Here is a 138,867-nt window from a genome sequence, read left to right as displayed (position 1 = left end):
TTCAAGACTTACTATAAAGCTACAGTAATCAAAGCAGTATGATACTGGCACAAGAATGGACAAGTAGATCAATGTAACAAGATAGAGACTTTGGAAATAAATCCACATAAATATCGCCCACCAACTGATACTTGACAAAGATGAATGGAGCAAAGATAGTCTTTTCAACAAATGGTGCTGGAACAATTGGACATCCTCATACCAAAAAAAAATCTAGACACCTTACACTCTTCACAAAAAAATATTTTGCAAAAAAATCATGAACCTAAATATAAAACATGAAATTAGGGAAGTCCTAGACTTCCCTAGACAAGAGAAAACCTAGATGAACTTGGGTATGACAATGACATTTTATTTACTTTTTAAAAACATTTTCTTGGAAATTTTCATTATTATGGCTTAAATTTCTTTTTAAAAAATAACTTTCCAGGGGCACCTGGATGGCTCAGGTGATTAAGCGTCTGACTCTTGATCTCAGCTCAGGGCTTGATCTCAGGGTCGTGAGTTCAAGCCCTGCGTTGGGCTCCACCCTGGGCGTGGAGCCTACTTTAAAAAATAACAACAACAACAACAACAAAATAACTTTACGTAAGTTAAAATTCTCATTTTCACAAATACTAGCACGAAATGAAATAGTAACAGCAGAACATAAACCATGATTAATGAGGAAGTTGAATGTTTTATTATTAAACTATCTTCCTACAAGGCTGTTGCTTCATTGTATAAAAACAGCACCAGTAAAGGGCAGTATATTGCAAAATTAAAGACAGTATTACTCTTTATCTGACACTGTACAACTCACAAGCCTTTCTTCACTGCCAGGATTTCCAATGGGAAGATCATTTGTGCATTTCCACCCCAATCCAGGGCTAGATGTAAGCAAGTTACAATATTCCCTATGGCTTAGGATCACAATGTTATTCTTGAATTATGTCATTTTTATAACTAGTTTTTAACCACAGATAATTTCAGGATTCTGAATATTATAGCTGGAGCCTAGCCTAAAAATCATAGGGTGTTGCAAAAAAGATGCATATCGAGTTTATCGGCAATCATTAGAAAGTTAAGGGGTGTTTTCTTCCATTAGCATTGTCGTAAGTAGTTTCTTTTTCCACTGGTATTGTTAAATGTTGGTATTTTAAATCCTCTATGCGCCACTAATTTAAGACAACTATACTAGATTAAGTTGCTTCGTACTAGTTTATTTAGGGGTTCCATTTTCACTCCTAATAGATTTTATGTATTTTTCATATGCTTTTTCACTCATTAATTCACCCAGTTCCGAAGGATTACTGAGTGTTATCTCGATCAGCCAACCATTTTCATAACAAGATTTGTTGACAAGTCCTGGATTTTCTGCAAGAGCTTTATTAATTTCAGTTACTTCTGACAGAGGAGAATAGAGTTCACTAACAGCTTTTACACTTTCCAAAGCACCAAACTAATCTTGTTTGTTCAATTTTGTCCCAACTTCAGGCAGACTACAGTAAACAACATCTCCCAAAGCTTCCTGTGCAAAGTTGCTGATTCCCACTGGTCCAATAGCATTTTCTGTTGTTACCCAATCATGTTTGTCTGTGAATTTAGGCAGGGAGAGCAGAGTGGAGCCTGTGCACGGCTTCCCGATGGTGCCAGAGCCTCAGTGCCTGGGGCACAGCCCCCATGCTCCACCGCACTGCTCCTAGCAGCATGGGCCCATGTTTGCAGAGGTGTGGGGGTCACCGTCTGGCAATGACATTTTAGATAGAACACTGAAGGCATGATACATGAAAGAAAGAATTGGTTAGCTGAACTTTGTTAAAATTAAAAATTTCTTCACTGTGAAAGACAATGAGATTCTCTCAAGAGAATGAGACAATAAACCACAGACAGGGAGAAATTATTCGCAAAAGACACATCTGATAAAGGGCTGTTATTCAGAATATACAAAGAACTCTTAAATTTCAACAATAATAAAACAAGCAATCTGATTGAAAAACAGGCAAACGATCTGAAAAGAAGATATACAGATGGCCAGTAGGCATAGGGAAAGAGGCTCAACATTATATGTCATCAGCGAATTGCTAATTAAAACAACAGTGAGACACCATACAACACACCTATTAGAATGGCCAAAATCCCAAACACTTACAACAGCAAATGCTGGTGGGAATGTGGAGCAACAGGAATCCGTTCATTGCTGGTGGGAATGCAAAATGGTACAGCCACTTTGGAAAACAATTTGGTGGTTTCTTACAAAACTAAACATACTCCCACCATAAGATTCAGCAATTGTGCTCCTTGGAATTTACCCAGCATTGAAAAGTACAGCAGTCCACCCTCATCTGTGGTTTCAGCTATCCACCATCAACCATGGTCTTGAAGCAGATGATCCTCTTTCTGACATATTGTCAGAAGGTCAGCGGTAGCCTAACTCGATATCAGAATGCCTGCGTCATTCACCTCACTTTGTCTCATTACATAGGCATTTTATCATCTCACACCATCACAAGGAGGGTGAATATGGTACACAAAGATATTTTGAGAAAGAGACCATATTCACATAACTTTTATTACAGGGTATTGTTATAATTGTTGTATTTTATTATTAGTTATTATTGTTAATTTCTTACAATGCCACATTGATAAATTAAAAATGATCATAGGTATGGATGTACAGGAAAGAACATAGTGTATCTAGGACTCAGTACACTACTGTGGTTTCAGTCATCCACTGGGGATCTTGGAGCACGTTCCCCATGGATAAGGGAAGACTACTCTATGTCCACACAAGAATCTGCACATGGGTGTTTAAAAGTTTTATTCATAATTGCCCACACTTGGAGGCAACCCAAAATGTCCTTCAGTAGGTGAATAGATAAACTATGGTACATTCAGACGATGGAATATTATTCAGCGCCAAAAAGGAATGAGCCATGAAAAGCCCTGGAGGAAACTTAAATGCATACTGGTAAGGGAAAGAAGCTAATCTTGAAAGACTGCATAGTGTATGATTCCAACTACATGACATTCTGGAAAAGACAAAACTGTGGAGACAGTAAAAAAAAAAAAAATCAGTGGTTGCCAGAGGTTGTGGGGAGGGAGGATGAATCGGTGAGGGGAAGGATTCTTAGGGCATGAAACTACTCTATATACTACAATAGTGGATACTTGTCATAATACCTTTGTCAAAACCCATAGAATGTACAACACCAAGTCGAATCTTAATGTAAACTATGGCCTTTGAATGATACTGATGTGTCAGTGTGGATTCATCGATTGTAACAAATGGACTCTGGTGGCGGATGTTGATAATGTGGGAGGCTATACATGTGTAGAGGAGGGGTATATGGGAAACCTCTGTACTTTCCATTCCATTTTGCTGTGAACCTAAAGCTGCTCTAAAAAATAAACCTATTAATTAAAAAAATCTCTTTCCTGTCATTTTAGCGGTGTTGGGGGAGAGAGAAAATGTAGATACATCCAGACATCTTAGATGTCTAAATCAATATAATACATTGAAATAGAGAAGTGTGTTGAAGCCTATGGTTGGTGAAGAACACTAAGAAGAAGCTGGTTTCTTTTGGTCCTGAGGAAATAATTAGTGCTCTTGGTGCAAACTGAAAGCAAAGGAATAGGTACTGAGTAAAAAGGGTCAAATGGTTTATTTACGAAGCATAAATATCCTGGCAGTGCCAGATGCTGAGTAATGGGGAACCATTTTTAGGTAGACTTCAAGCAGTAAGTAGGCTTTCTCATACTGCAAAAGAGTCCTGACCCAGGAGGGAGAACATGGCCAGTGTATAAGCAACAGAGGCAGAGATCTCAAGGTAGAGAAAGAAAGAGGCACACGTTATGAGCCCATCTCTGCTGGGTCCCAAGTCCACAGAATGCCTGCATTTGGGTGTATAACCGCCAGCCGGAAGTGCAGCCTTCCTGCAAATACAGAAAGACTTCAGAGTCAGAAATAAAATACCCCCCACCCCCCAAGTGGAGCTCCTAGTCGGCTGCCAGTGCTTGATACTTTAAACGAGAATGGCTAGCAAAAGGATAGATGCATAGTTCAATTAAATATAACGGAGAGTCCAGAAATAAATCTTTAAATTTATGGTCAGTTAATTTTTGGCAAGACACAATCCAATGGGAAAAGAATAGTTAGTCTTTTCAACAAATTGTCCATATTCACAAGCACACTAATGAAATCATACCCCTTCATCTTGCCACACACAAAGATAAACTAAAAATAAATTATAGAGCTAAGTGTGAGGGCTAAATTTAAAATTTTTTAAAGAAAATATAGGAGTAAATTTTCATGACTTTGGGTCAGGCAAAGCCTTCTTAGATATGACACCAAAAGGAAAAACAACAAAATGATAAATAAATTGGACTTCATCAAAGTTAAAACATGTAGGGGCATCAAAGAATACCTTTAAAAAAGTGAAAAGACGACACACTCCCAAGAATGGAAGATATTTGCAAACCATATTTTTGATAAGGCACTTGTATCTAGAATATATAAACAACTCTTACAACTCAATAATAAAAAAATAAATAATCCAATTTTAACATGGGCAAAATATTTGAAGAGACATTTCTCCAAAGAAGATATAAAGATGGCCAATAACCACATGAAAAGAGGCTAACATTATTAGTTCTTAGGGAAATGTAAATTAAAACCACAATGATACCACTTCACACCTACTAGGATGGTTATAATAAAAAAGATGGATAGTAACAAGCATTGATGAGGATGTAGAGAAATTGGGGCCCTCATATATTGTTGGTGGGAATGCAAAAATGATGCAGTTGCTTTGGAAAACAGTCTGGCAGTTCCTCCAGAGGTTAAATATAGAGTTATCATTTGAACCAGCAAGTCCACTACTGGGCATATACCCAAGAGAAATGAAATCATGCGTCCAAACAAAAACTTGTTCATGAATGCTTATAGCAGTATTATTCATAATAGCCTCAAAGTAGAAATAACGCAAATGTTCATCAACTGATGGATAAACAGGATAAGTAAAATGGGGTAAATCTACACAAAATTACTTGACAATAAAAAGGAATGATATACTGACACATGCTACAACATGGATGAACCTTTAAAACATTATGCTAAGTAAAAGAAGCCAATCACCAAAAGCTGTATATTGTATGACTATATGAAATGTCCAGAAGAGGCAAACCCATAGAGATAAGAACGAGATTAGTGATTGCCTCAGGTGGGCAACTGGGAGGGGATTAAAAAAATGGAAGTGATCACCAAAGGGAACAGAGTTTGTCTTGGGGTGAAAATTAAAATGTTCTAAAATTGTGGTGATGTTTGGGGGTACGTGGGTGGCTCAGTCGGTTAAGTGTCTGTCTTCAGCTCAGGTCATGATCCCGGGGTCCTGGGATCAAGCCCCAAATCGGGCTCCCTGCTCAGTGGGGAGTCTGCTTCTCCCTCTCCCCCTGCTCGTGCTCTCTCTCTCTCTCTTGCTCATTCTTTATCAAATAAATAAATAAAATCTTTAAAAAAATAATATCCTAAAAACTGTTTAATTTTACACTTTAAATGGGTGAATTTTATGAATTTGTGTGAATTATGTTTCATTAAATCTACTTTATTTTTTTTTTAATTTTTTATTGTTATGTTAATCCCCATACATTACATCATTAGTTTTAGATATAGTGTTCCATGATTCATTGTTTGTGCACAACACCCAGTGCTCCATGCAGAACATGCCCTCCTCAATACCCATCACCAGGCTAACCCATCCTCCCACCCCCGTCCCCTCTAGAACCCTCAGTTTGTTTTTCAGAGTCCATCGTCTCTCATGGTTCTTCTCCCCCTCCGATTTCCCCCCCTTCATTCTTCCCCTCCTGCTACATTCTTCTTCTTCTTTTTTTCTTTCTTAACATATATTGCATTATTTGTTTCAGAGGTACAGATCTGAGATTCAACAGTCTTGCACAATTCACAGCGCTTACCAGAACACATACCCTCCCCAGTGTCCATCACCCAGTCACCCCATCCCTCCCACCCCACCCCCCACTCCAGCATCCCTCCGTTTGTTTCCTGAGATTAAGAATTCCTCATATCAGTGAGGTCATATGATACATGTCTTTCTCTGTTTGACTTATTTCGCTCAGCATAATACCCTCCAGTTCCATCCATGTCGTTGCAAATGGCAAGATCTCATTCCTTTTGATGGCTGCATAATATTCCATTGTACATATATACCACATCTTCTTTATCCATTCATCTGTTGATGGACATCTTGGCTCTTTCCACAGTTTGGCTATTGTGGACATTGCTGCTATAAACATCGGGGTGCACGTACCCTTTCGGGTCCCTACTTTTGTATCTTTGGGGTAAATACCCAGGAGTGCAATTGCTGGATCATATGGTAGCTCTATTTTCAACTTTTTGAGGAACCTCCATACTGTTTTCCAGAGTGGCTGCACCAGCTTGCATTCCCACCAACAGTGTAGGAGGGTTCCCCTTTCTCCACATCCCCGCCAACATCTGTCATTTCCTGACTTGTTAATTTTAGCCATTCTGACTGGTGTGAGGTGGTATCTCATTGAGGTTTTGATTTGGATTTCCCTGGTGCCCAGCGATATTGAACACTTTTTCATGTGTCTGTTGGCCGTTTGGATGTCTTCTTTGGAAAAATGTCTGTTCATGTCTTCTGCCCATTTCTTGATTGGATTCTTTGTTCTTTTGGTGTTGAGTTTGATGAGTTCTTTATAGATTTTGGATACTAGCCCTTTATCTGATATGTCATTTGCAAATATCTTCTCCCATTCTGTCAGTTGTCTTTTGGTTTTGTTGACTGTTTCCTTTGCTTTGCAAAAGCTTTTTATCTTGATGAAGTCCCAATAGTTCATTTTTGCCCTTGCTTCCCTTGCCTTTGGCGATGTTTCTAGGAAGAAGTTGCTGCGGCTGAGGTCGAAGAGGTTGCTGCCTGTGTTCTCCTCTAGGATGTTGATGGACTCCTGTCTCACATTGAGGTCTTTCAACCATTTGGAGTCTATTTTTGTGTGTGGTGTAAGGAAATGGTCCAGTTTCATTCTTCTGCATGTGGCTGTCCAATTTTCCCAACACCATTTGTTGAAGAGACTGTCTTTTTTCCATTGGACATTCTTTCCTGCTTTGTCAAAGATGAGTTGACCATAGAGTTGAGGGTCCATTTCTGGGCTCTCTATTCTGTTCCATTGATCTATGTGTCTGTTTTTGTGCCAGTACCATACTGTCTTGATGATGACAGCTTTGTAGTAGAGCTGGAAGTCCGGAATTGTGATGCCGCCAGCTTTGCTTTTCTTTTTCAACATTCCTCTGGCTACGCGGGGTCTTTTCTGGTTCCATACAAATTTTAGGATTATTTGTTCCATTTCTTTGAAGAAAGTGGATGGTATTTTGATGGGGATTGCATTGAATGTGTAGATTGCTCTAGGTAGGATTGACATCTTCACAATATTTGTTCTTCCAATCCATGAGCATGGAACGTTTTTCCATTTCTTTGTGTCTTCCTCAATTTCTTTCATGAGTATTTTATAGTTTTCTGAGTACAGATCCTTTGCCTCTTTGGTTAGATTTATTCCTAGGTATCTTATGGTTTTGTGTGCAGTTGTAAATGGGATCGACTCCTTAATTTCTCTTTCTTCTGACTTGTTGTTGGTGTATAGGAATGCCATTGACTTCTGTGCATTGATTTTATATCCTGCCACTTTACTGAATTCCTGTATGAGTTCTAGCAGTTTTGGGGTGGAGTCTTTGGGATTTTCCACATAAAGTATCATATCATCTGCAAAGAGTGAGAGTTTGACTTCTTCTTTGCCAATTTGGATGCCTTTGATTTCTTTTTTGTTGTCTGATTGCTGTGGCTAGGACTTCCAATACTATGTTGAATAGCAGTGGTGATAGTGGACATCCCTGCCGCGTTCCTGACCTTAGGGGGAAAGCTCTCAGTTTTTCCCCATTGAGAATGATATTCGCTGTAGGTTTTTCATAGATGGCTTTTATGATATTGAGGTATGTACCCTCTATCCCTATACTCTGAAGAGTTTTGATCAAGAAAGGATGCTGTACTTTGTCAAATGCTTTTTCTGCATCTATTGAGAGGATCATATGATTCTTGTTCTTTCTTTTGTTAATGTATTGTATCACGTTGATTGATTTGTGGATGTTGAACCAACCTTGCAGCCCAGGGATAAATCCGACTTGGTCGTGGTGAATAATCCTTTTAATGTACTGTTGGATCCTATTGGCTAGTATTTTGGTGAGAATTTTTGCATCCATGTTCATCAGGGATATTGGTCTGTAATTCTCCTTTTTGATGGGGTCTTTGTCTGGTTTTGGGATCAAGGTAATGCTGGCCTCATAAAATGAGTTTGGAAGTTTTCCTTCCATTTCTATTTTTTGGAACAGTTTCAGAAGGATAGGTATTAATTCTTCTTGAAATGTTTGGTAGAATTCCCCTGGGAAGCCATCTGGCCCTGGGCTTTTGTGTTTTGGGAGATTTTTGATGACTGCTTCTATTTCCTTAGTGGTTATAGGTCTGTTCAGGTTTTCTATTTCTTCCTGGTTCAGTTTCATTAAATCTACTTTAAAAAAAGATTTTACTTTTAAGTAATCTCTATATCCAACTTGGGGTTTGAACTCACAACCCTGTGATCAAGAGTCTCATGCTCCACCAACTGAGGAAGCCAGGCGCCCCTAAAGCTACTTAAAAAAAAAAAAAAAAGATGGTCAAATTTGAGGAAAGCTTCCAACATGAAAGAGAAAGAAGAAAAAAAGAAACAAGTAGCAAGAGTGATAGCAAAATGCACCCAGAGACAATTTGGAAAAAAAACAGAATAACCTCAAAATAATAAGACGGCTAATAAACACAAATACTGAAGACAAAACAAGAAGAGATTGGTTACAGAATAAGAATGGGCTCTTGGGAATTAAAGATATTGCTTGGGGAGCCTCCCTCTCCCTCCTCCTGCTGGTCCCCCTGCTTATGCTCTCTCTCTCTCTCTCTGACAAATACATAAATAATATCTTAAAAAAAAAAGATACTGCTTGCTAGCCCCCTAAGAGTCAATGAAATCTTCCAGAAAGTGGAATAAAAAAGACATGGATCATAGTATATAACTTAAGAATATAAACTTAAGAAAATTGGAGGAGCAATTGAGGAGATCCAACATATAGGAGTTACAGAACAGAGAGAATAAAAGGTCAAAGTAATGCAAGAAAATTTCCCAGAACTGAAGGCCACAAGCCTCTAGGTTGAAAGCTACAATGTGTTCAGGATAATACATGAAAAACAATGTATATCAAGGAACATAATCATGAAATGTAGAACACTGGGCATGTAGAGATGATCCTAAATGCTTGGAGAGAAAGAAAAAAAAAAAAAAGGCCACTCATACAGGACTGAGAATGGGAACAGCGTTAGACTTCTGACAGTAATACTAGAAGCAGGGAAACAAAGGACTAATGTCTTCCAAATGCATGTGAATTCTCATCCTAGAATTTTATGCCTACCCATATTTTCAATCAAGTAGAAAAGGGACATTTTCAGACAAACAAGGACTCCAAATTGTTTCTAGGTACAAATCAAGAAAAAGGAAGATACAGCTTTCGGCAAAAATGGGATCCAACACAGGAAAGTGACAGAGAATTCCCATGATGAGCTGTTTGTCAGGTTTGGAGGGCGGCCAGTCCAGACTGGGAGGAGGTGGACAAAGCATTTTTGCTCCTGGAAAACAGTCTGGCATTTGACAGATCCACTGCAGCAATTGGAAGGGAAGGAGGGAAGGACGGGAAGAAGGAAGGGAACGAGGGAGGGAGGAGGAAAGGATGGATGGACAGACAAAAACACCTGTAGGCTCAAAGAAAACAATGCAGGGCGCCTGGGTGGCTCAGTTGGTTAAGCAACTGCCTTCGGCTCAGGTCATGATCCTTGAGTCCTGGGATCGAGTCCCACATCAGGCTCCCTGCTCAGCGAGGAGCCTGCTTCTCCCTCTGACCCTCCCCACTCTCATGTACTCTCTCTCATTCTCGCTCTCTCAAATAAATAAATAAATCTTTAAAAAAAAAAAAGAAAACAATGCAAATGAAAAAGTGAGGCAGTTAGTAAGTCTAAGAGGAAAAAAATTATATAAAAAGAGAAACATAATCACAATATAGTATTTGGCTCAAAGAGTACTTAGCATAGTCTCAGTAATATTTATAGTGACAATTGATTTAACAAGAAATTGTGGTAGAACTCTATTTGGAAACAGAGGTCGGGAAGGGGACTGTAAGAGAATGACCATAATATGCTATTGATACAAAATATTTGAAATAAGTAAGTCAAGAAATATCATTAGAAGCTTATTACTAACGATGGAAATACTAGAAGAAATAATGTAGAAAGACATGAAAGTTGGTTGTGTTTGGGGAGCAGGAAATGGCAAGAGATGGACAGAGACTTCTTTTTTTGGTAATATAACTTTCAAAACTATATACATTTATAATGTTTATAAAATTTAAAATTAGCTTTAAATAACAAAGAAAAGACTTTACCAATCATGTAAACCAGTGGTCTTAAAACTTGTTTTGGTTAGAATGCTTTTTTGGGAAATCTTATGCAAAATGAAAGCACAGCTAGCATGTGAGAGAAGCAGAGGGCAGGGCCCTCTTACCCTAGCAGCCTCTGAGACAACTCTCAGAAGTCACTAATTCTTAAGAGTAACTTAAAAGCCAGACTCCCTCTGACCCGTGTAACTAACAAATCTGACAGAAGTTCTAACTTACCCTAAGTTATACAAAGCTGGGCTTAGAATCAAGGCCCCGGATTCCCTGCTCAGGACTCTTTCTCTTATAAGGTCCTGCTTCAAGAATTTAAAAACATAAGGGACAGAGGCATTACCGGAGGCCGGTTCATTTTTATGGGCAGGGAAAATGTGGACACCTTTGTTCATATTGGTGTAGGAGTTAGAGGCCAGTGGAAAGGAATAAATGAGAGTTGAAGCTTTCACAGGAGGTAAGAGGTAATAGGGTCAAAGGAGAAAGAGGGGAAGTTAAGAGGTTGGCATTATTATGCTAAGAGTGGCAACCAGGTATTATCTCAATGCCTAGTTTGATCAATCGATAAGACCTACTCCAAACACAGTTGGATTCTAAAGCCAAGTTTGGGTTCAGCTGGAAGGTGTTTGTTGATTGACTGGCGACGTCTGGCAAGACAGGTGAGAGGTTGCTGTGGTAGACACACTGCATGTCTTCTATTCTTATCTTACTGCTATAAGCTTTTGGAAACATTAGTTCTTTTGGAGACATTAGTCACCAGCCTAAAGAAAAGGAAACTGGTGATTTTAGGAAATACCATGTAGTCAGAGCAGTGAAGCAGGAATAGTCAATGATGCTGCTAGACCAAAGGCAGTTTTGGAGGAACTGTAGATCTTCAGTTGACTCTGCTTCTTGAAGAATAGTGTAGTCTCTCCATTGCCCAAGCATAAATGATGCATAAGAGATGAGGGCTAGCTTATACTTGTCTTAAAATTCAGCAAGGGGGGGCCTGGGTGGCTCAGTCAGGCTCAGGTCTTGATCTCAGGGTCATGAGATCGAGCCCCACATCAGGCTCTGTGCTCAGTGTGGAGTCTGCTTGAGATTCTCTCCTTCTCCTTCTCCCTCTCCCCTTCCCCCTGCTTGCACTCTCTCTGTCTCTAAAATAAATAAATAAAATCTTTAAAAAAATTCAGCAAGATGTTTGTCAGTGCAAGAATTACTGCAAAACTAGAGAACTATTCTCTCAGATATGAGCTATCCAGTGTGGTAGCCATTAATCATGTGTAGCTACTGAGCACGTGAAATGAGGCTGGTGTGACTGAGGACTTGAATTTTGAGTTTTAATTAGTTAGCACTGAAACTGAAATTGAAATCCTCTTCCACTTTCAGATGGAGTAGACGTACTTTTCCCTATTCTTCCCATTAAGTACAACCAAAACTCTTAGACATTATATATAAAACAAAAAGCACTGAAAGGTGGAGAGGAGGAAGCAGAGCAGCTAGGGACATCAGTACCCAAGGAATGACATAGTAGTGAGTTCTCTGGGTTTTCTTTCTGCCTCCGTGTTCCAGACTTGGAGCTAGAAGCCATCAGCCTGGAAATGCCAACAAGCACAGACAAAAAGAGTCCCAACAAAAGCCTGCTCTCTCTAGCTAGAGGAGGAAGAAAGGGGTAGCAAGACAGCTTTTAGACCATAACTGCTCTACTCTAGCCAATTGCCACAGAGAAAACTGTGGCACCACACATTCATCCTAAAATGCCATGCCAGCAAAGGCCAAGTGGGAGCCTAGAATTCTACCCTTGCAGGGCTGAAAGGAGGTTTTTCAACATTTCTGCTGGGGTGATTTTAGAGAACTCCAAGTAGGAAGCTGGGATTTTCATCCCGATTGGCTGGCGATGCCTTTCCCAACTTGGCAGTCTAAGTGGAAAATATGGGGAACCTGGACTTCGGTATCCGATACCTGACAGTAATGAGGCATCCCTCTCTCCCCGTCACTTGGGTGGTGTCAGAGGAGGCCTCGTGCAGAGTCAGGACTGCTCAGTGGTAATGAGGCCACCCCCACATGATGTCAGTTGACACAACTTGGACAGCAGGTACTTCATCCCTGCTCAGCAGTACTAAGGAAACGTCCCTGTCCCTGTGTATCAAAAGAGGCTGAGTGGGGACTTCTACCTGCACCAGGCAATAATGAGGCAGTATGTCCCTCTTCCCTTGCTGGAGCAATGCCAATGTCAGCCAGCTAAAACAGAAGATCCGAAGTCTCAGAAGCAATGCAAAATGTCCAAGTTTCAACTGAGGATCACACCAAGAATCAGGAAGATCTTTAAAAGAAATCAATAGACAACAAAATGCTGAGATATTAGACTTACCTAAGATTTTAAACCATAATAAATGCTTCAAAGAGCAACTGTGCTCTTGAAAAAATGAAGATAGAAAGCTTCAGCAAAGAAGTGGAAGATATAAAAAAGAATCAAATGGAATTTTGTGAACCCCAAAATACAATAACCGAAATACAAAGCTCCATGGGTGGGCTCAAGAGCAGAAGAGAGGGGACAGGGGAAGGAATCTGTGAACTAAAAGAACAATAGAAATTACCCATCCTGAGCAGCACAGAGAAAACGGGTGGAAGTGGTGGGTAGGAGATGAGCAGAGCCTCAGGGATAACAAAAGATGTAATACTTGCATCTTTGGAGTACTGGACAGAGAGGAGAAACAGGGCAGGGATGAAAAAGCACTCAGTGAAAAATAATGGCTGAAAACTTCTCAAATTTGGCAAGAGAAGTGAACGTACATAGTCAAGAATCTGAGTGAACCACAAACAGGGTAAACCTAAAGAAATCCAAGCCAGCATACAGCATAATTAAACTTCTGAAAAGCAATCAAAGAAAACATCTTAAAAGCCGCCAGAGAAAGACAACACCTTGTCTCTAGAGGAAAAATAATTAGAATGACAACAGATTCTCATCAGAGACCATGGAGGCTGGATGGAAGTGGCATAATATTTCTCAAGTGCTGAAAGTATCAATCTAGAATCCTACACCCAAATAGGATTATCCCCCAAACAAATATACCTAAAATATCTTTCAGGGGAAAGGAACACATTCTCAGATGAAGGAAACCTAAGAGAATTTGTCACCAATTGACCTTTCCTAAAAGAATGGATAAAGGGCATCTTTTTTCTTTTTCTTGGGGGGGATTTTTTTTTTTATTAACATATAATGTATTATTTGTTTCAGGGGTACAGGTCTGTGATTCATCAGTCTTACACAATTCACAGCACTCACCATAGCACATCCCTCCCCAATGTCCATCAACCAGCCACCCCATTCCTCCCACCCCCCACCACTCCAGCAACCCTCAGTTTGTTTCCTGAGATTAAGAGTCTCTTATGGTTTGTCTCCCTCTCTGGTTTCGTCTTGTTTCATTTTTCCCTCCCTTCCCCTATGATCCTCTGTCTTGTTTCTCAAATTCCACATATTAGTGAGATCATATAACGGTCTTTCTGTGATTGACTTATTTCGCTTAGCGTAATACCCTCTAGTTCCATCCATGTCATTGCAAATGGCAAGATTTGGGGGTTTTTTTGATGGCTGCATAATATTCCATTGTATATATATACACCACATCTTCTTTACCCATTCATCTGTCGATGGACATCTTGGCTCTTTCCATAGTTTGGTTATTGTGGACATTGCTGCTATAAACATCGGGGTGCACATACCCCTTTGGATCCCTACATTTGTATCTTTGGGGTAAATACCCAGTAGTGCAATTGCTGGGTCGTATGGTAGCTCTATTTTCAACTTTTTGAGGAAACTCCATACTGTTTTCCAGAGTGGCTGCACCAGCTTGCATTCCCACCAACAGTGTAGGGGGTTCCCCTTTCTCCACATCCCCGCCAACACCTGTCATTTCCTGACTTGTTAAGTTTAGCCATTCTGACTGGTGTGAGGTGGTATCTCATTGAGGTTTTGATTTGGATTTCCCTGATGCTGAGTGATGTTGAGCACTTTTTCATGTGTCTGTTGGCCATTTGGATGCCTTCTTTGCAGAAATGTCTGCTCATGTCTTCCGCCCATTTCTTGACTGGATTATTTGTTCATTTGCTTTATTCTTTCCATTCTTGTTTCATTTGTTCTTTGGGTGTTGAGTTTAATAAGTTTAAAGGGCATTTTCTAAAAAGATAGGAAAAGATAAAAATCCTAAGAATATCAGGAAGAAAGAATATGGTGAGCAAAACTATCAGTAAATACAGTAGGCTCTCCTTTTCCTCTTGAGTTTTCTAAAGTAATAATGGGAACAAAAATTAGAACACTGTCTGATGTGAGTTGCAAAAGAAAAACAAAAGCTGCCATTCAAGCTAGTTTTCTCCCTTTAACAGTGGGCCATATGTATTTCATCCCAGTGTTCAATAACAATAAAATGTTTCTTCCTTTCTACGATGAATAAGCACATTTTGTCCACTAAGTTTAAGCTTCCACTTTTGGAAATGGAAAATTCTCTTACTAAGGAAAAGTTCTTTACTGATGGAAAAGAATATAATTACTGGTTAATAATACCAGCATAGTACTACTTACAAATATGCACTTTAATAGCAAAGATCTTTTATTATGCTGAATTTTGCCAGGGGAAATAAAATATTAGCTAAGTACTGGGCTTTAAAGTTCATAAGTAGAATCTGGAGGAAGTATTACGAGTTTTTAAACTCCATTTAAAAAATTTGCAACTGAGGGCGCCTGGGTGGCTCAGTCGGTTAAGTGTCTGCCTTCGGCTCAGGTCATGATCCCGGGGTCCTGGGATCGAGCCCCACATCCGGCTCCCTGCTCAGCGGGGAGTCTGCTGCTCCCACTCCCTATGCCCCTCCTCCCTGCCTGTGCTCTCTCTCAAATAAATAAAAATCTTAAAAATTTTTTTTGCAACTGAATAATGGGTCAGAGCATAGGAGGTTCAGAGGAAGCCAGCCATGCTGGCTACTGTTTTTCTCTTTGAGATTTGCATTTAGATTTATCAAGGGACACATAACATGCCAAGTGCGAAGAAGGAAACTTCGAAGGAATGTAGTAAGCATTTGTTTCCTCAACGCACTCCAATCACACCTAGCAATGACCACAGATATGTTGAAGTTAGGCCTGGCTGTGTCCTTGCAACGTTCTGAGCAGAGTATTCACCTCCTATGGAATCTGTCAAAACACTGAAGTGTCTGTTCTCAGTAATCTGTTGTCTGGCCATCGGCCCAGTTAAACAATTCACTTTAGCTGAGCAGGAAGAGAAGTCCAAGAGTAGGAAGTGAATGGAAATCTTTCAGGATTCTCTTAGATACGAACACTCAAATGATGCATAAAATTAGAACCATTACTTTTTAAGGATATGCACATGAATATTAAGCATACACAAAGACGCTCAACCTCTTTCAAAATGAGAGGAATGTCAAAGTACATCAAGATACACACACATGTATTCTAACTTAGTCGATGGACAAAGATCAAAAAGGTTGATAATATACTGCGCAGTTGGCAAAGCAGTAAGTAAATACTCCCATATATTTCTTTGGGGGGTATATATTGGCATAATACCTGTTTTCAGGTCTAAGGTTTGTTTTTACCCTACTTATAAGCTAAGAAGTTAGCCTGTTACTCTATCATGAATCCTCAAATAAGACGAGGGACTCCAGGATCAGGCACGCAGGACTTTATTACTCACAGTACATTAAGCAGCATGAGCATCATTGTGTTTGCACGAATCTCCTCGCCCCCAAGTCCCACAGGGGAAGCACAGGAGACCCAGAGGGATTCTGCTGAGGTACACTGAGCCTGAGGAATCTACCCCTTTTATAGCAAGCAATAAGCAAGCTTGCTTTTTTTGTCTGGGAGGGAGACATTACTTCACCCCTCAAGGTTGCTCACTGCAAACCCAATCCTGAGAAATAGTCCATGTGAAAAATGGTCAGGGCCTTTGACAGCCACAGAAGAGTTTCTCCCAAGATCTCTGCAGGGCAATTTGGCAATAAAAATTGCAAATACACTTAACTTTTGACCTAGCAATTCCACCTCCAGGAATCTATCCTATATATGCACTTGCACATGCACAGAATGATGACTATAGAGGTTATTTATTCCAGCATTATTTATAATAGAAAAAGATCAGAAACCAAAATGTCCAGTGATATGGGACTTGGCCTGATTATAATACACCTTCGTGATGAAATACCACATAGTATAATAAAGCATGACGAGTGCTTAGATTGCCAAGTGAAGAAAACAGATGCAGAAAGTATTCATAACGTTCTCCCATTTGTGTAAGAGAGGTAAAATGTGCGCGTGTATGCATTTTCTTGGGCTGTGTATGCATAAAGTTTCATTTCTCTAAGGACACACAAGAAACTGTGAATAGTGAATTGAATGGCTAGGAAAAGGAGTAGGAGACATTCTATTGTATATCCTTTTACGTGTTTTGATTTTTAAACCATGTGATTTTAACTACTCAAAAGATGAACCAAAAGAAAACAAAGTATTTTCTGGAAATTCCACCAACCATTTTATTTTTATTTATTTATTTTAAAAGATTTTATTTAAAATAAAAGTGAGAGAGAGAGAGAGCATGAGCGGGGTGAGTGGCAGAGGGAGAGGAAGCAAACTCCCCGCTGAGCAGGAAGCCTGATGAGGGGCTCGATCGTGGGACTCCAGGATCATGAGCTGAGCCGAAGGCAGATGCTCAACTGACTGAGCCACCCGGGCGCCCCACATGCGTTAACGCCCCAGAGGTCAGGGTGTTACAGTGGTCCTCTCAGTTTAAGCATCTCACGCGGGGGGAATCAGCTCCTGATCAGGATTTATTTTATCACCTACCATACGTATTTGATATCCCACACCTGACGATCGTAGTGAGGTGTATTTTGTTACCGGCTTATGGAAGAGAAGCTAGGTCACAGAACCACATCCTGCCCTGGACTTTCTGTGTATAACCTGAAAACCCATTTTTCCCACACCTGACCCTTTGTCCCTGAGCCAGAACCCTGTCTGGGGAGGCTTCTCTCCCTTCCCTCTCGTGATAGTGCCTTCCATCAGCAGGTGGCAGTCCTGGCTGCATTTGGATCCCTGAGAAACACACTGATACAAGCAGGAAATTACAAATTCCAGGACGACATGACACCAAGGGATTTGGATTCAAACTTTTAATAATAAATTGTGCCAGTAGAAGCTTTTCAAAGGCAATGATATATCAATAAATAATAGTTAAATCGAGTTCCTGAGAAAGAACCTACCACATGAAAGTATGTCAGAGCGCTGTAAATAACGGGGCGTTACTATAAAATAGCGGAAATACTGACAGTCACGATACAAGCACAGCAGACTTCAGAATTTGCCATTCATACAAATGTAAACCAGTACACAAGGAATTGTTTTTTTTTGTTTTTTGTTTTTTTTCTTAGTTTAGACATTGATAAACTTCTAAGTGTTGTTGCCTAGATATATACTAAATAATGGATACATTATGCTAAAAAATTCAAGGAAAAATATGTGGAATAATATAATGAAAAATATGACGCGTCAGATTTTTAAAAAGCAAAAAAGAATTTAACTTTTTACTCAGATATAAATCACTTTAAATAGGAATCATACTAATTTGAAATAAGGAATATTTTGTGTGTTTATCTATGTAGTTATATATACATCTACACCTCTAAGAAACTACGTATGGCTTAATTATTTTTTTATTCCAATGTCACTTTGAATAATCCTTGCTGTTTTACAAAGATTAGAAAAGTGTGTTTTTAAAACCAAGTTAAGACTGATACTTCAAAGCACACCAAAAAAAAAAAAAAAAAGAACAGGAGAGCATTAGATTTCATCATGGGAAGAACACCTCCGCTGTCTGCGCGGACAGCAGGAACGGCGTCGGGCAGACTGCCCGGTGGTGCGGACGCTGGGTTCCACATATCAGCTAGGCCAGCGACAGGGTACCGACGAGCGGGATGGACTGAGTTCCACGAGCAACTTAAATTTTTTGGCATAGCTAAATTAATCCCTTTTGATGTATACGAGTTTAGTATATGACAAATGTTTAAGTTTACCCCCCAAAGAATCCAATCATACCCAAGACACACACACAAAAATCACTTCTCAGTTACACATCTGCATTTCTTTAACAAAACACTAAGGGATACAATCATAGCGAAGAAGTCACCCACACGATACGTTATCAGCAAACTGTCTAGAACATCTCATTTAAAGATACTCAGTAAAAACATATTCACAGAACCTGCTGTGAATGGCAAGATATGGTAATTTTATAATAGAAAAACCCTGCTCATGCAGTACTCTACACACCAGACATCTGAAATCACACCCACATAATCACCTTGCTCACACTTTCTAGTATACTATCATATGCAAAAAGCAAAAAAAAAAAAAAAAGCAGCTTTTAACATTATATCACAATTTTGAAATGTGGGAAAAAATATAAAACAAAAACCATTGTGTGAATAAAATGGTATCAGTAATAACAGAACAGTGTTATCTTTTTTTTTTTACACATTATTGCACAGAGATTTCTTATCACATGTTCTTCAGTTTTTATGTCTTTTCCTAAACGTGAATAAGTGCTATGGATAAAATACAAATGTAGAAAATAACAGCAGCATGATTTGTCAAAGTTAATCCCTATAATTTAGTAAGAAAAATGGCTATAAACAAAATAAGTGCTCTTTCTAAACTGTACTAAATTTTTAAAAATATGGTCTTAATGCAGTGAAGGTCCTCAAAAACCAATTCCAATTCAAAGCAATGTTGACACCTGCCCCCCACTCCCATCAACCAGAATCTGCTAGACTTGAGTCCTTTTTTAAAAAGCTTGTTTGTTTGTTTTGGGGGTTTTTGGTGAAGACCAGAAGTTCAAGTGAAGTAACCAACGGACTAACTTAAACAAAGCTGACCTCGACTCTCCATCAGGCCTGTTAGGAAACCGGCTCTGGGCCCCCTGGACCTCTGAAGAAGCAGAGTGTCGGGGATGGCGAGTCACTGTCTACACGTACACTGGCTGGCAACCTTCAGTCTGATCCACCATATCAGAGTTTTCCAAATCAGAGTCCTCAGCCTGTGAAGCATCTGCTCCTGAAGGCTTTGGGCACCTAAAGGGATAGCCATTGTCATCAAAGAACCTTCGGAAAGTGAATTCATAAAATGCGTGCTCAGGGTGTTTGTTATTTGGAGAGGTGAGTGTGTCCCAGGCCTTAGTGCTGTCTTCACTAGCATCGTTCCAAGGGCTTTCTTCATCTACGGGGTCAAAATTTGAGGTGTCCATGGGGTGGCTGATCTTGGGGATGTAGGGGGCCGGCTGCTTCCGGATGTCACTCGAGAAGTCAATGGCCCCAAAGAACGGATGGGCCTTCAGGTCGTCGGCCCCATTCCTCCCCAGCCGGTGGTCGGCAGCGCAGCACAGCTTGGTGATGAGGTCCCGGGCCTCGGGGCTCAGCTTGACCTGGGCTGGAATGTGGAGCGTGTTCTCCCAGTTTATCACCTGAAGAGACAACAGAACCAAAGTTTTCCTTTCTTTTCACATTTTAAGGCCCATTTAGGGCAGTTCTGAGATAGTGTGTGATGACGTGGCTTTTAAATAATTTTTTTTTTTTTTTTTTTTATTTATTCATGAGAGTCAGAGAGAGAGAGAGAGAGAGGCAGAGGCAGAGGGAGAAGCAGGCTCCCCGCCTAGCAGGGAGCCCGATGCGGGACTCGATCCCGGGACCCCGGGATCATGACCTGAGCCGAAGGCAGACGCTTAACCATCTGAGCCACCCAGGCGCCCGGCTTTTAAATAATTTTACTTCCACGACGGGAGAACAGTTAGACTAGATCTAGGAGCAGCAGTTGCAGAGCTGAGCAGCCATCAAAGGCCGGCGCGGTTTAGTAGGGGGCTCACAGCCTGAGGCAGGGGGTGATGAAGCCAAACAGACCAAAAGAGACTATCAGAAATACAGTTTAGCAAAAGAATTGTGTGATTTCCATAAAAATGAAATGGCCGCTCATCTGTGAGTCATTTCTTTAGCTTATGGCAACAGATTTCTATTGAACCATCATGGTTCTCATTCAGTACTTATTATGGCCAAGAGATGGTCAACTGGGGTTTTGTTTAAAAAAAAAAAAAAAAAAAAAAAAAAGACAACCTCACAGAGAAGAATAAAGGTGATGGACCCTATGGCCTCGGCCTATGTTCGTGACGGTCAACTGCACAGACCAGCCATCGGGATATTCAGTAAATACATTTGTCACGAAAAGCAACTACTATGAAGAGAAAACCTAAGGGACTCTCTATTATTTATACTTAGAATAAAGCAAGGCCAAACTATCAGGCTACAGGCTGGGGTGACAGGGCATTGGTAAGGCATGCAGGCAGGTGGGCATATGGGTGGGAGGGCTGGTTTGAACTTGAGTAGTTGTTTTAGTAAAGCTAAAACTGTAAAAGTCACAGAAGAAAACAAAGGGAAAAATCTTCATGACATTGGATTCGAAAATGATTTCTTGGATACCAAAAGCACAGGCAACACAACAAAAAATATATATAATGGGCTTCATCAAAATTTAAAACTTTTGTGCACCAAAGGACACTATTAACAGAATGGAAAGGTAACCCCCAGAATGGAAGAATATATTTGCAAAACATGTATCTGATCAGAGATTAACGTCCAGAATACATTCTACAATTCAACAACAAAAACAACCTGATTAAAAAAGGGCTAAAGACTGGAACAGGCATTCTCCAAAGATGTACAAATGCCCAATAAGCACACGAAGAGAGGCTCAATCACTATCATCAGGAAATACAAATCAAAACCACAATGAGATACCACCTCACACCCACTAGGATGACTTCTATTAAAATAACAACAACAAGTAAAATAAGTGTTGATGAGCATGTGAAGAAACTGGACCCCTCGTGCATGGATGATGGGAATGAAAAATCATGCAGCCACTGGGGCCAACAGTTTGGTGGTTCCTCAAAAAGTTAAACATAGAATGACCATATGATCTGGCCATCCCACTTCTGGGTATATAACCTCAAAAATGAAAGCAGGAACTCAAACAGATACTTGTATACGTACTCATGTTCACTCCAAAAGGTAGAAAAAGCCCAAGTGACCATCACCAGATGATGGATAAATAAATGTGCTGTACACATACACTGGAATATTCTTCAGCCTTAAAAAGGAAGGACATTCTGACAGGTGCTACAGCATGGATGGACCTCAAAGACATTATGCTAAGTCAAATAAGCCAGTCATGAAAGGACAAATATGGTATTACACTTTCATGAGGGCTCTAGACTAGGCAACTTCACAGAGAAAGTCGGAGAGAGGTTACAGAGTCTGGTGGAGGGAGGAATGGGGAGTTATTGCTTAATGGGTACAGTTTCTGTTTGGGATGATAAAAATATCTGAAAATAGGTAATGGTTACAGTTGTACAACACTGTGAATGCACTCAATGCCACTGAACTGTAAAATTAAAAATGGTTAAAATGGTAAATTTTATCACAATAAAAACATTGGGTTATTATCATGCAGGCAAATTAGAGAATGGTTCAGCAATTCAATTAGGATACAGATAATGTCAAATTCCATTTTTACTGTTACCAGAGTGAAAACTAAGCCTTCATTTAGAGTTTTTCTAAATAAGGGATTATTAATTTAGGGTCTAACATGGACTCTGGGACATATGAGTACTTCATAGAATTGTTAGTAAACACCTATGTTGGTGGTTAAGTGCACTGTTCAAAGAAGTTCCAAAGATTTCATCAGATTCTCTATTCAGTCCTTCTTAAGTAATCAAATCATTTATTTCAGAGAATAATGGCTATCATTCTCTCATTCTAAAACTAATTATTTAGCATTAAATGATTGAGAGTAATTATTTATTTCCAATTGATATTAGAAATATGTACAACTAGCCCGACCACAGAGCTGATAATCTGCAAACAGTAATGTAGATAGTGTATAATGTAGTATAACATCCAAAGAAATAACTGATTTCTTTAGGTCTAGTTCATAAAGTTCTCGGTGTTTTTTGCAAGGTAGGCATGTGGCAGCAGAGACCAGATGTACAGCGCCCCTTTACTGCTTCTCACCGCTCATGGTTCAAGATGGCGGATGGCCAATGGTTCAAGTAAAACTTCAGATATACATATACATCAAAACACAGGTCTAACTTTGTGGGTTTACTTATTAAAATAAAACTTTTTCTATAGGTCATAATAATAATACTTTAAAAATATACAACTGACACTCCTACGCTACTCAGAATGAAAGATCAAATGCCGACCAGAGATTCATGGGTTCATCAGACAACCACGTGTGTTTGCAGCAAGCAGATGCATGGGCTAGTTAATTCCTACCTTCAGCTGGGTTTCTGTGGGAGTAGGGGCCAAAAAGGGTGGCTGCCCCACCAGCATCTCGAAGAGAATCACGCCAACACTCCACCAGTCACAGAGCTGAGTGTATCCTGAAAGACAAAGTCTCACTCAGTTCCAACACAGGCATGTATTCTTCTCAGAGAAGAATTTTATGAAATCCTCAAATGCTAACTGACTGTTAAGGGGGAAAGCATGTTCAAGCAGCATACATGTTACGTAAAAGAAAACCAACCTACATAAAATGCACCTCCTTGCGCGTGTGGCTCAGTATAGAAGGCTGCGTGGGGCACCTGCCAGGCCGGCGCCAGTCGTCGTGTATTCTCTTATTTTCTACATTAGTCTGTGACAAACACAGGATGCTTTTGTAGTAAGACTTTCTAACTTTAAAAGCCTATTGTTACTCTTAGTAACGCTACTAACCAGGATTTTAAGTTCTTAAAGAACACACAAAGACATTGATTAAAATAGGACTAACTGGAAAACAGAAAGCGCTACACCTGTCAGCGAGGACTTCCTGGGGAGACCTGCCGAGTCAGTTTTGGAAGAAGTTGAGGAATATGGAGAAGAGGAGAGGAAAGGGGGCCCTTTGGCAAAGGAAACAACTGTCTAATAAGACACAGTGTGATGTGCTCATGGAGCTCCCAAGACGCAGGAGCTGAGGCAGGGCACCGTGCGGCTTGGTCAGACAGGGCCAGCCTCACCGAGGCGGTGGGACAGGTCCATTTTTCTTCTATTTTCTCCCACTTTTCCTTCAGAGCTCTGCAGCCCAGTCCCAGCCATGCTCCAGTCTTGATGTCACCTGATGCCTGCTAAGCATGAACTGGGCCTTAAGACCCGCCAGCAGTATCTGCTCTCTCTGTTCTCCCCTCACCCCACCTCCTCCCAAGCTGGCCTGGCACTGGAGGCCGAAGGGTAACTCCAACCCCTCGTTCTGGGACTGTGGCACATGTCAGGGTGCTGGAGACACCTCCCACCTCCCACTGGGAGAGGAAGGAGAGAATGACACCTTTCCAGGGCAGCGAGGCCGATATTCGAAACCACCTCTCAAGGTAGTTACTGTTAGGCCTGTGGCTCTGAGCGGTTAAGTGATTTGCCTTGGATTTCCACAGCTAACAAAGGAAAGTGACTTGATCAGACTTGAAAGACTTGAAACAGCATATGTGAAAAGACAGACCACCAATCTCTGGATTTACTGCACTGTTGCTATGAGCCCCACACTCACTGTAAGGTTTCTCTTGTAGTCAAATGCGTATTTGAGAGAACATCCGCACAGACCAATTTTACTGAACACTTTTAATTTTATGCATACCACTGTCCCCACATCTCACCTTCCAGCACTTCTGGACTAACAGGGGAGAACGGGAGGGAAATAATATTTGTATTCTGTCATACTTCCTAACCAGCTGGATATGCTGCAAGCAGCTAGGAGCCTGAACATGTATGGCTTAGGCAGACTGACGAGTGTCCCTGTGCCCTCAGAGTTGTTTCTGTCAAAACCAGTTGTGGCGAGATTCTCTTGGGTTCTACACAGAAAGCCCACACCCTATGCCCAATCTAGCCCAGCCAAAGGAGGAGCTAGTGAGACAGGTCTAATGGTGTGTGTGTGTCCTCTTTCACCCCAGAAGCAAGGGCAGCTGCAAAACAGATGAGAGATATGCTGGAGGCTTGTTTGTTAGGGAAATAATTTCCTCTCTGGCTTCCACGAGTACAAAAATACAATGAGAACATTCAGAGTCTTGGAAAGCTGGAGCTGGAGAGACTCTGAGGGGTCATCTGGCCCCAAAGGTTTGAAGTCAAGATGGCCGCCAGTTGCGCAGCTGGCTGTGGCCGGAAGCACGCACCTTTTCGGAGGAGCACTTCCGGCGCGATGTAATTTGGGGTCCCAACCAGGGAGTGTGCCAGACACCTCTGGTGCTGCTTCCTGGCTCTCTGCTCCAGGGTCTTCAGCCTGTCTCCACATCGACAATTAGACACGTCGTCCCACAGGTCGCTGGGCTCCATGCTGTCCTGTCTGATGTGGCTCCCTTTCACCCAGGAATCAGGGGCAGGGAAAGAAGAGAATAAAAAACAAAGTGTATTTCCACTATTCAACGATGCAACAAATCCACAACTTCAAAGGGGAAAGTAATTCAGTTCAGCTCCTGACATGTTATGAGAAAGAATCCTTCCCAACTGCTCTGTAGGGGTGGCCCATGATTCCTGGGTCTGAGACTCAAGTCATGAGGTAACACAAACACTAAGAATGATGGATAAAGCAATGACAGGAGCTGGGAGCGGTGTGGGGTGACAGTGTGATGCACAGGGAAAAAAGCTCAGGTAACTGTGGGGGTATCAGGCATAGCACTCTGGCCAAAGTCTACTACCTGTTTGACAAGACATGTTTCAAGATCAACATGGAAAAGCATGAGAGGATTTAAAAAATATAAACAAAAGTGACTCTAATGCCAGAAAATGGGAATGGATTAAATGATTTAGGGTTAGTTTTGAGTTAAAAAATAGAAGCATGGGCTCAGTCAATAGAACGTGCAACTTTTGATCTCGGGGTTGTGAGTTCAAGCCCCACAATGGGTGTAGAGATCACTTAAAAAAAAAAAAAATCTTAAAAAAAAAAAAAGAAGCCTGAGCCATGGTATTAAAATAACAATGTCAAGAAACTGAGTCACAAGTAACATAATGGCCAGCAAAACTATAGAAGATGGAGTTAACCTGTACCTGTACTTATAGATACCTATAGATTCACATTAGCTAGAAGAGAGGACACTTGGGAGGTTGTGAGACTTATTTTTTAAGGCTCATTTTATAAGGGCAGAGTGATGGTTCCCAACCAAAGTCCCATGACACCCCATAGCCTATTGTCCTAAAAATACTATAGTAAAACTTGAATCCATTAATTTAAAAAAAAAACCTTTTTTTTTTTCACACATCATAGTACTGTTTCAGGGAGAAAAGGATGTCATGCCAAATTATAAAATAATGGAAAACAGATAATTTCAAAATGATCCAGAGCCACCTGGATGGGAAGGAGCTGCCTTAGATGGTTCAGCTCTGTCTAGATGTAGAAGGTGGCCGTGGCACGTCTAGACAATACCTTTCTGGTAGTATTTGGAATTGTGAGTCCACCTGAACCCAGTGCAGAGGCCAAAGTCTGTCAGTTTGATGTGACCATCAAGATCTATCAAAATGTTGTCTGGCTTGATGTCTCGGTGGATGAAGCCCATCTTGTGGACACTCTCAATGGCCAGAGTCAACTCTGCGATGTAGAACCGGGCCAGGTGCTCAGGGAAGACCTCCATCCGGATCAGCAGGCTCATCATGTCGCCCCCTGGGATGTAGTCCATCACAAAGTACAGGCTGTCCTTGTCTTGGAAGGAGTAGTAGAGTTTGACCACCCACTCGTTGTCCGCCTCAGCCAGGATGTCCCTTTCGGCCTTGACGTGGGCCACCTGATTTCGGTTCAGGACATCCTTCTTCCTCAGGGTCTTCATGGCATATAGGGCATGAGTGTCCACCTTACAAGCAAGGCACACTTCTCCAAAGGCACCAATCCCCAGGGTTTTGATTTTCACAAACATGGACTTGTCCATTTTGGCCCTCTTCAGCCTGTTGTAATTAGATTCCTTCTGGTAGAGGATCTTCCTCATCTGTTCCTGCTCAGCTTCACAGAGTCCAGCCTGTGGAGAAGGAAAACAAGGAAGTCACGTTAGAGGAGCCCGTGGTAGGAAATAGGTGGGGCGGGAGACGTAAGGGTCCTAACTTAATTTATAGAAATAAGAACACTGAATGGGTCCAGTATACTATAAGCAATACAACAACTGGTTTTGTTCTTTATATGCTTATGTAGACACAAATCTGGAATCTAAAGGGAAGGCAAAACAGGTGACTTTAGGCTCTAAAGGGAACCTCTATAAATAAAAATCTGTAAAAAAAAAAAAAAGGGGGGGGGACCACAAAGTTCCTAGAACTCTAAGAACAATCTAATAATTTAATAGCTCAGGGAAAATGGGAACAAAGAAAAGTCAATGAAAATGGGAGAGCACAGATTTGGTTTTTAGAATTTGAAATGACTGGCTTTGTGTGATTTAAATTTACTGTAACATTTTAATTTAAATCATTTCATGAATTACCTTCTCTAGCAGATTAGTATCAACTAATGTACATTTAAAATATTATTTGCTGGGGCGCCTAGGTGGCTCAGTTGGTTAAGTGTCTGCCTTCAGCTCAGGTCATGATCCCAGGGTCCTGGGATTGAGCCCCGCATCAGGCTTCTTGCTCGGAGGGGAGCCTGCTTGTCCCTCTCCCTCTAGCTTCTGCCCCTCCCACTGCTTGTGCTTGTTCTGTCTCTCTTGCAAATAAATAAATAAGATCTTTAAAAAATATGTATATATTATTTGCTAATTATAAACTTAAAGGATAAACAGATCATTCCCAGATATATTTTTCTTTATAAATACCACAATTTCAATTTATAAAACCTCAAACTTTGTTTCTACTCTTTCAAAATGTTTAAACACCAGTCAGTAAAACTTGACAAATTTTGTTAACAAATAAGGACACACCATAAAAATCGATCTGGTAATCTGACTGTTGGCTGCATCCTGCTCTGTGCTCACTGCTCCCCTCAGAGTCAGGGAGAAGGGGCAAGGGAGCCTGAAACATCTGTCATTTCTCCAAGGTGTTTGCCCTATAACCGCACCATCGTCCTGTGAGACGAATCATTTGTAATAAAGGTGCATAAAGCAGAAACAAAAAAGGAATTCTGCCGTAATTCCCACTACCAATTTAGGAAAGAGCCAGGGCCAAATGATAAGAATATAATGAGAAATTACTTTTGCCATTTCCTGTTCCAGCTGCAACCTCCGGTTGACCTTCTGCTGGTAGGTTTTTATGACGTTTTCCACATGCTGCTCCATGAAGAACTTAAAAGCATACGGCGAGTAGCTCTTGATGCGAGATTCCCTCTTCTCTTCATCTCTGCTGTTTTTCCGAACAGGAACAGGAGAGGTCTGAATCTGCTTTTTATCCTTCCCCACTTTCTCCCCTTTGGCATTTTTGTGGCTCTTGTCATTCCTCTCGGCAGGCTCGGCAGCCTGGCCGCCTCGGAGGCTCTGCTCCATGCCCACACACAGGCTGTCCACGTCGTACTGCTCTGACTTACTCCGGAGCAACAAGTGCTTGGGGTACGGTGGGGGCGGGCACCTCAGGTCTGGGCTGCCATAGTCCACATCCAGCGGGTAAGCACTGGCGCCCCCCAGGGGCAGAGGGTGCTCGTCCTTGGAGTCCAGACTCTCCACCCCGGGGGTGGGCGCTGGCACCCAGGCCGGGTGGGAGGGCCCCACAGCCGTCTGCGGCTCGGGCCGCATCACTCTCACGCTCTTCACTGGGTGCAGGATGTGGGCGGCCGTCACAGCCGTGATGGTGTTGGGGGAGGGCATGGAAGGCTCCGTCTTGCTGGGCACTCCTGCCCGGATGGGCACGGCCACTGGCTGCTGGTGGTTGTTGAAGGAGTTGGTTCTGCTGGGGACGGGGCCTTCGGGCAGGAACGCCACGTGCTGGCGGGGTGGTGCCTCCAGGCCCGGCTTCTGAAGAGAGTCACGGCGGGACAGGGTAGAGGACTGCCACTGCTGGACAGGAGGGCTGCTCAGGTCATACAGGTCCACATTGAGGCTGTTTCTGGAGGGTGTGATCAGACTCTGCGGGGGGCTGTCGCTCGTGAACACCTGGCCCCGGGAGCCCATCATGTGCATCTGGTGGGCCTGTTTGTGGTGTGGGTGGGGCACATACAGCCCTGTCGCCGCTCCCGTGGGCGGAAACGCGTGGCCGGCCCCCGGCTGCACGGCTGGGCCCTTGGCAGCAAGGTTTGCATATGCTCCTGCCTCCTTGTTTTGGAAGGAGGGGCTGCGCTGGATGCCATAGCCCAGTGGCTCCCCAGGCACCAGCAGGTGTGGCCTGTAGTGGGAGCCTTGCAGTGGGAGGGCTTGGCCCCCAGGGCCGCCCACCGGGAAGTTCAACCCTGCGGCCTCCATGTTTGCAGCATAGCCTTTGGGCTGGTGCTGATGGCTGCCAGGCACGCCGTGAGTGCCTCCGGCGAAAAGAAAGTCCATGTACTGACGAGGCACCTCCTCCAGCGTGTTGCTGCCCTCGTAGGCGGCTCCACTCATCTGATGGTAGGGGGGGAAAGGGTCGCCCGTTCCTTCAAAGCTTGGCCTCCGTGGCACAGGGGCTGGTGCGATGCCCTTTCCTGCAGAGGAAAGAACGAGGACGCGGCATTAGAGGGGAACCTGCTCAGTTGGCTCTGGCCCCCCTCGCTGGCGGTGTCCTCGGGGCTGACACTGCTGCACAGGCTCTTCAATGACCCAAGGCCCTGTGGAAGGCCCTCTGACACGGGTGACCTTCTGGGTCAAAGGCTCTGCCCCACCCGAGGCCCCTCACAGGGATACCCGGCACAGCCAAGAACCTCTACAGACATCATCCAGTGCAGAAGCACAGCCAAACAAGGACTGTTTTCCTGGGCTAAGAAGATGCATCAGCGAGTACACGTCAAAGGCAAACATAGAAGGAAGTCCTTACAGACACGGGCCTGCGTTTCCCTGTGGAGCTGTGCTCCAGGACAGACCCTGGGACTCTACGCATCTGGACATGGAGAGCCAGCAGGCAGTCATTTAAGGATCTTCCATCAACAAGAAAACAAGAGCCTGTGTCTTCTTAACAACAAAGATACAACTTCTCACTCAATAGGTGAAGTGGGTTTTACAAAGATCTTTCACAAAATAAGGAAAGCTCTTTTTGCTAAAATACCTGAAGTCTCTTATCATGCCCAGGGACCTCAGGTAGCAAACACTGTCCCATCTGCTCCATCCTCAGAGAGAAACATTCAATAGCCAGCGAGGCAGAGCATGTGGTGCTGGTGCCTCTGGCCCTTCCCAGGGGACACCGAGGGGCTGTCCTAGCGCCAGTGCCATGGCCTCCAGCCCGGAGAGGTGCCTGTCAGCCTGCTCTGCGGCAACAGTGTGAGAAAATGTGCGTTTTAAAGTCAATGAAAGGGGCGCCTGGGTGGCTCAGTCGTTAAGCATCTGCCTTCGGCTCAAGTCATGATCCCAGGGTCCTGGGATCAAGTCCCATGTTGGGCTCCCTGCTCCTCGGGAGGCCTGCTTCTCCCTCTCCCACTCCCCCTGCTTGTGTTCCTGCTCTCCCTATCTCTCTGTCAAATAAATAAATAAAATCTTTAAAAAAAAAAAAGTCAATGAAATAAACCTCCCTTTTCAAAGACTCCCTCACAGGCCCAAGAGAGTAAAAAGAACATTTTAGATCTCACTCTGCTGGGTTGCCTAACTTTAATATCCAGTGAATTCTTCAATCTTCATAGAACAAAACATGTATATAACTGCCACCCCCTGGAAAGTACCACAGGTTATTTCAGGACCCAGGTAAGTCCCGTGATCTGCCACCTGCCGCCTCCCCTCACAGGGCCCAAATGCAGAGCAGGGCAGGCCCACCTCACTGGTAAGAGCAGTGAGGCAAACGGCCAAGAGGTAACGTGCTGACTGGGGCCACACTGGACCTCCCTTGCTGCAAATGGAGTTGTGTTTGTCGACCACCCACAGTGCTGCAGGTCTGAGCTCACCTGGCGAGGTCTGCTTAATGACTCGCACAATCTGTTCGTTCCTCGGGTCCAGGTAGCCCATCTTGCTGATGTACTCCAGAGCGGCTTCGATACTCCGGCTGCCGGTCTGCTTCAGAGCCCTGCCTGCCATCTCCTGGGAGGAAAGTACACGGATGCTTCAGTGGGCGGTATCAATGCCTGTCATCCTAAAACAAAGCCACACTTGCGTTCCCGCCCTGCTCAGGACCGTGTGACATCCGCCCCTCTGTGCCTGCTGGGGTCCTGCAACAAGTGCTGCAGACGAGTCTCAGAATGAGCAGAGCTGGCCCCATGTCCTCAGGTGCCTCACGACAAAAGCCTCACACACACTAGACCGTAGGCTATTTAGGGTATGTCACAAACACACTGGAATTCTGATGGTGGACCTGAAAGAATCTTAAGTTGTGCTTCTCTGTAGAAGACTTCTGTGATTGTACTGATAGATTCTGCTTTGTGGGTAAACCTAAAACTAGAACAGCTTAATGTGAAGAATGGTTGAAGTCAGAGACCTTAGCTTTAACCCCAGCTGACCCCTAGGCTAATTGGGAGAAGGAGAAGGTGTGGCCTGCCCACCCCGGGCCCCGCCGGAGGGAAGGGTTGCCAGAGTCATTTATAAAGAGCTTGCTGAATGCCCTGTGCTGGCTATGGTAGCTGGGAACTTGCACTTGGGCTCCTGATCTAGTGGGAGAAAGAGAAGCCAGGTCCCAAAGGAGCCCCTGGAGCAGTGCCCAGCACAGGACAAGCCCCCTAAAATGGCCGCTGGGATGAACAAGAGACAGAAGCTGGGGACCACCATGGGAGACACAGTGGACAAGGGTCAGCGATGAGGGACGAGAGTCAGAGGAGACGGATTCCCCCTGCTGAGGGAGGGGGCACCAGGCACCGTTGGTGGAAGAGATGGAGGCACGGCTGGCTGCCCAAGGACGGACAGAATTTGGGTAGATGGAGAGCCCAGGAGAGAAAAGGCATTCTTGGCAGGGGGAACAGTCAGAGCAGAGGCCAGGGGTGCAGAGAACGGGCGGAGTGGCAGGCAGCCAGCAGGGGCACGAGAGACAGCAGAGACAGAGCCACAGGCTGGGGCCAGACACTGCCTGGTTCTGGAGGCTTTCCAACAGGGCACATGGGGCAGTGAGAAGACCAGTTTGGGGCAGAGAGACGGTAAGCAGAGCTGGAGGCAGTCTCAGGCCGGGGAGATCAAACAGGCCAGAGCAGACGGCAGACCGGAAGGGCCAAGGTGCCTGTTGGTTGGCTCAGCAGAGCTGTGGGCAAACGGGAAGGATGGCAGAGGCCGGCCTCCTGGAGACAAGGACAGAACAGGCAGAGGCAGCAAATGGGGACTCTGTGGAAGGGGACACTGAGCACTGTGAGGGGGAGAGGGGCAGGCAAGCGGGGAGGAAGCGACAAAATGCAGAAGGGGTGGTGGCAGGAGCCGAGAGGGGGGCCGAGGGCATAAGGGGTAGGAAAGCATGGCAACGGAAATCCTGTGGCTCAGACAGGAGAGAACAGGGGTGAGGGTGCAGGAAGACCCCAGGATGATGAGAAGGAATCTCGGGGCTGTTCTGGGCAGAAAGACAGTGGCTGTGCTAGCCAAGGGGCCACTCTGGAAAATCCGTACTCGTCCCAGACACTGAGAAGGCACCGAGCTCCCTGGCTTCCCCAACCAAGCGCTTTTCCAGACTAACTCAGAACTGACTGCTGTGCTGCCGCCGGCCCTGCGACAGGGCATCACACACCCATGATCTTCATGAGACAAATCTGTCCGTCCATATGTCTGTCTCCTCCTCTGGGACTGGGAGAACCTGATGGGGCCTGAATTCCACGTCACTTGTGGCTGTATCACCCACCTAACGTAGCAACTGGAACAACTTCAGTGCTTAATATCCCTCTGATTATATAATGCTAAAATCCAGTTTTCCATTCCTGGCCGTATCCCCGCCTTATGGCAGGACAAAGCACACTGGCTGCAACCCGTGCCTATATTCTTGGTGATGCCAGGAGACATGGCAAGACAGTGCGGGGAGGGCAGGGGGTAGGGACCAATGGCCCGAGCTGGGGGGGTGGGGACGTGCTGGGTGCAGGAGGCTGCGTGGGGGCAGGAGGCAGCTTAGCAGGCAGACAGAGAATGGCGGTAAGAACAGAGCTGTGTTTTGAAAGCAGAGCTTGGACGGACACAAAGGGCAAGTGCATCAAATCTGGTGGGGCCACTGAGAGAGAGGTGCAGAAGTGAACACGGCGATGCCTCACCTGCAGACGGGAGGTAATCCTTCAAGCTCCCTACTTCACGGCTATGTTATGCGATGAGGTCATGTCTGCAGAGAACTCTCAACAGCTCAGAGAAAAACACGGTATAAGGCCGCATCTTATCAGGATCACCCTGGAGCAAAATATGTGCCCGTGGGAGCTGACCCTAACCACAGCAGTCTGCTCTGTCTGAAACGTGACCACCAGCTCCTGTCTCCTCCAGGGGGGACTGCCAGGCATGCTCACTCCTTCAGCACCTGCCGAACAGCAGCAAAGTGCTGACTCGCGGACCAAGTCGAAACAAATACATTCTCAAACTCTCCCTGTTTACTGGCACCCACGACTTCAAGATTTATACGTTTACTGTGCTTTGAATCTAGGAACTTAACCAAGAAAAATCAACAGGAGACCACAAATAATGACTGTGTTCACAGTGATGCTTCAAATCATAAAACCTAACCAATGCTAACGAGGCAACTTGTTTATTAAAAACCGTCAAATAATCCAGGCCTTGGGATGCCTGGGTGGCTCAGTCGTTAAGCGTCTGCCTTCGGCTCAGGTCATGATCCCAGGGTCCTGGGATCGAGCCCCGCATCGGGTTCCCTGCTCGGCAGGAAGCCTGCTTCTCCCTCTCCTGCTCCCCCCTGCTTGTGTTCCCTCTCTGGCTGTCTCTTTCTCTGTCAAATAAATAAATTCTTTAAAAAAAAAAAATCCAGATCAGTCAAGTCTTGCCCTTGTTTGTTCCTCACCCTCATTTGGCAAATCAGTAGTTTCTACACATTAACCCTCGGAAGATGCTACTATACACACACGTGTAGCTAGGTTTTCCAGCTGAAGGAAATCCAGGATCATTTCTAAATCCACCGGGAATAAGCACCCTGCCTCTCATCCAGCCTCACCATCTGCTGTGGACTGTGAACAGACCCAAGCAGACGTCAATCCCCCAGCACAACCTGCTTCCTGCACAGTTGCTCGTGCGACCTCTCTGAAGCTCCACACGACTCCGGCTGTCAGACACCAAGCCGGCAGCTTGGAGTGTCACCACGGGAAGTGGCTCAGAACCTGCCTGGGGAGAGGTGCAGAGAGAGGAAGGACGGCAGCCGCTGCCTCCAGCATCCCCACAAGGTGTCCAGGCGCTGGGCTTGGCTGCCTGGTAGGAGAAGGCATGGGCCTCTCCCCGAAGGTCAGACGCCCCTCCTGGCGCTGGTCAGGGGTGATGGTGGGGCCAAGGGTGCCATTACACACAGTATTTCTAATGTACCCAAGAATGCCCAAATTCTGCCCCAGAGCTTAGGCACTTTTCCTGGATGGTATGTGCTCAGATGCTGGCATATTTATGTGTATCCTGCACGGGCTAGTACACACCAGCCCCCCATGCCCCTTTCTCCGGGAGCACACACCCATGTCCCGTCTGCCTCTGGACTGTCTCTTCCTCTTACCCGTCCCTGTGCCACCCCTGCACCGCCCCCCCCCCCACATATGCTCCTCTGTACCTTGTACTCCTATTACTGATCTGTCCCAGGGCATTTAAAGTCTCCCCTACTAGTCTAGGCGCCCAATAAGCACAGGGGCAATGTCTCGCTAATTTTGATTTCCTTAGTACCTTCAGTAATAAATATCTTTGGAATCAAACTAAAAAGGCCTATAATAGAGAAAAGGAAAACAAAGCAAAAACTGAGGGAGAAAAGGGGTGACCTAATAAGGCCAAAGTTAAAGTGACGTGCCCCCCCCCCCCCCCACACACACAAGGACCACCTCATTCACAGGAGCTGTGAAAACAAAGGGATCCTCTTCCAACCATTACTAGGACCTGACTGACATGTCACTTCTTCCCACATAGCTTTTTTTCCGTGAATACCTTCCATGGAAATGCTCCGTGGGAAGCCTTGCCCTCCAAGGCAGATCTGGGAGGAATCTGGGCTCTAAGAGCCCCTTGGCTGGTGGGCCACCTGTCCCTCCCACCCTCCTTTGTTGCACGACAGGGCTTGCATGGAGTTCAAGGGAAACAATGAGGGGATGAACCATGCCCTGGGCGGGCAGAGGTGCCCCCACCCAGGAGCAGCTGCAACGGCCGCTTGAGTGAACAGGGGCCCCCAGTGCCCAGACCAGTCAGGGCAGCCAGACCTCAGCAACCACCCCCGGACCCCAACTGGGTCTGTCTGTCCCACGGCCCCTTCCACCCCACTCCCTGTCTATCTGTCTCGTCTCAAATCTCCATTTCACAAAACTGCTTACCAATTTCCAATGGACTAATGACTGATCAGCCCTTTATCAAATTCATAATGAAAATTACTGGGAGAAAAAAAAACACCCCAAGATGCAACTAACAACAGCTAAAAGTACCTATCACAGGGATTTGCACTTGACAGAAGGGTGACTTTCTACCCGAAATTCGAACCTGAGAGGCTCAGAGTTGTGGACATGGCAAAACAGTGGCGGCTCACAGCTCACAGCGTGGAAGCAAAAATGAGCAGGAGCTGATATGATCGAAAGCTAATCGTGAATCCAATCTTCTTCACTGTAAAATTTCAATGGAAACTACTTGGTTTTGACGAAAATAAAAGTAAAAACGGAAACTACCATAAATTATCTAAATTTCTTATGAAACCGAACATGGGAACTGACAAATAATGACCTTAAGCCAGTCCCAGAAAGTCACTGAAGCTTCATTTCCCACACTCTCCCCAACTTGTAGGGACTTGTCCCGCCACCTGGGGCCCAGAGGAGCCCAGACTCCTGTCTGCTAGGCTCTCCACAGACCCCACACGGTACACCACATGGCGCAGCTGGCTCAGCTCCAAGGTACTTCATTTCCCTCCTACTAGGGAAGGCTGGAGGGTGACAGAGACCAAATGGACGACTATGACCCGGAAAAGAGATCCTACCAAAGGCCCTGGAAACACTTCAGGGTTCATCCCACAGCCTCCCAGTCAGCAGCAAGGAGCAAAAGCTCATGGGCAATTGGGTGGCACCTCTCCTGGACAAGCTGCCAGGGGGATGACAGACAGAAGCCACATCCCTGCGCTCGCTAGTGACCGCCATGGGCCGCACACCACATGCCCGGCACGAGCAGAGTGCGGCAAGGGTGCCCACAGCCACGTCAGGACATGGAGGATGGGAAGGGGGCTGGTGCCCTCTGGCTGAGCGAAAAGCCTGTGCACAGGCAAAAAGACAAGTGCAGTCAGGGGGATGGCAAGAGGCCAGCGCCAGGAGATGGGAGGGGATGAAGCTAAAGCCCGGCATCGGGCCCTAGAGCCAAGCTGAGGAGCTGGGTCACTCATCTTCCTTTCTCAAGCACGCACCATCATTTAAAAGTCCTGATCTAGAAGTGGGCATGGCCAATCCAAGCATAAAACCTGCTCCAGAACAGGCAGCAGGATGGCAGAGCAGTACAGAGCCTCGACGTGGAGCATGGAGCCAGGGGGCCTGGCTTCACACCTGCCCTGTCACGTAGCTGTGTACCCTAAGCCAATTATTTACCTACTTTGAGTATTTGTTTCCCTCCCTGTGAAATAAGGCTAAGAGGGCCGCTCCACAGACGAAAAGAGATGATGACATATTTCAAAACAGCACCATGTAAGGGTCTGCTCTCACAGTTCACAGAGGTATTTTAAGTGTCTCTGGTGACAAACGTAGATTATATTTGTAGATTTGATACAGATTCAGTATTTAGTCTTTCTAATACTTTTTGCTTTATTTTTCTTACCATAATTAGAAAGAGAACGGTCATGAGTTCCTTTTACCAAGTCTCAACAGACACCTCCAAGCTCTTCCAGTTCACCCAGGGCTGCCCCATAAATATGACTCCCTTCCGTGGGTGCTAGGACGGCCGTGCCCTAAAGCAAGCACGTGGCCCCAGCTGAAGGGGAAGGACAGTCAGGTATCCGCTCCAGTGTCTGACACTAGAAAGAGCTGGGTGAGTGGCGGAATGACTGAATGGGACTCTGCCGGGAGATCCACAAAGGAGGAGAGGGCTGCCTGCCCAGCAAGCGAGGCGGGGAGGCGGCCAGGAGGTGCTCTGGGCAGGCTGCCTCCCGCTGGGTGGGAAGATGGAGATAAAGCACAAACAAGGGCTGTACCCAACCACGGGCTGAAGGGAACGTAAAGCACAAACGCTGACCACAAAAATCAAACTATTTCCCCGAGTTTTACTCTAGTACCTAATTTGCATACCTGGGAGAGCCTCCTCTTTAGAAGTTGACAAAATCTTAAAGCTGTCCGACCATGTGTCTCTTCTATTGTTTACCATTTACTAATTATTAGCAGTCTAAAACCAAGCAATACAGCGGGTTAACAAGACTTTGATAACTTTATGCCACCTATCAACATGCACCAAGAAAATACTACACACAACTCATTCTCCTAAAGCCCTCCAGAAAGCTTCAGTTAGGATTGCTTAGCATCTCATACCAAAGTTTTGCTTCTCCACTGGGGACTCAGACACCACGTCTACAAGCCAGCCTTCTCTTCCAGACAGCCCTCCGTGCTGGGGTTGAAGCCACTGTACGAGGCATGCTAGATTTGGTACAAGCTGCCTCCAGGGTTCAAACTCACTTCCTTGGTGATTGCTCCGTGCCACCTAGTGCAATGACTCGCCCTGTGCAAACCCGACCTCCGTCTTCCAGTCCTCCCACTCAGTAAACAACATGCCATTCTCCCAGCCTTGGAAGCATCTTGACTTTGAGATTTCCTTCACATCCCACATCCGATCTAAAAGCATTTTTTCCTCAGCTTTACCTAGACTACAGTGGTAGAAGATTCTGGATGCTCTGAAGGCAAGAGCATTCCACCTTAGGTATCTCTCCCAAGAGATTTCTCCTTTTACATTTTATCAATAAACTGTTGAGAACTTAAAACTGGTTCTAGCCAAAATAAATTCTGGAAAATGGGATTTCCCCCTATCTCGTCTGATATGAAAGGGCCTGCAGTGAAGCAGTTTAACAAAATGGCCAACTGGGTGACGTGTGGGGCATGTAGCCAAACTGCCCTCCCGCTGCCCTGGCAGAATCTTGGGCTGCTCCACACCCCAATTCCAGAGTGTCCTCTGGGACCAGCCAAGCCTCCACTGCAGGTCCATTCCACCTAACATTCCCTCCGCCTAGTCCAGATTCTGCCCCTCAGTGAGCCTCCTACCCAGCAGCCCTGTCCAGCGACCAGCTCTTCAGCTGCTGCAGGGCCCCCAAAGCCCTGCCCTGCCAGCCCTGCCAGCCCTGCCGCCGACACACGGCAGAAAGCCCACCGAACAGCATGAGGAGGACCAGCAATCAGTTGTGCTGCTCCTCGGCCCCAGGTGCGTGGGCTCTCACTGCCAACTCTGCCCCAGCCTGGGGAAAAGGCCGTGGTCTGGCCAGGGATGTGCCCCACCTGCCTTTACTCTCCTGACCTGGTCACCCTCAAACGGGTGCATTTTCTCCACCACTCACAGGTCCTACAGGGCAGAGCTGTAGCAAACCTAGTCATGCGCCTACGATTTCTGACTCATAACTCACAGGAAGACAAAAGCTGGGTTCACACACTCTGTACAGCTCGATTATTTTATGGGCATCGATGCAGGACTGAGAGTAATTGAAATTCAGTGAAGAGTTATTATGTATGAAGGAAGGAATTTCCTACGGAGGTCCTTCCCCCAACCCCTTCCTGGTAAGGAAGCATTTTTCAAATGTTAGCAAAGCCATATCGCAACATTTTAATGTTCCAATTATGAATTTTGGCTAAAAAACTAGAAATGTAGAACTCAGGCCTTGTTGGGTCTATGTGGGCCTGTGTCTCTGTCCTCAGTACACACACTACCAATTTAAGTTCAAAGTGAAAATGGAGGAGAAGAGTCTCTGGCCATCCCTTGCTGAAGACCCCATCTCTGGCCAAGATCCCCTGGCCACTTGAGCACTGCTGTCCTGGGACTCAAATACTCCCCTTTCCCCCCCAGATCAACGGGCACTTCCTCAGCCTGTCAAGGAAAAGGAAGACAGCACAGCCAGCTTTGAAACTGGGCAGTAGTCCTCTTCTTCACCTCAAAAAGGAATCTGATCCAGAAGCACTTTGATTTCCTGAGCATGGAGGAGAGAAATGAGCAGTGGGGTATGTGTGAAGGGCGGTTGCAGTGAGCGGCAGCCCCGAGAGGAAAGGTGCCCGGGTGCCCATGAGGCTCCGGCCGCTCCCCGGAGCGCAGGAGGCCTCGCCGCGAAGCGCACATACTGTCGCAGCGCTGCTTCTGCACTGCGCTCCCTCAACCAAATGCTTCCAGGAGTTCTTTGGGAAACCAAGTGGAACACAGTGTTTCAGTGCATCCGGCCGCCAGTTTGTCAAGCCTTAGTCAGAAACACAGGCCTCGGGCGGAATGGATGTGAATCACCAGCCAGCCCGGCAGACCCGGCCTCCTACCGTTCTTTGCGCGGCACGTAGTTCCCAAAGAGAATGAAGAGCACTCTACGTGGGCTTGTAAGAGCTTCCTCGTGTGCGTGCTCCAACGATGGCTGGACAAACAGAAGCAGCTCTGACTTTTAAATGTGTGTACAAGAAAAGAAAATTAATTACTACTGCACATTAGAGGCTCATAGAAACTTCAACCCCTCGTGGTGGCCTCTTAAAGGTTTGCGGGACGAAGCCACTGCACCTACGCCTTATTTACACAGCAAGCGGCTCAGCACTTTTGAGGGAAAAAAAAAATTTCTCTCTCTTTTTTTTTAAGATTATATTTATTTATGTGACAGAGAGAGACATAGTGAGAAAGGGAACACAAGCAGGGGGAGTGGGAGAGGGAGAAGCAGGCTTCCCGCGGAGCAGGGAGCCTGACGCGGGGCTCGATCCCAGGACCCTGGGATCATGACCTGAGCCGAAGGCAGACGCTTAATGACTGAGCCACCCAGGCGCCCCAGAAAAAAAAAAAAAAAAAAATTCTTAAAGTAACCTGTAGGTAAGGGAATGAAGAATAAATCTGGCCTAAAATTAAACATGAAAGATTTTCAACCTTGCCAATAATCAAAGAAACACTAATAAAATAGTACTTTATAATTACTATTAGCACTGGAATAAACCACTATAAAGATAAATGGGTTGGTGAAATTCTTCAACAGTCCCAGATTTTTGGTGGCAATATAAACCATCATACTCCTTTAAGATGAATGTTTGTTATTAAGTATCAGTAGTTATAAAATTTGCTTGTACCCTGATTAAATAATTTTACTTCTTGAATTTTATTCTCAGGCTATTTTTCTTTTTTTAAGTAATCTCCACCATCAACGTGGGGCTTGAACTCATGGCCCCAAGAGATCAAGAGTCTCATGCTCTACTGACTGAGCCAGCCAGGTGTCCCTTTCAGGCTAATTTAAAATAATATTTTAAAAATATTTTAAAAATCAATTTGTACCAAGAAGTATCAGAATAAGATATAATAAATCAGCCCTTTAAATAGAAGGGGGTGGGACGGGAGCTGGAAGGAGCTTAAATACCCAATGATACAATGATTATGTTAATTATAGTTAATGTATTGCCCAGAACATACTAATACAGCCATAAAAATACTTTCTATGGCCACAATCCTTTTACTTGCCAAATATTTACTGAGCACCTCCTACCGTTCTCAATACTGAATATGCAGGGCGCCTGGGTGGCTCAGTTGTTGAGCGTCTGCCTTTGGCTCAGGTCATGATCCCAGGGTTCTGGGATTGAGCCCCGCATCCAGCTCCCTGCTCCATGGGAAGCCTGCTTCTCCCTCTCCCACTCCCCCTGCTTGTGTTCCCTCTCTCGCTATATCTCTGTCAAATAAATAAATAAAATCTTTAAAAAAAAAATACTGAATATGCAGCAGTGAACAAAACATGCAACTTTCAAAAGTGTAAACAACATGCAAAAATGCTTATGTACAAAATGTTATGTGTCTTAGTATCTTAACTATGTATAAATTAATTTTTTGTCTGTGAACAAGGGCTTAATTAGAACATGAGAAAAAGAGTCTGACTTAATTTTATGTTGAAATACCCATGATTTCTTTTTGTTAAAGACAGTAACAAAGTAAGAGTATTTATTGATGCACACGCCATATTCCATTAGAATAAAACTACCTGTATTATCTAGCTACATCATTGTGGGCAGATGACAAAAATTCTTCAGATTACTGTTGAGTCCAATGAGAGAGAAGGATTTCACAAGGTAATCCCTCTAAAATACCATGATATTGAGGGATATTTGCTAAAATGCTAAAGATTTTTACTTTTGCTACTGTCGAGGTAGGTGAAGAGAGGTATGCACACTCCATGGAAACTTAATATAGCAAAATTCCCTCTTAGCTTTTATACATACATATGGTTTCAGGGGTCCCCGATCCTCTCCTTCTATTCGTGTGTGCCTGTGTCTAAAAATGAGCACCAACAACTCCTCCGTCCCCGTACACACAGGCTGCGGCCCCCGGAGGAAGGTGGAGGCTATTGCTCCTCCCCTTCAGTCACAGTCGGCCGGGGACCGGCTCCAGTGGTATGAACCACAAGTGGAACTATGCCAGTTGTGCGCCTTGCCTCGCCTTCAAGAGACCTGGCTGCTTCCATCCTTACTCTCTGGCTCTCTGTGTGGCTAGAGAGAGACCCAGCCAGCCTCAGCAGCTCCAGCCCACCCCGCTGCAGTTCCGGCATGTGGGTGATGCCATCTTGGATGCTCAACCCCGAGCTGAGCTCCCAGTGGAATGAACCACAAGGAACCCCAGCAGACGCCACATGGAGCAGAAGAACTGTCCAGGAGAGTCCAGCCAACCCAGATGATCCTCATAAATAATAAAATTATTGTTATTTTTCAGCCACCAAAAGTTCTGGGATGGTTTGTTACACAACAGGTAATTGACAATTATAACAGTGTATAATCTGAAAAAGTATGTTCACCTATTTATTTTATCTTAAACTTTGTATTTAGTTATCATAATTTGGCTGCATATTCAGCAGTAAGTACTACCTTTTTATGTGGTCTTACAACTCTGTAGGTCCTCAAATAAATATCTGGTTGGGTTAATATTTGGCTACAAAATTATTATTATATCTCTAAATGTTTTTGTTCTCTTAAAGGAGTACCAAATTCTTGGCTATGACTTGTTACAATAACTTAGGTCCAATCTCTTTTTGAGAAAAATAAACTATTTTTTTCAGTAATGAAAGTAATAGAAAAATAAATATACAAAACCATTTTAAAGTGCTTCAGGAAAGAATGGGTGAATCTTTTTTTTTTTTCCTTAAGGGAGAACTCCTGGGTCCCAACCATATGTGTGCATAGGCATGCACTTGCGTGTGCACACAGTCCACAGTCTGGGCTTAGGAAACCAGCACTGCACTGGGCTTCCCAGTCCCAGCCTCCAACCTGCAGGCACCCCTGTGCTCTGGCAGGAAGCCCTTTGGCTCCAGCAGCACCAGGGAACAATCCAGCAGCATCCTGATCCAAGGAGTGAGAGCCAAAGCCCAACAGAGATTGAGCAAGAGCTTCACAAGGCAGAATCTGCTCTGGCCCCTTCCAGAGCACCTCCCCCACCCAACAAGACATCCCTGTTTTTAAGAAGGACAGCAGGTACTCTAAAATTTGGCTGGTACAATTCAGCAAAAAAAAAAAATAAGCATACACACCAAAGCACAGGGGAGTTATCATGTGCCTCACTTTTACCAAGTCTCTAAAACAACCTCTACTGCTGTAGGAAACAATGAAGGAAATCCAGATCATCACTTCCAGTGTTCTGAGTGCTTAGGGAAGCAGGAAGCCTTTGGCAGACAGCACCGAAATGGTGCAATCCACAGGAAGCAATGATGCTGGCCCCACCGAAGACAGAATTCTAGGGAAACTTCTGGTAACCATCAGCCAGAGGGTTTGACTTCTCAAGGTCCATGTTTTCCCAGCACAAAAGAAAACCTATCACTAAGAGCACACACTTTTTTAAAGAATGAGCTGAAGGATGCCAGGTGGAGGGCAGGGCTGAGTGCAGGTAGAAGATAGATCAACAAACTTTCTGGTAGAGAGGACAAGATCATATACAGAGAAAACTTAGAAAGAACATAACCTGACCTTGACAGTGGATAATTGAATAGATGCTAAGAGACCCAAAGCCAGCTTTCTCGGCTCCCTCTGTTGGGGAGAGCTCAGGCTGGCCAGGACGGCACCAACCTCAGGCTTTCTCCTGTGGCTTTCTCTTCCTTTCAAGATAGGTTCAGAGGTCAGGACAAGAGTCCAGAAGGAAGGGCTTGCCAAAGCTTGGGAGTTCATCTGCAAACTCAACTCTGAACTTGCACTGTTGTCTGACAGGGACAGAGGTAAGATAAATACTAAAGATAAGGTAAGACAAAAGGCCACCTGCCATTTGTCTTCAGCTGCCTAGAAGAGCATTACCCAATGGTAAGAATTATGACAGGAGGTAATTTTGAGTTTTAATTCACACTCTTTTCTTTCTTTTTTAAAGATTTTATTTATTTGACAGAGAGAGACACAGCGAGAGAGGGAACACAAGCACGGGAAGTGGGAGAGGGAGAAGCAGGCTTCCTGCGGAGCAGGGAGCCCGATGCGGGGCTTGATCCCAGGACTCTGGGATCATGACCTGAGCCGAAGGCAGACGCTTAACGACTGAGCCACCCAGGCACCCCTTAATTCACACTCTTGATGGGAATTCTACCTTTAGAGGAAAAAGGTCTCCATAAAGGAAAAGATTCAATGTCTGCCTCAACCCATGATGCCTGAGAAGGAGAAATCATAGCAAGACAGATGATGGGGCCAGTGGTCTGTGAGCAAGGCATAGAGATGTCACTAGTGAGCAAAAGAAAACTGTGCCCGAGATGTGCATGTTTTTTTTTTCTTTTTAAGATTTTATTTATTTATTTGACAGAGAGAGAGAGATAGCGAGAGAGGGAACACAAGCAGGAGGAGTGAAAGAGGGAGAAGCAGGCTTCCTGCTGAGCAGGGAGCCCGACGGGGGTTCGATCCCAGGACCCTTGGACCATGACCTGAGCCGAAGGCAAGCGCTTAACGACTGAGCCACCCAGGCGCCCTATTGTGCGTGTTTTTATCAAAGATACCGGTACCCATCCCTGGTCTCCAACACCCACCCCATCCTTGAAAAGGCCAAGTGGATGACCGGTTCAACTCTACAAAAAACCGTCTGGCACCAAAGCTTATGTGCTGTGATGGGACTGAGTTTATGAAAGACTAGCCTGTGCCAGGACAGGGCATCAAGCTGGCCAAAAGATAAACCAGAGTCCTCGAAGCTGAAGCATGAACAGCTTAAACATGATTCTGGACAAACAGATTTCTCTGACTGGGCTCCAAGCCAATGCTGGCTCTTGAAATTAAGTCCACCAAATATATGTGGGAAGACTGGCTGCTCTTCACTTCCAGACAAATGCTGCCTGTCAAGGTCTGCCCTTGTCTATGACCCGCTTACCTGAACACAGCACATGGGCCTGCTTCAGGAGCCCATGCTTTTGTCATGGAACTTGAAGCTTGTTTTCTTTGCTTTTTAAATGAGTAACTGTTTTTGTTTTACTGTGTCTTCTGGGCCCTCTGTGCTGCCTCTGTCTCACTTTGTTGGGGATGGTCAGCCCATACGCATCAAGGGGAGGGGGCGTTTGGATGCAGTGTACACAGAGCCCTCTTCCCTGGGGTTATTTTTTTTAATGTTATCAAGTAAATGGGAATATCTAGAAAGCTATAGGCTCATCAAAGAAGACAGCAATCTGCTACTTCTACAAGTACTCTTGAAAGATATCATGTAATATACTAATTACAGTATAATTTATTAAAACATATAAATATCTTAGTTATGAAACATGGTAGTGAAAACTGAAACTCCCTAGTTAAGTTTTTATGTATTTTTCAGAAACAATTACAGTATAACTTTGAAATAGATACATATCGGAGAGTTAACTTTTAATTCACATCTCCAAGGACTTGGAAGCTCTGTAACAATTTTCATTTTCCAACAATGCTTTATTTTTATTTATTTTTATTTTTATTTTAAGTAGACTTCACAACCAATGTGGGGCTTGAACTCACGACCCTGAGATTAAGAACTGCATGCTCTACTGACTGAGCCAGCCAGGCGCTCCTCCATTAGTGCTTTAAAATCCACTCATTTTGTTTCAAACTTGGCTGTGACTACCAGTTATAATTTTTCTTAATTCTATGTTGCTGACAGTGAAATCTCAGGACAAGCATTGCCAAATAGTGGTATAAATTTTATGTTAAAAAATATATATATCTGTTTGGCAAGAATGTGGAGGAAAGGGAACCCTCATGCACTGTTGGTGGGAATGTAAATTGATATAGCCACTGTGGAAAACAGTATGGACCTTCCTCAAAAAATTAAAAATAAGAATACCATATGACCCAGCAATTCCACTTCTGGGTATTTATCCAAAGGAAATAAAAATACTAACTCAAAAAGATGTTTGTCCAGCATTATTTACAGTAGCCAAGACATGGAAGCAATCTCACTTACATGTAGAATCTTAGAAAAAAACAAAACGAAATAAAACCCCCAAAAGCAAGCTCATAAGTACAGAAAACTGATTGGCAGTTGTCAGAGGTGAAGGGTAGGGAGTGGGCAAAGTGGGTAAAGGGGTCAAAAGGTACAAACTTCCAGTTATAAAATAAATAAGTCCTGGGCATGTAATGCATAGCATGGTGACTGCAGTTAATAATACTGTATTGCATATTTGAAAGCTGCTAGAGGGTAGATCCTAAAAGTTCTCATCAAGAAAAAAATTTTGTAACTATGTATGGTGATAGACGTTAACTAGATTTATTATTTTTTTTATAAAGATTTTATCCATTCATTTGAGACAGAGAGAGCACACAAGCAGGGGGAGAGGCAAAGGGAGAGGGAGAAGCAGGGTCCCCACAGAGCCAGCCGGGAGCCTGATGTGGGGCTTGATCCCAGGACCTGGAGATTATGACCTGAGCCGAAGGCAGACGCCTAACCATCTGAGTCACCCAGGCGCCCCAGATATTAACTAGATTTAATGTGACAATCATTTTGCAATATTGAATCATTATGTTATATACCCTAAATTAATACGTTATATGTCAATCATACCTCAATTTTTTAAAAAATCTGTGTACAACATTTTAATATATTTTTAAAAGATTTTATTTATTTATTTATTTGAGAGAGAGAGAGAGCGCGCGCACCTGCATGGGTGTGTAGGGGGGAGGACGGGCAGAGGGAGAGGGAGAAGCAGACTCCCTGCTGAGCAGGGAGCCCGATGTGGCACTCGATCCCAGGACCCTGAGATCATGACCCAAGGTGGACACTTAGTGGACTGAACCGCCCAGGTGCCCCAATATTTTAATATTTTTAGTATTAAATAGAATGCTACATTTAAATTCTTCTTTGTTTTAAAGATTGTATTCATTTATTTGACAGAGAACTAGAGAGCACAAGCAGGGGAAGTGGTAGGCAGAGAGAGAAGCAGGGAGCCTGATGTGGGACTCGATGCCAGGACCCCGGGATCATGACCTGAGCCAAAGGCAGATGCTCAACCGACTGAGCCACCCAGGTACCCTGCATTTAAATTCTTGTTGTGCCCAACAGGGCAAGGATAGCTTTTGCCAAGTTCAGATGACAAACACGTTTCTCAGTCCCCAGTTTTTCCCAGGAAGGAAGAATTCATCTATGACATTTCTTAGAGCACCAAGGAGTGAACCCAGGCCTCTGGAGAGCCATCGCTGCGGGCTGCGGTGCCACAAAGCTCTCTCCTACTCAGGGGACAAGGCGCAGGCCAGGCCCAGCACAGCAGTCCGGGGCAGCCACGGCCAGAGGACACAGAGGAGCGGGTGTGGGCGCAGATGGGTGTGCGAGAGAGGGAGAGAGGGACTAATTGGTTGTGGTAGAAAAAGGGGGCCAAAACCGATGTAATTCTACATTTGGGGGAAGACTTAAAAAAGTGTCTTCCTCTAAAATTACAAAAAGGATCAAGAACACATGGCTCCAGCGCTCTCCATGCCAGTAACTGTCACCAACAACTCTCAGTGCCTTCAATCCTGCCAGGCTAATTGTCTCACAAAACTTCGTAACTGGAGAAGAGCAATCCTATTAGTGAGGAGACACAACTAACCATGCAGTGAAGGAACAACCCCAGACACGAACACAACGTCAGCTCCGTGCGGCAGGATCAGGGGTGAATTTTATATTCTTCATACACTCCCTACACTTTCCAAATCTGCTATAATAAGTTTGTATTGTTTCTGTATTCGGAAAATAAAGTCTTTATAGAAATGCATCACCACCACCCTCTTATACATACACACGAACACCCCACTCTGGTAATGCCTGAATGCAGGTGCCCCTTCTCTCCTCCTGGCCTTCCTGACCCGGCTGGAATCCCCTCCCCCAAGACCCACCCACACACCGCCGCCCTCCTTGGCCTCTGTCCCCTCCCCTAAGCTGTACCCCGGCACATGGGCTGCACTCGCAATGGTTTGCCACTCTGAAACGCATCACAGAAATCTGTCACATGGCATCATGTCCTAGGACCTTTGCTCACGCTGCTTCCAACGCTGGAATGTCAGGCCCACTCCCAGCTCCTGCTTGACAAATACCTACACACTTCTGCAGACTCAGCTCGAGCCCTCATCTCTACCACGACACCCACCCTGATGCCCCTCTCTTCACCCTCCAACAACCACCCAGGAGAACTGACTTCTCAGTCTTCTTGTATCACAGTGCCTGGTACACACTACCATGGAACTGGTATCACTGAGTTTTACTTACTGTTTTATATACTGCCTGCTCCTACTGGACTGTGGCCACATTTACTGAAAGCCCACTACTCAGTCATTTATTCAAGAAATATATCTACTGAGGGCCCACCATGTACCAGGCACCATTCTAGGCCCTGGGGAGACAGAGATAAACAAAACTGAGGGAAATCACAAATTACAAGTGCTACGTGGAAAAACGTCAAATAAGGGTGATAGGGAGTGTGTGTGTCAGGGATACGGGGTTGCTATTTTCTAAAGGGTGGTGTTTGAAGGCCTTTCTATTATGGGAATATGTGAACAAAGATCTGAAGGAAGGGCGGGAGTGAAGCCGAAGGTTTCTGCAGGAAGTGGGAACAGCGACTACAAAGGCCCTGAGGCAGGTAAGAGCGTGTTCAAGAAAGATCAGGCTCAGTGTGGCTGGAACGGAGCAGGCAGACCAGGACGGCGGAGACTCGCAGGCTGCGATGCTACTTGGACTACGGCCGCAGGAAACAGTACATTTTACACGAAAACTCCGTATGCACGTGCCTAACCGAGCCAACTGATTCAACACCAGCTGCGTGCTGCACTCTTCCATCCCTCCTCTACTCCCTGGCTTTGAAACGCTGGACATGATCCTGCAGATTCATTTCAGGATGAAAACGGGCGACAAACCACTGGGTGGGAACTCAGCGCATAGGCCATGATAAGGACTCTGGCTTTCACCCTGAGTGAGACCAGGAGCCACACAAGAGCCCAAGATCTGCCTTCTGCTTTAAAAGGATTGCTCAGGCTACTGTGTGAGAATGTACTGTAACGGTGTGAGGGGAGGTCAGGTAGCACGACAGACCTGCCTGACTCCACAAGCTCTGTGGCGGGCCACGGTGGGCGGGGGCTCTCCTGGGACTCCTGCCGGGCTCTCAGCTCCAGCAGGGCCTCTGCACCAGCTCCTGCCGCTCCAGACCACAGCTCTTGCGGGGGAGGGGTGTATCTCCTCAATGTGGGGCAGCCTCATGGGTACCGTTGGGAGAAAGACTCAAGACTGAGACAGAAATGCGCCAGGAACTGTGCACATGGTCTCCAATCCTCAGAAGAACTCCAAAATGCCAGTATTCATGTTTTATGAAAATCAGGAGATTGAGGCTCGGAATGAGTAATCATATTGCGAGTTCATGCCATCGGTGGTTCAAACCCAAACAGTCAAAAGAAGTCCAATGTCATTAGTAATCCGAGAACTGCATTTTCTTTTTTAGAGAGAGAGTGAGCGAGCATACCAGTGGGGGTGGGGGGAGAGGGAGAGAGAATCTCAAGCAGATCACGTGCCCAGCACAGAGCCCAATGCGGGGCTCGATCTCACAACCCTGAAATCATGACCTGAGCCAAAATCAAGAGTCAGACACTTAACCGACTGAGCCACCCACGTGCCCCCAGAACTGCATTTTTAATTTAAGTTCAATTTAGTTAACATAGTGTATTATTAGTGTCAGGGGTAGAATTTAGTGTTTCTTCAGTTGCCTATAACACCCAGTGCTCATCACATCACGTGCCCTCCTTAATACCCATCACCTGGTTACCCCATCCTCCTACCCCCTTCCCCTCCAGCATGAGTTGTTTGTGGGGAGGCAGCCCTCAGTTTGTTCCCTACAATTAAAGAGTCTCTTATGGTTTGCCTCCCTCCAGAACTGCATTTTTAAAAACTATTTCACACCTCTTAGGTTGACATATTTAAAAGGTCTGACACCACCAGTTACTGGCAAGGACAGGGAGACCTGCCCTGATAAACCAAGGACAGGAGTGTGAAATAGTATAACCACAGAGGAGAATCCTTTGACAATATCTAGGAAAGTTCAAGATGCTCAAATCCCATGACCCTGAAATCCTACTTCTAGGTATACAGTCTAGGGAAATCTCCATGTTCACAAGAGGACATACAGAAGAATGCTCGCTGCACTTCTTTGGTAAAAGAAAACTGGAAACACTCTGAATGTCTATCAACAGGATAATGGATAGATAGGTGATGATATAATTACACAATGCAATACAACTGAACAATTAAAATGAATTAGAGCCTCTTCTATCAACAAGGATAAATCTCAAAAACATGTTGCATGAAAAAAGTAAGTTGCAAAATCATACTGTACAGAGTTTTTTTTAATTTGTAAAACTGTACTGTGCATTGGTTATCGTATGCATGGGAATGAGAAGATGAATTCAGGATAACAGTGGCTGGGGAGGGAAGGGAGAGATCAAGGCTGGAAGAGCCCAGAGAAGCCCCACTACATACATAATACAGTGTTTCTGTAAAAGTCTCTGAAACAGCACCACAATTCCTGACTTCAAGTTATATTAAAGCTGTAGTCATTAAAACAGTACGGTGCATAGGCACAAAAATAGACACATAGATCAATGGAACAGAATAGAGAACTCAAAAATAAACCCACAATTATATGATCAATTAACCTTCCACAACGCAGGAAGAACTATACAATGGGAAAAACTCTCTTCACCAAAGGTGTTGGGAAAACTGGACAGCTACATGCAAAAGAATGAAACTGGACCACTTTCTGTAAGAAATACACAAAAATAAATTCAAAATGGATTAAAGACCTAAAAACCATAAAAATCCTAGGAGAGCTCAGGCAGTAATGTCTCTGACATCAACCATAGCAACATTTTTCTAGATACGTCTCCTAAGGCAAGGGAAACAACAACAAAACTAAAAGGCAAACTACTGAATGGGAGAAGATATTTACAAGTGGCATATCTGATAAACGGTTAGTGTCCAAAATATATAAAGTACTTACAAAACTCAACACTGAAAAAACAAATAATCCAATTAGAAAATAGGCAGAAGGTATAAACAGACATTTCTCCACAGAAGACATACAAATAGCCAACAGACACATGAAAAGATGCTCATCATCACTTACCATCAGGAAATGCCAATCAAAACTACAATGAGCTACCACCTCACACCTGTCAGCGTGGCTAAAATCAACAACACAAGAAACAGCAGGTGTTGGCAAAGACGTGGAGAAAAAGGAACCCTCGTGCACTGTTGGTGGGAATGCACATTGCTATAGCTTCTGTGGAAAACAGTATGGAGGTTCCTCAAAAACATTAAAAGTAGAACTACCCTGTGATCCAGTAACCGCACTACTGGGTATTTACCCAAAGAATATTAAAAAACTAACTCAAAGGGATACATGCACCCCTATGGTTTGTTTTTTAAGATTTTATTTATTTATTTGACAGAGAGACACAGCGAGAGCAGGAACACAAGCAGGGGGAGTGGGAGAGGGAGAAGCAGGCTTCCTGCGGAGCAGGGAGCCCGATGCGGGGCTCGATCCCAGGACCCTGGGATCATGACCTGAGCCGAAGGCAGACGCTCAATGGACTGAGCCACCCAGGTGCCCCCATGCACCCCTATGTTTATAGCAGCATTATTTACAATAGCCAAATTATGGAAGCAGCCCAAGTGTCCATCAATGGATAAATGGATAAAGAAGAGGTGGTGTGTGTGTGTGTATATATATATATACACATACATACATATATATACATACATACACACACAATGGAATATTATTAAACTATAAAAAAATGAAATTTGCCATTTGCAACGACATGGACAGAGCTAGAGGGTATTATGCTAAACGAAATCAGTCAAAGAAAGACAAACACCATATGATTTCACTCATATGTGGAATTTAAGAAACAAAACAAAGAAGCAAAGGGAAAACAGAGAGAGACAAATCAAGAAACAGACTCTTAATTATAGAGAACAGAATGATGGTCACCAGAGAGAGAGGTGGGTGAAATAGGTGATGGGGATTAAGAAGGGCATGTTCATGATGTGCACCAGGTGTTGTATGGAAGTGATGAATTGTATATTGTACACCTGAAACTAATAACACACTGTATGTTAACTAAATGGAATTAAAATAAAAACTTAAAAAAAGTCTCTGAAACAAATGTGGGGAAATGTTCTCTTATTCTCCTTTTATAAATGTTTGAAAGATTACATCATCATCAATCATCACCGAAATACTCAACAATAAAACCAAGACCCAGCTTCTCTTTGTCCCACGGCCTTACTTCACAATCCTGCCTCCTTATCCTGTATGCTCTCAGGGCCAAAAACTGAGTCATATTCATGTTTGTATCCATTGTGCTTAGCAAACAGGGACTGCTCAATGTTTGGTTAAGTAATGAACAAATGAGTAAGTGTGCAAAAGCACAGCTCTTTCATGCCTTGGTTTCCCTACCACCTTGCAAACTCTTGGGAGGCAGGAACAAGCACCATCTCACATCTGATTCAGTGCCCCGGAAACCTTTTCACAGTGTCAAATAACCCGTTCTTCCTTTGCTCCTGTCTCCTCACCCTCTCCTCTCAGGCAACTATCTGAAAATCCCTCTGGCAAATTGGTTCAAATTTGCTGTTGACAACTGGCCCAGCAAACCATGTGTAAGAATGAAATCGTTGATTAAAAGTATATCCACCTGAGTGTTGCTTACAGGGTGAAATATTACAAATGAATGGAGTGTCCCCAAATAAATTAATGTCTATCATCCATTTAGTGAAATACAACACTGTTTTTTTTTAAAGTGCTAGAGAGTAAAATTTTATGACATAGGAAAATGTTTATAATACACTGTTAAGTAAAAACAAACAACAAAAAATGGATAACAAAAATATATATATAGGACTTCAGCTTCTAATTGATGCATTAGCCACCACTCTCGTTACTCTGCTTAGTTTTCCATCATACTCTTAAGTGACAATCACAGTGAAGAAGAAGGGATTTCAGTTCAGAACCCAATGGAGGGGCAGCCATGGACTCCACATACACCCAAGTGCATGATGTGAGCTCACAGGGCAGGGAAGGGCGGAAAAGAGGGTGCTCCACGCAGTGCACCCGAGTCCTTGGGTCCCCACTCTGTGCAGGAGACCCTGGACCAGAAGCACCCAAATCAGAGACTACAGCACAGCAAGGGGCAGATAGGAAGCACCAGAATAAAGCGGGGAGACTGAGCCAGACATGCTGAATTGACTGCGGCCCATCGTCCTCCCCTGTCCTTAAGAACAGACCTCCCAGAGCCACTAGCCATCTCGCCACTTGAGGGTCTCCCCTGGAAAAACCCAAGGGCTCCTGAGACAAGCCTCCAGAAACAGACATTTGTGGGACTGGCTCTCCGCCTGACCACCCTATAGTGAAGCCCCCATCAATAGGCCCCACCTCAGCATTTTAGTGCATCGCTCCCAAATCACTAGATACTCGAGAACGTCTCCCAAAAGTCAACACCAATCAAACAGTACCTACAACATGACCCTGTTCTTGTAAAATTTTTAAAAATCAGAGCATATACCAACATTAATGGTTAATGGTGGCTACCTCGTAGTGGTGGCAGCATGATTTTCCAGAAATGCATGCCAAATACCTTATTAACAGCCCCCATGACCCTTCCTACTTCCTCTCACTTCTTCTTTGGCTACTCTTCTGAAATATCTGTCTTCCTTCAAAGACTGAAACTGACTTCTAAAGATGGTGCACATGTGTCAACTTCTGGTTGAAAGAATCTGCACAACCTCCCCACATCCTTTCCACCCCTCCATGGGTCTCAGACACTCACCAAATGTGCACTCTGACCCTGCTGCAAGCCACGAGGTTGTAGGTAATGCTTCTCGTCTCAGGGAGGATGGTGCTTTTAACTGGTCACTGTACCCACAAGTGGCAGAGAGCCGATAAACAAAAAGTCAGAAAATGCACAACTCCTCAAGTGCATTAACATTTTCTCTGAGAAACGGCTATCCTGCATGGCAAGTGTCTCTATGTGAAAGACGATTAAACTATTCTGAGTACACGCTACTGCTAGGAGGCTCTGCCCGAGGCTAGACATTTCAAAATCTGGTGTGCTTCTTTCTGGACTGGACAATCTGGGGGCAAAATACCAGCTGGCTAGTGTAGAGTTAACAGCCTTCCAAAAATGATAGATTGTTGCCTTTATTAACATTTGCCAAAAGCTTCAGCACTTCCACTAGGAAATTTTCTAATTAAATTTTCTTTCTTTTCCTTCTTCCTCCCTTCCCTCCTTTCTTTTTTAAAGATTTTATTTTTAAGTAATCGGCACATCCAAGGTGGGGCTCAAACTCACAACGCTGAAATTTTAAGAGTTGCATGCTGTACCGACTGAGCCAGCCTGGCACCCCTCTAGTCAAATTTTCTACCTACCAGCGTTCCCCCCTTTCAATGCCTAGGAAACGCCATTTATGCCACCGGGCACAGCCCACAACTGTAAGATGTTGGTAGATTTTTGAAGGGAGTGGGCAGCATGAGAGGACAGTGCTAGCAAAGAGCACGTGCCGTGCCAGGCCCTTTACTTAAATCATTTCGTATCCATCCCACAACCACCCTGGGAAAAAGAGCATTACCAGCCATGCTTCCAAGATGGAAAAACTGCGACAGGAACAGATTAGCAATCTACCCAAAGTGACAAAGATAACACAGATGGAGTGGTGTTAAGGAGAGGAGAAGCTTGTTTCTAATACAAAGCAACTATTTAAGGTATAGAGATTTTGTTCATGTCAATGTCTTCATGATCTCGGCTAGAATATTTCATTCATTCAAACCGTTATTAAATCACCAAACCAGTAAGGGGCCCGGTTCTAGGTATTGGGGATGCAGCAGTGACAGAGCAAAGGCCTCTGCTCATGGGAGTTCCTATACCTAAAAATTCTCATTGCTTGCTCATTTAGGCCAGGTCAGCCAACCAGCTGTAGCGACAGGTAAAGGGGGGCTTTCAGGGGTTATGAGTAACTACTCACTAGAGTTAGGGAAGCTTGAGGTTAGTCCCAGTAGGACCAGCTGTCCTGGCTTGATGCCTGAGTAATCCGCTCATCCTCAGGATGTGAGCAATGTGCTTGAGCCAAGACTTAATATCATACTTTATAAAAGCAAAAATCAGTGTGTTAACTCCAAAATGCATGGGAAGAGTCGAATTTTCTGTAGACAAGACCTAAAACAGGCAGGAAAGGTAAAGATAAGGTTGTTTGAAAAGCTACACTCAAAAAGACCGTAAATGATATAAAGTCCTGACCTTTGTTTCAAGGCCCTGTAACAGAGTTCCATTTTAATGGTTCACCTTTCACATTGATATTGGCGTGCTCTTTTTATTCTCTGAAATGTCCTTTTCCTTGTCCTCCCATTAAATTTGTATAGCTCATTTAAAAATGAAATAAGGAAGCAGATTTAAAAGGCTAAATAATTTAGGGGGAAAAACAGATAAAAGGGAATTATTCTAAAAAACAAGAACAGGACAATATGAGGTCTGTGACACCAGTCCCCACTCCCTGGATGGGAAGGCATGGCGCTAGGGAATCCAGCAGCTTCCCTTCTTACTAGTTCTCTCAAAGATGAGAGCAAACCACAGAGGACAATTAGCAATTCAACCATCTATCCTCTCAGGTCAAATGATCATCTGAAACAAATTCCAAAATTGAGACACACCAGCCAAAGAAAGTAATAACGCAGTCAGGTTAAACAAACCAAAAAAGCCAATTTGCCCTGCTGTATGGTTTGGCTTAACTCAATACTGAAGTATGAATAAAGCATAACCTTTGCTAAGGCACTGCTATGAAGGAAGTATTTTTGGATGAAAAGTATATGCTTGATGTGTATTAGAAAATTATATGCCAGGAGGGTTCTACAATCACTTTCAGATAGCACAGAAATGCCGAGGCGGTGCGTTGAAGCAGCGCCCCTCGCGACAACGCACGCCTCAGCCACCGAGTCAGAAAGGCACTGACCATCAGCCCATCCACGAACACAAGTTCTGCTGATTTCACTGAACTGGACAAATCTGTTTCTGCGGCCAGCATGGCTGCTATCAGCCTTGAAGTCCAATTTGAGCAACAAAAATAAACATCAAAGGGCCAAGGGAAGAATGAATATGATACTTAAAAAAAAAAAAAGTTCAGAGCCTCAACCACATGAACACTCCTTTCTCAGAAATTCACAAATAACACCTAACGTTCTTTATCCAGCTGGGAAATCTAAGCTATTCTAAGATCTTGTCTGTTGTAGGACAATTTAGTTTGGAAAAAAGGTATTGAAAATGTATTTGTTGGCTGGCTGTAAACTCAGGTCTATTATGTTCACTATAGTACCTTTGGGGTCCTAACACAGTGCCTGGCACACAGTAGGCATGCCACAATGTGTGCCGAGTCAGCGATACTAGGAATTTCTTTTGAGTTTCCAATGCATGGTGTTCTAAGTAAAACTGTATAACCCTCTTGGTCCAGTAACATTTAGATTACTGTGAAAGGACCTATACCACACTTGGGCAAGAACGGCTTAGTAACACATTTCTTTACTCTTCTTCCATGATCAACTCCCTCACTCCGAGGAGTTCAGACTCAGCTGCTGGCAGGAAAAGTCCAGATCAGCCATAGAAATAAAGGGACAGCCAGCTAGAGGACCAACAGGGCAGGCAAGAAGCTGCTGCTTGTGTTGGGCGGGGTTTCACTTTGTGCTGGTTTGTTGTAATGATCGGGATCCTGCCCTGGAAGAAGCCCCGTATTTCAGACACAGTGAGGACCAGGACTCTGGCAGAGATGAAATATGTCACTCTCTAGTGCACAATTTCCACACTTAATTAAAGACATCTAACAGTACTGCACGGTAATCCATACTATACACATTAACTCAACTAAAATCCAAATAAAACTTACTCTTAAATTTCTGTAAGAAGAAGACAAGCAAAATATCTTTGGCTTCATTAATGCCCAACTTTAAAAATTCTCCTAGGTAGGTGTTATAAACAGAATTCAGGGGATTGTCAAGAATTAGTTTTCAGAATGCCGGCTGGCTCAGTCGGTAGAGCATGCAACTCTTAACCTCAGGGTTGTTGGTTCAAGCCCCATGTTGGGTGTCGAGATTAGCTATAAATAATAACTTTTTTTGTTTTTGTTTTTTAAAGATTATGTATTTATTTATTTTTGAGGGCGGGGAGGGAGAAAGAGAGAGAGCATGAGCAGGGGGAGGAGCCGAGGGAGAAGCAGACTTCCCGCCTAGCAGAGAGCTCCATGCAGGACCGGATCCCAGGACCCTGGGATCATGACCCGAGCCAAAGGCAGACGCTTAACCGACTGAGCCACCCAGGTGCCCCCTAAAAATAAAATCTTTTAAAAAAAAATCAATTTTCTATAATCAGCAGTTTCCCTTTATATACCAGTTCATTCCTTTAAAAATGCCCAGGAAAAAAGATACCTTTCTTCACATTTCACCCTTATCCTACAATCAGGAAATATCAGAACTCTGCCATAAATACTAAGATACTAAGTGCAACCTCTCTTGTGACCTTGAGTAAAAACAAGTGTTTCTCCACACCAACATCAAGTGACTGGTTTGTGTATTTCACAGTTGAGAAATTAGCCAGATAGCGTCTTGCTTATAAAACCCTACAGAAAACCTGAAGTAACCCTCTACCATGGGCAGGGTCCAAGACTGCCTACATTGTTTCCTGTTAAATCCAACTCCTTGAAATGAGGGACACCAGGACAAAGGACAACACCATGCCCAACCCTTGGCCATACACGTGTTCTCAGACAGAAGACTAATTAGGGCACCAAATTACTCATGAGAAAAAACACATCCCACAGAATATGGCAAAACTGGAAACAAATTCATCCTCATTGTTAGCGCTTCTTTCTCTCTCAGACTTCTAAGGAATCCCAAGCATCGTGGTAGGAGGTGACAAACCATTAGAAAAACCCTCAGCAGAGTGCCTGGCACCTGAACAGCAGCTAGCTGATGAAGTGAGGCACTGAGTCTGTCCCCCATCAGTCTCCCATGCAGTAAAAATTACCGTTCTACGGAGCCCCATGTTATTGTCGCTTTGTTTATACTGTGACTCACAATTTCATAAGAGCAACTTACCCTTATTTACATGTGATGTGATTCTCTGCGTTGTTATTCACAGACCACAAAGTGCTTGTTTGATCCATTCAAGGATCTCACCTTGCAGTATGAAAGACACTTGACTAAAAATGCTGGGGCGCTGTCAGCAACCACCCACCTCCCACCGAAAGGATCATTCATTTCTTCATATTAGTAACGTGAGACTTTTGAAAATGCCATCCCTTCAATTAGGTGCCACGATCCTCTTTACGTCATCTCAATTCCCAGCTGCCCCGTGGAAGTGGAAGTTGTCAGCTGGTCCGCTCCTACTCTTCAGGGTCAGTTTCATTTCCGCAGAGAGCGTCCGCTAGTTGGTTAGCGGCTCTGCAGCCTCACAGGTCCCAAAGGTCTGTAAAACCTAAGACATCTCCTCAGGCATGTGTCAGATACTTAGAATTCAATGAGAGAGTAAAGATTTATTTGAGAAATACTGTTTATGGAGATAAACGAAGGCAAGTTTCTTCCTGATTTGGAACAGGTGGCCCTATCTAGAGCACTTGGTAAGGGTGGGGTCTGCAATGAGGCTGAAGGGACTTACTTCTAGGAGGGGATACGGTGCTGACACAGAAAACCCAAACTGTGTCACAGGATCCCCGACGCTGGGCCCCGGTCACGCCCACACCCAGCACACTCCTGTGTACCGGCCTCTGACAGGGCTCAGGGGCGCCATCCACAGCACCCCCGAAACCAGCTATGTCACAAAGCAGCAAGAGATGAAAGCTCCTCTCAACCTTCTCAGTTCCACAAACTGAAATAACAAAAATCCGTACTTTCGCCCCCAAGTGAGAAGAGCTAATTTCGTTTGTGATGCTAAAGTGACCGGGGTAAAGGGTAGTGAGCCCAAGGGGAAACTGGAAGATAACAGCTGAGAAGACTAGCCCAGTGGGTTCTCACACTTGCTGAGCTTTTTATTTATTTATTTATTTTTAAAGATTTTATTTATTTATTTGACAGAGAGACAGCCAGAGAGAGAACACAAGCAGGGTAAGTGGGAGAGAGAGAAGCAGGCTTCCGGCTGAGCAGAGAGCCCGATGCAGGGCTCGATCCCAGGACCCTGGGATCATGACCTGAGCCGAAGGGAGACGCTTAACGACTGAGCCACCCAGGCGCCCCCTAAGTTGGTTGAACTTTTAGTGAGGACAGTTATAAGCAAGCGGTCTGGGCAGAGCATGTCCAAAGCAACAGCACTGCAGGGAGCTGCCCCAGGCAACGGCGTGACTGAAGATGTCCTTGCCGCCGCCACCACTGACTAGCACCGTCCACGCGGTCACTTCCAATTTTCTCACAGCCACATTTAAAACAGATAAAAGTGGAACTGATGTTCACATATGTTCTTTAACACAATAAATCTTTTCAGCATGTAACCAATATTAAAAAGATGGAGATATTTCACATTCTTTTTCGCATGAGGTCTTCCAAATCGGGTGTCTACTATAGATGCACATATCTCAACTCTGATAAGCCACATCTCTGGGGCTCCACAGCCATGAGTGACAAGATATACACAGCAGTAAAACCACCATCACAACAAAGATACAGATATCTTCATCACTCCTCAAATTTTCTGAGTGCTCCTTTCTGGTACTCCCTCCTTCCACCCCCACCCTAGTTAACCACTGATCTACCTTCTGTCACTACAAATTAGTTTATATTCTCTAAAATATTATAAAAAGAAAATCCTATATGATCCTACTTTGTGTTTAGCATCTTTCATGCAGTATGATTTTGTCCATGCTGTTGTTTCCATAAGTGGTCCCACAGGTTTCTTTTAATTGAATAGTATTCCATTGTACGGACATGCCAGGATTTATTTATCCATTCACCTGCTGATGGACATTTGGGCTGTTTATAGTTTTTGGCTATTGCAAATAAACCTGCTATGAACCTTTATGCACAAGTCTTTTTGTAGACACAGGTTTTCATTTCTCTTCAAGAAATAATTATGAGAGGAATGACCGAGATGTATGGCTGGTATATGTTTAAGAAACTTTTTTACATTTCCACCAGAAGTATAAAAAAATCCTAGTTGCTATACATTCTCACCAACACTTGGTGTTATCAGACTTTAAAATTTTATCCTTTCTAATATAGTGGTATCTCATTGTGGTTTTTCACTTGCATTTCCCTGATGTCTAATAATGTTGAGTATTTTTACATGGGCTTATTAGCCATTCTTGTATATTCTTTTGTGAAGTGTCTGCTCAAATCTTTGCCCTTTTAAAAAAAAAATCTTTTTAAACTTGAGAGAGAGAGAGAGAGATGGAGAAAGAGAGCACAGAGGGAGAGGGAGAAGCAGACACCCCGCTGAGCAGAGAGCCCAGTGTGGGGCCTGATCCCAGGACCCTGAGATCATGACCTGAGCCAAAAGCAGACGCTTAACCGACTGACTCACCCAGGTACCCCTGATCTTTGCCCATTTTTAAAGGCCTGTCATTTTATTACTGAATTGTAAGGATTCTTTATATATTCCAGAGATAAGTCTGTTGCCCAATGTATGTCTTTGGAATATTTTTTATCACATGGATTGATTTTTTGTTGTTTTAATTATGTCTTTTAAAGAGCAAAGATTTTTAATTTCAGAAAAGTCGTATTTATTCAAATATTATTATTAAAGTCAAATTTTTCTTTTATGATCCATGATTTTTATATTAGATCTAAGAAATCTCTGCCTTTTTCAGATTGCAAAGATCTTCTCCTACATTCTCTTTTAAAAGTTTTTATAGTCTGTATTTAGGTCTATAATCCGTTTTGATTTAATTATTGTGAATGGTGTAAGAGTGCTGATTTTTGTCCATTTGGATATTCATTTATCCCAGGACCATTTCCTGAAAACACAAAAAACCCCTTTCCTTCCTTCCCTCTGTATCCTTGTTGAAAATGAGTTGACTAAATAAATGCTCATTTCTGGACTCTGAATTCTTTATTTTTTTTAAATAAGATTTCATTTATTTATTTGACAGAGTGAGAGAGAGAGAAGGAGCACAAGTAGGCAGAGCAGTAGGCAAAAGAAGAGGGAGAAGCAGGCTTGCCACTGAGCAGGGAGCCCAATGTAGGGCTTGATCCCAGCACCCTGGGATCATGACCCAAGATGAAGGCAGACGCTTAGCCGACTGAGCCACCCAGGCACCCCTTGGCTCTGAATTCTGTTTCACTCATCTGTGTATCTATCCTCATGAGAGTACCACACTGTCTTGATTATTGTATAGCTCTAGAATCTATTATAAAGTTTTAACTAGTATGAGTCTTGAAATTACATAGTTTAAGTATTCTACCTATGTTTTTTTTAATATAGCCTTTGCTATTCTAGGTCCTTTGCAGAACATATGGATTTAGACTCAGTTTGTCAAAAAGGCCTGCTGTGGCTTTCTCAGAATTGTGATGAATCTACAGATAAGTTGGGGGAGAACCGCCATATTAACAATATTAAGTCTTCCAATCCATGAACATGGTATATGACTCCATTTATTTTGATCTTCTTTAACTCATTCAGTACTGTTGTGTGTTTTACAGGTCTTGAACATATTCATATTTTGTTAAATTTATCCCTAAGTATTTCATATTTCTAAACGCTACTATAAATGAAATCACTTTATTTTTTAAGTAGGCTCCATGCCCAGCGTGCAGCCCAACATGAGGGTTTAAATTCACAACCCTGAGATTAAGGCCTGAGCTGAGATCAAGAGTTGGACACTTAACTGACTGAGCCACCCAGGTGCCCCATGAAATCACATTTTAAATTTCAATTTCCCAGTGTTAATTGCTAGAATACAGAAAACTATTGATTTTTGCATATTGATCTTGTCTCCTGTGACCATGCTAAATTATTACGTAGGAAATTATTAGTTCTGGTAGCTTTTTAATAGATTCCTTAGGATTTCCTACAAAAGAATCATGTCAAATGTAAGACAGTTTTACTTATTTTCCAATCTGTGTACTTTTATTTCTTTTACCCTCCTTAAGGCACTGCCCAGGACCTCCACAGAAGATGAAAAGTGGATATCCATGCTTTATTACCGATCTTCGAGGCAATGTATTCAGCGTTTCACCATTAAATGTGATGCTAGCTATAGATTTTACATAGGTGTCCTTCAGCAATTTGAGTTCTCTTTTATACCCAGTTTTGTTATGAATGGCTGTTGGATTTTGAAAAGTGCTTTTTTTGTATCTATGGAGATGGCTTTACTCATGGCCTTACTCTTCGTTTTGTTGACATGGTGAATTAACATTAATTTTCTTTTTTTTTTTAAACTTTTTTTTTTTTTAAAGATTTTATTTATTTATTTGAGAGAGAGAGAATGAGAGACAGAGAGCAGGAGAGGGAGGAGGGTCAGAGGGAGAAGCAGACTCCCTGCCGAGCAGGGAGCCTGATGCAGGACTCGATCCTGGGACTCCAGGATCATGACCTGAGCCGAAGGCAGTCGCTTAACCAACTGAGCCACCCAGGCGCCCGAATTACATTAATTTTCTAATGTTAAACCAAAAACCAACCCTGCATGTCTGGGATAAATCTCATTTGGTCCTAATATATTTTCACTGAATGGCATTTGCTAATACTTTGGTTAGGATGTTTGCCTTTATATAGCATTTACAAAAGATACTGGAATATTGGTCAGTTTTCTTATAATGGCTTTCTCAAGTCTTAATATCAGAGCAACACTGGTCTCATGAAATTACCTGGGAATTACTACCTACTCCTTTATTTTGTGAAAGAGTTTGGCTAGCATTACTATTACTTCTTCCTTAACTGTTTAATAGAATGCACCAGTGAAGCATGTGAGCCTATAGCTTTCTTTGTAGGAAGGATTTTTATTATGAACTGAATAGATATTGAGCTATTCAGATTTTTCTATTTCTTAGTGTTAATTTTGGTAGTTTTTTGTCTTCCAACAAATTTGTCTATCCATTTCATCTAAGTCACATTTATTGGATCATAAATTTATTGTTTATATATTCCCTTACAATCTTTTTAATGTCTTAGGACCCATAGTAGTATCCATTCATTCCTGAAATTGGTCATTTGTTTCCTCTGTGCTTTTTTCTTTCTTTTTAAAGATTTTAGTTATTTATTTGAGAGAGCGAGCATGTGTGCAAGCACGTGAGTAGGGGGAAGGGGGAGCAGAAGGAGAAGGATAAGCAGACTCCGTGCTGAGTACAGAGCCTGACATGGGGCTTGATCCCACAACCCTAAGATCATGGTCTGAGCCAAAATCAAGAGTCGGATGCTCAACCGACTGGGCCACATAGGTGCCCCCTTTTTCTTTCTTATTTACTTTTTTGGGTAAGTTTGGCTAGAAGTTTATCAATCTTACTGATCTTTTCGAAGAACCAGGTTTTGGCTTCATTGACTTTCTCTATTGTTTGTTCTTACAGTTTGTTCTCTTTATTGTTTCCTTTCTTTGACTTACCTTGGGTTTACTTTATTGTTCTTTTTTCTAGCTTCCCAAAGGAGAGGCTTAGATGATTAATTTTAGACTTCTTTTCTAAATATACACTTAAAACTATGAATTTCCCTCTAAGTACTGCTTTAGCAAAATCTCACAAATTTTTATTATTCAGAACCAGTATTTTATAATTTCCTTTGTGATTTCTTTTCTGAGTCATGACTTGTTTAGAAGTGAGTTGTTTAACATCTACATATTTGGGGCTTTCAAAGATTTTAACTTTTTTCTAATTTAATTTCATTGTGGTCAGAGAACATATTCTGTAAGATTTCAATCTTTGAGAAGCTATTGAGACTTCTGTCTTAACAAATGGTCTATCTCCGTGAACATTCTATGTAAACTAGAAAAGAACGTATATTCTACATGTATTGAGTGTGATGTTTATAGATGTCAATTAGTTAAAGTGGGTGATAATGCTGTTCAATTCTCCTATATTCTTCCTGATTTATTTTTGTCTACCTATCCCATCAATTATTGAGAGGTGGGTTAAAATCTCCACATAATGATCATGGATTTGCAGATTTCTCCTTTAGTTCTTGCTCCATCTACTTCACTTCATATAATTTGAAGCTTGTGTTTAAATGCATACTCACTACCACATCTTCCTGATATATAGGCCCTTTATTATAAAGTGGTCCTCTTTGTCTCAAGTAATACTCATCCTGAAGGGTACTATCTGATATTAATATTGCCACTGCATCTATTTTATGTTTATACCTTGCATGGCTTATCTCTTCCCAGACTTTTGTTTGCAGTCTATTTGTGTCCTTGTATTTAAGAAGTGTGTCTTATAGACAGGATATAGTTGAATCTTGCTTTTTTTATTCAGTATGACAACCTCTGCCTTTTGAGTGAAGTGCTTAATCCCTTTAAGTGAATGTAATTATTAATATGGTTTTATTTAAGCCTGCCATTCCTAATTATCTCATCTGTTTGTTCCTTTGTCCCTGCTTCCTGGCCTCCTTTCATGTTAATCAAAGTTTTCTTTGTATTCCATTTTATTTATTTTTTTAAAAGATTTTATTTATTTATTTGAGAGGGAGAGAGAACAAGCGAGAGCACAAGAGCAGGGCGGGGGAGAAGCAGACTCCCCGATGAGCAGGGAGCCCAATGCGGGGCTCCATGTGGGGCTCGATCCCAGGACTGGGACCATGACCTGAGCCGAAGGCAGCCGCCCAACCGACTGAGCCACCCAGGCACCCCTGTATTCCATTTTAATTCCTTAATTGGCTCTCTAGCTTTAGCTCTTTGAATTCTATTTTAGTGACTGCTCTATAAACTGCAATATAGATTTTTAATTTATCATAATCTACTTAAGTGTTAATTTTTAATTACATCAGAAGAAACACAGAAACCTTGCAATAATACAATTCCATTTAACCCCTTATCCATAGTGTCCTATGCTGTTACATCGTATGTGTAATAAACCCATTATTACAGTGTAAATTTTGTTTTAAGTACTGACATATCTTTTAAAGAAATTAGGAGAAAGGAATAAATTAGTCTTTTATACTTGTTGATATTTACCATTCCTAGTGCTCTTCATTCCTTCCTGTATATTCTGTATTTCTTTTACTGCAAATGGTGACAAATTTTCTCGGATTTTTGTTTCCCTGGAAATGTCTTCACTTCCATTTCTGAAGGACAGTTCTGCTACATACAGAATTCTCAGTGGATAGATTTTCTTTTTCCTTCAGCACTCTGGTAAATGAGAAAGAGTCCAGCCAGAAGCAACCAGGCATTAAGAGGAAGGATCTCAGGTCTCAGACATCTCTGAATCCTCAGTGCTTAGCACAGTGCATAACGCCTCCTAGATGCTCAATAAACATGCACTCAAAGAAGGACTGCAAACATTATTTGGGTTTACTTCTGGTTCTGCCAGCCATTTACTACTACCGAACGTTACTCAACTTCTAGGCAAAACTAACTTGCATGAAACAATCAAAGAACAAGGCTCCTGGAGTAATTTCACTTTTAAAAAAATCTAACATAAGGAAAGCAGTAGAGATGTCTTCCAAAATTTATGAATAAACATGTGCTCTGCAGCATTATTTATAATAGTAAAAAACTTGAAACAATTTCATTGTCCAAAATTAGGGAAATTATTAAATTCTGGCAGACTCCCATGATGGCATGTAAATGTTTTAGGTTACTATTTTTACTGATATGAAGACATGCTTTGTATATAAATGTTGAGGGAAAAATATTCAGGATACAAAACAAGAAAAAGCCAGATCTGAATTTTTGATTCTTAGTTCCACTACTTAGTAGGCACATTATTTACCTTGTGCCAGTAAACCTGTAGCCAGTTTTTTCATCTGTAAATGTTGACAAAAACAGAATCTTCCTTGCAGGCTTGTTGAGAGGATTGATATTCACATAGTAATTGCTCAGAAATATTAATTTCATTAATAAGTAGTTCCACAATATTAACCATGTAGTCATAAAAATTACACTAAATTTAAAATGTTTATTTTGTTGAATGTGATAATAGTATTGTGATTATGTTTTTATTCTGTTGTGCTTTTTATTTTTTTCTGTCTTTCACAGATATGTTTAAATATAGGAGTATATGAGTGATAAGTGAAATGATGCCTGGTATTTGTTTTGAAAATATTCTAGATGTTATATTTGAATTAAATGTTTATTCTAAAAATTACTGCAGAGATAGATGCTATTGTACTTTCTTTTTTAAGATTTTATTTACTTAGGGGCGCCTGGGTGACTCAATCGTTGGGCATCTGCCTTCTGCTCAGGTCATGATCCCGGGGTCCTGGGATCGAGCCCCATGTTGGGCTCCCTGTGTTCCCTCTCTTGCTGTCTCTTTCTGGCAAATAAATAAATAAAATGGAACACAAGCAGGGGGAGTGGGAGAGGGAGAAGCAGGCTTCCTTCCAAGCAGGGAGCCCGACGTGGGGCTCGATCCCAGGACCCCGGGATCATGACCCGAGCTGAAGGCAGACGCCCAACGACCGAGTTACCCAGGTGCCCCGATGCTACTGTACTTTTAAATTTTTTCCAAAATAAAAAGTTAATCAAAACAACCATAAAAGGAAATATAATATGGTCAAATAGCAATGATTATCCCTGGACAGTGGGTTGATGGGTCAATTCTACTATATGGAAATATCTTATTTTTATAAATGGTAGGGTGATGGCTATATCTGTTTCTTTCTCTTTCAAGTTTCATGGGTGAAACTGAGAGGCTTGTAGCTTTGGGTCTGCCCCTCACTTGCTGTATAGTCTTAAACTGACCACATCACCTCTCTGGGTCTCAGTTAATTTAACTGTGTGACAAGCCATGTGGGCTAGATAATCCCTAAGACCCTGTGTAGACCTACCATGGCTCTCTGGATGGTACTGATAAAAATGGGAATTCAGAAAAGGGAGAACCCCACATGTGCTGGAATGAATAGATGGAAAAGGCCACAAAGATGAATCATGGAAGAAGTGGGACTTGAGTGGGCAGAGCATGGCTGGGCTGGCGGAGAGTGCATTCCAGGTAGGGTAAACAGCATGAGTAAAGCCAGTGTGGGAGAAAGTCACCCAGCTTGGTGGCAGCTGGTGTGTAAAGAGGCAAACACAGCTGGAGCAAGCAGGATGGGCTGGTAATGAGAGAAATAATCAAGTTTGGTAAGTGGAGATCAGATGGTAGGAAAAGGAGGGGAGTGGCTACCAAGGGAGTGGCTGATTGTCACCTTTTAGGAAAGGTTCACCGGCAGAAATACTGGGTCAGGGGGACTACTTAGAAGAATCCAGGTATAGAGCAGAGTGTTAGCACTGAAAAGACATAGATGTGAAAGCTATGCAGGAGAAAAAATAGGTACTGGGGAAAGTACGCATTAATATAATGACTAAAGTAGAGATTACAGTCAAAGACAAGTCACTTTACATTCTTTCTGGTCTGCAACACAACCCATGGGGTAGGAGTAATTGTTATCCCCAGGGTATAGATGAAGGATCATGAGGCTCAGAAAGGTAGGCTGTTAGCCCATGGTTACAGCCAGTATGACATGTGGTTATCCTCTGGTTCCTTAACGAAATCTACTGACTTACTGATATCCTTTCCTCCTCACTAACAGAAGCCCCGGTTCTGTCAGGGACAGCCATATGCCCAACTGAAGTACACATTTCCAAGGCTGCTTTATAACCTCTTGTGATCAGGTGACTAGGTTCTGGCCAGTGAGGTATGGAGGAAAGCTCTTTAAGGAAGAGCCAGAGCTAGAACAGCACTTTTGCTGCCATATTCCTGCTTCTTGTACAAACTGTTGACTCTGGGGGAGGTGCCACCTGGTGCACCTGGAAATGGAAGCCTCTTATTAAGGAGAACAGAACTGAAAGAGAGTAGGAGCCTGGGGCCTTGATGACACTGAAGAACCACCATGTTGGCCATATCCTGCCAACTTCCAGCCTTCTTTTGTTAGGCCACTTATGGATATTAAGCTCTGTAGCTGCGAATCTATCACCAGCAGCTTAATTCAATTCCCAAATCATACTCAAGAGCAAGCTTAGTCAGAATTGAAATGCAGTCTGTCTAACAGCTGGAGATATCTGTTGAGCATTCACTATTTATCCAGGACTATGCTAGATGGTTAGGGTAAGGGTGAGGGCATGGGAGAATGGTACAAAGGGAAGAGAAATTTCCTATGGTTTCCCATAACTCCAGGAAAAACAGCAAGTACACTTATGAAAATTCAAATTGTCACACTGAAAAATAAGTCAATTATATAAAATCACAAATTTGAAAAATATAATTATGAAAAACATCTCCTTTCCAAATATACTTACTAAAGAAAAGAAAGAGGAAATACAAATCAAAACCACAATGAGGGGGCGCCTGGGTGGCTCAGTTGGTTAAGCGTCTGCCTTCGGCTCAGGTCATGATCCCAGGGTCCTGGGATGGAGCCCCACATCGGGCTCCCTGCTCAGTGGGGAGCCCGCTTCTCCCTCTCTCTCTCTGCCCTTCCCCCTGCTTGTGCTCTCTCTCTCTCTGTCAAATAAATAAAATCTAAAAAAAAAAAAAAGAAAAAAGAAAAAACCACAATGAGATACCACTTCACACCAGTCAGAATGGCTAAAATTAACAAGTCAGGAAACAAAAGATGTTGGCGAGGATTCGGAGAAAGGGGAACCCTCTTACACTGCTGCTGGGAATGCAAGCTGGTGCAGCCACTCTGGGAAACAGTATGGAGGTTCCTCAAAAAGTTAAAAATAGAGCTATCCTACAACCCAGCAATTACACTACTAGATATTTACCCAAGGGATACAAACATAGTGATTCAAAGCAGCACAAGCACCCCCATGTTTATAGCAGCAAAGTCCACAACAGCAAACTATGGAAAGAGCCTAGATGTCCATCAACAGATGAATGGATAAAGAAGATGTGGTATATATATATATACAATGGAATATTATGCAACCATCAAAAAAAATGAAATCTTACCATTTGCAATGATGTGGATGGAACTAGAAGGTATTATGCTAAGTGAAATAAGTCTATCAGAGAAAGACAATTATCATCTGATTTCACTCATGTAGAATTTAAGAAACAAAACAGAGGATCATAGGGGAAGGGAGGGAAAGATAAAATAAGATGAAATCAGAGATGGAGACAAACCATAGACTTTTAACTATAGGAAACAAACTGAGGGTTGCTAGAGGGCCGGTGGATGGGGGGATGTGGTAACAGGGTGATGGACATTAAGGAGGGCATGCGATGTGATGAGCACTAGGTGTTATATGCAACTGATGAATCACTGAACTCTACCTCTGAAACTAATAATACACTATATGTTCATTAATTGAATTTAAATAAAATAATTTAAAAAAAAGACAATAAAGAAATCCAAGATGAATAAAACATAGTATATAAAAATTGCATGATGAACACATTTTGCATTAAACTTGAGAACTATGAACTTCTGGTAACTGAATTTTAACACCAAAATAAGCAGCAGCTGGGTAGTGACTATGTTAATAGAGGTGGCTTTTTTGTTGTTAAGTCTGAAATTTATAATAACTGTATTAAAAGTAGCTTAAAAGAAATTGTTGCTAAAGGACATAAAAGGTAGGGGCACCTGGGTGGCTCAGTTGGTTCACTGTCTGCCTTTGGCTCAGGTCATGATCCCCAAATTCCAGGATCAGCCTCACACCGGACTCCCTGCTCAGCGGGGAGCCTGCTTCTCCCTTGGCCCCCGCCGCTCCCACTGCTTGTCTCTCTCTCAAATAAATAAATAAAATTAAATAAAAAAATAAAGGACATAAAAAAACTCAATTTCCTTGTTGGGTTATTTCACTTCTCTGTACATCCATAAATGGGTTGGCAATGACAGAAACAGTGTAAGGAGCCCCGAAACAGACTGCAGGCCAACACAAGGCTCAGATCTTAGAGCCACTTCCCAGGGCCGACTCCATCAAGTTCAATGCAGAGCTGAGGTTCCAGGCAGTAATGAATGACTCTCAACCCTGGCTGCACTTTAGTCACATCTGAGACCCGTCAGGAAGGGCTCCTACCCAGGGCCCACTCCTCACCAAATGAATTCAATCTCTGGTGCTGTGGCTTGGGTGGCAGTATTTTTTCAACACTTCCCAGGTTGGAAAACCACTGGGTGCAAGAAAAGGAGGACCAAATAATGATTCCAAACCTTCTATAGCACTTATAATATCTGCCTATGCAGCACTTTTAAGGGGAAAAGCACTATGCTATAGAATATATTAAAATGCTCATTAATCACCTGCTAGGGTTGCATGATCCATCGAACGGCCACAACCATATATATATAACAGCAAATAATCATTTAGGTAGAAAACTGCTCAGTGTGAATAATAGGTATTAGGTAAACAACATTTGTGATCTCCAATATTTTCCACATTATGACACATACAGAAAATATTAATAGTTGTACTGCTTGTTTGGATTAAGGGAAAAGGTTGTTCAAAGAGGACGCGAGGACCCAGCTTCCTGAGGGCAGCCAGAACGAACACCTCAGCAAACTCGTAGCCTGTCATATCTAAACACCAGCCAGGGCGCTCTGCTCTGCACACAAAACATTCTGGGGAACAAAGCAAGCTGAATGTCCAGAGAGTGCCGCTCCTGGGGTTGTTAGGGCTTGTCCTCCCCAGAAGGCAGGCCTTGCCTACCTGTCTGCCAACTACTTTCTTGCAAATCCTCTAGGACTGCAAAATCCTGTGTTGGCCAGGAGTTGTACCATGCACAAATGTAAATCACTCAGGGAGGAGAGAAAAGATGTTCCTCAAAAGATGCATTTTGGTCTTGATGTACTAGATTTTGCATTGCATTTTAAGAGGAAAATGGATCCAATCTCAGACACTTAGAGCCCCCCTCAAAATGAGTTTTCTGCTACTTAAAACTGAAGAACTATCCCACTTTATTACCACATACTTATTGCCACAATTAAGAATACAAAACAAACTATTAAACTGACAAACAGATGTGTTGTTTCGTAGTAGCAGTATTCATTGTTGGAGTCATTCATTGTTGAAAATATAAAGGCAATTTAAAAATTTTCTAAAGAAACTTGGCAAATAAAAACTGTAAAAATGCTCTTATCATTTGTCCTAGTAATTCCATTTCTAAAATTCATTCGAAGTGAATCAGTGCTATCCATAAAGATTTACGTAGAAGGATGTTCATCACAGTGTTTAATTAAACAAGGAAGCCATCAGACTGAGGTGATTCTAAGACCTTATGCCCATGTAAGCAAACCAAACCTAAGTCTGTAATGCCTGAAGGCTAAAAAAATCAAAACCTAAGGACAACCAATCATAAACAGCCACCTAGGCTTTCCCAAATAAGGTAACTGCTTAAGCTGTGGACAATCGAATAATTTTCTTGCTTTGCTTCTGCCTCTGCTCTCTGAAAGTCTTTCCCTGAGCGACTGTCAGTGGAGTGCTCCTAACCACTTCTGGTTTGCCGCCACCAACTGGAATCATTTTTGCTCAGATAAACTTTAAAATATGCTTCAGTTTACCTCTTAACACCAGTTATGCATAATAAATTATAGTACTATTTGAACAATGGAATACAACACAGGCGTTAAAAATGAAAATGTTTATAGCAAAACGTTTACCCCTTCATTCATACATCAGATGTTTTTGAGAGTTTGCAGTTTTAGGTACTAGAGTATGATGACCAGAACAAAGCCACTGCCTAATGAGGATTAACTCTAAAGAGAGAAATGGATATTACATGAAATACACAACTAAACATTTAGTAACAAGTTCTCATAAATGCTATGAAAGGAAATTTCTGTAATGAGAGAGAATAAAACAGAGGGATCTGGTTTAGACTAGGGGGTCAGAAAATGCTTTTCTGAATCCAGGACAGCAAGACAAGCCTTCAAAGAGGAGTAGGCATTATCCAGGAAGAAGGGGCCAGTGTTGAGAGGTCTGAGGAAAGGCAGTAAAGCCGGCTGGGTCAGACACCAACTGCTGGAAAAGGGGTGCCACCTGAGGCTGTGGGATGGGCCTTGCCCACAGGTCAGGAGCTTCATCCCAAGTGCAGTGGAAAGCTTTCCAGAAGGAAATGACAGGATTTTTCCTTTTTAGAATGATCCCTCAGAGGGTTCTGTGCAGGGAACAGATGAGGAGAGGGGCCAGGAGGAGTGGCAATGTCAGCACGTTTCTATATTTTCCAAACTTACACAATGAACACTATTTCTTTAATAACTAGGGGGGAGCTTGTGTGGGGTGGGGTGGGAGAAGGGTATGACACAAGGGTATGATGTGCTTGTGTCTTGTCAAACTAATTTTAAATATCCTACTTTAACAAAGTATAAGATTTATCTTTTGGCAAGGCCAGATTTAATTTGAAAAGCTAAAAAAAAAAAAAAAGTGGTGGTGGAAGGGGGAAGATAAGGAACTGCTACACCCAAAAGCCATTGTAATACAATTTCCTGTTACATTACTGGCATTCCTAAACTTAAGTGTTTCTTTTTTCTTTTCCTCTTATGAATATTTCAGGGCAGTAGCCGGTGTTTGGTGTTCGGTAATACTGAAAATTCGTTCCCTTTCCAGACGAAGGGAGGAGGAGGAAATGTACTTGTTATCTAAACCTTTTCTACTTTTTTTCATTAGCAAAATACCTGTATTACAGAGAACTAATCCCGAGGCAGGATCTTGACACCAGGCTAAAGGAACAGCACTTCAGCGTTAACATTTCTGTAGGTCACCATCTAGAGCTTTCCCGATGATGCCTACTGTTTGTTTAACACCTGTTAACCCGCTGCAAACATACAAAGAGGCCGAGGGGTGTTTGTGTCTCTCTCTTCCAACTTCCGACAAACCAGCGATGGCTTGGGCGCGGACCGGCACAGGGAACCTCCGCCGCAAAGTTTTCCAGGGACACGCACAGCGCGTGCGCAAATCCCCACCGCGCAGGCCGCCGGCGAGCCGCGCACGAGGCCCCGCGCACACCAGGACGCGCCGGGACGCAGCCCCCAAAGGCCTGCGCACCACACGGCAGGTGCGACGACAGCATGACTACCTGTCCGCACAAGGCTAGGCATCAAGCATCCAATGCCCTAGAAATATACAACTATGGAAGTCTGAATAGGAACAGTTCAAAAACAGGTGGAAGAATCAAGACCCTGCAGTAAGAAAGAATCTGAGTCGAACCCTAACAGGTGCCCGAATCCACGCTGGGGAAGATGGATGCCGACATTACCAGCCAACAGAATAATATGTTGAGGAAGCCCCCAGAACAAGCGAAGTGGAGGTGCGAGCAGGAGGAGGCCACGCCCCGCATCTGGGGCAGGTGCACAGGGGAGGAGTGGGTGGGGTGCCCCTGGAGAGGACCAGAAGGGGCCTGTGGCGAGGGACCTGACGACTGGAAGCGTTGAGAAAGTGCCGCCCGCCCCTGGACGTGGGAGAGGACCAAGTCACGGAGAAGAAAATCCCACCAGGACGGGCCAGCAACACACACGGTGCAAGTTAAAGACAGAGCTCTGCATGGCCACATTAAGGGAGCACTGAAGTCTTTCCTCTCAAGTGTGTGTAACAAGTATGTCTAACCAACCCTTGCTGAAGATACAAGGTCAGTAAGAGCCGGGGGGTCGGGGGTCGGGTGCAGAGGAGAGCTCGAGTCACCTGCCTGACCACCCAAGCCATAGTTTCCTCTGCAATACTGGGGGAACGACTGGAATCCATCTCAAATGCTTGCTGTGTAGTTTCAATAATGAGGCTACCGACGCGAGTGCTTGTCGGACCGGTACTTGGCACAGGAGCGGCTGCCAACACCAGTGTCTTTCCTTCCTCTGAGACTCACAGGTCCCAGCAGGCCTCACCCCTCTGCAGTGCTATTTCCTTTGGCAAAAGGACCTGGGTTGAGGAATAACTTGCAGAATGGGTTAAGAAACTTGACTTTTCTGTACTTTTTGGCTTGAGAATACAAAGAAATTCACTCCCTTTTCCTATTAACCAGACTACCTCCAATTTATTTGTTGCTATGACCATTATTCTCAGGAAGCCTGCCTCTGAATATACACCCTGACCATCGGCTTTTTTCTTAGGCCAAATTTGGTGTAATAAATCAATTTGTTTACATTTCTTCCTACCCTCATTCCAATAAAGATTTAAGTCATTTAAACATTCACAATAAAGTGAGGAAAAATTGGATTAAGTCAGGATTGGGAAAATTATGCACACATAGAAATTCAGGACTGGAAGAATGTAGCTATGACAGGCCAGAGCCCTAAAGAGTCTTAAGGCTGCCACAGACTTGGCACCTCTCACAGCAGATCAATGAGAGAGGCTCATGAAGGTCAGGATATGGGCTGTCCACAGAGAAAGAGCACATGCTAATTGCTCAAGAAAGCAAAAAACATTTCTTGGTACTCGCATCTGAAAGGCAGTTCTCACTTAAGTCTTTCTCTAAGGGACACAAAGTGATAAAATGCTTAGCTATTCTGAGTGCAGGAGCTACTGCTGAATAGGATTCTTGCCATCACTAGGCCCCTATGCCAGCCAGCCATCCCTGCACCCTGAGAAGCCCCGAGTATAGTGAGCCTGCCCCAATAGCACCCTTATACCTGTTAACCCACTGCAATTCAGTGAGATGACACAAGTCATATGCTTCCGAGAAGCAGACATGTTACATGTATTAACGTCGCTGCAAAATCAAATTAGTGGGGTGGGTTTTTTTTTTTTTAGTATGTTTATTTATTTATTTGACAGAGAGAGGATGAGCAGGGGGCAGCGGGAGAGGGTTCAGGGAGCCCGATGCAGGGCTTGGTCCCAGGACCCCGGGATCATGACCTGAGCAGAAGGCAGACGCTTAACCAACTGAACCACCCACGCACCCCTAATTAGTGGTTTTTAAAACTTTGTCAGGAAGAAAAAGACGGAAAACCTGGTAATATGATCACTTGAAACCATTAAAAGAAAAAGTGAAACTAAGTTATATAAGATAAAAGCTAAATTTAAATTACCTATGTCAGTATGAAGAGTATCCAAATGATAAAAAATATGACACTCATAACCAAACACTTATCTTTCCTATTTCTTTAATCTATATTTAAAGAAAAGCTCCTGCCATAAGGAATATTAATCCACTGGCCTTTTTTTTCCTGTAGAAATTTTCATAAGTTTTTAATAACTTATGTGCAAAAATATTTTAGATACTGCATCATTTGACATATACACTATATCATTACACAGAAAATACTTAGTCTTTTACTTTTCCTGGAAATTTACATTAAAAATATTTTAATTAAAAATATACCCCGGTGGGGGCTGGAGCGCCTGGGTGGCTCAGTCAGTTAAGCATCTGACTCTTGGTTTCAGCTCAGGTCATGATCTCAGTGTTGTGAGACTGAGCCCTGAGTTGGCTTCACGCTCAGTGGGGAGTCTGCTGGAAAATCTCTCCCTCAACCTCTGCCCCTCCCCTCCGCACTCTCTTGTGTGTGCACACTCTTTCTAAAAATAAATAAATCTTAAAAAAATACACACACACAGGGGTGCCCGGCTGGCTCAGTCAGAAGGGCATGCGACTCTTGATCTCAGGGTGTTGAGTTCAAGCCCCACGTTGGGTATAGAGATTACTTAAATTAAAAAAAAAAAGGTTAAAAAAATATACCCATCCATGCTAGTTACATGGGTGTGATTCACTGGGTGAAATTCACTGAGCTGTACACTTAGGAATCATGTACTTTTCTTATGTAAATTTTATTTTAATTAAAAAGTTTAAAAGAAAACACTCAAGTAAATATTTTCAGTAAGTCTCAGGTCAAATAAAGTGGGAAAAAATGTATGCACATGTATATGCAATGGATAAAATAGTGCATATAAAAGTGTGTATCACCAGGAAGACCTTGAGAAAACATGGAGTTTACTGCCATTCTGATTAATATCAGGGTCAAAAATGACAAAGTACAAGAGAATAAAACTGAACCTAAATTAAAAGGCAATACAGGAGGAGACAAAGGAAAATGAAAAGCTGCAACACTAGGTACTCTCTGTACCAATTATACTGGATCTGATAATCTGCTTTATTGAAGAAACACACAACTCTAGAGGTACTATTGATTGTTTCCACTCACATTATTCAGATTCTCATAATGACGTTCTGACCAGGATTCTCTGAAAGCAAATGCACCCTGTATATAGACCAAAAACAGTCCGAATTGGAGGGTCAGGGTGAAGGCAGAGCTGTTTTACTTTATAGAGTAACACTATACACCAAAGTGATTATTTCAGAACCATTAAATATGACAAATGGAGTCCTTTCTGCTAGCAATTAACATAAATTAAATGTTGGTGGGAACTTCATTGGTGTCATGATCCTTAATTTTACTGTATTTGTATTTTACTGTCTTGGATACAGCACCAGCTTCATTATTTCTTGCACTGTAATTACCACTAATGGATTTTGCCATAATGAGATCCCACCTGTATTCTGGATTATTTGCTTCACTTGTTTCATCACAGCTGAAACACAACTGCAAAGAACACCCTGCTCTGATTACCTCTTTTGTTTGCAAGTGATTTATAGAAGATTTTAGGCTTTGCTGTTGGGTTTCAAGTCTCTGCAGTCTTACTCTAGTATTTCCCCAGGACTGCTCCTTCCTACTTTCAAAACCATCAAGTTTTGTTTGTCAAGGGATAGCACTTGGCAGCATATTTAACTTCATATTTTCACAATGAGAAAGGTCATGCCTCTGCTGTCAGCTTCCACTGCTAAAACACTCTGCACCACATTATTCATGATCCTGTGTTTTATAAAAGCAACTTTCAACACAACAATGCTTGCTTCACACAAGTTAATCCCAATATATCCCAAAGTGTCAAGGAAGTGCCCTGCAAAATAGCACGATTAGTTTCACAAACATGTCATCTGAGAAAAATAAATTCTCTAGTTAAATTCTATGGTAAGCAACTACAACAAGAAGGTTGAGATAGCTTTTGGAAATAAAAGAGGGCATTGTTAGCCTTTTCCTGTGACTGTGAGGCCAGGAGTAGGTAATTAGGTTATTTCTAAGAAACTACAAGTGCTCAAGCCATCTAGATGTGCTTTGAGCATGAAATCTTACTAATTTTCCAAGGCAGCAAAAATACCTACCTTATTTCCATTTTCATGCAACTGAGACTTTTAAGATGACAGATGGTAACAAAGCATTAGCTTTCAGAAGTTCTTTTATAAGGCAATTACATTTTTACAGTTAGATTTTACTAAATACATTTTTACATGGTTGGACACTAGTTCCATTTTACATGGTCCTGCCCCTCAACCTGGGTTTTACGTGGCTATGTGAATCAACACAGGATCATAAATGTATAGCTAGAAGTTGTGTATTTATGTATCATTGTTGCCACCTCCATTAATGTGTCCCTTATTCTCAAGCAAAGGAGAAGTCAGACTATGTTGCCACCACTTTGATGACTTCTCAAGCTTGATCATTTCCTTAACATAGTCTCCTATAACGGTATACATACTGTTTTTTAAAATAGGAGAAAGCAGAGTCTAAGGAAGAGCCAAATAATGTTAATCAACCTTTCCCTTAACTAAGTAAAATGAATGCACAAGCCAGAAACAAGGGAAGTCAGTACCTTCCCCATGACAGCTCAGAATAAGCCCAAATAAACCCCAAAGAAAGGACTAAGTGTGAAAGCCCTTCTCAACGTCACAAGGACAGAACAGAATTTCAGTAGAGTTCAGACACTTCTGGATCTTGCCTGAAAAGGAAAAGCGGACAAAAAGACCCTTCTGGAGAGAGGGTGGAAAACAATGCGATGGCACATTGGAAGGGCCTCGGGTTTTGACCTAGAAACACTTCTCTCAGCCTTCAAGTGGCAAGCACAGGATGTTTGGCTTCTCAGCTGTGCTCGGATGGACTACTTACTGTAACTGCCACCGCAGGAGCCTCGGGGAGGTTACACCCACCTGGTCACATCCCGCATTCACCAGTTCCTGCAGCATCTGTCGGTTCACTTCGGCAGCTGCGGAAGTGCCGGACTCATTAGCAAAAGGCAACAGGGAGTATCTGATTTCTCTCAAAGCTTTCTGATAAGGTCCGAACTTTGGGGTAGCTCTCATCTGCTGTTGCTGCCTGGCAGCATCCTTGCCCCCCAGGACTTTGGTGGCCAGGGAAACATCGCTGTTTGGTCCCACAGGCAGCCCCTGAGCGGAAGACTTGGCCGGCTGCTTTAAGCCCTCTCGAATCTCCTGCAGTCGCTGGCGGCTATTTCCAGAGTAAGTTGTGGCAGGAAAAGTCTTTGGCCTCATTGTTAGTCCAGTTTCCTTTTACCATAAATACAATCTTCTTAAAGTGTTTTATTATTTAAAAAAAAAAAAACAAACTGTCAACAGTATCAGTTAGTTGTAAACATACTTTCAAAACAATTTCCTTTTGAAAATCTTCTTTCCTTCAATTTTTGTAGTTCCTATAGAGAACCTAAAATTTTCCAGAGTCTTCATTTTGAAGATCATCGCTATCTGAAAAAGAAAATGGAAAGAACATATTCATTTGTGGTTTTCACATACTGCTAACAAGAGTTTTCAGAAATGGACAATGATCTTGAAAATATTCCACTTGGAAGGATTAAGAAAGAACACATCACCTCTCAGAAATGATAAAAATACCGTTCAACTCTGGTTGGTGCACATGACATCTAGGGCTGTCCCAAGATGTTTCCTGTAATATGTAATCTGCAATAAAGTAAATCTCTACAAGCTCATACTGACTTAGAAATATTTGACTCAGGCAAGAAGAGAGAGTAGTATTAACAATTGATAGCTCATTTAAAGTAATTCATTATAATATAATTTCATTTTGAAATTTACAGCTTGAGTATTTAAGGATTAAACTTTCTACATGAGGTCTTGGATTTCTGGCTTGTTCCTAATAACCACTCAACTCATAACCCACACCTTTGTCTCTTATCTCCGTGATTTTACTAACTCTCCCCCACCCCAGCTCTGAACCTGTGGTCCTTCCATGTCTTTGGAAATTACTCCTTATAAAGCCCTCCCAAACTTCCTGGAAGATACCACAAAACTCATCACATTAAAGGTGTCCTATATTGCAACTGAAAGCAGTTCTAACACAATGTGCTGTAAGACTTTGAAGGTAACTACTCCCTGGTTTTTTTACAAAGTAGTGAAGTTCTTATCAGCATTGTGACCTAAATACCTTTCTTGCAGAAACTGATACTTACATGGAAGGGGACTGGTAAAAGTATATGGGTGATTTCTTTCAGAGTCACTATGACCATACTAACAAGTGGCTATATCAATAAGTTATTCATACAGATCACCTACTACTTCAGCATGGAAACGGCTTGTACATATGGAACTAGAGATCAGGGGCGCCGGGGTGGCTCAGTCGTTAAGCGTCTACCTTCGGCTCAGGTCATGATCCCAGGGTCCTGGGATCGAGCCCCACATCGGGCTCTCTGCTCAGCAGGAAGCCTGCTTCTCCCTCTCCCGCTCCCCCTGCTTGTGTTCCCTCTCTCGCTGTGTCTCTCTCTGGCAAATAAATAAATAAAATCTTAAAAAAAAAAAAAAGGACTAGAGATCACAAAGCCATTTTCTGATAGTGAATTATACCTACCCCAGGCCTAATTCACTGACCACTCTGTTGTTCTTGCATTCCGAAAACAAAATGGAGTCCAACCCAATACTGCCCTTAGCAGCCAGCTCTCCTGGAAGCAGGATCTAGCTCAAGTCACTTGCTGACTGGGTGACCTTGGACAAGTCCTTTAACTTCCCTCACCCTCCCTGGGTGAAACAGATGACACCACTTGGTGAGAGGGCAGTGGTGAGCACTGAGCAAGACCATGCATGGAACTGGCTCAGTAGCACTTGGAACATAGAAGTCTTTGGTAAACGACGCTTTCTACTACTCGTGTTACTATTATTTGTGTAATTAGCTGTCATCACCAGAGCACAGATGCCCACTGGTGGCAAAAGCAAAGGCCTGCCGCACAGTCTCTGGGCTCACACCTGAAGCTCTAGTGGTCCCTCTCCCCGTCCCTCCTCTTCTGCCCTCACTCATTTCACTCCTTTTAACCCACAGAAGTCTAAGAGCAAACTGTAAAGGAAAAGCATTTTGCATTTTAATGAACAAAGAAAAATCAATTCAAAAAAGAGCAGTCTTTAAAAGGACAGGGCAAAGGGCTCTGGACTTTTTGTTTCAGTAAGGAATTTTAGAACTGTAAAATGGAAATCTGCTTCACAGACTTTGTCTTGCAGAAAGAAAAATGATTGCTAATATTTATCCAGTATCTACTATGTGCCAGGCTCTAAGAGTTCTATGTGAATTTACTTATATAGATCTATTTCATAATCATATAGGACCATAAATCTGAAGAAATGACATTAAAATTACTATTCTTAGAGGTGGGGAGATGGAAGGTCTTAAAAGGTTCTAACTATTGTTCTCAATGAAACTGAGGGAAGATTCTATTTAGAAAGTAAGAATCAGACTAAATACATTTTTCAACATGAAATCTATATTTTAATGCACAACATCTAACATAGTAAAGTCACCGAAATGACTGTTTTAAGACATTGCAGACAGTGAACAATTAGATCCAAGAATTGCTGAGATTTCCCTGGGGCCTGGACCAGAGTGTTGGCAGGGGGCCAGAAGCCCAGAGCTCTGCTTAATTGGTGTAAAATGGGCATATTGCAACCACACTCATTTTCAGTGACTTCGTGGTCTAAGCATCTGTTTTGAAATACCTAACTTTCTAAAACCATGAATACCCATTCCAGCAAAAATAGAGAGATTCTCAAGGAGCTGCCAAGCACGTATGGAGAATCCTGACTGACTCTCGCTATGTCTGAGAAAAGGCAGGAGAATTATATCTTTTCCTGTGGGAATTTACACAAATCACTTTATTTTCAATCTCTAGGGTCTTTTTTCCCTTTTTTTGAAAACTGAAACACACAAGACATAAATTATCCTATTTTCACAATAAATAATCAGGGAGGGTTTCTTTGCAGTCAAAATGTATTCACCCTTCCTCTACCATCTACTCATCTATGCCCCATCCACCCACCTATCCACCTTGCAAACATTCATCAAGAGCCTACTAAGTCTTAGGCACCGCTAGTACAAACAAAAACAAATTCTGGCCTTCAGCAAGGTGAGGGTGAGGTAGCCAAATAAACAGCTTCAAAGGAAAAGAGATGCCCAAGAGGAGGGGGGAAATCATCTAACAAATGGGAGATTAAAGGAGAAAGCCAGAAAAAGCTGTGAGGTAGAGATAACTGAATCTGAGTGTAGGGAACAATGGAATTCCAGCCAACTGGAAGGGCATATGCGAAGGAGAGGAATAGGCCCCATCCCTCACATTCACATCTGTGTGGCAAAGGCTTTTCCTGGAGAGTTACGGAGGGATGAGACTGTGGAAGGTGTACAGGGCTCCATCTGGAAGGACCTTCAAGGCCATGTTAATTGTCTGGACTCCTTGCAGACAAAGTGAAAGTCATTCTCTGCAGTGAAGCTAAGGAGTGACGTGGCCAAAAGTGCCCTTTGAAGAGTTGAGTCTGGAAGCCAACTGAAAGGTGGACTGGAAGGGACAATCGCAACACACCAGGTAGATGAGGAAAGCCTGGGTGAGGTGCAGCAGTCCCACGGAGGGAGGAGAGAGAGATCAGAAGCTGGTTACACCTTGGCCAGACGTCTGGGCTTAGTCTGGCCTTAGAAACATCAATGACTGGCACCAGCATGAGGGACATTCACCTAGCTAGGGAGCTGTCTGCTCAGCCATAGAGAGAGAGAGCAGTAGGTAAGTGAGTGGAGAGCTCATATCCCTCCCAACTGGCATGACTTAGAAGAGTAGTCTCATTTTACCATCAAGTGACATTAGCAGATTTAAGAGAAGGTACAAAGCTGCTTTGTACTCAGCTAAGAAAGGGTAAGGGCCACAGGAGACAGTCCACACTGAAGAAAAAAGAACTGTGAGAATGCCAAACCCCAGATGTGGGGATGTCCTCTCTGCCCAGCCATACCAGCAGAGAGAAGCGGAGCCAGGCACAGGTGAAAGAGGCCCTGGTGGGTTGAGGCTTGAAAGCCCTCTGGAATTTACTCTAAAAACACAAAGTTGCTGAAAGCTGGGGAAGAAGTCAGTCTTTTGGGGGGACGGGGGGAGGAATGTTTTTATTTAAGTTGAACATATATTTCTTAAGGTGCACAAATCATAAGATCAATGAATGTTCACAAAGAACACACCCTTATAAATAGCATCTAGATCGAGGAGTGTGTCATTACAACCCAGAAGCCCCCAGCCCCCCACAGACCAATGCCCCAGGGGAAATCGCCTTCACCAAGGATTAGTCTGACTGGTTTTTGAACTTTATATCCATGGAATGACATGGTCTGTACTCTTCATGTCTGGCTTATTTTGGTCGACACTGTTTGGTTATTCATACAGTGGTATGTACCAGGAGTTTGCTATTCTTCACTGCTGAGTAATATTCCATTGTATGAACATACTTGTTTATCCATTCTGCCACCGAAGGACATTTGGGTTATTTCCAGTTCAGGGCTTTTGCAAATTGTGCTGCCTTTCTTATGGCTTCTGGAGGCCCTGTGACTCCAGCCCCAGAGCTAGGAGGAGTTGAGGAGTGAGTGGTCTGCTCTAAGACACTGCTTCTACCACCACATCAACACTTTCTGTGTAGTTATCGGCAGAGCCCTAGTGGTTCGTGTGGTACCTTTGTGGGACTATAAAAAGGTACCCCTTCCTCAAGTAAATTGTTTGTTACTATATTATTGTACAACATGGGCAACTCCTGCCCTGGGGAGCTTTCCAGAGCTCTGTGGACAGTGGCCTGGCCCTCTCTGAAAACCTACCGATGCCACATGTCACAATCTGTCACACAGGCACGCACACACATATAATATACACCCCCCAGGTGAGGGGGGCAGATAAAGTCTAAATCACAAGGAGGGAGGGAACTGGACCTCTGAGGCAAGTGACAGAGGAGTGATCATGTGTACTCTCCAGAACAGGTGCATAACATGCACGCCATGTGGCTTTATCCGGGGAGGTGACTCTCTACTGCTGTACAGGTATTCCGTGAGTGGCCCAGGGTCTCCCCGTAGGCTACACATGCCCTCATATAAGCGAGCATTTGTATGATGTGAGGCATGCCCTTTTACGTAAGGCCCTTGAACAGCGCACAACCTGAACACCCATACAAGATGGCTCTGTTACTAGGTTCTAGAAAAACAGAAAATAATGACCAGCCTCTAACTTCAAGGGAATTCACAGTTTAAGATGGGAGACAGACAAGAAGATCGATTACTTAGATAATGTGACAATAAAAGTCTACCGAAAATATTATGGGGATCTGAAACAGAATATTAGCTGGAGAACAGAGAGAAATGAGTGGATTTAACAGCTTAAGAAATAGAACCCATAAGGGTTGGTGATGTTCACTAGAGGACTAAAGGTTTGAAAGGGGAGGCCAAATTTCTGGTTTAGAAACCAGAGCTGATGGTAGCACCAGTCTCTGAGCTAGGACAACCACCTGGACAATGAGCATCAAGAAAGAAGCCTTGGTGGGGATGGAGGAGGGCACTTATCAGGAGGTAAGGACAGGTCTGGGGGAGGCTGTTTCAGAAGACGGCCGTTTCAGTGCAAAGGAAAAAGCAGCTGGAGCTGGCTTCCACCCCCAGATCTGGCACTTAGTTCCATGTGATCTGGGCAAGCACTTTACCTCTCCGAGCTTCAGTTTCCTACTGGGTAACAAGCCTTTCTCTGTCTACTTGACAGGGCTGCTCTGAAGATCACAGGTGAAACTGCATGTGAGATCATTCTCATCTGTAACACACAACACACTGGCCAATTATTAGAATTACTAAGAAGTTCAGGACTCAGAATCAGTTAGACAAAAAAGGCTTTAATCAAGTCAAGAGACAAGACCAGGGCAAAGTCCAGACTGGCTTAGTGGAAAAGGTACCAAACTGAATGTAGAAATGTAGGTATTTCATGCTCACTCCAAGTGACTCTTCTTTAAATGACTATTTGATAGCAATGCTTGAAAAGTTAAAGAATCTTCCTTTTTAAAAAAGAAAAGCACAAAGAGAGAAAAACTTCAGTGATTAGACTTAATGTGTGAAACGTGTGCCTGCAGCCAGGCCTGGGAGCAGTACCTGAACCTCAGGAAGCTGACTGCTTCCCAACCAGCCAGCATCAGGTTCAACCTGGATGGTCCCGGGCAACTTATTCTTCCTTACCTCTGGAACTGAGCAAGACTATTCTCTCTGCTAGGAACAAATACCACTCCCAGTCTGGTTCACTTATGCCTCCTACAATTCTCAGCTGAAAAACCCCTTCGCAGAAGGACCTCCCTGCCCACCCAACCCCAGAGACCCTGGTGTTCACTCACAGCCCCGTCCCGGAGTATAACGAATGACTGATGTGCCTGCTTTCGTCTTGAATCACCTCAACTGTAAGGTCCGTGGGGCAGGAGCCTGCCTGTCAGACACACACATAGGCCCAAGAAGCATCTGTTGAATGAACATAGGAAGTCACCTAGCTCTGGGTCTGTCCCCTCCATCCTACACCGGTGACAAATTCTGCCCCTGGTCTAAGGGCGGCGTGGGAGAGCGCCTGGCACAAGGCTGAGCACACGGAAGGCACTCAATAAACAGCAGTGCTTTTCCTCTGAAGTGTAAGATGTGGGCCCAGGTGAAATGTTCCCCAGTGGAGTTCACACATAACTATCATATAAAGTTGCATAACACAGTATATTATTCAGTCAGAAAAAGGAACGAAACTTTGACACAGGCTACAACATGGATGGACCTTGAAAATGTTCTGCTAAGTGAAGTAAGTCAGACACAAAAGGACAAATACTTCACAATTCTGCTTCCATGAGGCGCCTGGAATACGCCACTTGAGAGAGACAAAGCAGAATGGAGATGACCAGGGGCCAGGGGTACGGGGAGCTATTATTTAGTGCGTACAGTGTCTTTTTGGATGATGAAAAAGCTTGCAGTATAGATGGCAGCGATGATTGCAGTAACAATGTGAATGTACTTAATGCAACTGAATTATACACTTAGGAAAGGTTAAAATGATAAATACTATGTATTTTTTACACTCATACAAAAACGGGGGGAAATCGTCTAACTATTCACATTTCGCTAACTAGCGTTTGAAGAATGGTTCCCTTGCTACACACAGTGACACATGCAGAGACCGAACCTCAGGACAGGGCGCTGCCAGGAGGGCAAAGTCCCCTCACAGAGCGCAGTTTAACCTGCCAGGTGCCACATTCGCCCTCCCAAGCATGCCGTCACCCCCACCGCCAGGAGGCCGAAAAACACACAACAGCGAGCAGCTTCCAAAGAGCCGCGCTCCTGAGATACTTGGGGTTTTAAGCACTCATGTGTCCCACAAACATTCCAGTTATAAAGCCGGCCGGCACAGGTGAGCAAGACATTTGTGTTGATGTCTGTATGGATGCATGAGCCGAGAAATACCAAGTGGATAAACCCTTAAACAGAATCCGGACCAGAGGTCTCGGTTTCTTTTCTTTTTGTTTCCCCTCAACAATTTATGATGAAAATTTTCAAACATATACAGAAGTTGAAAGAGTGATTCATTCACACCCCATAAACCCACCGCTGGGGAAGTTCCTCTGCGTGGCGGGAGTAGGAGGTCACCACACACTCTTCTCATGTTCTTCCCATCTTCCACCATCACCTTGACAGAAAGCACTGGTCCTGGGACCACCACAGGTATTGCCCTGTCTCTGTAAGCGAATCTGTACCACAGCACCTCGGGGCAAACTGTGCTCCTGCCTGAACAGTCTGGAAAGCATGAAACTTTCCCTCAGTCTCATAAAGAATTAAAGTATTTTCTCAGCTTGAGACCTTGTATTTTAGGTTTTAGTTTGAAGACAGCTGATTTCATGGCCAAATTATGAACTTATGAAAGAATTTTTCATGAGAATACTCACCAAAGATTGCAGCTAGAAATGGGCTACTCTGACATACTACTGTATCATTTTAATAAGTTCTTTCATCAAGAATTTTCTAAATATGACCCTAAGGCCTCATGAATGTGGATTTTAAAAAAGAGGGTATCAAGCAAAGTAAATCTAATTTTGGAAATTCATTTGGCATCATCAATCAATTTAAATATACTTTAAAAGAAACTAGACACCAGAATTTCAAAACTATTTCACAACTCACAAAACAAAAATACCTCATTTTCAAACCTGGAACTGAGACAACTACTTAGAATAGGTGGCTCATGTAAAAATGTGAGAGCAATATTTGAAGCATCCCTTAATTTGGCCCTCTCAAACCCAATTCCAATCCTGGAAAGTGCTATCAGATGTTCATGAGCTTTCATTCTAATTTCTGTTAGTGCTTCATGAACCCACACTGGATGCTAAACACACATCAAGCACCAACCACAGAATCAACCAAACCCATGTCTCCTGAGACCCACACTAATGACAAACACTGGCATTTTTTAAAACAGTATTTCTTGGACCTAAAATTCCAGTTATCATTAAAATCATATCCTTACTATAATTAACTAGCAAAGTTGAAACTAAGTCAGGCAGACAGGGCAGGCCTCCAGCCAGATGCCAAATGTCAGAATCACAAACTACCATGCTGATGTACCTCTCCAGTACTGTCCAGGCTGGGAAACCACACAACAGTGGCTCCCCCTCATAATGAAGGTCTTTGAGGAAATCAATTATTACAGTCCTCTGGGGATCCAGGAAAATTCTCCAATAAATAGTGCAATCACAAGGTTGTAGTGGGTTTAGAAGTGCCATATGCCAATACTTTGCTGGGTATTATGAGGTCTCAGCCAAGTAGAACAGGGTCTCACCTCTAAATAAGCTTACAATCTAGAGGAAAAACAAACCATCACATTCTTTATTAGCTCTGCACCTGGTATCTGTGGGATATATATGTATGCATTATGAACAAAGGCATAAAAAATGGAGCCACAGAAGTCTGTACTCTAGATGACCACACAGAATGATCAGGTTATAGACAGATTTATCATCCATTATCTGCAGCATTCCTAACAGCAAGCAACTATACAGGATGGGTCTCCGTATCTTCAACTCCATACCCCAGTAAGGGTTTTCAGTCTTTAAGAAAGCGCTGCCTCCTTTCCCTCCAAATTTCAGACATACGCCAGCTAAGGAATCAGAACACCCATCCCATTTGAGAGTCCTGCTATGGACAGAGATACTACTGTGACTGTCCAAAGAATCCCAGTACAAGTGCCTATTTGGAGAAAATCTACCAGAGAAAGGATTGTTTCACCAAAACTGGAAAGGCTAAAAGGCTATGATTTGATGAAGGAAGTGTGAAGCTATTCTTAGAGTCTGGAACTTCCTATGAAAAGGCTCAAACATAGAAGAGAAAAATGAATAGGCAGATAATGTTGGGGAGGGAGCAGGTAAACTGTCTGGGTACATTTAATGAGAACATAGGAGACTTCTGAGGTAGGATGATGTTAATTAGGAATGAAACCTGCTGGTTCTTAGCATTCCTAATCAGGAAAACTGCTTGGAGGCAGGGAGGCCAATACTCCAGAGGCCCACTCCATTCAAGAGCCAACTTACATTCATAAAATCTTTACCATCCTTGCTAATTTAGAGGTTATAGAATCTACGTTACACCACAATAGAGCAATGCTGGTTAACAATAAATATAAACCACTGCTACAAACCATGAGATTTTTCACTTGTCCTCCAGAAAAATTCCTATGAATGTCAAAGATTAGCACATGGGCAAAAAGTATTTAATTAACTTAAGAAACCATTTGTTACAATTAGGTTGACATGGCCTAGATGTTAAGCAATATAAGGTTTTCATATAGTGAATGGTAAACATTAAGTAATGTCAATTCTAATTTTAGTATCACAACCATTATCTTTATTTCCAACACTACCTTGTTTGAATAATACTTCAAAAATGAAATTATAGATCAAATAACATTAGCTTTAAAAATACTGAGAGAACAGCTGACTTAGTGAAACTGGTGGCCCAAACACCAGGACCCATTCACAGGTGCTCTGTGTAATAAAGCCCTGGTTCATACAGCATCACCCACGCAACATATAATGGGAATGGTGACCCCCGGACTTGTGCCAGAGGCCCAGTTCTCTCCAGAGGAATTACTAAGCAATAGGCTTTTGTAAAAAGGAAGGAGATTCAGAGAATTTTTTGAGCTGGAAGTCCGTCACTTTAGGGATTATCAAGCCCAACCCCTTCATTCGACTGATCAGGATATTGTGCTCCTTTTTAAAGCAGATTTACAGTCAAGACAAAGTAAAAGCACTGAGTTATCTTCTCTATTTCTTCAAGTCATTTTTTAAAAGTCAGTAGGGAACACTGTTTAGAAGTTTCACATTATAACCATGAAATGAAATATAAAAGCAACTTTTCAAAAACTGTGTTGGGGGCGCCTGGGTGGCTCAGATGGTTAAGCGTCTGCCTTCGGCTCAGGTCATGATCCCAGGGTCCTGGGATCGAGTCCCACATCGGGCTCCCTGCTCCTTGGGAGCCTGCTTCTCCCTCTGCCTCTCTCTCTCTCTCTGTCTCTCATGAATAAATAAATAAAAAATCTTTAAAAAAAAAAAAAAAAAAAAAACTGTGTTGGTCTGGTTTATCTAATACAAAGCAGAACACCCCCGCCCCCTCCAAAAGCTTTCCCAAATCCTTCCTATGTGTTTATGATGAATTTATCAGCTTCAACACCTGCCCCCCCCCATCCCCACCCCAACAGAGTGGGATTTAGAAGCCTAGGGCTGGCTATTTACAACACAGCATTTAAAATAACAAGGCATCTTATTGTAAAAACATTCCCCTCCCACTAAAGGAAAGTCCCTCCCATCAACCCTGTGATTTGCTAAGGAAAGAAATATGTACAGTTCCAATTTACACTTAGGTCAAAACTATTTCCAACTAGAAGGAGAGACTAGTAGAATCCTTTCCAGTTCTAAAATTCCATGATTCTAGTAATTCAACTTAATACTTTTGCATGAGGTCTTCTGTTCAGATGCCATTTTAAATTGCTTTACATTTTGAGATTTATTAAATGTTTAGCAATTTTAATTTCAAAGGAATGCTGCTGTACTCATTAAACAGTGTTCTATATACCTGGATAATGAGACCAAATTTTATGAGAGGCTGAATAACATAGTGTCTTGTTAATTATAATTTAAAACAGACTTTCTTAAACAGTCTCTGCATTCTTATTTTGGAAGATTGTTCTGTTACTACCTTATTACGAAAGGAAAGAGTAAAAATAGGAAATAGTAAAAGCTAAAGGAAAAAGTAAAAGATACAAGTCAGCTTAGTCTCTTGATTTAGCACTCAAAAATGGTTATGCTTCATGGAGGGATTTATCCTGAGATTCAACTAACTATATGGAGCAAGATCTACTTAGTACAAATTTCCTAAAAATAAGTCACGAGTTGCTTTCTCCATTATTAAAGGAAGGCTCCTCATCTACTAATTTAAACAGAACACCTGTAAAAAGACAATACACATTTTGTGACTTTCCACTCAAATTTCAGTATATTTAAGTTTCTTAGTAAAATGTGGGCCAACTTACCTTTTAAAATGTAACATATTTGCCGAATACTTTGGGAAGAGAGCTGTTTGGCCACTGGATTTTTATCTGCCAAATGTATAGTCCCTGGCTTAAGAGTACTGTTAAACAATTTTTTAAAAGTCTAGATTACTATTAAGAGCACGCTCACTTATATCCTCCATACGTGTGAAAATGTAAAAGTTCTTGTTTAAGATTTTGTCATAATAAAACTACAAATAAAGTATACTTTCACGGTTATGATTGCAAGAAAAAAAAAAAACTTCTCATTCGAAGGGCTCAGAACATACAGCCAGCCAGCAGCCTAGGACACCCGGGCCCCGGTGCCGTCAGGTGAGTTTCACCTTCTGGGAGGGGTCTACCTTCCCCGCCTTCCCCTGGGGTACCGGGGACTCGGAATCAAAGGACGACAGGTTTGCTCCAGGCTTGCACTCCCGCCCAACCCCGCGAGCCAGACTTCACCCCGAGAGAGATGCTCTTCCTGAAGTTCCGAAGGCAGGCTTGCGGAGAGGTGACTGGCAAAACGCGAATAAACTCAGAATCCGCATCGCCGGAGTCCGGCAGGGGAACTAACTGCACGTGAGGTTGCATCAGAAAAGACAAGCTCCAGAAAGTCGGCTAAACTAGGACGCAGGAAAGGCGTATTATGCAACGGCCGCCGCTCTCACGGCCGCGAAGGCGTCCCTGAAGCTCGGGCTGCGACCCGCGAGGACCGGGAGGCAAACTTGGAGAGGTCGGAGCGAGCGCCAGCCCGGCACCACCGGGGGCTCTGCGGGCTGCACCGTCCGTGGCAGGCGGGTCGGGGGACGACCGCACGGCCAGCGGGGGCACGACACCGCGGCCTGTGGGGGGACGACCGCACCGCCCGGGGCGGACGACGGCGCGGCCTCTGTGGACCGCGGTGCAGCGGGCGCGGGATCCCGACGCTGTCGGGCCCCCCAGCCGGCACGGCGCCCGGCCGGGTCTCGGGGTAAAAGCCCAGCTCCCCAGGACCGTGGAGGCAGGGTACCCCTGGCGCGGACGGCCTCTCGGGACGCCCCGCTCGCCGCCCCGGGCCGGGCCGCTCCAGCCCCGCCGGGAGCCCGGCCGCGGCCGCCCGGCGCACAACAAAGCGGCGCAGCCCCGCCGGCCGGGCGCTCGCTCCCAACTTCCCCGGCTCGGCTGACTCCGGACGGCCCGCGACGACGCGCCGCCAGCGGAGGCGGCTCCGGGCCCGGGCCGGGCGGGGGCCGTGGGGGCAGGGCGCAGGGCTCCGCTCGGGACAAACTTCCTCGGCCGCCCCGCTCCCCGCCCCTCGGCCGGGCCGCCCCGCCGAGTCGGGCGCCCCTCCCGGAGCCGCGGCCCGCAGCGGCCCGAGGGTGGGCGCGGGGCGCCCCGGGGCCCCGCCGGCCCGCGGAAACTTCCAGCCGCCCCGCCTTGGCCCCTGGCCACACGCCCCCCGCCCCTGCCCCTTCACCTCCTGGGGCGCGGTCTACACCCTCCGGGGCGTCCTCGTCCGTGGCTCCGGGGCCTCGCGCGCCGGGGGACCGGGCGCCAGTGGCTGGAGCGGCTGCTGGCCCCACGGGTACGGGGGAGCCCCGGGCGGCGGCGGCGCGGGCGGCGGCTGCTCCATCTTCCCGGGGCGCTCACGCCGAGGTTCCAGCGCGCAGACCCAAGTGGGACATTCGCTACATTGTTGGCATTCCACGGGCGTCACGTGACCCCGCCTCCCGCGTCACTCTCGGCCGCATACCAGCCCGGGCGGGGCGCCTGCGGCCCTGGCTGCTCGGCGGCCGGCCCGCTCCGCCCCGCCGCCGCTTCCTGCCTCCCGGTCGCGGCCGCCAGCGCCCGCCGCCACCTGCCCGCGGCCTCCCCGCCGACTCTTGCGGACCTTTTTGCCACTTTGTCACCCACCCCCAGCTCCAGTATTGCCGCTTCGACTGCACTGGTATAAAAGTTGGTAACTCTGTCGTTAAAGCCACTGTTTTCTTAAGCGTCTCACACCAGCCCTGGCGAAGAAAGTAAGTTAACAGGCCTGAAGGAGCCACCAAGTTACCAAATAGGTGTCAGCTGTTAAAAGTAGGGGCAGAAGAGGACAGCTTAGTCCATGGAATCAAGTAATAAAGGACGTTCAAATGTATATCCAAAATTAGTTTTAATTTAATCAAACCCCAGTGCTGTGGAAATTTTGTTTATGAGAAATGTTTCATGATGTGCAGAACTAGATAGAAATGTATACCAACAAGTGAGTCTGAGTTTTGCATTTCCATTTGTGGTCTGTGGGTGTGGTACAAGGGCATATGCAGGGATTGTGCAGAGATGTGAGTTGAATAGCCTGGAAGCAATCCTTAATCTACTTCTGGACTCTCCTGACATCATACTTCCTACCACCTACAGTCTGTGGCAGGTGATGGTGAGGGCTAATATTGTTTTAAAAGCCAGTCCGATTTCCTTTTTAACTAATAAGTTCTTGTGAAGTTCTTAAATTTTAATGTGAAAAGAAATGGTAATGAAGGTCATTATCTCTGGACTTTTTAACAACCTTACAAGTCCCTGGTCTGCCATCCTGTCCACTTTCGTCTAATTCCCACCCAGGCTTTCAGCCCTGCCTCCGCCTTAGCTCTCACAAGGAATGAAACTTCCTAGATCGCTCTCCTGTTTTCTCTACTCTTTGAGCTCTGGTAATTAAACCAATTATTGTGCGGCTTAGAGTTCAATTTCATTTTTCAATCTTATCCTGTGCTCTACCCAGGCATCTTGGACGGTATAAGTCCCCAGTGGGTATTCTGTAATTGAGTCCGTCTTGCACTCACCTGTGTACCTTTTCACTCATACACTGACCTCACTCTCTCCTCCCCAGCCCCAGGCCGGTAGGGCTGGCTGCGATTCTTCTTTGTGTGTGTTTAAAGGTCCTGCCCTTGCTGTCTTCGAAGATGTAAACATAATTAAAGAAAACATTTTTTTTGTCAAAGAAATGTTGCAAATAAAAGGAATTTAGTGACTTAAAAATTTTGTATAAACTCCAATAAAATTTTGTAATTATACTGACCATTAAAGCATTGTTTGCAATAGTGAAAAATCAAGACTAACCTACAATATCCAGCAATAGGGAATAATAGGAAAATAAAAGGTAGATATTCAAGTGACAAAAAAGCTAAGTGAATGAACTAGCTCTATACTTTTCATAGGATAAATGATAGAATTCGAATTGTAGAGTGGAAAAAAAGCAAGGTGCAGAACTGTATATACACTATGATACCATATTCATCAATAAAATGCCACAGAACCTATACTAATCAATACTTTTATAAGTATAGACATGGAGACTGCAAGAAGATGCACCAAATTCATGATGGCTGTTGCCTATGTAGAAGGAAGGAGGGAAATTAAACTGAGAAAAGTAGAATGAGGACTTCAACTTTACCTCCAATATGTTATTTCTTTTATTTAAAAAGTGATGCAAAACTGTCAAAATCTTAAAATTTGTTGATTCTGGGTGAATAGGTTTAATCATGTGTGCTGTGTTATTCTTTGTGTCTTTAAAAAAAACATTTTTTTAAAGTTTTCAAATATCTATATATGAAACAAATTGGAAACAAGTAAACTTCTAAATAGAAGCTTGCTTGGAGGGGTGCCTGGATGTCTCAGTCAGCTAAGCGTCTGCCTTCAGCTCATGTCATGATCCCAGCGTCCTGGGATCAAGTCCCACATAGGGCTTTCTGCTCAGTGGGGAGCCTGCTTCTCTGTCTTCCTCTGTCTGCCACTTCCCCTGATTGTGCACACGCACACTCTCTCTCTGTCAAATAAATAAATAAAATCTTTAAAAAAAAAAAAGCTTGCTTGGACAAATTGACACACCTATGCAGGAGAATATTATGATTAATGGTCGTGTTTATTGTTATTCTGGATATGTGTTTATTGATACGGAGTCATTCATTCCTTAGGGTTTTTTGTTTTTTTATTTTTTGAGTACTGCCATGAGTCATGGGCTAAACCAGGCACTGGGGATACCATGGAGAGCAAAACCACATGATTTATCCCCTGCTGGAGCTGACAGTCTTGTAGATGTGTTCGAAAAAAAGCAAGTGGTATCCAATTTTGTAAAATAATATAAGTATATATATTTATATTAAAATATGTATACAAAAATATATATTTTATACCATATAATATAGAATTTTTAAAAATATACAGATATGGGGGGGCGCCTGGGTGGCTCAGTTGGTTAAGCAGCTGACTTTGGCTCAGGTAATGATCTCAGGGTCCTGGGATCCAGCCCTGCCTCTGGTTCCACACTCAGCAGGGAGTCTGCTTGTCTCTCTGCCCTTCCCCCTGCTCTCTCTCTCTCTCAAAAAAAAATCTTTAAGTCCAGAAAAGTATGCAGCCAAATGCTGAAAGTTGTAGTTTCTGGATGTAGTCATTCTGGGTGATTTTTTGTTTTATTTCTTTATTATTTTTTATATGTACTTGATTTTTTTATGAAGATTTTAATTTTAATTCCAGTGTAGTTAAAATCAGTGTTACATTAATTTCAGGTGTAAAATATAGTGGTTCATCAATTCTATACATTACTCAGTGCTCATCATGATAAGTGTACTCTTAATCCCCTTCACCTATTTCACCCTTCTGGGTGATTTTTGTCTCATAGTTCTTAATACTTTTAAATAGAATAATTAACAAAAATTGTGTTTAATAAGTACATCCACACAATGCATCAGCTGAGAAGAGGAGAAAAGAGAGAGAGAACACAAGTCCAGCTGAGCATAAAACCTACAGCAGTGGCAAAGCTACAATGTATAAATTAATTAACATAGTATGTATGTGTATATATATATAAATATATATGTCTTTACTCTATACCAGCTGCTGCCCTAAACCTGTGTATTCTCATTTAATGCTCTAGACAACCATGTTATTAACCCCATTTTTCTGGAAGAGGACCCTAAAACACAGAGAGCCCCAGTAACCAAGAGCTGGGATTCAAACCTTGATAGATCTGACTCCAAAGCTTGAAATCACGGACCTCAAGAATCACGATTATAATGCACTTATAAATAAGGAAACTGAAATCAAATAATGGGCTTTGTGCAGTGAGGAAGAGGGGAATTCAAAGATGTGTCTCCAGCACGAGCCAGAGCAGAGAGAGGCTGTGGATCCACTCCCTGGCCAGTCCCCTGCAGTTATGAGGCCAGGATGTTTTAGGGGTTCTCACTGAGGCCCCTGAGGAATATGCCCTAAGACTACCTACCTGCCTCCCACCCCTCCCCAAGCTTCCAATGCAAAAAACCTGATTATGGCTCAACCTCTTTATGCCTTAGTGCCCGAAAAGCAGGCTCTAGTCTTAAAAGCTCTAAAAAAACTAGATGAGCTACACTGATTTAATTTGTTTTATACCCATGTCTTTTGTTTCCTTGATTAGATCATAAATTCCACAAGAATAGGAACCATATTCTTCCCCCGAGACTACATATAAAGAACTTACCTGCTAATTCAAATATACTGAATGCACTTTAATATCTCAAATATCAAAATTTAATACCACCTTTTCCTTGAAACCAATGACTCTGGGTCCGCCAAAGAGATCTACTCGTTCATTGTTGTTCGGAGTTTTCGGTTCTGCAAACTTGTAGCAACTTCTAGAGAAAGGAAAAAAAAATGAAAAGAAAAAAAATCCAGAGAAAGGGTTAATAATATCAGCTCTATTAGTTGGGGGCTCTGTTCCAATGATGAGCTCTTTTTCTAACCTTTTTTTGGTAATTGTGATAAAATATACATAATATAAAATTTATCATTTTAACTAGTTTTAAGTGTACAGTTCAGTGCCATTAAGTACGTTCACAATGTTGTACAACCATCACCACCACCCATCTCCAGAACTTTATCATCCCAAACTAAGACTCTTAACCATTAAACAAATCCCATTCCTCCTCCCCTTCTTGTTTGTTTGGGGGCTTTTTTGAGGGATTTCTTTGCAGTTAGTTTTGCCTCTGTTAGGTAATCAACTCCTTTTTTTTTCCTCTGCTATCAAGATTCCAGTCTCTAGTCAAATACCATACCTTACTAATTTTCTGCTTTCAATCTACTGTTGTGTAAGAAAGATTACTCAGCTTATCAAAATTGTATGTAAAGTAAGAGCTAATAGAACTTCTCATTCCTAAAGGTCTTTCCTCTGCAAGGAAGAACTAGGACTTCGTGATGGCTATTTCAACTGTTAAAAGGCCTTTCGCTTCTTCAGTTTCTGGATATTTCCCAAAGGGTATATATTGTAGAAAGTCAGACTTAGAGACAAGTAGATTATTATTGTTTTTAAGAGAGTAATAGATTACTAGATAGCAGATGAATGACCAGAAATGTTTTATATTTTGTAATTTTTAAAATGCCTGTATTTAATAAGAACCTATTTAATAGATTCCACCTCTAGGTTTCTCTCCAATTTTTTTCAATTTTGGTAAAATACACCTAACTTACAATTTACCATCTTAACCATTTTTAAGTGTACAAACTCTTATGTTTCACAATAATGAAAATGTTTCTGATACCAGAGGAGAAAATCCCCAGTATTAAGTTTTCATTCTTAAACATGTTTTCTAATATTAAATTCATGAGAGAAAAATTTTCTCTGATTTTGGTTTATTTTGTTATTTATTTCCATTTTGGAAAACAGGACCTTGTGGAAAACTCGGTAAAACTCTCTGGGGCATGTTTAGGAGAAGGTCCAGGGTCCCAGCAAGGCTTCCACGGTGGCCACCTGGACAGTCTCTGCAGACCTGCCTTTCCAGCCCTCCAACACCACGGAGCACAGCTTCATTCTCCGCATAGCCACTCTGCTTCTCAGATGAGTAATAAAGTATGTGATTGCATAAGTCAGAATTGCTCAAGAGTTTAAGAAGATTTGTTCCCAGAAGACCTCAAAGAAACACTGTCAAGATAAAAATCACATTCTGCATTTAGAGAATTCTTATGTTGACACTTTACATTATTAAGAGACGAATTGCTAAAACAAATTTTCTTTTCTTACCACATCCTCCGTTAGCTTACTTTTTATGCTGAGTGAGCTATGACAGCAACACCAGCTATTTACTTATTTCTCATTACGTTTATAGTTGGCTGCAATTTCTGTTTTATTTGCAGACTTGAGCAGCATGTTGTTATGTCTGTAACTGAAATAAAAATCCCACTGAAAAGGTCTATATGCTCCTATATGTTCTAAAACCTTCCATTCAAATTTTTAATTTATTTTTAAAGATTTTATTTATTTACTTGTCAGAGAGCGAGAGAGAGAGTGAGAGTGAGAGAGAGAGAGAGAAGAAGGGAGCACACACAAGCAGGGGGAGCGGCAGGCAGAGTGAGAAGCAGGCTCCCCACTGAGCAAGGAGACTGATGCAGGGCTCAAACCCAGGACCCTGGGATCATGATCTGAGCCAAAGGCAGATGCTTAACCTACTGAGCCACCCAAGTATCCCTCAAATTTTTAATTTCATCTTTTGCAGTAAACATTGGTAATACTTGCTTTAGGAAAAACTAAAAGTCTAAGGCTCAAACTCTCCTCTCCACAAAATTAATTTCAATAGCGAAATTTACATTTTCAAAGGGAAACATCTGAGCTCATCTAAATTGACAATAAATATTTAATTGCGTAATTGTAAAAGAAACATTTTCATGGTCTATTTTTAACGTTAAAATTAACTACTAAATGTTTTATCGAACAGTGCTTTTAAGACTATGTATTTTGTTTTGATAATCAGATCTAAAAAAAAAACAATTGAGTGTGTTATAGTCAGATGCTTGATAAATGGCTTTTGATAATAAAAACTCTGATGAGATGATGATAAGGTAATTTCATATGCAGAAGTGGAAGGGGGCCAGTGACAGACAGGCTGCCAAATTTCAAAGAGCAAAGGGAAATCTGTAAAAGTCAGGAAGCAGTCATGCAGATTGTATTTGATAGCTGGCAACTCCAGAACAAAAAGAGTTTCTTGGTTTGGGGTTGAAACTTGAAAAATGTCCCAGAGCTAATACCCCTCAGAAAGAGGTGAGAGAAAGAACTAAAGTTTGAGGTAAAGATACTTGGAAGGGGAGAAGGGCAGGAGCAAAGTCATGGGAAAGCCTGGTATTTCAGGCATGTGGAGAATGGACAGAATGGAGAGAGTAGGGAGAATGTTAGAGAAATAAGACGGTGAAGTAAACAGAGAAGTTGGGAAGACCAGATGGTATCTCTCTGTGCTTACCTACTGTCAAATTAATACTCGAGGAGGAGAGAGGAGCTGAAAGAATATTGGGGAGATATCACAGAGGGTGAAAGAAAGTTAAACTGAGCTCAGGCAGAGAGAGGAGATGAGAGGACAACGCTCTGGTGGAAAGCATCACAGTGGCCAGCGTTCACACAACAAAAGAACGGAACAAGGTTTTTGTCTACACTGAAAGGTGACCTCAAAGAAAAACAAGATCTTGAGTTTGCCTACCTTTTCTCCCTGGTATTTTACATACACAGGAATTTGAGTGTGTTCATGGGTAAGAAAGTTATAATTTGCATTTGAAAGTCGCACATATTCATTTCCAGACTTCCAACCAATACTAGACATTTTCATATGTGTGGTTTGACAACCTTTCAAAGTCAAAGTGGTCTAAATGGAACACATATTCACTCAAATATTTATCGTGCATTTACAATATGCTAGTCTTGTCACCCTCTTCAGCAGTACCTAATTTGTTCAACACATTGGGCGCCCAGATGTGCTAGGTACACAGGGACAAAATACTGAACACAGGCATTCTCATGGAGCTTACAAGTCTAGTGGGAGAGGTAAATAATAATGAGGTAATGCTACAAACATGGAAATTTGGGATTGTGGCTAGTACTATAAAGTAGACACAACTATCCATTGAGATTTTATAAAAGAGGGGATGTGATCTGGCCTAAAAAATCAGGAAGCACTTTAGCTGAGATGTAAAAGATGCAAAGAAATTAACAAGATGGACAGGAAAAGCATTCTAACAGAGAGAACTACCTGTGCAAAGGCCCTGTGGGGGAAGGAACATAAGGCACCACTTTAAATGCTAAGAGACTATTGTTATTGGCATGCATAAGTAGGGGGTGGGAGATAAAAGGTGAGGATAGACAGGTGGGCAGGGGTCAGGTACATAGGGCCTTGTGTGTCACTTTAAGATCTTAGTCTTTATACTCAGAACAATGGGAAGTCATGAAACGGACATGATGGAATGACATGACCTGATGTGTTTCCAAAAGATCATTCTGGGGGCTGAGTGAAGGATGAGTGGGAGCTGAGAGGAAGGAGGCAAAGGCTAGTCGAGTAATGAAGTGATACAGCTCAGGCTATGATGATAGCTTTGGACGAGGAAGAGAGTAGATGAAATGGAGAAATAACAATGGGATCAGCTGTGTGGCCCAAGGGAGAAGCAAGTGGCTGTGAGGTTTCTAACTTCTCAAACTGGTGGGTGATAGTGCCTTCCATTGCACTGAGATCCTGCATTTGGTTTTGGAGCTATCTTTTGGGGTGGAGTGGAGTGAATGGAGGTGTTATGAAGACAGTTGTAGACACCCATTTGTAGCTCAGAAGAAATCTGATCAGGAGATCCAACCTTGTGAGTTGCCTGCATATACTGCAGGTGGCCACCAAAGCTGAAGGTGTAGAGGAATTTGCCCACAGGGACAGTGTGGAGGGAGAGGGGGAGGGGACTTGAATGTTGAGGAAATGCAACATTCCATGGTGAGTAGAGCAGGGTGAGCCTGCACAGGAAACAGACAAGCTGCCAGAGAGCTGGAAGTCAATGTGGTTTCCAGTCAATGTGGTTTCACAGAAACAAAGGGAAGAGTGTTTCAGGGCAGGAGAGATCAACAAAGATGCATGCTCCTAAAAAGTCAGGTTAAATGAGAACTGAAAAATGTCCCTTGGATTTAAAGACCTGGCAGTCAATGGAACCTCAGCGGAGAGCTCTCTCTTGGGAGGCTGAAGAGAGGAGACGTTAGGCGGGAAACATTTGTGATGAGTAAGGTGGCAAAGAAACAAGGAAATGAAAGTAGCTGGAGGACAATGAGGGTTCAAGGGGAGAACTTGTTTTAAATGGGAGAATTCTGCTGCTGTAATAAGTTACCACACAATTAATGACTTGCAGAAGCACATATTTGTTACCTTACCACCTTGTAGGTCTGCAGCACAGGTGAAGAATGGGATAGGAGACCCCGGCATCACCGTTCCCTTTCATTTTTAGACCATTATGGTGGCCTAAATGGGCTCCCCTCCTTTCAGTTTCATCTTTTTCCCATCCATTCTTCACAGCCTGAAGCCACATCAGTTGTCCTAATGTGCAGCCTACTCAAAAACCTCCAGGAGCTCCCCACTGCCTACCGAACAAAGCCTAGACTCTTTGATAGTTGACAAGCCCTCCATGATGAAGTGAAAAAACGTATTTCCAGGCTTCTTTTGCATTCTTTGACTCCGTGTGTGCATGTATGCAGGTGTGTGTACCCTAGACCTCCATGCTAACAAAATGGCTGTTTCCTGCTTGGAATCTGTCTCCATGTCCTGCTCATGCTTTGCCAGGCTTGGCTGTCTACTCCGCACTTTTTCTCCTGGTCGAAATCCTACTCCCATGTGGTAGGTAGCAGAATGCCACTTCCCCACCAAGATATCCATGCCTTAATGTCTGGGGCCTGTGAATGTTACTCCACATGGCAGAATGGACATTGCAGTTGTGATTAAAGTTACAGACATTGAGATGGGGAGATTATTTTGTATTATTCAAGTGGGGCCCGCTGTAATTAAAAGGGTCCTTAAAGTGGAAGAGAACAGAAGGGTAGGTTGGATGCTATAACATGGGAGGGATTTGACCTGCAACTGGGTTTAGGATACAGAGGAACGGCCACGATCCAAGGAATGCAGTGGCTTCTAGAAGCTTTGTAAAGCCCTCGATTTATAGCCAGCAAGAAAACAGGAACCTCAGTCCTGCAACCACAAAGAACTGAGTTCTGCTAACAACCCAAATGGACAGGAAATAGACTCCCCCTCCTAGAATCTCCAGGAAAGAATTCAACCCCGATGACATCTTGGTGTTAGCCACACTCTCCTTCAGGGGGTTTCTCCTTCACTAGACACTTTCTAATTCACTGTCTCCAAGAAGCTGTCCTTGACTGTCTAAGTCAGAAGTAACCACTTTCCTTTCTTTGAACTCCCTGCAGCACTGTGTGGGACTTCTCTCCTGATGGGAAATGGTCTGGCATCCTGGTTATTTGCAAACTTGTCCTAATTCTCCTGTTAGACTTCTAGCTCCTTGAGGTGAGTGAGCGCTCAGGATTTAGGTGCATATCGTAGCCACCACAGTACTTAGCCCCTTGCCTAGTAAACAGAAGCTGCTCAACAATTGTTTTTGATTTCTTTTGTTTTGTTTTTACATAATAAAAGAACAAATGGAAATCCCTATAAAGATGGCAGACATAAAATAACCATAATAAGTATGCCCTTTCCCTTCTTTTTTCCCTCATGTTAGATATAATTATCTGAACTTTGAAATTAGAGGCCATTCCTTTACTATCATCGGTAGCCCCAAACCATTTGAATATTTACCATTAACAGAAAATATTATTCCCATCACACAATTAATTTCAGTTAGTTATATTTCATGCCTTTCCTCAGAAGCAGACCTTGGAACTTCAAGGAGTTGATAATAAGTGAGAATGGATAAAGAGACATGTTTACCTGTAAATGGCTGCAGATAACCAAGGTATTATTTTTTTAATATTGCTGATAATAGTCAGTTTACATTCACACCAAACAGGATTTGGTTAACTTATAAAGGACTAAGTCCGCATTTTAATGTTTCTTTTCCAGGATGGAATTATGAGGGAGGGAAGAGTACAATAGTGAATATAAATTATATTTAGACTTAGAAAGAGAAAAATGAATTTCAAAAAAAAAGTTCCCCCAGATCAAGGGACACATTCATGCCCATCTATACCGAATGAATACCATGATGATAATAGCAAGGCAGACAGAACATTTATAGACTACTAAAAATCCCAAGATATGAAGCTACAGTGTTCAAATAATCACTGTAAAAGCATAAAGCAAGATTCAGATATTAGAGATGATTGCTCCCTTGACAATGGATGCATGAATTTCACAGATCCCAGAACTAGACATCTAAGAAGTCAAGAGGAAAGGAAAATATTTTCTGACCAGTGGAAGCTACACTAAAAAATCACAACTCAGAGCTAAACTAACAGATTAATTTTACATTGAGAGATCAGGATGATGGATTTTGGGGGCGCCTGGGTGGCTCAGTCGTTAAGCGGCTGCCTTCAGCTCAGGTCATGATCCCAGGGTTCTGGGATTGAGCCCCGCATCAGGCTTTCTGCTCGGCGGAAAGCCTGCTTCTCCCTCTCCTACTCCCCCTGCTTGTGTTCCCTCTCTCGCTATGTCTCCCTCTGTCAAATAAATATATAAAATCTTTAAAAAAAAAAAAAGAATGATGGATTTTGTTTTGACCAGGCTCTTGCTGGTTTTTAAGCATGATATCCCCCACCCCCAGTATGCCTTTATTTAGCAGATAGTATACTATATATTTTTCAAAATGAATATGCGTTGAAGATCTCTGTAGCAAACATGCAACAACTCAAATACTGAACGTAGTTAGCTACTGAAATCTAGAGAAATTTTAGATAAAATCTGACTAGGACGGGGAAGAAGTGGCAGGAAAACAGAGGAAGAAGCCAAGTACAATTGGAGCAGAAGCTCAGATAACATGCACTCAGGAGACAAAGCAGGGGGAGAGAGAAGGGCTGAGCTCCCAGCAGGAAAATAATCAAGGAACACTGGTGCTCCAGCGACAGACAGGGCTGTTGGATTGTGGTTACCCACCCCATTACTGTAGAATTGTTCTTGGCCGATTTCTCAGTTTTCCTCTCCAGATTAAGTTTTAATTACTAAATGCACTAGAAATACTGCCTGAGCCCAAGTCCTTTTTTTTTTTTTAAGATTCTTTTTATTTCTGTGACAGAAAGAAAGAGAGTGAGAGAGAGGGCACAAGCAGGAGGAGTGGGAGAAGGAGAAGCAGGCTCCCCGCTGAGCAAAGAGCCCGATGTGGGGCTCAATCCCAGGACCCTGGGATTATGACCTGAGCCAAACGCAGACGCTTAACTGCTTAACCAACTGAGCCACACAGTCCTTTTTATTAGTGATCCCTAAAAGGAGGTCAAAAGTAAGAGAGGAGGTTCTTTGAAGTCCTCATGGAAGGTAACCAATGCTGTATCGCTATGTCCCCAAGACAGTGCCGGTCCCACGTGTGGTCACCATGTCTGAGCCCATTCCGATGCTGCATTTCCTCCATAACTAATAACCACTGAGTATTTGCATTTTAAAGGGAACCCAGGAGATGTAAAGCCTTTAAGATTCAAAGGACTGAATCTCTTTAGGTGGAATTTCAAGAATTAGAAATACTTTGTCATTCATTCATTTATCACATGTATATCGAATTCCAGGCACAGTGCTGGGCATTGAGATCATAATGGTGGTGAGCAAACTCAGACAGAACCCTGTCATCATAGAAATTACTGCTCCGAGAAGGAGGAGGTGGCCCTAAATCAAAAACAAATGCATGATTAGAAACAGTAGTAAGTGTCATATAATCTAATTCCTCTAACCTGTTGGGCACAGGAGGCAGTCAGGGATGCTCTTCCTGAAGGAATGACATCTGAGAGCTAAAGGGTGAGTGGAAGGTAACCAGGCAAAGGGTAGGGATGGGGTGGGAGCAGCATCCCTGGCCTGGGTACTGGAGAATTTCTATATGGGGGAGGGAGTGCTGTGCTAACGAGTGTCCTTTGAAGATGGTAGCCAGTCTACTCTTGCTGGAAGGACCCTCATTTTTTTCACCAAACAAACCCCCTCTTGGTGATGCTAATAGGAGTGATTTAGGGACCACAAAAGTTTACTTGGAGGGGCTGAAGGAGATGTTGGTGACCTGAGTCCCTTTCATGTCCCCCTTCAGTCTCACCATGAGGTAGAGGGAACTGCCAGGGCAACCTCTTTATCAGGCCCACAAAATCGTTCTAATTTTAACATCTTTTAAAATCAAAAGAAAAATATGAATGCAATGCCAATTATCAATTATATTTGCCTTTATACACATATACAAGGAAGGGGTCCTTGAAGGCAATGGTCACACCACAGCCAGGGGAAGTGTCCGAGGCAGGAGGGCACAAGGGCGGGGAGTTGAAAGGAAAGGTTTAGAGGGCAGGCAGGGCCAGACTTCTGGGAAGGGTAAGGATGCAGTTCTTTATCTACCTCAGAACAGCAGGCAGTCACTGAGAAGGTCTACGCTGAGGACTGACGTGATTGTAAAAAGATCGCTCTGGCCACTGTGTGGAGAGCAGATGGTGGGGCTGGTCAGGAAGGAGCTTAAGCAGTCACAGGCCTCACAGAGGTGAGAGATGAGGGCGCTTCCTCAGAGCAAGGCGAGAGGGGTTTGCTGAGGCTGCCTAACAAATACCACAAACTGGGGGGGCTTCAACAGGAATGTATTGTCTCATGGTCGGGGAGGGTAGAAATCGGAGATCAAGATGTCAATAGAACAGGTTCCTAGTGAGGGCTGTGCGGGAGAATCTGTTCCAGGCCTCTCTGCGAGCTCCTGGTAGCTTCAGGTGTTCCCTGGCTTGTTGGTGGTCATTTTCTTCCTGTGTCTTCCCATGGTCTTCCTCTGTATGTGTCTGTGTTCAGATTTCCCCTTTTTATAAGGACATGTAATCATACTGGATTAGGGCCCAACCTGACCACCTCACTTCAACCTGATCACCAGTACAAAGACTCTATCTCTGAATAAGGTCACATCCTGATACTGGGGTTTAGGACTCCAACATATGAATTTTGGAGGGACACAGCTCAACCCATAACGAAGAGTCAGCAAACCATGGCCCATGGGCCAAATCTAGGCCACTACCTGGTTTTATGTGGGCCCTGAGCTAAGAATGGTGTTTATATTTTTAAATAGGGGGAAAAGTCAGAAAAATAATAATATTTCATGATTCATGACTATTTTATGAATCCATAGTTCGATGTCCATGAATAAAGCTTTATGAGAACACAACCACACTCATTCATTTACGTATTATCTATAGCTGCTTTTGCCCTACACTAGACTTGAGTAGTTGTGACAGATACCATATGGCCTGTAAAGCCTAAATATTTGCTATCTGGCTTATTACAGGAAAAGGTTGCCAACTGTCACCCCAGAGCCACAGCAGTGGGCATGGAAAAATTGGATGGGTACGGGGGCTGCTGAGGAGGCAAGATCAACAAAATTTGGCTTACATAGGGAATTTGGTTACATAGGGAATGACAAAGAGGGGGATGTCAGCGACTCCTGCTTTTCGGGTACCTCCCCCAGATATTGCCATAGAACTCAGGATATGCAAACACCACAGATCAACCAGGGTCAGTAAAATGACCCTGTGTTTGGACCTCTATAAGAAATAAAGAACACTGGGGCCTGTGGGGGGACGCATACCTCATCTAAAAGTTCACAAAGTCAATTTTTGTGAATACACAATGCTGGTGAAACAGAACACATCAGGAAACCAAGTTCAGGCTGACTTACTGGTTCACAACTCCCACTCGGCTTATAAGGTTGATGCGCAGAGTCCAGTTGGGCTTATAGGGAGAAAGGAGGAGCCTCACATCCGTTAAATCCCAGAGTTGCCTGTCTATCTCTGGGTCTAACCAACATCACATGCATCCCACCTTTTTTCTTTCCTGAAGGAAGCTCCTTTTCACCATCCGCTCTGAGCTCCTTTTTTCCCCGGGCCCACCTCTCCCTCCCTCCCTTCAGCCTGATTCAGCCTTACTGCACCCCAGCCTGTGTGAAGCCAAAGGAGAGAGGACTAAGCCCGCCTCACCTGTGAAGAGCTCTCCTCTTGTAGGGGAGACAAAAATGGAGGCGGTTTCATCTCTGGGTGAGATGAGCACACCAGGCAGGTGCAGGTGTGTGAGGAAGACTGGTCCTCACTAGGACCAAGGCAACAAGACTCTGAACAAAGGCCTAGACAGGTGGACCAGGACGCCATTCAGAGTAAATGGGTTATTCCCAACAGCCTCCCTGCCCCTCTGCCTGCCTGGTAGCATCTCCCTCCCCTCCGAGATGGGACCCAGGCTGGACACAGACAGACTCCCTGGGGTAACTGATGCCCATGGGCAGCTCTGCCACCCCAGGGATAGTCCACCACCCAGAACCCACTCCCGGGCTTCTCTCTGAGTCTTGTCTCCTGGATGCACTTCTGAAGCTCCCGGAAAAGAAAGGTATGAATGAATTACTAAGTGAAGGGGGGGAAGGAAGGAGAGACCTTACCCTGCTACTGTCAACTGCACTATGACGGGATTATTTTAGTCTTAGCTCATCCTCAGCACCCTAGAACAAGGCTGGCACCTAGGAGGTGATCCATTAATGTGATAGAACGATTGAAAGTAACTACTTTCTAATGGTGTGATTTCAGGTGCCCAGAAAGGTTGTGTGTATGTTGCAGATCTGTTTATTTTCCACATGGTTTTGATCCCTAGTACTTTTTCCCGCTTGTTGCTCTGAAAGCTTCTATCACTCTGATTTAAAAGAGCTCCCCATCCTGCCACTTCCTCCACAAAACTTTTCCTGATCCTGGATTACAAGCCTATAACCTCTGGTCTGGGAGGCAGCTGAGTGCGCTGGAAAGAGCCAGTCTTTGGAGCCAACATATCTGGTTAGTTGTGAGATCTTGACCAATTTCATCAAAACTTTTCAGAGCCTTGGTTTCCTCATTTCTAAAGCAGGGATTCGTATCCTTCTCACGGTGTCATAGGATCAAGTAACACAATGTATGTGAAGGCCCTGGCATATGGTAGACGGTTGTTGAATAAATAAAATCTTTATCCAAGGAAAAATTTTGAGGAGCTGGAGCTTACCAAATCTCAAAAGAGTGAAAAGAACATCCTAGATGGAAGGATAAAGCCAACAATCTTTCGGCGAGTTTTCAGCCTAATGAATCAAATTATTAACATCAAATTGAGGGAGGGAAATGCATTTCTACAGAAGGTAATAGCACCATATGCTACCAATTATAGCCCATAGCTGTGCTTTCTTAGAAATCATGAACAGAAAATATAAATAGGGCATTTATGATGATTTTTAAGTAAGGCACAGTTGTGACCAACATCCTGTAGATACAGAATTGTTTTTTCATAAAACTATCTATATTAAACTCCACATGCTGTACATGCTGAAAAAAAAAAAAAAAAACAAAGAATTTGGGGACTTTGAATGGAATTTCCCTAACCTTAGGAAGGAACGCCACAAGTCGAATATCATAACTGGCAGCTGTGGGATTAATTCTAAGCCTTTTTAAGGCCTGACAAGCATTTTGTTTGGCAAGGGTAGAGCAATGTGTTATGGTGGATCTCTAAAACTCGGGGTTCTGATTCAGGGATAACCCTAGTTTTCCTTTAGTGCTGTTAGACAAAGAGAAAAAACATAGGATTTACAGGTTAGACTGGAAATACAAAGAAGATGACTTTGAACTTGTCGATATCCCATAATCTTATGTCTCCACTTCACCGTTTTTTTTGGTTTGCTTTTATGTTCCTCACAAAGTTAGCTGAACTGATCAAAGTCAAACCCTATCCTTTGCTAACACACGCACGCACACACATGCACGCAAACACTGGCCCCGTCTCAGCTGGAAACAAGAGGTCAGACGGTCTGCTCACCACAGCACGCTCTGTGAGGCCACACCCTGTTTGGTCAGTTCACACGCCCAGCAGAATGTGTCACTGAAAAACTCTGAATGTCAGGAAATTGAGACTATGGGTAAAGAGAGATGGTCAAATGATTTCAATTCCTTCCTCAAGAGAAGCAATTCCTGACACCATGAGGAATGCTCAGAGGAATTTGCTCTTTCACTTCCAGGAAACCGTTCTCCTATCTACTGGGCATTATCTCAAGCACCAAATGGGCTGACCGAGGACAAACATCAATACGAGGGGCTCAGCCCTGAAAATTCCCTGGCAGTGCTGGACATTAATTTAAGATGCAGTCACTACATGTAAGTTCTACAAAAAAGCACAACTGGCAAGACGTGGTTGTATGGGGTTTCGTTTGTGTGCAAAACAAATACTTCTCTGCTGAGCTGCAAATGAACTTCATATTTGCAGTTGCCTTCATTGCTCCGCTGCTAAATGCTAAACATAAACCTGGGCGGCACATGTTACAATATTCTTTCAAATGCCTGGGATCCCATGATAGCGTAATGTTTAGTTTCTGTAGGTGTGCTATTTAGTAAAGTTGGATAGGACTGGATGTCAGCCAATAACATCCATTGAGCACTTCTGTGCCAAGGACTGTGAAGAGAAGGAACAGAAAAGACTGATGGAGAGAGCCCCACATACAAGAGAAATAATGACGGCAGCAACAGAGCAGTAAGAAGTTCAAAGTAATATGCCAACAGAGCAAGGGCTTGAGTGCTCAGAGGGTATCAAACCAAAAGTCAGGGCTCAGTTGTAGTCTGAAGTTCAGATGAGTGCAGCTATGGAAAGCAAAAACGGGGCCCAGAAGGGGCAACTCTGGGGGGCAGCCTGTGTGGTCTAAACTTGGTGGAAACATAATTTTTAAATAGTACCCAAAAATAAGGCTCAGAGAGCTATATAGTTTCACCTTCAAAATCTAGAAGGCAGAATTAGATATTTTTTCTTATTGTATTTTAAAATAAAACAATCTACTTCTGTTGAACTGCTAAGTTATTCTCATGTAAAAAAAAACAAAGAAAAATTGGCTTGTGTGACGCTACACAGTTTGCTGACATTTGATTTGAAGGCAATTTGTTTTTAAACTTGTGGTACTTGATAGCGATGAGACAAAATGTAGAAACAAGTGGAATATTAATTTAAAAACTTGGGTTCAACCATGTATGCGTGGCCCCCCCCTTTTTTGTGGAAGTGGCCTAATTGAGTGACAAGTTAATGAAATTTAACATTCTCAGCAACCAAAATATTCACTAAGTCAATATATACAAATGACACTGCCTAATCACAGGTTTTTGTGAAAGTAAAGGGGCATCTTTCATCATGGCTTCTCGAACACAGACCTGAGTTTGGCAAAGCACCAAGGTGGTGAAAACCTGGAGGGGATCCTGGGCCAGGATAAAGAAAGCTCTGTTCACTTGTAATTCACAGACTGGGATGGAAACCCTCAAACAATATTTTCTATAGGTATAGTCTGGGGAGCTTGTTTAAAAAGTTCACTCCTTACCCAGACATTCTGAGTCCAAAAGTCCATCCAAAGTGAGGACTCTAGGAGTGTTCATTTTGGTTTTTATTATGGAAATTTTAAAGTATTTACAAAAATAAAGAGATTAGTATAATGAACCCTCACACATCCATCACCCAGCTTTAACACATGGCACCTCTTGTTTATCTTCTTGTATCTCCCCTCCATATTATTCTGAAGTAAATCCCAGACATCATTTTTTTCTATAAATATTTCAAATCTTATCTTTAAAAGATAAGGGCACTTAAAAAAACAAACAAACAATAAAAGGCACCCAAATTAGAAAGGAAGAAATAAAATTATCTTCATTTACAGATGACATATCCTAAAAACACATATCAATAAAACTATTAGTCCTAATAGATTAGTTCAGCAAAGTAAAAGGATGCATGAGCAATATAAAAAAATCAATTTTATTTCTGTACACTAGCAATGAATAATATGAAAATGAAATTAAGAAAAAAATCCATCTATAATAGAATCAAAAAGAAGAAAATATTTAGGAATAAATTTAACCAAGAAGCACAAGACTTGTATACTGAAAACTACAAAATATTGTTGAAAGAAATTAAAGAAGACCTAAATAAATGGAAATATGTCTGTGTTCATGGATTGGACAATTTAATACTGTTAAAATTTATCAACAGATTTAATGTGATACTGATCAAAATTCCAAATGTTTTTTCACAGAAATGAACAAGCTGACCCTAAATTTCAATGGATCAGAATAGATAAAACAATCCTCAAAAGAAAAAACAAATTTGGAAGACTCACACTTCCCAATTTCAAAACCTACTACAAAGCTACAGAATCAAAGAGGTATGATACTGGCATAAAATAGCCATAAAATAAATAGAATTAAGATTCCAGAAACAAACCCATACTTCTATGGTCAATTGATTTTTGATAAGGTTGTCCAGGCAATTCAATGGAGGAAAAATCGTCTTTTCAACAAATGGTGCTGGGACAACTGGATATCCACAGGTAAATCTCTACCTCACACCATAAGAGTTAAAATGATAAAACGCTAAGAAGAAAACATAGGTGTAAACCTTCATGACCTTGGATTTGGTAACCTTTCTTAGATATGACACCAAAAGCACAACCAACAAAAGAAAAAAATTGATAAATTGGACTTTATCAATATTAAAAGCGGAGCGCCTGGGTGGCTCAGTCAGTTAAGTGTCTGCTTTCGGCTCAGGTCAGGATCCCAGGGTCCTGGGATTGAGCCCCACATTGGGCTCTCTGCTCAGCGGGAGCCTGCTTCTCCCTCTCCCCGCCTTTCCCCTTGCTTGTACTCTCTCTCTGTCAAATAAATAAATAAAATCTTTAAAAAAATTAAAAGCTTTTGTACATAAAACAATAGTATCAAGAGACTGAAGATAGGGCGCCTGGGTGGCTCAGTCAGTTAAGCGTCTGCCTTCGACTCCGGTTGTGATCTCAGAGTCCTGGGATGGAGCCCCACGTCAGGTTCCCTGCTCAGATGGGGAGTCTGCTTCTCCCCTTCCCTCTGCCCCTTCCCCCTGCTGGTGTGCTCTCTCTCTATCAAATAAATAAATAAAATTAAAAAAAAAAAAAAAGAGGGGCGCCTGATTGGCTCAGGCCTTCGGCTCAGGTCATGATCCCAGGGTCCTGGGATTGAGCCCCACATCGGGCTCTCTGCTCGGCGGGAAGCCAGCTTCTCCCTTTCCCACTCCCCCTGCATGTGTTCCCTCTCTCACTGTCTCTCTCTGTGTCAAATAAATAAATAAATCTTAAAAAAAAAAAGTGAAAAGATAATTCACAATTCAAAAAAAGTGAAAAGAATGGAAGAAAATAATCATAAATCATATACTAATAAAAGGATATACTTAATAATACATCTAGAATATATAAAGAACTCTTATAACTCAACAATAAAGAGACAACCCAATTAAAACACAAGCAAAGGATCCAAATAGATATGTGCCCCCAAAATATATATAAATAGCCAGGAAGCACATGAAAAGATGCTCAACATCATTAGTCATTAGGGAAATGTAAATCAAAACCATAATGAGATACTAATTGCCAATCACTAGGATGACTATAATAAAAAAAGACATAATGTTGGCTAAGGTGTGGAGTCCTCATACATTGTTGGTGAGAATGTAAAATGGTATAGTTACTGTGGAAAGCAGTTTGATAGTTCTTTAAAACATGAAACATTGAGTTACCATGACCCAGCAACTACACTTCTGGGTATATACCTAAGAGAAGTAGAAACAATGCTTACACTAAAACTTGTACATAGGGACATCTGTGTGACTCAGTCAGGTTGAGCCTCCACACTTGGTTTCTCTCACAGGTTGTGGGACTGAGCCCCACATATGACTTCCCGCTCAGCAGGGAGTCTGCTTAAGATTCTGTCCCTCTGCCCCTCCCCCACTCAAATAAATAAATCTTTTTTTTTTTTTTTAAGATTTTATTTATTTATTTGACAGAGACAGAGATAGCAAGAGCAGGAACACAAGCAGTGGGAGTGGGAGAGGGAGAGCAGGCTTCCCGCCGAGGAGGGAGCCCGATGTGGGACTCAATCCCAGGACCCTGGGATCATGACCTGAGCCGAAGGCAGATCCTTAACAAATGAGCCACCCAGGCGTCCCCAAATAAATAAATCTTTAAGAAAAACTTGTACATAAATGTTCACAGCAGCATTATTCATAATAGCCAAAAAGTGGAAACAGTATGTGTCCATCAACTGATGAAAGGATAAACCAAATGTGATATATCCATTCAATGGAATATTATTTGACCATAACAAGGAATGAATGCAGTCCTTATACATGTTACTACATAGATAAACCTTAAAAACATGCTAGTGGAAAAACCCAGTCACAAAAGTCTATATATTGTGTGATCAATTGATATGAAATGCCCATAACAGGCAAATCCACAGGGACAGTAGATTACTGGTTGTTAGGAAACAAGAGAAAGAAGGGAAGGACAAGTGACAACTAATGAGTATGGGGTTTCTTTCTGGGGTAATGAAAGCATTCTGGAATTGCATAATGGTGATCATTGTACAACCTTGTGAAAATGCTGAAACCACTGAATTCTACCTTATAAAATGGTAAATTTTGTTGTATGTGAGTTATACCTCAATTAAAAGAAAATATAACCACGGGACGCCTGGGTGGCTCAGTCGGTTGGGCATCTGCCTTCGGCTCGGGTCATGATCCCAGGGTCTGGGAATGAATCCCACATCGGGGTCCCTGCTCAGCAGGGAGTCTGCTTCTCTCTCTCCCTCTGCTCCTCCCCCCCGCTAGTGCACGCTCTCTCTGTCTCTGACAAATAAATAAATAAAATCTGTAAAAAAATATAACCATGATGTGATTTTCACACCTAAAGAAGTTAACAATAATCCCTTAAAATCACCAAATAGGATCAATGTTCAAATTTCTAGTTTTCTCTTTAAAAATAGGGCTTTTGCCCTCTGTTTGAATTAGATTAAAGTCTATACACTGCAGTAGGCTAATATGCCTCAGTCCCTTTTAAGCCACCCCCTGTTTTTCTTTTTGTCTTCTTTTCCCCCCTTGCAATACATTTACTGAAGAAACCAGGTTAGATGTCCAGCAGAGCTTCCCACCATCTCAATTTTGCTGCTTGCATTCCTGGTGCATTTTAACATTTTCCTATATCCCTTTTACATCATGTAAATTGGTGGTGGGACCAAGCTGCTTGATCAGGTTCAGATTTTATTTTTTGGCAAGATGAACGTAATATACTCCCATAGTTAGCCACCTAGTATCAACTTAGTATGGTTGTTTCTCCTGTGTTGCATTAGGAAACGTTGATGCTCGATACCTAATCCACTACTGCATTAGGGGACGGCACAGTGGCGATATTCTATCATTCTATCTTCATTTATCAGTTGGAATTCTTTTATAAAGAGAAACCTCCTTGCAACAACTATTTGGTTCTCCTGAGGTTAGGTTCTAACAGGAGAGGGAGAATAAATATTTGATTTTCCCCTTTATTTTGTCAGTTTCCAAAGGGATAAGTTGTTTCTCTAGCATTCTGTGAAAGTTACCCAGGAGTGTTTGGTTTGTTTTTGGTATCATTTGAACATACCAGGATATGTTTTGATCCATTGACATGTTTATTCTCACATTGTCCCATTTCAACCAGTGCATGCTGATTCACATTACCTCCTGAGTCCTTTTGAATAGCTTCTTTCTCTTCCTGTATGAGAAGATGTTCCAGGTTCACCTTGCACATTCAGGGAAGTTCCTTTTAAACAAGTCTTCTTGGTGGTTCTCCTAAGGGAGATCTAAGGACCACAGTTTAAAATACACAGACCTAGAGGCACCTGGGTGGCTCCGTCAGTTAAGCATCTGACTCTTGATTTCAGCTGGGGTTATGATCTCAGGGTTGTGAGATCGAGCCCTGCATTGGGCTCTGCACAAGGCATGGAGCCTGCTTAAGATTCCCTCTCTCCATTTCCCTCTGCCCCACCCTGCCCTCTCTCTCTCCCTCCCTCTAAAAAAATAAATAAATAAAAATAAAATAACAGACCTAAGTAGTTTGTCCAGCTTCAGCCCATGTTACTTATTCTTTTTTTTTTTTTTTTTTATTAAAGATTTTTATTTATTTATTTGAGAGAGAGAGAGAATGAGAGAGAGCGAGTACATGAGAGGGGGGAGGGTCAGAGGGAGAAGCAGACTCCCCGCTGAGCAGGGAGCCCGATGCGGGACTCGATCCAGGGACTCCAGGATCATGACCTGAGCCGAAGGCAGTCGCTTAACCAACTGAGCCACCCAGGCGCCCCAGCCCATGTTACTTATTCTTAACAAGATCATTTATGTTTTATCTAATGACATGCTTGTCTGGGTTAATTAAAGGGGGTCATGTTAGTAGTGGATGTTAGTAGTTAGTTAGTGGTATCAGTGAATACCATAGAATTATAGGGATGAAAGTTCTCATATTTATCTCTCTTTTTCTGGGGAGAAATAGATCCAAACTGGGCATCAGCAACCCACCACACCTATGCCAGAGGAGATGGCATAGGAGATGGTGACGATGATGCTGATGATGTCAACAGTAAAAGGTACCTGTTATTCTGAGCCTGCTATGTGCCCATCGCCATGCAAAGGGCTTTAGAAACATGATTTCCCTTAAATCTTCACATTGGCCCTTTCACATCACCCCATTTTGCAGACAAGGAAACTGAAGCTGATGTAGTCTTTGTTTGCCTCTTTGCAGACACGTGTCCCAAAGCAGCCTTCAGTCCCTTCAAGGCCAGTGTGGGGGGAGGCCCCCACAGTGCTCCCAGCCATGTTGGAACCCCTAGCCCCATAGTTAGGCTGACCTTGGTGTTAGAAAGAGATGTTTGATATCAAAGAGTTTGAAGTGAGGATCCTCTGAGATCATTACATTTCGGGGGGGGAAGGTTTACTTTAGTGTAGTTAACATACCGTGTTAGATTAGTTTCAGGTGTACAACTCTGTGCATCACCCCGTGTTCATCATGATAAGTGTACCCTTTAATCCCCATCGCCTATTACGTCCCCCATCCCTTTGGTAAACGTCAGTTTATTCTCTATAGTTAAGGGTCTGTTTTTTGGTTTGTCTCTTTTTTATTTTGTTCATATGTTTTTTTTTTTTTTAAGATTTTATTTATTTATTTGAGAGAGAAAGAGGAGCAGAGGGGGAGGGAGAGGGATAAGCAGACTCCGCACTGAGCACAAAACCTGTTGTGGGACTCGATCCCAGGACCCCAAGATCATGACTTGAGCTGAAACTAAGAGCCCGACGCTCAACCGAATGAGCCACCCAGGTGCCCTCATAGGTTTTGTTTCTTAAAGGAATTTAAGAATGAATGAATGAATGAATGAAATCATATGGTATTTGTTTTTTTCCGACTGGCTTATTTTGCTTAGCCTTATACTCTCTAGCTCCAAACATGTTGCAAATGGCAAGATTTCATTCTTTTTAATGACTGAATAATATTCATATATATATATATATATATATCACATTTTCTTTGTCCATTTATCTATCAATAGACACTTGGGCTGCTTCCATATCTTGGCTATTGTAAATAATGCTACAGTAAACATAGGGGTGCATACATCATTTCAAATTAGTGTTTTCAGGGTTTTTTTTAGGTAAATACCCAATAGTGGAATTACTGGATCATAAGGTAATTCTATTTTTAATTTTTTGAGGATACTTCATACTGTCTTCCACAGTGGCTGCACCAGTTTGCATTCCCACAACAGTGCACAAGAGTTCCTTTTTCTCCACATCCTCACCAACGCTTCTTGTTTCTTGTTTTTTGTTTTTTTTAAAGATTTATTTATTTTGAGAGAGAGAGAGAGAGTGCAGAGAGGTGAGGGGCAGAGGGAGAGGGAGAGAAAGAATCATGAGCAGACTTGCTGCTGAGCATGGAGCCCGATGCAGGGCTCAGTCTCACCACCCTGAGTTCATGACCTGAGCTGAAATCAAGAATCAGACACTTAACTGACTGAGCCACCCACACACCCCTATTTCTTGTGTTGTTCATTTTAGCCATTCTGACAGGTGTGAGGTGATATCTCATTGTAGTTTTGATTTGTATTTCTCAGATGATGAGTGATGAGCATCTTTTCATGTGTCTGTTGGCCATCTGGATGTCTTCTTTGGAAAAATGTTCATGTCTTCTTGCCCATTTTTAAATTGGATTTTTTTTTCTGGTGTTCCATTCTTTATATATCTTAGATACCCACTTTTTATCAGATATGTCATTTGCTAACATCTTCTCCCATTCAGTAGGTTATCTTTTAGTTTTGTTGATTGTTTCCTTTGCTGTGCAGAAGTTTTTTATTTTGATGTAGTCCCAATAGTTTATTTTTGCTTTTGCTTCCTTTGCCTCAGGAGACATTATCTAGAAAAATATTGCCACAGCCGATGTCAAAAAGACAACTCCTGTGTTCTCTTCTAAGATTTTTGTGGTTTTAGATCTTTAATCCCTTTTGAATTTATTTTTGGGTATGGTATAAGAAAGTGGTCCAGTTTTATTCTTCTGCATGTGGCTGTCCAGTTTTCCCAACACCATTTGTTGAAGACACTGTCTTTTTGCATTGATTAATTGACTATATAATTGTGGGTTTATTTCTGACTCTATTCTGTTCTATTGATCTATGTGTCTATTTCTGTGCCAGTGACATACTGTTTTCATTACCCAGCTTTGTGGTAGATCTTGAGCTCTGGGATTGTGATACCTCCAGTTTGGTTCTTCTTTTTCAAAATTGCTTTGGCAATTCAGGGTCTTCTGTGGTTCCACACAAATTTTAGGATAATTTGTTCTAGTTCTTTTTTCTTTTTTTTTAAAGATTTTACACATTTGTCAGAGAGAGAGAGAGAGAGAGCACAAGCAGGGGGAGCGGCAGAGGGAGAAGCAGGCTTCCCGCTGAGCAGGGAGCCTGATGCGCCGCTCGATCCCAGGACCCTGGGATCATGACCTGAGCTGAAGGCAGATGCTTAACCGACTGAGCCACCAGGCATCCCAGTTTGTTCTAGTTCTGTGTAAAATGCTGTTGGCATTTTGATAGAGATTGTATCAGATGTGTAGAATGCTTTGGGTAGTATGGACATTTGTTCTTCTGCTCTGTGAGCATGGAATATCTTTCCATTTGTTTGTGCCGTCTTCAATTTCTTTCATCCGTGTTTTATAGTTTTCAGAGGACAGGTCTTTTACCTCCTTGGCTAGGTTTATTCCTAGGCATCTAATTATTTTTGGTGCAATTGTAAATGGGACTGTTTTCTTAATTTCTCTTTCTGCTACTTCATTATTCGTGTATAGAGAGATGTCATCACATTTTAAAACAGAAGTTTGTTGGCTCAAATAACTCTTCTGTGGGTAGGAAGTATGGGAAGGTATTTTGAGGCCCAGGTACAGCCCTGCTTCCATTTCCTCAGCCTGCATCACAAGAAGAGGAGTCAGAGCCTCGGTTTTCCTGAAAGATGACAACATTCCCTGACGTCTGACTACTACCGAGGAGAGGCACCCCCACGGTTTTTAAAACTCCTTCAGTATCTGTGGTCATTACTGATTTTTACCTGCCCTTTGTAAGAAAGTACACTCGTTATAAAAAGCATCTTAGCAAATCAAACTTCGCTAAAACAGCTAAATAGTAATACGACTCAAGCTGACAGCGCCTTTCCCCATGTATGTATGCAGACGCTACGTTCATGTTGTTGAACTGAATGTGCTTCCCACAGAAATTAAATATTAAAGACAGGAAAGCAAGGTGCAGTGGGTGATATCAAGGAGGCAGGGAAGAAACCCTCCACCTCTGCAAAAATCATTCCAAGAAATAGTGAACATGGGCTAAAAAGTATATAGGATACTCTTAACTAAAATCAAGTTTATGGGGCGCCTGGGTGGCTCAGTCGGTTAAGCATCCAACTCTTGGTTTCTGCTCAGGTCATGATCTCAGGGTCCTGGGATGGAGCCCTGGTTCCCCTCTCCCTTTCCCTCTGCTCAAGCACTTTCTCTCTCTCTCTCTCAAACAAACAAATAAATCTTACCAAAAAATAAAATAAAATCAATCTAGGCCCAGGACATACGGGCAAATGGCAGCCAGCTGGCAGAAAGAGCTCAGAGGGCTTAAGGAATCAGGAAGTACAAGAGGAATGTTTTCAAAGTGGAAACTGCGTTTTTCTGTTTTGCTTACCTATATTTTCTGATTTTTCTCTCAGGAGCTAATGTTGCCTCTGTGATCAGAGAACAACAGCAATAAACTCCTCTTGGGAAAACTGAAAAGGACATGCCAAAGGAGCTGAGGGTTCAGGCTGAAGGGGCCTGCAGCCATGTCCAGGTCCCAGAGTTGGCAACTGTAGGCTCAATCCTCTTCATCCTCTGCCTTCTTAGTACATTCAAGGAGTTGAGGTGACCAAAAAAGGTTGGGGAACTGGAAACCTACTTGAGTAGGACTTTCTTTGTTTAGTGATCAACATTGTGGTTGTGAGTTTTTTAAAAAATACTGCTGCCAGGCCCTTCCCCCAGAGGCCCTGCTTCAGGGGGTCTGGGGTGGGGCCCAGATGTTATTTGGAAACTGCCCAGGTGAGAATTATTGTTTGATGGGGATGGAGTTTCTGTTTGGGAAGATGAAGTTCTGGAGATGGACAGTGGTTGTGGTTGTACAACTTTGTCAACGTACTCAATTGCCACTGTCTTGTACACCTACAAGGAGTGGACTGGTAAAGGCTGTGTTATGTATATTTTACCACAATAAACACCCCCCCACACACACCTCCCGTGATCACTCCCTGCAGCCAGTGTGAGGACCAGGGTCGAGACTCGGGCTCACCCTGGGTCAAGCCCCAGGTAAATTCCTTACAGGACTTTTCTCATCCGATCCTCAGGGCAACCCTATAGGCCGCTGCTCTGAGCAACTCCATTTCATAGGAAAAGGAGGCTCAGAGGCCTTAAGTGGCCTAAAGTCTCACAGTTAGTAAGTGGCCAGATCCAAATCCACGTTTACAATTTACTAAGCGGACTACAATCTCACTGCCATTAAAACTAACCAGAGGGTGACAATCAGCAGGGACCTTTCATCTCAAGTGACTTTAATAAAGTTAACAAGGACCTTTCTCCCCTCCTCCTCCTCCTCTTCCTCCTTCTCCCTCTTCTCCTTTTTATTAAACACACTGTATTCATCCTGAGCTTGGAACAGCTTCCAGTTGAGTTTTACAGCTGGCAAAGCAGGAGCCACTTATCATGCCTTTCTGTACCGTGGGCCAAGGTTGAGCTTCACTGAAAACTATGCAATATATTTGCAATAAATCTACTTTTGTTTTGGTGCCACTGCAAATACTGAGGCTCACACCAAAAGTGAGGAATTTGAAGATTATTATTTTTAATAGCCAAGGCTATCACCGTAACGACGAGATACTAGCAAATCGCCCAGGCCCAGATGGGAGGACGGTGGAACATGCAGGGAGGGAACAGAGAGGAACTGAGGCATATGCCTCCTCTTCTGGTCTGGGTTCTTGAGCAAGTGTTGTTTTCCATCAGCCTGCACTTTGCCATCCCCCTCCTTCCAGCTCCCTGGAATTCAGAGTGATTGTTGAATCTGGCTGGCAGAGCCCCGGGCTTGGGGGAGGTTCCAACGCTTACATGTTTCAGAAATGAATTTCAGCGGAACAGCTATCTCTCAGTCTGGCTAAGCAGGGCTTTTGCATCTTTTTTTTTTTAGAAATGAACTTCTTAGTCTGGGGAGCCGGTGGATCCCTTCTCAGAATATTTTCTTTTCTCTTCTTTTTTTTTTAAATTTTATTTACCTATTTGACAGAGAGAGACACAGCGAGAGAGGGAACACAAGCAGGGGGAGTGGGAGAGGGAGAAGCAGGCTTCCTGCGGAGCAGGAAGCCCGATGCGGGGCTCGATCCCAGGACCCTGGGATCATGACCTGAGCCAAAGGCAGACGCTTAACTCACTGAGCCACCCAGGTGCCCCTCAGAATATTTTCTAATGCATGAAATAAAATACATATGATTACAAAGGAAACCAATTTTATTGAAATATGATTATCAAATACTTTAAAAATCTGATGATATAGTAACACATGTGTTTCTCTACCCATGCATTAAGATCCGATGGCAGATCTAACAACTTCCATAGTGAAGAAGTAGTAATGACCATAAATGGTATTTCAAGAATAACTACAATCGTCATGTGATAGGAAAAATCTGTAATTTCTACTGAAGACAAAGACACAGGTTCTGCTAATACTACTGAGAATGCTGCGTACATTCATAAAGGAAGGAAATGCTAAATTTCAGTTAGAAGTTAGAGAAAATAAAGATGTAACTTTTCCTTATCCAAGTTCACAAACCCCTTAGCTCTACCCACAGACTTTTTGGGATCTCTGAACCTCAGGTTCAGAACCCTAGACTAGTATCCCCTACACGAAGTATCCCCCACAGGAAGCCTGATAAAAGGCTTGACGTAGCATTAAATGTTAGCAGTGATCACAATATACATCACATCATTAGGTTTCCTTCTAATGGACCTAACCAAGGGGGATACTTCCACAGCCACCTGTGCAGGTGCTCCTTCCTGTTACAAGGCGAGCCCACCGCTCCTGGACTCCCATTCTTCTCTCCGCCCTAACTTTTTATCATGAGAATTTTCAAACGTACAGAAAAGTTAAGAGAATTGTACAGTGACCCCCCAATATACCACTACCTGCATCAGTAGTTCCTAAATTTTAGCATACGTCAGAATCACCTCAAAGGCTTGTTAAAATACGCACGGCTGGGCCTCACTCCCATAGTTTCTGATTCAGTGGGTCCGGCCTGAAAAATGTTCATTTCAAACAAGTTTCTAGGTGATGTTGAGGCTGCCAGTTCCCACGCATCACTTTGAGAACTGCACACCCTGGTTCTACTATGTTTGTGTTATCACACGTCTATCCACTTATCCATCCAATTTTTTCTTAAGAGAGAGAGAGAGAGAGAACAGGGGAGAGGGGCAGAGGGAGAGGGAGAGAGAATCTTAAGCAGGCTCCACGCCCAGCATGGAGCCCACTGTGGGGCTCAATCCCACAATCCTGAGAGCATGACCTGAGCCGAAATCAAGAGTTGAATGCTTAACCAACTGAGCCACCCAGGCGCCCTAGATCCTTCCAATTTTCGGATTCATTTCAAAGTAAGTTGCAGGTGCCTGGGTGATAGACATTGGGGAGGGTATGTGCTATGGTGAGCGCTGTGAATTGTGTAAGACTGTTGAATCACAGACCTGTACCTCTGAAACAAATAATACATTATATGTTAAAAAAAAAAAAAAAAAAGAAGATAGCAGGAAGGGAAGAATGAAGGGGGGAAATCTGAGGGGGAGACAAACCATGAGAGACTACGGACTCTGAAAAACAAACTGAGGGTTCTAGAGGGGAGGGGGGTGGGGGGATGGGTTAGCCTTGTGATGGGTATTAAGGAGGGCACGTTCTGCATGGAGCACTGGGTGTTATACGCAAACAATGAATCATGGAACAGTACATCAAAAACTAATGATGTAATGTATGGTGATTAACATAACATAAAAAAAAAAAAGTAAGTTGCAGTAATCAGTACATGTTATCCCTGAACACTTTGAAGATGCATATCAACTAGACTCCAGTATTTGTACATGGACTTTTTTTTTAAAGTTACGTCCAGTGTGGGGCTTGAACCCATGACCCCAAGATCAAGTCACATGCGTGGAGCCATGTCTGAGCCAACCAGACACCCCCTCATGGATTTTTTTTTTAAAGTAAAATTTACATACAGTGAAATGTGAACTGTGCAGTCTTTTTCTTCCTCGAGTTTATTGAAATAGAATTTACATATAGTAACATTTGCTCTTTATAGTATATAGTTCTATGGGTTTGACAGATACCTACAGTTAGGCACCCCAATCATGATACAGAACACTTTCCTTGATATAAAATGTCTCTTCACGCCCCTACATGGTACACACCTTTCCCAACCTCCAGCCCCTGGCAGCCACTGATCTGTTTTCTACCTAATCGTTTTGCCTTTTTCAGAGTGTCGTAGAAATGGCATCACAAAACATGACACCTTTTCAGTCTGACTTCTTCACTTAGCATGCTACACTTGAGATTCAACCATATTATTAGTAATTCCTTTTATTTCTGAGCAGTACTTTACTGCTGACAACTTGCTGTTGGCTGGACAGTCTCAGAATTAAATTTGAAGTTGATTGGCACACACAATTGCACTGAAGTATTTGGAAGTAAATTCCAGATATCTAAAAACCTGCCTTCATGAGGACATTGTGCACTGGATGTCAGCTTTTATAATGATCTACACTTCACCTTCCCTGGGCCTTACTAATGTTTTCTACTCTATAACCCATGATTTCCTTAAAGTGACTTAATGAATTCTGGCGCTTTGTTCCCTCCCTTGGTCTTCTCCTAGAAACTCTTAGGACAAGAGTCCCCCAAGATTCCATGGGCAGCCAGCAGTGTTGGGTGCATGAAATTTGGATCCCCCCCCCACACACACATAATTATAACATTACCCTACTCTTAGGCCAATTTCTCCTTCAGGCCAGTACAACCTTCTTTTTCTTCTTCTTTCTTTTTCTTTTTTTAAATATTTTATTTATTCATTTGAGAGAGAGGGAGAAAGAGAGCACTAGCAGGGTGGGGAGGGGGAGAGAGAGAAGCAGACTTCCCGCTGAGCTTGATCCCAGGACCCTGAGATCATGACCTGAGCTGAAGGCAGATGCTTAACCAACTAAACCACCCAGGCGCCCCTCTTCTTTTTTCTTTAAAGGCTCTATTTTTTAAAAAAGCAGTTTTAGGGTCACAGTAAAATTGAGAGAAAGGTGCAGAGATGTCCCATATACCCCCTACCCTATGCAGGCACAGTCTTCCCCACTATCACCATCCCCACCAGAATGATACATTTGCTACAGTTGCTGAACCTACACTGACACATCATAATCCCCCAAAGTCCGCAGCTTCCATCATGGCTCACTCTTGGTGCTGTACGTTCTATGGGTCTAGATAAATGTATAATGACTGGCATCCACCATTCCAGTATTATACAGCATAGTTTCACTGCCCTAAGAATCCCCTGTGCTTTGCTTATTCATCCTTCCCACCTCCACCAACCCCTGGCAATCCCTGATCATTTTACTGTCTCCATGGTTTTGCCTTTTCCAGAATGTCATATAGTTGGAATCACAGTATGTAGCCTCTTCAGATTGGCTTTTTTCACTTAGTAATATGCATTTAAGTTTCCTCCATGGGTTTTCAGGGTCTGATAGCTCTTTTTTTTTTTTTTTTTTTTAGTACTGAGTAACATTCTGATGTCTGGATGTATCAGTGTTTGTTTACCCATTCACCTACTGAGAGACATCTTGGTTGCTTCTGAGTTTTGGCAATTATAAGTAAAACTGCTATAACTATCCACATGCAGGTTTTTGTGCGGATATAGGTTTTCAACTCCTTTGGATAAACACCAAGAAGTGCAGTTGCTGAAGCTGATGGCAAGAGTATGTTTAATTTAGAGAAACTGCCACGTTATCTTCCAAAGTGGCAGGACCATTTGCATTCCCACCAGCAGTGAACGAGAATTCCTGTTGCTCCACATCCTTGTCAGTATTTGGTGTTGTCAGTGTTCTGGACTTGGACCATTTTAATAGGTGCATAGTGGTATCTCATTGTTACATTTCCCCGATGACGTATGTTGTGGAGCATCTTTTCATATGCTTATTTGCCAACTCTATATCTTCTTTGGTAAGGGGTCTGTTAAGGTCTTTGACCCCTTTTTTAATAGGATTGTTTGTTTTCTTATTGCTGACATTCTTCTTTTTAACTTGGGAATTTTAATTCAAGTATTTTGTTGAAAATGTCTCTAGAATAGCACTATCCAAAAAAAAATATATAGCAAATCATACAAATATTTTCTAGTTAACCACATTAGGAAAAGGAAAAAAGGGAAATTAATTTTAACAATATATTTTATTTAACCCAAATTATTATTTTAACATGTCATCAATATTAAACATTTATTAATGAGATATTTACTTTCTGTATTTTGTACTAAGTCTTTAAAATTTGGTGTGTATTTTAACTTGCAGCACAACTATAATAAAATCCAGACTAGCTACATTTTGAATGTTCAGAAGTCACATGTGGCTAGTGGTTACTATATTAGACATTGTAAGTGTAGAAGTAACCATTAACCAGGATCCCCATGACTGAGAGGAAAAAGTTGAGCTGTGGATGACAATAATAGTAATAATAATATTTTAGAGCAGGTTTTGGTTTGCAGAGATTTCCCCAGACATTATCTCATTCAGTCCTTGTAGCAACCCTGAGAGATCATTATTTTCACCATCATCACTTTGCAATGAGAAAATTAAGGCTCTGAGAGGTGAGAATGTCTTTTCCAACAGTGCTCTGGGGGTAGGAAGGAGTAGGTGAGACAGCCCGCTTTTTCTCCCCTGAGACATCTCATCCTCATTCAACCTCCCATTAAGCAGACCCTACAATCTGGGTGTCACTGAGGAACATGAAAGCAAGTGAGGTTACTTCTTCAATCATTCTGGATAATAACACCCCAAGAGGGAATGTTCACATTAAAATGATAAAAGGCCAGTAGCTCTCAAAGTTCAATGCTCTTAAGAGTTTCCTATATGAGCTTACTTTAAATGAAGATTCCTGGTCCCCAAACCCTGACATTCTTATTCGGTAAGGCAAGAATCTACATTTTTATCAAGAGCCCCAGGATCCTGAGAGAGGTAGTCATCTATGGCCCATGAGTTTCCATACATGGCCTGCAAGAATGTGCAGGACCTTGAAATAAGAGTCCTGCTTAAGAATTGACATTCATGGGGCGCCTGGGTGGCTCAGTTGTTAAGCATCTGCCTTCAACTCAGGTCATGATCCCAGGGCCCTGGGATCGAGCCCCACATTGGGCTCCCTGCTCTGCGGGAAGCCTGCTTCTCCCTCTCCCACTCCCCCTGCTTGTGTTCCCTCTCTCGCTGTATCTCTCTCTGTCAAATAAATAAAATCTTTAAAAAAAAAAAAAAAAGAATTGACATTCATTTCAGAAAGTTGTTTGACCTCAGGCAACTCAAGAATCCCAGAAAAGCGGTATGTTCACAAAGTAGAATACTGGAGTTATGAAACATGCTATAGAAGATTCAACGATATGTTATTTGTTATGCATTGCATTAAAAAAAGTTATTAGATCTGTGCACTTTTTTCTGTAGGATGTTATATGTCGATGAAAAGTTTTATAGAAAAGATTATCAAATAAATGTTACAGCATCATGCCTTATCTGCATGTATTTATTTATGTGTATTTATATGTAAATGCGTATCCACAGAAAATGAATGAAAAACACTAGAATATTCGCAGTGCTTACCGCTACCTGACAGGTTCATGGATAATTCTTAAAATTTCTTCTTTCACCTTGATTTTTTCCCTGAATTTTGTGCAATTAACATGTGCTATGTTTGCAAAAAAAATAATGAACAATTTAAAGCAATACCTTATAAAAAGCAGTCTTGAAAGATAAGCCCAACGAATAGTCACTTCATCCTATAAATGAAGTCTTAGGAAAAGATTATTTTTGTTAGCTTTTTAAAAAACTCCATGTTTTCTCACTGGGTGTATAAATGCATACCATTCATTCTCCATATACTTGCGCCATTACTGTAAAATTGAAAACATTAGCTGTCAGGTCCTCTTCTAGGCTGGGAACTCCTTAAAGGAGTTTTGGTCCACTGGGCACTGACAAGGTGCCAGGCACTTTGCATCTCGATGCCACTGAACCTGTTGAAGGTGATGAAGGTGCCACCACTCCAAGTTGCAGGGACCGGGGCAGGGCGGGGAACCGCCTCCAGCTCATGTGACATCAAAGCCCAGGGATGCACGGGAGGGCCCCAAGCAACTCTGAAACCTAAGAGGTGGTATAAAACAACACTCGTTGCTTTAATAAGTAAGTGGATCTGCACCCAACCCAAGGTTTTTCTCTGTTGAAGATGGATAGCGTCAATGTGCACGGATTGACAATTTCAAGGGAGCCATCCGAGTATGTGAATGTATTTACACATATATATTTTTATATTTACAATACATATATTTTCTAGAAAGTGAAAGCCTTTTTAAAGGACCCCCCCACCCAGGGGCGCCTGGGTGGCTCAGCCGTTCAGCGTCTGCTTTCGGCTCAGGTCATGGTCCCGGGGTCCTGGGATCGAGCCCCGCATCAGGCTCCCTGCTCAGCGGGAAGCCTGCTTCTCCCTCTCCCACTCCCCCTGCTCGTGTTCCCTCTCTCACTGTGTCTCTCTCTGTCAAATAAATAAATAAAATCTTTAAAAATAAATAAATAAAATAAAAAATAAAGACCCCCCTCCAAAAAAAAGTGTTTTAGGGCAACGTGTCTGGCTTCTGGCAAGTGCCAATACAGCCTTCCGTTGGGCAGGCTTTCCTTTGCTGAGGGTCCCGTCTGGCTGCCTCACTGGATGGTTCCTGGTATACTGGGAAGACCGCAGGTGGGCTGGATTGGAGTCTGGCTTGTGTGGTGTTGGGCCACTTTGTCACCTAGTGACACCTTGGTAAAGCATTCGCAAGTGAAGCTACCAGGAGTCGCCCTCAGCTGAGCGCCCTGGAGGGACACGGGCAGGACACTGTCCTCTGCATCCCTCTCAGGCCCCCGAGCTTCCTCGTCTGAAAAAAAAAGAAGAAGAAGAAGAAGTGGGAAGAACAGTGGTATTTACTTCACAAGGTTTTTGCGAGCCTTACCTGAAATCATTCATGTGAAGGGCCGAGGTAACACCGGCCGGGAGGAGGCCCAAGTCCTGTTGTGGTTAACGCTGCGGCTGCTGCTGCCGGAACTGTGTTATCAGTGGATGAATGAATAAAACGGAGGGAATGTTTGAACAAAGGACTTTGCCAGAAGATCTCGGCCCTGTGGCTGTCCAGCTACCAGCTCTTAAGAGAGCAGGGAGGGGAAAGCGTGAGGGCCGTGTGAGCCCACACCCTCCGGGCTCATGCCATGCATTTCCCAGCCCACGTCTCCTCTCAGTGGCTCCCCACAAAACCCGGTGGGCTGATTTTGCAAAGCCTACCAGCAGGTTCTAGCATCCACTCCTATTTTAGCTTTCTCCTCTCCCTATCTATTTTGTGTCACCCCCCACTTGCTGGGCAGGATTCGCCTGTAGGCCAGGATCAAAGATTATGGGAAAGGGCTCTTGATGTTCACAAGGGGCCCTACGCTCCATCTGGCAGGCGGTGTGGAAAAGTCAGTGGTGTGCGAATGGCAAACAGAGCTGGGGAGAAGAGGAAAAGGAACCCCCATGATCCTCCCACAGCGAAGGGAGCAGGCGAAGCGCACGTGAACCTCGCAAGGCCACAGAAGCTGAAGGACTGGAATTACCTCAGGATAAAACAAACATAAAGAGAACAGGAAAGAATTGTGCAAAAGTGACTAAGCTATGTCAGTCAGGGCATAATTGCCAGAAAAATTCTAGGCTTTCTGATTAAAAAAAAAGAAAAGCAACTATTCCTCCCATTCTGCACAGAGGGAGGCTGCATTTCATTTAACAACAGGATACAAAAATAAACTTTAAAGAAGAAAAAAAAAAGACACTCTAGAAGCATGAATGAGGTCAAACCCCACTTCCAAGGGAAGCCCTTCCTCGCTGCAGAGTGGGGAGATGGTGGAGGTTAAGATGGATTTCCCATCATGGGAGAGGAGGGGCCCTCTGGGAGGTGACCGGCTCCTCTTGGCTTAGTCAAGAGGCCTTTTGTCCCAAGAAAGCTGGGCCAATCCCTTAATGCAGGAAAGTTTCAGTGGTGGAGAATTAAAGCGAATAAAAGAGCATCTTACAGAAAGATGTGCTCTGTTGGCATGAGCCAGAATTGTATTGTGACTGAGATATTCTTAAGCAGCTTTAGACATTAGTGAAATCATTAACCTGAAAGAAAACGTATCTAAGAGGTCACGTTTCCAGGGAAGTATCCTCCCCTCACACACAGGTTTCCACACATTTCTGACATTTAAATTTCAAAAATTCGTTTTTTCTTGTTTTTTTTTTTTTAAGATTGTATTTATTTATTTGACAGAGAGACAGATAGCGAGAGCAGGAACACAAGCAGGGGGAGTGGGAGAGGGAGAAGCAGGCTTCCTGCTGAGCAGGGAGCCCGATGCGGGGCCCGATCCCAGGACCCTGGGATCATGACCTGAGCCGAAGGCAGACGCTTAACGACTGAGCCACCCAGGTGCCCCGTTTTTCTTGTTTTAAGGTAATACTTCTGCTATAGGTTGAATTGTGCCCCCACAAAAAAAGATATGATGAAATCCTAACCCCCGGCACCTCAGAATATGACCTTATCTGGAAACAGGGTCTTTATAGAGGTTATCGGGTTACAATGAGGTCATGAGGGTGGGGGGCAGCTAATCCACTATGACTCGTGTTCCTATAAAAAGGGGAGATTTGGACACAGACGTGCACCAAGGAGAATGCCACGTGAAGCTGAAGGTGGAGATCGGGTTCATGCATCTACAAGCCAAGGAACGCCAAAGACTGCCAGCAAACCACCCGAAGCCTGGGGAGACGCCTGGCACAGATTCTCCCTCGCAGTCTTTAGAAGGAACCAACCTTGCCAGTCTTGATCTTGGACTTCCAGCCTCTACACCTGGAGACACTGGTGGTCTGTGAGGGTGATGCTTTGTTCTTGCAGCCCTAGGAAACCAATACAACTTCGTTCAATTTTGTTGTTGTAATGATAATATTTGCTCATTGTAAAACATTTCAGAAAATGAGAAAAAGTACAAGGGAGAAAAACTAACGTGACCAGGGCTCCTATCACGGGAGATTTTTTCCTGTCTGCATGCAGCAACTCCTCACGGAGATAGCCAGGTGCGGGGCTACACCCCAAGGAAGGCGTAAGGCAAGACCTGTGCTTCAAGAGCCAGCAACAAGCAGAGAAGTCAATCGATAAACATGCAGCAAAAAGCCAGGGGGTGGTCAATGCTGTGCGGAAAAATAAAATAGGAGTGGGAGTAGATGACTGGATAAGGCAGTAACATTTTGGCTTGGGAGTTCAGGAAAGGTTTCTCTGAAGAAATGGCATTTGAGGGAGGAAACTGGAAGGAAAGGAGAGGATGAGCCATGTGAATTTTTGAGAGAAAAGCATCAAGTGTGAAGATTTCTTTGGCGTGTTCAAGAAACAGTGAGAAGCTCCTGTCCTGGAAAGAAAGGAGGGGAGGTCAGTGAGGTAGGTGGGGTCACATTTTATTCTATTTGTGATGGGAAGTCACTGGAGGGTGAGGAAGGGACGGAGGGGTCCTGGCTGCCAAGGTTCCCCCTGGCTGCTGGGGGAGAACAGGCTGGGGGGTAAAGGGGATCCCCGGGAGACACAGCAGGAGGTGCTACTTAGGCAGAGCAGGCAAGAGACCCCCACAGTGTTGCAACCGCACCCTGCGCGTGATCATGAGTTTAAGACTGGGGGCACCTGTATCCCTTAATATTCAGTAAACAAATAGTCCTCTGGAAGTATATCTTTTTAATTATCTTTTTTAAAAACAAAAACTTTGGTTCCTACTATATATGCAGGATTATGTTATGTGGTTTATTTGGTTTGGGTTTTGACTGGTATGACTTTTTTGGTGAGCCCATGCTTGCTTCTGATGATCTTGCCTTTCCTTTTCCTTTTCTCTTTCTTTCTTTCTCTCTCCTTCTTTTTCTTCTTTCTTTCTTTCTTCTTTCTCTTTCTTTCTTTCTCTCGCTCTCTCCCTTCCTTCCTTCCTTCCTTCCTTTCTTCCTTTCTTCCTTCTATCCTTCTTTTTTACTTTATCTTGTTTATTAGTCAAATGTAAGTGAAGTACCTAACTCTTGGGTGCGTAGCTCGGTGCAGGTTTACCTATGTGTCCACCCGTGTAGCCACCGTCCAAGCCAAGATGGTAAACACTTCCAGCACCCCCCACCCCGCCCAGCTTCTGTGTCTTGATTTGTTTAGATTTAGGAATAGAGAACAAATATGTCTCATGTCAGTCAATACAGACCTACAAAATTATTTTCAGTTTTTGTATGGTATTCCATTTTATTTAATGGATGTTTCATCATTTCCATAACTACTGGTATATTTACATTCTTTCCAATTTTTAAGGTTTTATAAATCACCCTGTAATGGCCATTCTCACAAATACATCTTATCTCATTTGTCTAACTATTCCTTCTAGGAGGTAGGATTGCTGAATCAAAGAAATAGACACGTTTTAAAAGTTGGCTACATACTGGCTAATGACCATTCAGAAAAGTCCTACTGCTTGACCCTCTCAACAGCCTGACATGCCTGTGCCCACTTCCCCACTGAGGTCCACCATCCAGCTTCACCAGCGTTGTTTTCACTGGTAGTTTTTTTTATTTGACAGAGAGATAGAGCCAGAAAGCACAAGAGAGGTGGGGTGGGGGGGGGCGGTGAGACGGAGAAGGAGAAGCAGACTCCCCACTGAGCAGGGAGCCTGACACAGGGCTCCATCCCAGGACCTGACCTGACCTGACCTGAACCGAAGGCAAATGTTTAACCGACTGAGCCACCCAGGTGCCCCTTCACTGGTATTTTATTTTATTTTATTTTATTTATTTATTTTTTAAAGATTTTATTTATTTATTTGAGAGAGAAAGCATGAGAGGGGGGAGGGTCAGAGGGAGAAGCAGACTCCCTGCCGAGCAGGGAGCCCGATGCGGGGCTCCATCCAGGGACTCCAGGATCATGACCTGAGCCGAAGGCAGTCGCTTAACCAACTGAGCCACCCAGGCACCCACCTTCGCTGGTATTTTAGAAAGGAGGTTTGAGAGCCCTTTAGAGAGAGCATTTCAAAGAGACTGTTAGACAGATGAAGGGAGAGAAACCACCACCTGTGCTGGTGGTGGGGCTCTTCGGATGGGGACCCCAGGCTGAAGGAGCCACAGTGATAGCATATCGTTTGTGTGCCGTGCACAGAGTGCCTTTCTACAGACACTTGCTGAAATGGGCAACACTATGGTTACTATTGTCGTTCCTGCTATTATTATCCTCATAGACAAATGAGAAAAAATTAAAAAGGGTGAGAGAATCAGAGTTTACCAATTGTCTCAAATGCAATACTCAGCCGTTTACAGAGTCAGGACTTAAACCCAGATAGTCTGACTCACGCCCCAGGGCTTTTTCCAGTTAAGCTGAGGGCATTTGTTCACTTTTTGTTTCCTCCTGCCTTCTTTGATCTGTGACATATTAGGTTCTAGGGTGAGTGGGTGTGAATGAGCCTGGAATATCTTCCTGTGCTAAGCAGGAAGAACTGACTTGATTTTTCTGGTTAAGTAAAAAAAGTCCGGGATGGAATTGAAAGCTCCCGTCGACCAGAGAAAGGACAGTTTGAGCAACAAGGAATTTCACTGCATTGGATGGAAACACTTTAAAACTGTCTACATTTACGAATTCAAAAGGGTACTAAAAACAGCAATGGTAACACCCTCGTTGGTCACCTTCAGAGAATGCTAGGGACCCACATTTTATTTTCAAGACTGGAAAATAAAAGGAAAGAATTAAGTATTTATTTCTGCCATTCCAGTACGAACTATAGTACTGGGTAACCAGAAAGGGATAAGGGGAGACTTCTATTTACAAAGTATTGCAGCTAATAAATGAAGAAAACAAGGTAGAGTATCAGCACTGTATGACCCTTTTACGGGCTCTAGTCAAGAAGCATCAATGGCTGATAAACACACAAAAAGACAGATAAACAGACATTGCGTGTGAAAGTACACACCACCACCTGTGAAGTCTTCTTGCCAAAAATGTAAAGCTTAAATCTGATCCCACATCTAAATCTAACCACCAATTTTTGGGAAATATAGGGGACAGGGAAAACTTGCTGAGTGACATTACATGGGGCTGCAGTGAGAAACGCTACCTGCTTTCTTCATCAAAAATTTGCAAAGAGAAAAAGAGCTGGAAGGGGACTTTATGGATTAAAAGAGAAACAAGTTGGTGAATTTCATGTTGTACAAATTATACCTCAATCAAGCTGCTCTAAAAAACGAATTAAGAAGTATATCAGCCAGGAGACATATAGCTCTTATTTGGATCCTAATTAGAAGAAGAAGAAATTGTACAAAAAAATTAAAGTTCTGTGAGACAATCGGGAATTTGAACACTGACTATTTATTTGATAATATTAAGAAATTAATGCTTAAAACGATTTCAGGTGTAATATTGGTATTATGGTTATATTTTAAAAGAAGAATCTTATCTCTTAGTGATACATACTGAAACATTTATGGATGAAATGATATTATTTTGGGGATTTGCTTCAATATAATCAGGGATGGGGAAAGTAGGTGGGGTATAAATGAAACGAGATCTGCTCCTAGATGGTAATTGTGGAATTTGGATGCGATACATGGACAGTCATCGTACTATTCTGTGGTTTGCGTATTTGAACATTTCATGATAAAAACTTTTTTAAAAGTATGTATTTAAGTATGCAAGTATGTAAAAGAACACTTACCCAACTTTGTTTAAAATGTTTTTTTTTTTTAAAGATTTTATTTATTTATTTGACAGAGAGAGAGAGCATGGGCAGAAGGAGAGAGAGTAGCAGGCTTCCTGCTGAGCAGAGAGCCCAACCTTGGGATCACGACCTGAGCTGAAGGCAGAAGCTTAACCGACTGAGCCACACAAGCGCCCCTGTTTAAAATGTTTTAAAAAATTAGAGAAACCAAAATGCAGGAAAGTTAATATTCTTGGTGCATCCCTGGGATGGAATACTGTGCTTCCATTACAAATGGAGATGTTCACAATATGTTATACATGATAAAAGCAGTTAATAAAGATAGTTTTAAATTTTTTTATCATTTTATTTTTTTTCATCATGGTAAGTGTGCTCTTTAGTCCCCATACTCTTAATTTCCCCATCCGCCCCATCCCCTCTGGTAACCATCAGTTTGTTCTCTATAGTTAAGAGTCTGTTTCTTGGTTTGCCCCCCTCTCTCCTTTTTTCCTCCTTTTCTCTTTTCTTTTGTTTCTTAAATTCCACATGAATGTGATCATATGGTATGATCAGTCTTTCTCTGACTGACTTATTTCGCTTAGCATAATACTCTCTAGCTCCATCCATGTCATTGTAAATGGCAAGATTTCATTCTTTTATATGGCTGAGTAATATTCCATTGTATATATATATACCACCTCTTCTTTATCCATTCATCATCTTTTAACCAGTCTCTGTTGATGGACATTTAGGTTTTTATGATTTTTCAGTATTACAAAAAGTCCTGTGGGGACTCTGGGTGGTTCAGTCAGTTAAGCATTTGACTCTTGATTTCATTTCAGGTCATGATCTCAGGGTCGTGTGATCAAGCCCCATGTCAGGCTCTGCACTGAGCATGGAGCCTGCTTAAGATTCTCTCTGTCTCTCTCCCTCTACCCACCCCCATTCTCTCTGTCTCTAAAACAAAACAAAACAACAACAACAAAAAAACCCAACACTGTAAAACATCTTTATGCATTCATTTTTACCTTGTTTTGTAAGTGTTTCTGTAGGATAAATTCCTGGGAATGGGACTCCTGTGCATGCAACCCCATGTTATCGTAGAAAGTGTCTGTGTGATTGTTGGGTCTGTATAGAGGCAGTATTCTGACATATAAACCCATTCTTATTAGTTCCTTTTATCCCACATTACCTTCCATCATTAAATCCAGACTATGAGATATGCTTACTGCCTTTGAGAGGGCTGCAACTCAAAGTTAAGAAACGAATTATCAAAATAGACTTTTGAGGCTCATGACAGAGACAGAAGCTTTGAGAGAAAATACTTTCTGGGTTACCAAAACCTAGTATGAGCGCCAAACTTTCAAAGTTTATGCCATAAACCACTGATTCGGGAAAATTTCGTGATGACATAAAGCAAGTTGTTCTACCCAAGACGAGATTAAAGGTCACTGGGGTGAAGATGAACTTCAGAGAGATGAAGATAAGAGCCATGGAGACACACTTTGTTGGTGTCTCTGAAAAGCAGCCTCGCTCAGCCTGGATGAAAGCTAATAACAGCCTTGGAAAAAACTGAGGGGATCCCACAGCCCACGGAGGCCATAAGGCCCTCTGTGGAGCCTCAGGTTCCAGGCCCCAAGACGCACGAGAGTTGTAGAGTGGCCTGGCTGGGTGAGGCTCCTGAGCAGATGGCCTGAGGACAGCCTCATGCCATCTTGCACACCACAGCGCAGGAAAGGATTGTGGAGGTGGCTGAGAGAAGGGCCTTACCATAGCAACAAGGAGGACTCCAAAAACATGGACACTTGACCAAAGACCATGTGGGACCAGGGCCATCTGTGCTAAGGGCTAGGAATAGAACAGTGAACAAGACTTATGCAGGCCTTCCCCTCACAGAACTTGCAGACTTCCATGGATGACACCAAATAGCGGGACAATTATTACATGGGAATATAATGTAATATATTGGAATATACAGATTCCTAGAGTAAATGGTATCTACACTGAGACTTAAAAACGGAATAGAAATCTGCTGGGTACAAAGTGAGTAGGATGGTCTTCAAGCAGAATGAACATAGTGCACAGGCTCAGAGACAGGAGATGGAATATTTAGGAGCCTGGCTAGAGAGGTAAGTTATGACTGGTAGGTAGGAGCCAGTTACAAAGAACTTAGAAAACCACATTAATCGATTTGTATTTTGTCCTGAAGGCCCTGGGGAGCCATTGGGAGATTACCTACCTATTTCTATCATCTATTTTTTTGAAGTTCCCTGTTTTATTAATTAACTAAATCTACAGCTAATTTGCTAATGAAAACTGTGAGATATAAAGTAATTATAAAATGTTGGGAACTGACAGCACCATGAGTTATTTTTTATAGCAAGAACTTCACATCAGGGGCACCTCGGTGGCTCAGTCGTTAAGTGTCTGCCTTTGGCTCAGGTCATGATCCTGGGGTCCTGGGATCGAGCCCCACATCAGGCTCCCTGCTCAGTGGGAAGCCTGCTTCTCCCTCTCCCACTCCCCCTGCTTGTGTTCCTGTTCTCACTGTCTCTCTCTCTGTCAAATAAATAAATAAAATCTTAAAAAAAAAAAAAGAGAGAGAGAGAGAGAACTTCACATCATTTAAACTAAAACCCCCAGACCAATCAACTATTTAGGATATGATAATAATAATGTCATTGAGAGTTTAAGATGACTAAGAGGCACAGAATGGTTTGTAGCAGGGAGTGCTGTGATTAGTTTTATGTATTAAACAGAGCACTTGGGGGTGCCTGGGTGGTTCAGTCAGTTAAGCATCTGCCTTTGGCTCAGGTCATGATCTCAGGGTCCTGGGATCGAGTCCTGAGTTGGGTTCCCTGCTCAGCAGGGGGTCTGCTTCTCCCTCTACCCCTCCCCCCTGCTTGTGATCTCTCTCACACACTCTCTCTCTCAATTAAATAAAATCTTCATTAAAAAAAATAAACAGAACACTTGGGCTGCTGTGTGGAGAATGGAATGTAGGGGTCCAGCCTGGAAACAGGGAGACCAGGCAGGAGGGCCAGAGACCCAAACCAGGCTCAAAACTAGAGTGACCCTAGAGCCTTGTTACCCAGGCCCTGGTTTGCCTAGAACCTCCCCAAGTTTATGACTGTTGTCCTCTCTTGCCATCTATTGGGGTGCCTTTCACTCTCAAACACAGCCCAGTTTGGAGGCTCCAATAGTGGCAGTGGAGGTGGAGAGAAACCAGCTGGGATTTGAGAGCTCTTTGGGACATAGAACTTATTGAGCTTGGTGATGGGTCAGATGTAGGGGTGAGGCAGAATGAGTCCCAGGGCTGTGGCATGAGAAGTGGGTGGAGAGACACAGTGCTTTTCAGGATATAAGGAGCACCTTGTACAGTGCTGGCTCCAAATCTCTCAGGTTTGCTACTTCAGCAGCCTTCCCACCTAGAGGGATTAGTAGGGGTTGGCTTTGGAAGGGAAGGGAGAGTTTTCCAGCAGAAAGAGCAAGTACAACAGTTCAGAGGCAGAAGGCAAAATGTCACCTTTAGGGACAAGTGCAAATATTTTGTTTTACCGGGGAAGCAGGTGTCTTGGTGTGAAGGAGAGAGGATGGGATGGTCAGGCTCTAGGGCATGGATTTTAGCAAGGCTCTGGATGTGCAGCCTGAGACTTGCCTGTGGCTCATTGTGGCTCTGTGTTAGGTTCTCACACTGGATCGTGATTGGAGGGATCATGTACAATATCTTTAAAAAAACTTCAGAGGAGGGCTTCCCATATCTCTTTTCTCCTTTTCTTTAGTAGGTAAACATCAACAACCAGAACCTTCACCAAAGATAGATGGCAGAGCTGTCCCACAAGCCTGGACCACTACATCTGTACTATTATGTGAAAAAGAAAGAAACTTCTATATTATTTAGGGCTTTGTTTTTTTAAATCTTTTCATTAGAGCAATCTAACCTGTGTACTAAGAAATAGTAGGTGTTAATAAACTCGTTTAGACACGTTAAATAGAAGTCCCTGCTTTTTACTGATATGCTACCCTTAAATAATTCTAATCTCTTCTGTTCCCAAAGTCCTGGGCCCTCAGTTCAAAGCCTGGACTTTTACTAAACAGTCCAGGGGATGAGTTCCCCACTGAGGGCTCAGGGAAACCAGGGAACAGAACTGAGATGGAGGCCAGAATCAATCAAATGGGGACCACAGGGTTGGGATGAGCCAGGTTGCCCTTCTAAGTGTCTGTGGATTTGCTGAGCCACATTAGGGGAGGCATTGTGGAAAACTGCTCAAGTTTGGGCCTCCCTGTTAAACTCAAGAGACAAATAATTATTTAGTAATGAATGGTGAATGGGCCTCAGGAGGCTCAGGAGAAAAGCACAGATGCCCACCTCCATGTAGGACTTGCAGGGGTATGTCCCTTCTATGATGAAGGCCTCAGGGGACTGAGAGGTTTCTTAAGGGCCCCAACTAGGTACGCTCTATTTACTAGGCACCAACTGGGTGCCAGGCAATGGGTCAGGTAGGAAGAAGTACAAAGCTGAATAAAACAATGCCCCTACCATCAAAAAGCTAACACTGCAGCTGGAAAACAGAAAAACCAAGAACTATAATGTGATCCCAAGGAAACTCTGTATCTGTGGACAGCCCTTTCACTCCTCCTGATCTGGGAAAGCATCCTAGGAATCCCATTCTTGCCTGGAGTGCTACCTACTGGGCTTGTGTGGAACTCAAGGATGAGATCACTGCTCCACTCTGTAAAGAAAAACCCACTTTTAGAGATAGTGCAGCCCACCCTTCAAATTCAAAGAAACACTGCACACAGCCAATACCGTTAGATGTGTTGACTCTGACTTCAGATACTTGGGTAAACAAACCCGTGCTCAAGTGGAAACTAACCCTACAATCTTTCCCTGCCCTTCTAATTCATCAAAGCATCAATTCTCAGAGTCTGAGGGTCTCACAAATGTCTTCTAATGGATCTATCCCACGGTTTTGTTTACTTTGTTTATCAGAAGAACCTCCAATGGTAAGTTTTTATCCTTCATAGGCCACCTTTAAGGCAGGTCAACTTTTCAATTCATTTTGGCTTATGGAATTTTTTCTTTTTTCAGATGGTGGCCAACGAGTTCAAAAGGCTAGGGTTCTGAGGGTGGGGTGCAATTTGTATGGGTCACACCCAAGAGCAGCCTACCTTACTAACGCTATGCTTCCATCCTCGGCCCCTCCAGCCATCAAGGTAAAAGATATGAAATGCATTAAAAGACCATTTTTTCCCTTGGCTTGTAATGGATAACTAAGAAGTGTAAAAAGAAGGAGGATGCCTATAGAATTTCATACATATATGTGCATAAAATGTATACATAGAAATAAATACATATATATAAAACGTGTATTTATATATATAGTCTGGCTATAGTTAGAACAATGCCAGCCTCATAATATGAGTTGGGAAGTGTTCTGTTTGCCGGAAAAAATTGTGTAGAGTTGGCCTTATTTCTTCCTTAAATGGATGGAAGAATGCACCAGTGAAACCATCTAGATCATGTAGACATGGAGTTTACTATATGTGATAAAACATCCCTTCTCTTTTAAGAGGTCTTTATAACCTCCCCAGTGAGTATTCATCAGCTTACTTAAACATTGACTGAGCTAGAAGTGCTGTGTGCTTTGGGCACACAATGAAGATCTCCAAACCAATAGAACCCAGCTGAAGTGACATGTGCTTAACTTCTGAGTCACCTTAAAAAGCTCTTTGGTCTTCAGATTATTTGTTTTATGGGATGTTTTTGTTATGTAGTCATATAAATAACATGCAGATTGCTGAAAACAGCTACAATTTGACACTCTATGATAGTTTAAAACCAGATGCCTGACCAAAAAGCACACGAAAAGATGCTCAACATAGATAATCATTAGGGAAATGCAAACCAAAACCACAATAAGATATCACTTCACATCCATTCAGATGGCCACTATTAAAAAAACAAAACAGCAACAAAAACAGAAAAGCCTGAGGGGCAGGCTTCAGACTTAGCATATGTCTAATGGCCTACAGAGCTGCTCTAAAGGAACATAGGCTCTAGACACCATCTTGGTACTTTTCTTCTGCCTTGCTCCAGCTTTCTGGTGTCTCTCACAAAAGAGATTATACTTTCACCTGGAGCCCCAATTTTGTAATTGCCACCCAGAGGAAACCTCTATATCTTCTGGCTCTGGTGGCCAGTGGGGCTTATGATTGTGTTAACTACAGGACTGTATGTATTTGTACACATTTAAAAGCTGATGACTGAGGGTCTGGCTTCCAATCAGCCTGAATCTAGGTGCTGAGATCTTCCCCTTTGGGATATTGACAAGTCTGGGCACATATGTAACTATAGGGAGCTACTAAAAATATAATAGATTGCTTGGACAAACACAAAGGTTTGAGAGACAACCAAGAGCTGGGGCAGGGTTGAACACAAGGTTTATCTCCTACACACAAGGGTACTCCTTCAAGACTGGGAGAGAAGTCTCAACCGCATAAAAATCAATAGACAGTCAAGCAAAATGAAAAAATAGAGGAATATGTGCCAAATGAAAAAACAAGATAAAACTTAAGGAGGAAAAAAAACCTTAATGGAACAGAGATAATTTACCTGATGAAGACTTCAGAGTTATGGTCATAAAGATGCTCACCAAACTAGGGAGAATAATGGATGAAAACAGTGAGAACTGCAACAAAGAGATGAAAATATATATAAGAAAGTGCCAAAGAGAAGTCACAGAGCTGAAGAACACAATAACTGAAATGAAAAGTACACTAGAGGGGTTCAACAGCAGACTAGATGAAGCAGAAGAAAGATCAGTGAACTCAAAGACAAGGCAGTGAAACTCACCTGATCAGAGTAGCAAATAGAAAAAAGGATGAAAAAAAAGTGAAGATAGCTCAAGGAACTTATGGGACAACATCAAACAGACTACAGTTGTATTACAGGGCTCCCAAAAGAAGAAGAGGTAGAAAAGTGGGAAGAAATCTTATCTGAAGAAATAGTAGCTGAAAACTTCCCTAACCTAGGGGAGGAAACAGACATCCAGAATGAGGAAGCCTGAAGAATACAACAAAAGAATCCAAAGAGACCCACACCAAGACACATTATAATTAAAATGTCAAAAATTAGAAAAAGGGTATTTACCTCAAAGATACAAATGTAGTGATCTAAAGGGGTATGTGCACCCCGATGTTTATAGCAGCAATGTCCACAATAGCCAAACTATGGAAAGAGCCAAGATGTCCATCAGCAGATGAATGGATAAAGAAGATGTGGTATATATATATACAATGGAATATTATGCAGCCATCAAAAGGAATGAAATCTTGCCATTTGCAATGACGTGGATGGAACTGGAGGGTATTATGCTAAGTGAAATAAGTCAATCAGAGAAAGACATGTATCATATGACCTCACTGATATGAGGAATTCTTAATCTCAGGAAACAAATTGAGGGTTGCTGGAGTGGTGGGGGGTGGGAGGGATGGGGTGGCTGGGTGATAGACATTGGGGAGGGTATGTGCTATGGTGAGCGCTGTGAATTGTGTAAGACTGTTGAATCACAGACCTGTACCTCTGAAACAAATAATACATTGTATGTTAAAAAAAAAAAAAAAAAGAAGGTAGTAGGAAGG

The 138,867-nt window shown here is 43.0% G+C and overlaps 1 protein-coding gene across 1 annotated transcript; it reads right to left on the bottom strand.

Annotated features, from left to right (window-relative positions):
• Positions 1-17,430: 17,430 nt before the first annotated feature.
• LATS2 (large tumor suppressor kinase 2) lies at positions 17,431-90,589 on the bottom strand. Its single transcript, XM_032403370.1, has 8 exons — positions 90,404-90,589; positions 77,276-77,827; positions 30,525-30,657; positions 27,730-29,141; positions 25,992-26,574; positions 24,745-24,927; positions 22,886-22,992; positions 17,431-20,019 (listed from the first exon to the last, which is right to left on the bottom strand). Exons 2-8 carry the CDS (start codon positions 77,615-77,617, stop codon positions 19,525-19,527), a joined length of 3,255 nt encoding a protein of 1,084 aa, XP_032259261.1. The 5' UTR covers positions 77,618-77,827; positions 90,404-90,589; the 3' UTR covers positions 17,431-19,524.
• Between the last annotated feature and the right edge of the window lie 48,278 nt (positions 90,590-138,867).

Source organism: Phoca vitulina, unplaced genomic scaffold (genome assembly GCF_004348235.1).
Source record: "Phoca vitulina isolate PV1807 unplaced genomic scaffold, GSC_HSeal_1.0 scaffold5, whole genome shotgun sequence".
In the NCBI taxonomy this organism is placed as follows: domain Eukaryota; kingdom Metazoa; phylum Chordata; class Mammalia; order Carnivora; family Phocidae; genus Phoca; species Phoca vitulina.
The sequence above is the reverse complement of the archived record's forward strand: the minus strand, read 5'-3'. Positions and strand labels throughout refer to the sequence as shown.

Excerpts from the sequence above, each read along its gene's own strand:
- LATS2 (XM_032403370.1), bottom strand. The coding sequence starts at position 77,617 with ATGAGGCCAAAGACTTTTCCTGCCACAACTTACTCTGGAAATAGCCGC. Across the intron at positions 30,658-77,275 it reads TGAATGCGGGATGTGACCAG|GAGATGGCAGGCAGGGCTCT; the intron begins GTGGGTGTAACC and ends CTTTCCTCCCAG. Across the intron at positions 20,020-22,885 it reads CCACAGAAACCCAGCTGAAG|GTGATAAACTGGGAGAACAC; the intron begins GTAGGAATTAAC and ends TTGTCTCTTCAG.